Here is a 125964-nt window from a genome sequence, read left to right on the forward strand (position 1 = left end):
TGCATTTAGCATCAAGCAGCTGGCCTGCATATGTAAAACATGAAAGCGTTTTTCTTTTTCTTGTTTGTTTCAGCACAGGAACTGAGCGCGAGGATGGCAGGCTGTGGTGTTTCTGTCAAACATCACTCATACACAAAGACACACAGATGTACATTACAATGGCTTCCTCTTTGTGTGATTGTTGTTTGATCCCTAAGGCAGGCTGTATTCTCCAAACAAAATCACCTTTGTTATTTCACACTGTTGAAATGATGGGCTTATGAGCTAAAGGAAGTGCTATAGTTTTGCCTAGATGGCTGCAGCATGTGCTGTCTTGTTCACCAACACCAATATACACCATAATCCGTAACTGGTCAACATTGGAGTTGTAGTATTTTCACATTGTTTAGTCTATCCAAGAGTCCACAGTGACATCTTCAGATTGCTTGCTTTTTACCAATCAAAAGTCCAATATTTATGGAATGTGATGTGACATATGATACAGGGACAGCAGAAAAATCATCACATTTGAGAAGATTGAAACATAAAATGTACGGTATATGTGCTTATAAAATGACCAAAACAATTAATAAATTTTTACAATTGAATACTTTTTCTAAAGAACGACAAATCAATGAATCAGCTAATCGCTACAGCTTTACTTGCAAGCCGTGTCTGCTCCTACTGTAACTGCAAGCAGGTTAAACTGGCATTGACGCCATTGTATGGACAGACCTTGTGTTGCAGTGAGTATTTCTACACCAATTCTGATTAAGTTTGGACTACACTGCTAAGAGGTCTGAGGTACAGTTTAGCCCACAGCAGGCTAATCTTCAGCATCTGCCAGATGAACTTCAGGTTACTCTTCAACACTGTTGATCCACACAGGTAAACGTGTTACGGTGGAGAAGTGGCCTGTGGCTTCATTCTTTCCACTCTGTGTCTGAAATGTGAAGTTTGCCTCCTGTACGATCAGTGCTTTAGCTAAGTAGGAAGTTTCAATGACTATATTGTTTAAGCTAATCATGGTCTTTCAAGGTTCATGGGTGTACATTATTACTGCAATAATCGACTTTAGTATTTGGCTCTTGGTTCTATGTTGGTGGGCCTTAAAACTCCCTGCAGGAATTAAACCTACACTGTGTTAATACTGCCAAGCAAACATGACATTAAAAGGAAATCCTTTGTCTGTGTTTGAAGATATTTTAGGTTGAAGTTTTCATATTGATGGAGACTAGAGATTTAAAAACCTGTGTAGTTGTAGACTCTCTGTCTGGCATGCAGCTCAGCTCGTGCACCCATAATTAGACACCATTAATGTGCAATTACATGAGTCATGCTTAGCCCACATTGCATCTAGTCACTGTTCATACTTAAGCCCACTAAGAGCTGCCCTTTTTTTGTGTCATGCTTTTCAGCTTGCCCATCTTTTGAACAGAGATGTCCTGCCATGGCAACGCTCAATTACATTCCCACCTTGCTCTGACTTTAAAACTACCAGAGGCTACATTCACATTACTATGTATCATTTTGTAACGACATTTTGAAACAAAAAACGACTTCCGTCCACACAACTATCCATATTAATACGTCTGACAACACATATTGCGTAAACGTAGCTAAAGATATGCATTTTTAATCAAAAATTTATTAGTGTGGATATAGCCCAAACTGGTTATAAATAAGTAAAACATTTTGACATACTTCAGGTCTGAATGCCTGTTGTTTCAGGATCAAATAGGATATCCAAAATATTTGGGGGCCATTACACCATTTAGCACCTCGAGCATGTGTCAAGACAGTACAACACTGCATATATTCAGAGCGTTGCTCCACAGGAGTACTCAAAGTCTGTCTTTAGCACGTCTTCACTGGCAGTTTTGACAAACAATAAATGGATTTAGAATCCGTTGCATGTCGTGTAGACTTATAAATGAACTCAATGTAGCTTCTGGCTTTTAATCACAGCACTTTACAGAACACCAGAGTTTTTAAAATAATGTAATAAATGTGTCACTAATTTAGTTGGTGTTGGTGATTGATAGCACATTTTGTCTTTGGTTTGAATAAAAGGGGATTACAGTGTTTTTGGCAAGACGTTTTTTTCTGAGGCTTAACATCTTAGCATGACACAGAATAATGACTTGCATATCTACATCTGTAACTGCAGTCAGACTGGCCCAGACTGGATTAGAGCCAGATGATGAAACCCTCTTCAAACATGACAATGCACTGATGGCAGGAATTTTCATTTGGTCAGCAACACAATACTATACACATTGCTTTGCTTAAGTTATGAACCAGTATTAATCAGTTGATTTATAATCTACTGTTCCTTTAGGTCTTATTGTCCAGACGTACCCGGCTAGCCTCTGTTCCACTATCTTATGTTACTCAGCACAATCTAATCTCTCATTCAGCATTTCTGTCATCGGTTAAACAACAAATTAGTGTTAACATGTTTTGTCAGCATACAAAAACACTACAGCTCCCATGAAAATGTACAGCGTAGCAACGTAACTGTTTTGTCCATATCCATAATATCCACCAACACTCTCCCATTATTGGCATTTTCCTTACTCTTTAGCTGTAATCTCTGCTGTCTAAAAATACTCCACTCGCCCATGGATTTGCCTCTTTTGTCGACCTGCTGACCTGCCAAAAATGTTTACTTCTGTAACAGTACTTGGGAGTTGTGGTTTCACTTACTCTATATAACAGTGTTTGTTTCATTGTGATCATAGTATAACAGGAAAGATATAATTTAATCTAGAATAAAGTTATTCAGACTATAAATCTGTGGTCATTATTTATATAAACATAACAATGTAACAACTGAAATTTCAGCAGTGTGTTTATGAATCAGTCTCTGTACATTTTGTAACACAAACCCATTGTGCCCCAGACATTCTGGCTAGCTGACTATTAATATACCCTGTGCATACTGTAGGAGACACTTTGGACTCGTACTGAGGGCTGCCAAACTCTCACTCACTCTCAACTCACCCAATCACACTGTATCTGCTGTTTCTCAAACTTTGAAAAGTTTACACCCGAGTTTTATTGTTTTGTGGACGAAAGCTGAGACGTACTTTGTTTCATCTGACAAGCTGCGAGCTGTCAGAAGTCTGTAGCTTTGTGAGTGAGGGTGAGATGGAGAGCAGCCAGACACGAGAGAAAAAACGCAGCAAGAAATGACAAAACGCTTGTTAAAACATAATAAAAAATGTATGCTATACAAAAACAATAGCTAAACTTTTGTTAAGATTCACAGTATTGGTAGAAAAAAATTTGCCTCACTGAATAGATGGCTATAATGACAGACATTCCAATCCTTTCTGCATTTTTTTTAAAATTTTTAAATGAACCCCTGCCCCATTTGAACAGATCTCAAATTATTTCCTTAAAGCTGCCTACAGGTTTGACTAACAGACCTGATGCGCCAGTGAGTGTCACGCCAACAACAAAAACAACACACACATTACACTACTACACTTGCAAACACGCTCACTGCTGGTCAGGATTAGCCCTGGATAAGGGGATCAGAGATCACCACCTGCCGCTCCCGTCCCGTCATCTCATCCTTCCAATGCATCTCTATTCCTTCTATTTATCTTCCTTATATTACTGTCTCCTTTCTCTTCCACAGTCCCTCTCTTTCTGATAGTTATAATGTGTGGGACTTCTTTCATTAACCTTACTCACCATCTCTGCAGCCTTCCTGTCTTTAAATAGCTAGCACATTATCCCTGCTAGAAGTTCTAACACGTTTCCCTCAACTGAGAGCAGGATTTACCTTGGTTCCTATTTATTTTTTCCCAATCTTGCTCTTTCTTTCTTGAATGCACCCTTGCCGTTCTCCTCCATCACTCCCATCATCCCATTATGGGTTCCTTCCCTCACACTGTAGTCCTGTGTCTTGCTGACTCCCTTGAGTCCAAATCCTCTTAAGGAAAAGGCTTGGATGGGAATTCAATCGCTGCACCACAAGGATTGAACCAGATCAGCCAACAAAGCGACAAAATTGCTCCCCCCCTCCTCGCATGCCCCCCTTCCACACATGCTCCTGCCCCATCTGCGCTCTCTCTCTCTCTCTCTCTCTCTCTCTCTCTCTCTCTCTCTCTCTCTCTCTCTCCTCTCCCGCCCCCCCTTTGGCTTTCATCTCAGGTGATAAAGGCCTATTTGTCAGAGCTGGCAGCAGTGAGAGATTGGCATCCTGGATGGAGGAATGTGGCACATCATGATTTTTTTTTATTTTTTTTTTTTTTTACCGTGCACACTGATAAGTGCATAAATAGCCACATGTATTAACAGGCATGAAAATATTGTTATCTGGATTTCCACTCTTCCTAGTTATACGTTTATAATCCAACCATGTATTCATGTCATCTGAAATCCACGGGGTAACCCATGTTACTCAGATTGTCAGTGGAAACAGGCAAACAATTGCTTACAGTGGCCCCGAGAGCTCAGCGTACTGTAACTTAAGAAAACACAAGCAAAATAGAAAATAAATAGCCTATATTAATTTGACAACACATGCTCAGCATTTAGAAGAGAAATGTGAGAAAACAGCCATATACAGAACTGCTGCAAGTTTCTGTTTCTGTATTTGGTTGTCTTTTCTTTCTCTCGTTTTCTTCTAAATGCTGCGTCTGGGTGTTGTCAAATTGATGAAGAGGTTTCCTTCGTTTGCTTGTGTTTTGTCTGTTTGCACGTTGGCAGTGCGTTGAGCTTTCAGAGCCACCGTAGCTTCTCCTCCTTCTCCAACCCATCCTCTATATTTGTTGTATTTTTATGTGCCGAGGAAGACGTGGCAAACTTTGACCCCTTCAGTCCTCGAGAACGCTTTTATGTCATGGTGTTAATGATCTGGCTTTGAAGAGCTGGAGGGTTTTTCTTTTCTTTTTTTGGCAACAGATTGGTTAGGGACACACAACAACGGATCCGAGAGACGTTAAAATCGGAGAAAAAGGCTGGACTTTATTACTATTTGAAACTGGTTACGTAGTTCATCCATCAAGGAAACGCGTCTCCACACACACACACACACACACACACACACACACACACACACACACACACTTTTTAATGTGTACATACAATATGTGAGCACAAATGCAGACACTTGATGTGGAACACACAATCACACACACCTCACCCTGCCCTGGGGATTTTTATAACGCCAGTGAAACACACAAGCTTTTAAAAGACAGAGTTGATGGAAACCATGTCCTTCCATTGACAAAGTGACAGAGCAAACCAGACTGTGTGAGGTGTGAGAGACTTATTTTGTGACCCCGAGCACTAGAGGACCCCCTAACAATAGAAGCTGCTGACAATCCATCGTTACTATCAAGGAGTTTTCATAGGAGGTTTTCTTTGTTATTGAACTGAAAAAAAGACAAGTGATTGACTAATTGGCCTTTCTTGTATGGAACAAACTGTTTTTAATTTACACTCATTTGACTGAGCTGAAAGTGCATTGACTATGCACCTTGATTGTTAGAAGACAAGTTGATTAGCTTAGCTCTTAGTCTGGAGCGCATGATCAGTGATTAATGACTTTGACCCCCTCTTGAGCCTTAAACTATGTGCTTGCCATTGTTTGAAAGATTAAGGGCACGGAGTTTAAAACACTTAGCAGTGCCCCTTTATGTTGCACATTTTGTGCATGCCAGAGGTAAAAAAGCTAATGGGAGACTGAGGACAGAATGTCTGAAGTACCACAGTGTTTTATTTTCCAAATCAATTTGACAACTCCAGAGCAACGCAAGACGTTTGGTATATGCAGTCTTCAGCGTGTAATTTACATGACCCGCATTTGGCAGTACTTGAACAACTGTTCGGTTTAAGAACAAAGAGTGCAAGTACAAAGCATCCACAGGCATCATGGAACAAATGCACACACATACACAAAGCCTAATTATAGTGATAGGGTTCAAACAAAACACATTCCAGTGGTGTGTGTGTGTGTGTGTGTGTGTGTGTGTGTGTGCTTTGTTGACGTGAAAGTTCAGTCAGCGGTGCAGAACACGGGACACTGACTGACCCCATGTGCCTCAGGTGATTATGATACTTGTATAGTGTGTATGCCTGTATATAGAGATTACTACACACACACCAGCACACACACTCATTAATCTACTATAGATGCATGTGCACACAATATTCATTTCAATTGACTTGTCCAGCAGCAGTAGTAGCACCACCACCTGTGTCAGTGCAGGAATGGTTGATATTGTAGTCCTGCTGCGGCTTGAAAGACTGCATTCATCCCTTTCCAGAGCACTGACTGACACACTGACAACTGTGTGTGTGTGTGTGTGTGTGTGTGTGTGTGTGTGTGTGTGTGTGTGTGTGTCGTGTTTTTTGCACACTGTATGAAGTTGGGTCAATGCACAGGTCAAAGCAACCCATTCTATAGTGTATATAGTGTTTGCCTGTGGCGCAGGTGTAATATGCACAGCAGAGGTTTATATAACACACCGTGTGATAGATCTCAGGTGGGAGCCCAGAGAAGCTTTTGAAGTCTTAACTGGTTAATAATGGTGGTTATTATTTACAACGTATTTAGGAAGCCATGTGGTATCTTGATTTGTAAAAGCATCCAAAACTAATAATAATAATAATAATAATAATAATAGTGTGGAATGAAAGGTTTCATTTATACAGGAGCCAGGATTCCAGTCTTTTTTTTTACCTCCCACAGTTAGCTAAAAATGGTTAATAAAACAGCCATTCTGAATACTTGGATGGATATAAATCACCCAGTCATTCAGGTGTTTGTTTGCAAACAAAATTCTGGTGGCAAAGTGGCAAAATGCCAGACCAAAAATCCCAAATAAACTGCACTGAGTGTGAAATAAATTTGAGGCAGGATGCAATATATTTGGTGTTCATGGTTCTGGTGTGACCATTAAAGATTCATTTTTGACAGTATGTTACAGCAGCAGTAGTTCATATTTTCAATTTCCAGAAACGAAGAGGAATTGGTCATATATCAGAGTCAAATGCCAAGATGTGCAGACAACTAAGCATCAGTGTCACCGGTGGTGGTCAGAGCATACGAGCGTGGGACATCTATAATTGGAGACTTCCTCATCAGAGAGACAAAGATCTCAGAGTCTCTAAAGAAGTGTGTTATTTCTTTCACACACATTGAATTGGTTTTAAGATTTTCAGGCAGTGTGTCTGAAACTGTCTAGGCCTAGATATTTGTTTTGAAGAAAGCTGATATATGGCTTTTTTAATTTATATTTATGTACTCCTGCAGTGTCTGAAGTGTTTGTATGCTGGCTCAAATGTATTGAAGTGGTATGCACATTTACTTATCAACTTTGTTTTAAAAACATCCCAATTTTTGCAGGTGAAATGTTTTTTTTTTTTAATGCAAACACAATGTATATAATGACGCTCCTGGTATTTCTGCACCCTAGCATTTAACTCAAGTCCTCCAAACCATGCAACTATATAGATCAATTATTCCTACCCTCTAATACCACCTACAGAAGTGTTTCATAAATGAACGCCCCTAGCGATGGCAGGAAATACGACCCACAGGAGTGTTTTCTGTCCTCATATCTAATACGCAGTTTTCAATTTACAATAATATGACAGAGAAAAGTGGCAAGCTCTCCAACTCCCAATATCTCAGAAATGAGCCTCTAGAGCCATCACACCTAGCACTTACAATCGCAAATTACACTGATCACCCCCTCAATCAACAATTCACATTTGAATCCATGTGGCATAGGTTACAGGACACTCAAACAGAGAAGAGCTTGTTTCAGCAGGAGTCTTGTCCCCCATGCAATAGCAGCCCTAAACAATCTCCCTCGCTGACACTGTTGTGAGCTGGTATGATGAATGCATTCATGGAGATTTTGCTTACTGGCTATGTCTATATCTATATGTTGCTGTTTGTTGTTATGTGTACTGGCTGTGGAAACAAATATCTCTTTGGGACAATAAATCTAAAATCTAAATCTAATATAAGAAGATGGGCCCAGCAAATGTGTGGCATTTGCTTGATAAATCGCTTAAATGATGGCTCAATTTTTAAAATGGTTGGCAATTAATTATCTGTCGACTCTTTATATACAGTATACTGTACCGTAAGCTTGAGCTTAAGCTTCCACAAGTATTAGTTGAAAGATTTTCCATCCATCCACCCCGTGTCCTCTTAGCAGGCCGGTCCAAGGACATGAGATAAAGAGAGACCTGTTTTCTCTCTCGCACTCCCTTACAGATGGTCTTGGCACCCTCTCTAAGTATTCCTCCTTCCCAGCTTTTAAACCAGAGTCTGTGTGTCGGCTGCTGACAGCAGCTGAGCACAGCAAAGCTTCAGTTCTGGGCCACATGCTACTCAACCAAACCACGGTATGCTTGCATCAAGGGAGCAAGCAGCCTGTTGGCGCAGAGAGTAGGGGTGGAACGGTACATGTATTCGTATTGAACCGAAACGGTACGGGCATCTCGGTACATGAATTTACACAGAGAATAAACGGTATAAAAATAAATAAAAGTTGCACGCAAATTAATTAATGTAACTACTGTTAGACGCATTTCTTTAGGGACACCTAAACTGTAGCTCCCCCCTTAGCTCTGAAGCTCCCGAGCTCCGCCTACATGTTGATGGTCCAGTGAGTGAGTCAGACCTAGCAGCACTAAGGACGAGTAGCCTAGCCTAGGGCGAGTGGTGGTGACCCACAAGAGTTAAAAGACCCGCCGGGGTCTTGGGAAGTTTGGGAAAACTTTTGGTTTCCCAGTCAGTTACAGTAGCACAGGTGAGAGAGTGGTGGATAAGACGAGGACTGTGTGTCGGTGTTGTTCAGCAGTTGTTGGGTATGTGAGTGGAAATACATCCAACATGCTAACGCATATCCGACGCCATCACCCAGATGTGCCAATCACTGGAACGAGACAAAAAAACTGTCCAACTTCTCCTCCCTACAGTGCTTCACCAGCCTACAAATACAAATCGGGCCAAAAAAAAAATCACTGAAGCAATCGGAATTTACATTTTCAATGCGCCCATATTCACTCGTAGAGGAACCTGGCTTCAAGTATTTGCTGTATGTACTCGAACCTCGTTACAACATGCCATCCCGTCCACACGTGAGGCAAACTGTCCCTTCCCTATACAACCAAACACAGACGTTGATGGAGCACAAGTTGTCAGCTGCACCCTCCGTTTCACTAACAACTGATGGTTGGACTTCGTGTGCTACAGAAAGCTATCTCACGGTGACTGCTCATTTTATTGACTGAGTGGGAAATGAAAGCGTCAGTTCTACAGACGCGGCCCCTGTATGAGCAGCACACATTGCACTCACCTAGCTGAGAAGCTACAGGAGGTCTTGGCAGAGTAGAAACTAGAAAGGTATGCCGGTCACACTTAATAGTAAGAATACTTTCTTTTATCTTTTGTGGGGGAAGGTCTCGCCTAAGTACAATTTTTGTTTTGTTATTATTTTATGTAATTTGCACTTTCATAAATAAGCTAATAGATATAGCTGATTGTCTTATTTTGTTTACAAGTTACAGATGGAGTCTGGAGATGATGTGGGGTACTTATTGTTTACCGTTTACATCTTGCTTTACATACTTCAGGCTGTTCCAGCTAGCTCAGGGGAGAGACTCTATGACACTAGGTGGTACAGCCTGAGACATGCACAATACAAAAAAAATTGCCTTCTGCATTTTTGTTTTGCTTTCCCTCCATTGTACCGAACCGAACTGTGATGTCTGAACCGAGGTATGAACCGAACCGTGACTTCTGTGTACCGTTCCACCCCTAGCAGAGAGGAAGATAACAGTCTCATATGCATTTAAATAGAGGTGGATGTACACAGTATGCACTCATTCCTGTCCACTGAGCCGAGTATTACATAGCAGGCCTGAAAGATGAGAAGTCCTGTACAGACAGCGACGGGGGATGTTATACTGGCTCTTTTATTCTACTTTCTCTAAAATACACTGCAGCTCCTTGGAGAATACCTGCTAAGTTAGCAGCATAACTATTAATTTCCTGCTCATGCATAGACGAATGGCTAGGGTCTCATATAGTGTGTAATTGTGGGATAAAAGTTAAGCCAAGTGAGTATTAATGTGATGCAGGTGAAGGACTGAAAATCTGCTGTTTTGGGGGCCAAGAGAGACATGAGAACGCCGCACAGATATAGGGCCGGATTTTTGCTTAATTTCATGTTATATTAAGAGTGAGTGAATGTAATAGGGTCACGAGACCTTTTTGACAGAGCAAGCTTTTGTCATAATGCTAATGTTCTCCCCAGGTTAAGTAGGCACTGCAGGCTTTGTCATTTTCTGCCGTCATTCAGTCATTCACCTTTTTAGTGCAGCTAAAGGTTTCCATGGGAGCCAGAGGTGGCTATTAATTAAAGGAGGAAAGTAATGATGTCTATGAAAATTCTGTCTCAGTGCGTTTGTGTGTTTCTGTTTGTGTCTGCTGTAATTGCCTTTACCTGGGGCTTTCAAACCTCCTCTCTTTCTGTTGTTAGCTTGCTTTTCTTCATCCATCCGTCTCTGCTTTGAAGAATAACATACAAACGCTGGTTCCCTTGGGCCCTCAAAGTCCTTGTAAACCTAAATGGATGGCCAATAAATATAGTTAATATTAAAGCTATAACTATTTTCCACATACAATAATTGGCCAATATTTGGATTAAGTCATGTTTCATGAAAACCTAGTGAATTACCTAGTTATAGCTCTTACAGTATGTAAAAATGAGTCGATTAATGGATCGACAGACACAACAATGTCAGGAAAGACTAAAATCTAGTAGGAAGATTATTTACACTTTGTGGATAACTTAGAATGTGAAGGAGGCATGGTTTAAACATCTAAAAATGAGTGAGTTATTATCAGGACAATAAGACACTTGGATTGCACCTAGTGTGGAATAGAGGTTAAGGGGCATTTGAGATTCAATCGGCGATTGGTCAGTTTGGGATCTTGGGTGAACTTTTTATCAGCTCTTGTTAAACAAGTGCTGCTTCTTATTCATACAGCTGCTCACATCTGTGTGTACATGACTTGACTCCATTTTGAGTCCCTGCAAGTGGTTTGAGCCTCTGATATGTGGTTTTCATGATATGTACTGTGCTATCACTTCCAGCTAAATCGAGAAACTCCCATGCTTCGTCTTAGTGCTTTTGGGTTATTGGAGTCTTTGAGGTACCTGTTTTATATAACACAATTTAATCTCTCTCTGTCTCTTACCACGTTTACTCTTCTCTTCTCTGCACTGCTCAGCTCAAGCTTTTCTCTTAAGCTTCATATTTCTCTCCTGTCTGGAGGGAAGGAAGCTGCCGTGCTGCAGCAAATCTTCCTGTTTCCCCCATCCTCAGCACCAGGGATGACTGGAAGGTGAAGCCCATTTCCTAGTGTCTAGAGTTTCACAGCTGACAAAGAATGTAGTGCTTTCCCTTGCGTATCAGAAGCTGTTTAACGGCGCTGAGGAATTTCCCCAATTCCCAACCGGTGGACAGGCAAGCAGGGAGGCGTACAGGAGGGAGGAGAGGATGGCATTCGTTTAAGGGAGCAGCAGAGCTCGCTAGACCTAGGAATCTGTAGAGCTCCTTCTTGTGCAGAAGGCATAAAGTAAGCCAGTTACGGTCCATGAAGCTGGATACCACAGCACTGAGGTATTCTCTAAATAGGTCCATGTTGAAGCCACATGAGCTCCACATTGTTCCCCTCTTTATGAGTTCTGGGAGCACTCAGGGAGAAATTTCACAGTGAGAAGGTTTACATTAACTTAACTTTTAAACCTGATCAGGGCCTCTAGAGAGCCACTTGACAGAATCAGACAATCTTTAATTAGAGTGGTGAAATATTTAGTGGTCTGAGATTAAGAAAATCAGCTGTAATATGTTGCAGCATGTGAGACGCACTCACAGAAAAAAACCAAATGAAATACAAAAGCTGCTATGAGATAAGAATGTTACACCGTTTTGTTGTACTCCTTTTACTCAGTTTTGGTGGAAGATGCATTATCCATTGACAGCTAGGGGTGAGAGTGAAGCGAGCACCATTGTTTCCTCTTGCCCGTCAGTGGTCCGTTAGCATGTCTCTGTTTTTCTTGGAAACCATGAAATTGACTTTCATCCTGTTGGGAAGCAATACTGCATGGGAGGAAATCATAGCCACTCCATGTTGTGTCTTACTGGTGTGTAGGAAGGAAAAAACAGTGGAGTATGTGGTGCTGGTTCAAACGCGGCACGCTATGGTAGGTGGGCTTAAGATTCTCCTCACACCCACTTTTTACATGGTATAAAGTTATAGTAATATACAACTACAGATGACTCAGTGAGCCCCCATCAAGTTCTCTTTTTTTTAATCATTTGTTAGCTTTGAAGTAACAGTTAATTCTCTAGTCCACTCCTACAGCCAGAAAGTGGTCGCCTCACATATGGATTCAGTTTTAGTTGTCAAACTGGACTTTAACTTGCTTCTTTTTGAGAGACTCAGCGGTGCTATGAGCTCAATGCTAAAATGCTCACAATGACAATGTTAATATGGTGATGTTCAGCAGGTATAATATGTAGTTATCATTTTGGCATTTTTAGGGATTTGGTCATAAATTTAAGGATCACCAAAGCTATTGCAGTTAACCTTAAGGGGGGCATGGGTGTCTGTATAAAATGTTATGATAATCCATCCAATAGTTGTCGGGACATTTCATTAAAAAACACAAATGGCAACCTCTTGGTGTTAAAGGAAAAGTCACGGGATCACCAAAGTCATTTATCATTATATAATATATTATTATATTATCGCGTATGTTTAACATTAAAACATGATTTATAAAACAATGGCAACGATTATTAGGCTATTTTAATAGCTTAGTATTCTATGCAAAAAAGGTATGTAAAAAAGGCTTTAGGCCGCCCTACACATTATTATAGGCCCTGTTTATGATGCAACTTCATTTTATACAATATATGTAGTAGGGGGTCCCTGCTCTATCTCTCTTTCAGTAAGGGGTCCTTGGATTAAACGTTAAAGACCCCTGATGTAGATGGTTCATCATTTTAGTTGCTACCTTCTTCTTTATCTACCCTGTCTATAAACTGAAAAGCCTTCCAACAGCCACCAGTTGTAGTTATTGATGCTCTCTCAGTGGGCAAAAAAATGTTCTAGCAGTGAGGAGGTAGCTGATCTGTCATATACTTCAGAAAGTCGGCGTATTAGCTCAGCAGTGACTGACTGTCTGAACCAGTCAGCCAACATATCTGTTGAGCTGCAGAAAGATCTGCTGTATTTGATTGTCCTGTCCTTACTGGACCGTATACCTAATCGATATAGGGACATAAAGTGATTCCTTTTTATAATAGTGTGCAGGGCAGTGGCAGAGGAACGAAAGGGTAACTCATATTTTTACCTTTCACCCTCTTGAAAATCTCTAAATGATATTTGGACAGTTGTGTTGCTGATATTTACCATTTTATATAGTTTTTTTTTTTTTAATTGATAGTAATTAAGGTAATTTGCATTCACAACAGTTGTCACAGACACCGTGATCTAAAACTACAGCTTCCAGCATGCAAGCTGACCATATGCCACCTGTTCAGTGCAAAACAGTAGGGATCCCAAGTCACTTAGTAGCTGGTGAATACATGCAAACATCTAGCAAGTCAAGACACCAGATGTTTTTCCTGGAGTTGGCAGAGCAAACTAGGGCTAAGTTATTCTTGGACTTGCATTTGACAGGAAGTAAAAGAGGATTCCTACGGGAAGCTCACGTTGCTGTGTTTCTGATGGATGTCTGAGTGACATTAAGCAAGTGTTTGGGAACATTTTAGCTATAAGAAGTTAATAAGTTGATGTGTGACTATGTGATCTTCGGACTAAAACCAACAGTGTGTTAGTCTGTCAATACTTTCTGACTTCCCCTCGTCTGTGATTCTCAGCCCCACGCCCATTAAAAGTGATTGACAAATATATACTTTTATTTAAAAAGAAGAGGCTTTTTTTTAAACAGCTAGGCACTGTAGTATTTAGCAAACATTACAGGAATGACATGATTTTTATTGGGGACTATTTTCAGCTGTGGATAAATACACATTTGGTGTGCTTGTATTTACGGCAACAGGATGGTGTATGTAGGATTGACTCAAAATAAACTACAGAGCCCGTGGTAATTGTAATGTGTGGTTCCTTGATGTGTTTGTAATAGTTTTTGGTCAACAATGGAGCTCAGTACAGAGGAACAAACTAAATCAAGCTTTGGCTACACAGGCACTTCTTGTTAGTAAGATCAATTCACTGTTGGTTTTGGTCTTTAAATTGAATTTGCTAACAGTGACATACATATTATCACTAAATTTATCTTATAATTGACAATTTAATTGATTGACTATGTCTCAGTGGTTAATGTCAACTCGTTTTCTTGGTGTACTTATTGATGAAAACATATCTTGGAAACCTCATATTTCATTTATTACATCCCAAATAGCCAAAAACGTTGGAATAATTGGAAGAATTCGTTATCTCCGTAACACAAAAGTCTCCCTCAGTCTCTATTATTCTATGATTTATCCTTTTATCAGTTATTGCAATATTGCCTGGGCGAGCACGCACCAAACCAAGCTGCAACAGATATGGAATTTTCTCCCTCCCAGCCTACGGAAACTTTCTCCACTATCATTCAAAAGATCTGTGAGAAATCTTTTTACTGTATCAGTAGCTTAATATGTCTCGTCTTTTCGTCTTTTTTTCTTCATTCTTTATTTTCTCTCCTCATTTAATTGTTCTTTTCTTCCGGAACTTTTTTATAGACAATGTTTTCTACGTTGTTGTTTTTTTTATTATTATTTTCTATATGCTATCTTTTGTTGAATAACTTTAGGGAACCTAACACTTCTGGGTTTCCTTTGCATGTTTTATTTTGTCGTAGATGTAATGTAATGTGGTTTTAGTGTTTCCCCTTCAGTTTTAGGAAGGCTGTAAGTTTCACACAGCACAGTATGGTGCAGACACCCCTGGAAGTTTGAGCTGGAAACCCCTTTGGCTCCTGCCAACCCCCTTATGGAGGGGCTTGAGCCCTGTGGGATGTTGTATATGCCTTTCTATGTCAGACGGCTTTTTGTTTTGGAATAGGAGACAATATGAATCGGTCCGAACGCACCCACACACTCAGCACCTACAGAGGAAATGTGATCTAATCCTTTAGGAACAGGGAGAAAATTAAACGAAAAAAGTCAAGAGGGAGGTGGGATGGAATTTCCATAGGACATTGTATAGTGTTGAGCCGCTGAAATAAATGTATCTCAGAGACATCTAGTCACAAATTTATGCTAAGCTGTTGTGGTGACTTTAAGCAATGTGTTTTCTTAGTTTTTGTGAATCTTTTTTGTGAATCTGATAAAAGTATTTAAAGTATAACTGCAAGCTATTTCTATTTTTACATGAAAGACAGGTAGGATATTGGAATGTCTCATATAGCTGAAATGCAGTGTTTGAACTTTCTTGAGTTGTTCAAAAGCTGAAACTTGTGTGGTTAAGTTAGGAGGCGACATTCAGAGAAGTAGGTTTGTAAACCGTAAATGTCAACTTCAGACTATGGCTCTCTCTCTTGATCACGTTTTGCACTTCCTCTCTCTGTCTGTGTCTCCCCCACACACACACACACACACACACACACACACACACACGTGTACACAGCGACTGTTCCCCACCACAACTCAGCTGGAGTAGCTCCAGACCTTAAGGGCTCAGAGAGAGTTTGATTTATGTTGACTTCCTGCAGGAACTCCCCCTCTCCTGAGCCTGCAGCTCAAAGACTATCAATTAGTTCCTTATTATGATTCCCTTGGAGGGCAATAAAAGTTAGAGTGGGTTCAAAGAGCACAAAGGCGCGCGCGCGCACACACACACACACACACACACACACACACACACACACACACACACCTATTTTGGCCCATTAGAGTTGCAGTTTAGACATCCTCTCCTCCAGTCCTGTAGGTGGCTGTTACTGTCTGCTCTGCTCTTATTTACATTTTCCAAACAATGCTCACCACCCACATACATAACACACGCAGACCTTTTTCCTGTCTATATTGCCACCATTTCTTTCAGTCATTAGCAGGTGGCGTGGGACAAATTTAATGTTTCAATGTCACCAACTCCTTCTGTCCTCTTGTTTTTTCTGTCTGTACTCCTCCTGTCCTGTGCTTTTCAGTCTCTAATCACAACATCATGTTTCTAGCGGTTATTCATACTTGATCCATGAAAGCAGCAGCTGTCTGCACTGTTGATGGCCAATGCTGCGTGAATTCAGGGAAGCCAATTTGTCGCCCTGTAAAGCCACCAAACTCTTCCGGACTGGTCTTCTCAAGTCACTCATCTCCTATACTCTCCATATCCTATACTCCACTTCAGTTGCAAAGTTGTAGAAGTTTTTTTTTTTACCACTTCCAAATCTAATTTGAAAGGTTTTGTCCAAATGATATCCTCAGCCTCAACATAAAAACTGTCTTCAGGATCATTTAATGACACGCTTTGTGTATATTATGCCCATTGATTATGATTATTTCATCTCCGTTAAAGAGAAAATGTGTTGTTTTGCTCTAAATAACAGTAATGAGCTTCAGCTGGTGTATAGTTATGGTGAAGAAGCCAGCCACAGGAAATCTGAACACTTTGTCAGTTGATAACAACATACAGCACTACTACCTGTATGTAACATTAATTAATTAATTAATAATCAAAGCTGCTGAATGATTATCAGATAGGGTGACCAGACGTCCCGAAAAATTCGGGACAGTCCCGAAATCCAAGCAGTTGTCCCGAATCCCGAATCCTGCCCTAATTGTCCCGAAAATTAGAGCAAAGTCTCAAAAGCAGACTCTCGAGTATTTTTTTTTTTTTTTTTTTTTTTTGACTCTCAAGTAGTTCTAGTCTGATAGAACATTAAAAACTGTTCATGGTGATTGAGTCATCCTGCAGCCAGCTCCCATCAGCTGCTCATTGGCTGCAACTTGCAACGTGAATTTTCATTCATTCATTTTTTAAATGGAGGCTCAGGCTGGTGTCCCGGGACACGATCAAGATCAACGCGTAGCTAAAAAGCTAAAACGTCTCTGCAGGTACGGGGACGACTGGGTAGGGGAATACCCCTGGATTACTGCAGTTTTCCGCGATGCAAACAAAGCGTTTTGCAATGTATGTAGGAAGGAGTTTGGTGTTTCACACGGGCAGGGGGGGTGGGGTCCGACTTCAGGCTCCATGCTAGCAGCAAACTACATATAGCCACGTATAGCCACGCTTTGCAAAAAAACCAATTCTTCATCTTGTTTAACACACAACTTTAATGAAACCTAGATTTTTTTTTAATGGTATATGTTTTTTTTTTGACTCTCAAGTAATTATAGTCTGATAGAACATTAAGAAGACCAATACAAAAAAAAAAAAAAAAAAATCACCACCACAACCGCCCCCCGAGAAAAGATAAAGTGAAAGACAGCAGGCCAATCTGCCACCTTTACTTTGTTAATTAAGGATTAGCAGGCTCTTTCTCACTCTCTCTCTCTCTCACACACACACACACACACACACACACACACACACACACACACACACACACACACACACACACACACCCCTTCACATATTATTGAGTTCTTTCATAGATGCAGATATTTGTTTGCCTGGTTGTGATAATGAGAACTGATTTCACTCACAGGACAGAACGAAGCAAACAATACAGTCCACAGAGTACTGCTTTCACACTATGCATATGAAGAACATTGATATTGTGAAAGTTATTACAAATAGAGCCTCTAGTGTGCCACTGATAATGACTAGTAAACTTGGGCCGAGGGGTCCACCTAACCTAACTATAGTCGTCATGTTGATTATCAATTAATTATTTTGACAAAAGTAACATCTTCGAGTTGCTTGGGGTGTCTGATAAATAGTCCAAAACCTTTTTTAACTTTAGCTGTTAAGTAAGGCTGTCAATCGATTAAAAAAAAGTAATTAATTAATTGCACAATTTGCTGTAATTAATCGCGATTAATCGCTTTTTTTAAATTGAGACTGAAGCTTATAATAATGGATATTTAAATGCTAAATCACATAACTTTGCAAATATGAAGAAAAAAACAAACAAGGAAAGGTTCTGCTAAGTTCAGAATGTTTAATATCTTTCAGAACAACAGCAGCAACAATTTGGCTTATTTAGTCCTGCTGAAGGCTGCTGGAAACGGCTAGAAACTGTCTGACTTGAGAGCAGATTTTTGTCACCGGCTGCTGTCGCCTGCTCTCGTCTACTTTACAGGCGAGGAGCAGTTCATCTCCAACGAGCCGAGAGTTCAGTCGGCGGCAGGGCAGTCGGGACTCACCCGGAAATGGCGAGCAGGATGAGGTGACTAGAGTCTCAAAATCTGACGGAAATCTTCTAAACTGACCTTTGTTGAGCTGAAATGAAGACAGATTCAGCAACTGCATGGCCTATTTCTCGCTTAAAATGTTTTCAGAAACATGTTTCAGTGAACTATTTTAGTACAATATGAGATCGTATTCTGAACGGCCGCCATGACAGTCTGGCTTTGGATTTCCGGAGAAAACAAACCCATGTGACGCGTTCGTCCAATCAGCTGCCGGTTTTCATTACTTGGGCAACAATACAGAGTAGCGCCGCCTGCTGTTATGGAGGCGTATTACGTTTCTCAGCCGCCACATTAAGTAAACAAACACAGCTGCGTTAATTTCATTAATTTTTTTAACGAGTTAAATATTAAAAAATGAACGCAAAAATTAACGCGTTAATTTTGACAGCCCTACTTTTAAGCTATAACCAAGAGAGATGGTTAGCTTAGTTTAGCATAAAGACTGGCAGCAGGGACAAAGAAAAAGTCTGGCACAAATCCCCCCATAAAAATATGCTTTTTGTACAGATTACACAAATGAGTAATTATGTGTTTGTAGGTGCTGACAGGATACGCATTTGTTAGTCTTCATGCTAAGCTAAGCTAAGCGGCTTCATACTTAGAGAGTGATATCAATCTTCTCATCTAACTCTCAACAGGAAGGTGAGTAAGCAAATCTCCCAAAACGTTGACCCAGAGAATATTTTGCATTTTTGCCTGATAAATGAGTCAAAAGGAGGAAAAAGGAAGCTTTTTGCAAGTGAAATGGCTAATGTTGGTGCCCTTCTCTAGATATTCCTATTAAATATAGCAAATGGGCAGGGGGCTGATGTGAAGCACAGTGCCTTTATATGCAGTAAGTAGCGATGCTTGGAAAACAGACAGGGGTGTTGCTTTTTTCTCTCTTGGTTCTTGAGGTAGACTTAAGGAAAGGTAAAGTTAAGAACCAGAGACGGCAGCAGACCAACGAAAGAGGATCTGAGCCGCTGTCTGTCTGCCAGCCCCCGTGCACTTATTTTCCCCTTTTTCTTCTCTCTAAAGTCAGTGTTATGATGTATGTATGTCTGTGTACTCGTCTCACGCCTTTGAGATGTGAGAGCTGGATAAGGATTTGTGTGTCTGTCTGTGTTGGCACATATGTGTGTCCCGTGGGTGCTTTCATGGACATGCAGATGTTCTGTTTATGTGTTTATGTGTTTATGTGTGTGCGTGCGTGCGTGCGTGCGTGCGTGCGTGCGTCGTGCGTGCGTGCGTGCGTGCGTGTGTGTGCATTCCTTTGAGGAACACTATTTCTCCTGGCCTGACTTGGAGTTGGGCTAATATTTGCTGTTAGAAGTGAGAGCGGTGTGTCAACAGTAGGAAGTCAGGAGCCCAGGGTTAGTTCAGATGACTCCATTTCCCCAATATGTATCCCCTCATCACCTCCGTCTGTCTCTTATAGAAAGGAGAGGGAGATGCAAATAAAACACGCACACACACACACACACACACACACACACACACACACACACACACACACACACACACACACACACACACACACACACACAGTAAGCGCATACAGACCTAGTGCCTTTCAAGCCCTGCTAGGCATGGACATGGTGATGTTGACAGGCTTTTAGCAGAGCAACCTCCAGGCTACAGGATTGTCTGCAGTAGTGGGTTATTTCTTTCTCTTTTCTCATCCTCTCCTACTTTTTGTCCACCCCCACTCTCTTTTTTTAACCCCCACTCTCCTCCTCAGTCTGTCCTTGTCGGCCTCTTCTCTGACATCCATGATTTGTCCAATCTTGGTCTTCATGTCTTCTCTGGGTCTACAGGTCAAACAGTGAGAAAGTCAGTCAGTCTGGAAGCGGCCCTCCCGCTGGCGTATTAGTTCATTAGCAGGCAGACATGCCAGTAACAGCAGCTCTTCTCACAGCTAATAGAGGGCATGCATCGCTAGCTACTAGCTCATTATGGCAGTTTGCCCTCCTTCTTGTTCGCTTTCACTTACTCTCTGCTTGTCTGTCCCTTTCATACGTCTCTAAGCTTAGTCAGACTATGTAGGATCTGCTTGTTAAGGTGTCTGACTTTGTGTGTCTGTCTGTGAGCAAGTTTCCCCTGCTTTATAATTACCAGCCGTGACAGCGATGCTGTTATTATTTTCACCTTGTGAATCTGTGTGTGTGTGTGTGTGTGTGTGTGATCATGGCAAAATGTGGTCATGGAGACACCTTTTGTGGCAGGAACTACGACAGAGGTTTTGAGTACTCTGTGGACAGAATTATTTTTTTGGGGCTTTTCCACCTTTAATTTGACAGAACAGCTAGGTGAGAAAGAGGGGGGAGACATATAGGAAATTGTCACAGGGTGGATTCAAACCCTGGACCTCTCCGTCAAGGTATAAACCTCTCAGTATACTGTATGTGCGCCTGCTCTACCACTGAGCCAACCCAGTTGGACAGATTTTGTCACTGCGATAGACATATCATCATAACCATGCAAGATGCGGCCACAAAACTTTAGTTGGTCTGAGCAAGGGCACCCAGAAGAAGAGGGGTGTCATGGCTGGTGTGATTCCATCATAAGATGGTCTGGTGTGATTCCATCATAAGATGGTCTGGCTATCTATTTACTTACCCTGCATAGCGGGTCAGATAGCTCCAACAAGGCTAAATAAAAATAAATAAAAAAAAGTCTAAAAGGGTCAGGAAGTCTCTGAAATAACTTTTGAATTATGTTAAATCAATGCAGATGTAACTGAGTTATTGAAATGAGTAAGGGTTTGATTTATTTATTCTTATGGATTAATTGTCATTTGTAAGAGGAAGATTGTGATATTTCTTCTTTCAAATGTTACATCGCTTTCAAAAGATCAGTGATGTGACTGTTTTACTGGGCTTTCAGAATGAAAAAAGCGCTGCATTAAAAAATAAATACGATGAAATATGATCCAGAAAGTACATATTGATTAGTAGAGCCATTTGAATGTTTATCAGACACCAAGACATTGGAAACTTCACATGATAATCATTTAATTGTGGCGATTGCGGGTAAACTGTAGAAATATGGCTTTGTCATTACAAAGTGATCCACCTGTTTGGTTGGCCAATGCAGTGCCTTGATGGATGATGTTGCATTGTGTTGTGGCAAACGATCAGGCAGGGGCCTCATTCAATGAGCATGCTGTGTTGTTTTCATACAGGGCTTAAGTAATAAATGTGAACGTGGCCCATAAAATTAGGCACACAGTCAGTGTTTTTTTATTTTAGGTACCTGGAAAAGATTTTTCCGACACTGCTATTACCACCAAGAGGAGTAAATAACTATCTGTGTGTTTGTGTGTGATGGAAAGTGCATGAGTTCTATTACTATATGTGCTGTTATATGACCCGTGGCTTTCTTCTTATTCATTTATTTCAGTGTTGCTGCACACAAATGTGACATGTCACATTGAAAATATGTGCCTTTTGTTGTGTAAGTATGCTGTACCGCACAGGGACTGTTACTCAGGAGCATTGATGTTTTACAGCTACAGGTAGCAAGACTAGTGGAAAGTTAGGCCTGATTTATGAAGAGTGACTGAATGCAACAGTGTCTTTGATGCGTGTAATATCCAGAACACGTTGTGTATTTGACACCGGTTGACATAGTGAATAAAAAGGGTTTACTTCTCAAAATTGAATATCAAGTTACTGCAGGTGTTAACGTTTTTATTTTTACTGGTTCACAAGATTTAGTGAATGGAGACATAGAAAGAGACATAGGTTTCTAAAGATGGAAGAGTCAATAGACTTTTGTTGTGTAATAAATGGGATTTAGAAATTGTTCTCCATCAGATATTTAACATTCATAGCCAAAAACAAGATACGTTGCAACAAGATAAGCTGCTAAAGTAGATATATCCAATTGGATCCATTTTACAAGCTTCCTGTCTTGAATCTCTTCCACCAGTAACACTGCATGATTTTTTCAAATAATTCTTTAGACTAGAGCAGCCATGCCATAGTGGGAAAACCAAACCTGTCAACTAACTGGTTTTCGGCGTCTACTCTGCTTTACTTGTCGACAGATTGATGTCTGGTTCAGCTCAGAGTCTGCAATAAGGGCTGAAAGCAGAGACTACCTGTAAATGTCACTGGATTTGATAAGGAGAGAAAAGTTTATCGGGTGGCTGTGTCTGTGCACATGCATGTGTGTGTAAGTGACAGAGAAAGTCAACACTTGCTAGTTTGTGTGTCCCGGTGGGTCAGATAAAGTCAGGGAAGTTTATTGAGGTCAAACGGACCATTTCCTCCTCAGATCTGCACTGATTTGGTGCTGCAGCGTAGCTTGTACAGTTGAACCTCTCCAACCCAAATGCTTTGTTTAAAAGTGTTGAAATAATGATTACAAGATTAACTGAATAATCAAGAAGATAATCACTAATTAATCAATAAAATGAATCATTAGTTGCAGCCTTAAGGGATTCCTGGTTAAAGAGAGAGAGAGAAAATAAAACGATAATTAGCTAGCTGCTTGTGCATCACTATACATATCATCCATTTATTCATTTAGCGAGTCAGGTGAAAGTGTTTCCAATATAATTATAATGTCTTTGAAATCTGTGTTTATGTTTTACGAGGGGATTTAAAGCTTCAATGTTAACACTTTAGCTCTTGCAGTTCTTCGCGTTTTAATGCGTGTGTGTGTGCTGTCTTGTTGTATGCTAAATTGCTCACTCTAATGTATGTATAGTCAATGAATCAATGAATGCTTGCATACATTTGTAAAACATGTCCACTCATGCATGGATGTGTGTGCGGCCTCTATCTCATTAGTGCCCTTTGTCACCAGTTGATCTGTGGCCCGTCTCCTTTTGGTCCATTGTGCTCATATTGGCAATGCATAAAGCCCTGTGGACCGCATGGACCGGTGAATTGGTTTGGATGAGAAGAAGGCAAGAAAGGTTAAGATAAAGTTGCTTTGAACAAATTCTCTCTTTGATCAGGCAGCTCAGCAGAAAGACCTTTCTTCCAGAAGTCAGAGCCAGTTGAGAGAGGAGAGATCTAGATACGTATTGTTCTGTTTCATCTCGCCTCGGTCTTTCTTTTTGCTCTATCACGCTGTTGTTAGCTGTGTGTACTCCTTGCCTCTTTGTTATGGAGAGTGCCAGGTCTCTCTTTCATTACTCCACACAAACACATATGCACATACAATGACTTAAAAGCATTACTGAACACACTCACATTAGAATACTGAGTCTAATTGGAAATGCTAAGATGAATCAGGGACATAACTGAAAGAAGGTATTTTCTCTGTTCTCTTTCTAGTGCTAAAATGATTTGTTGCTTCATCGAGTGATTGAACAGAAAGCTAATCTGCAACAACTCGGATAATCAATTCATTATTGAAGTCATTAATCAAGCAACATTGCCCAAAAAGCGTCCTTGTTCCAGCTTCAAAATAAGGATTTGCTGCTTTCATGTGTTTAAAATCTCTGTAGATTGAATTTATCTCAGTTTTGGACTGCTGGTCAGACAAAACAAGAAATCTGAAAATGCTACTTGATCTATGGGAAATTGTGATGAACATTTTTTAATATTCTGTCTTTTTTCAGTTTTTAAATTGCAGACAGGAAAAACAGAAATGCTGAAACCCACAGAAAGTTTACATCATTTACAAACTTGAAAAAAACAAAAACATTTAACAGACTATTCCATAATGAAAACAGCCCTACCTGTTCAAACCAAGAATGTCCAAAACATATTTTTCCTAATTTGTCTTTGCACATTCTCTCAGCTTTCTCACAGCATGCCTCTTTTTTTGCCTTTAACAACAACAACAAAAATCACTTATTTCATGTCAAGCAAATTGATTATTTCCTCCAATCTAACTTCATTCAGCCCCGGGTTTATCAGCACAACATCCTCACAGCACACACAGGGGTGATATGTTGTGGCTTTTCTCTTTTGTACTCTGTTTTTCTAAAGCAGGACTATCAGTATAGCAGGGGCAGTACAGCTGACCACAGATTGGTGAATAGGAGTTGAATAGATGTTACCATGGATGTGTTTATAGCTATTCCAGACACACACACACACACACACACACACACACACACACACACACACACACACACACACACACACACACACACACACACACACACACAATATCAATAGTTATGTACCACACACACAGCTGTATCCAACATACATCTGCCACTGCAAGCCACTTTAAGGAAAGACATTTTGAAATCTTATTTCTCGTTAAAATATCAGCTTACACACCATGAGCGCAGGTGCTTTCTTCAAACAGGCACTGTTAAAACTGTGGTATTTTCAGCCAATCATTCCATTAAGCCAGAACACAAACATTCCCACCACTTTGGCTTGTTGTCAAGACAACAATGCTGTGGGAGGGGCTACATGTTGTGATTGGACAGTCACCTGTGCTTTATTTAAGTCATCAAATGGTGACATGTTTTTAGGGGTTCACCAAAGTCTTTAGGATTTATTATCTGGGGACCACCAATGACTGTATGAAATCTTATGGCAATGAATCCATAGTTGTTGAGATATTTCAGTCTGGACAAAAGATGTGAGCTGAACGACACATTGCCACCCCCAGAGCCACACTGCTGTGTGAGAGTGCTTGACTTTTCCTTGAGTGCCACCAGCACTCCAAAGCCCACACTTGTCCTTTAACGTGGACTTCTATAAATAGAGATGTGTAATAAAACCATCATGTCATCAAAACCTTGTTATCTTGTTGTTTTACAGATAGCAGACGCAGCCAAGCCTTCCTCTCAGGCTGATGACTTGTACCTAGATGACACAGGCTCAGGAGGTTACTACCCTGAAGATGATGATGACTTTAACTCAGGGTCTGGCTCAGGTAAGACGCACACTTCTACTTCATACTGTAGCAAAAATAAAATATATTCAAAGATACTCAACATCTCTGAACACATGAACACACACACACACACACACGCACACAGCATTTACCCAGAGGTGTGATGACATTAATTTTCAAGTCTGCTGCAGGTAGGCTTTGTGAAAAGTTTCTCTGTCTTTCACAGGGAAAGACTAAAGTTGCACTTCCTCCCCCCTTTCTCTTTGTCTATTCTTTCTTTCACTGCCTCTCTCTTTCTCTCACTCGATCTGAATTGAGATTGCCTTGTCACCCAAACTGCAAGTGTGCAAATTTTTCTTTTTTTCTTATTAGTTCCTCTGCTCTACTTGCTTTAAGCACCTTTACAACCCTCATTCATTGGTCAAAAGTAATTCTCCTTTCTGAGAGAGTTGTATAACTGCAGTGAGAGAAGCTCATGCTAGGTAAAAGGAGAAAGACTGTAATCAATAGCCCTTCCAATACTGTATACCCTATAACGCTGCCACTCTGTATTCTATAGGAGATTTAAACTTTAAATAATGCATTAAAATAAATCCACAGACCATGAAGGTAAGTTAGACAAACTATATCACTGTGGGCATGAAATATTAATAACATGAATGCCCCTATTTTACCTATTTGCACATGCACAAATCATAATCTTAACATTTTTAACTGCATTTTGAACTTCAGTAACACTCTGCCTTTTAATGGAGACATGATTACCTCTTTCTCCCAGGTGGAGGGGAAGATGTGGTGGAGGAAACAGTGACTGTCACTATGGTTTATATGGAGCCCAACGCAGCAGAACCCACCCAGGACTCCACCAAAGATTTCACCCCCAGGGTGGAGACAGCTACGGTCAGGGAAAAGGCCAGGGACATCACACCCAGGAAACCATTCAGAACAGAGGTAAGTACAGCCCAACTGATACCGGATTCTTGAGTCTGTTACCACTATTAAGTTTTAAAAAATCTGATAATGTCAATAATATCAGCCAATATAAATATTCTTCACACAACCTAACAAACATTAAACGGAACATTCCCTTAAATTATTATATATAAATATATATTTAACATTTGTGACATGTATTGGCAAGGACATTTGTTACTCTCTGGTGAATATCGTTATTCACCAGAGAGTGAATAAAGACTATTTCTTTAAATATACATTCTGTATTTGACAACTTATGTGTTACTGATCCTGATATGCCCACATGTATTTTTGCGCCACCGAGATCACATGGCGCTCTGAGTAGCCTAAAAGTCCACAATCACAATTTTTTAAGTATATTGAACTACTAAAGGCATAGGAAACTATTACATTAAAACATCCAGAAACATTGTCAACTCTTGCCATGTGCATTTGTATATAATATTAAGGCATAATGCAACTGAAAGTCATTTACTGCTGGTTCATTTGAAACTGAGAGTGACACAGTGCCTCAGTATGTCTTTAGCTGACCCAGTATGTCATCAAATCCCCAGTAATATCAGGAGCTGTGAGGTTGCTTTCAGGATCAAGTGCTCACATCAATTCTCATTGTTTTCGCTCCGTTGCAAATTATGGAGGATTACATCTCTCTCGGACATAATCACATATTCTGGAACCATCCTAGATCTCACTTCTGTGGGATGCACTGTTACTGTACTGTACTGGATACTACATCTGTTTGGGATTAGTCGTCAAGGTCTCAACCCCTTAAGCCAAACCTACCTAGCCCAGTTACATTTCTTTCCCTCTTGCCTCTATCACTACTGCCTTAGCCAAATGTACTGGAATAGTTCCAGTTTGGTCCTTTGCACTTTTCTGTAGTGTTATTGGAAAAAACATGGGATACATGGGCCCAGATCCATACCAGATACGTTGCTTCATTTCCTAGAGTCCCAGCAAAACCTCAGGTCCACTGGCTCTGTTTTCATTGCCTACTTGTTTTGAGCCTTGCAATCTTAAATCTTTTTGGGCAATCTGGATTTGTTCCATTTTGGTCTCCATTCTCCTCCTTTGACTAGACATTAATGCTAAGTGGACCAGTGGAACTCTCACTTTTTCCTTAAATGTATAGCTAAACATTGTTTGAAATGCACTTATTTGCTTTCTTGCCAAGAGTTAGATGAGAAGATTGATACATTTAATATGAAGCTCGAGCCAGCAGCCGGTTAGCCTAGCTTAGTGTTAAGACTGGAAACGGGAACATCTTGCATGGCTCTGTCAAAGGTTAACTATAGCCACCTACCAGAATCTCTGAAGCTTACTAATTAAAACATTATATCTCGGTTGTGAATATTTTGTTTTTTGTGGGACTATTTCTGGGCTGGGCACAGTGAAATAGTCCCAAACATAACCCCCAAATTGTAATTTTTAAATATAAAGTTTTTGTACAGATTAAACAAACAACATATACCGTGTTGATACGTGAGTTGTAGAGGTACTGGTAGGTAGACAGCTTTTGTAACCTAGGCTAGCCGTTTCCCTGTTTCCACTCTTATGCTAAGCTAAGATAACTGGCTGCTGGCTGTTATTTCCTATTAAACGGACTGATATGATAGTTTTATCAATCTTCTCATCTAGCTCTCAGCAAGAAAGCAATTAAGCATATTTCCTAAATATCAAGCTATTTCTTAAATATATAACAGTAGTGATGCATTTAGGGATTATGCCATAACACCAAAGGGGGTTTTCACACCTGCCTTGTTTAGTTTGGTTGAATTGCACTAGAGTTTGTTTGCCCTGTTGGTGCGGTTCATTATGGCAGGTGAGAACGCGGCAATCACACCCAGGTGCGCACCAAAAGCGGACCAAGACCTCCTTGAAGAGGTGGTCTCGGTAGGCTTTCAATTGAACTCTGGAGTGGTTTGTGGTGAGAACAAGATCCAAACCTTGAACCACACCAACTACTGTATGTTCAGTATACACCGCAAGTCTGAGTTAGTGTCCTGTAGTCAGGTGTGCTTTGCAATCTTTGATGCAGCAGATAATTCAAACTGTTGCAGCTTGCAATGTTTCTCTCACAGAAATAGACTGCGGTCAAGCTTGCCGTCTGTCACTCGGTCTCGGTGAGCAGAGCAGACGTAGTAAGGTCGCTCGCGATTATTTAAATGAAATGAGCTGGTTTGACCATGGAGATGGAAGAAATATGCACTAGTCCAGAACACAGGACCTTCTTCCTGTATTTACTTTATTGCTCCCGCCCCAGACACATCTGACCAGTAAAGCGGAGTGAACAGTTCTTGCATCATTTGTAGTGGTGCATTTTGGTGCGCTTGGATTTTTCCAGTTGTGAAACGAAACCAAACTAAGGGGAAACCTCATCAACTGATATGGACCAAAGCAAACGAACTACAGGTGTGAAAACGCCCTGAATGAACCCAGATCCTCTAAACACACAGACAAGAAATATCAGGAGAACAGAATGTGAAAGCCAGCTCAGTCATAAAGCATCCTCGAACTCCCTTCTAACCATCCTGTTTTTCTTCTCCTCATTCAGGCACCAGTGCCAGTTACAGATGACATGCAGAGGAACCAGCTTACTAGTACGACTAGTGCTCCCGGCTCACCCCAGGAGGCCATTGAGGTCCGCACTGAAAACCTCTTCCAGAGGACAGAGGTGTTGGCAGGTATGTGTCATAATAAACCACAACGGAAATCATTTTCCAATGTGGTTTGATGTCTAAGTCTTAGCAAGTCTTAGAGGTGCTGCTAGGCGGACTTTCTTACTTTTGGACAAAGCCAGGCTAGCTGCTTCCTCGGTTTCTAATCTTTATGCTAAGCTAACCTTTAGCTCTCCTCATCTAACTTTTGACAAAACAACATATATCCCAAAATGTCAAACTATCCTTTTAATATTTGAGCCTCTAATGAAAGTAGCTTTTCAGTTGGATGCTTCACCAACAGCATTTTGGGAACGTTTGTTTAATTTGTCGTCCGTTTCTCACATTCTTATACGTTACAACATGAAAATAGCAGGAAATATTTTCCATAATGTCTCCAGCCTATTCCACTTCTCAACATCATTATTTTTAATAAACTCCATCTGCGTCCCTCTGTGAGACCTTGTAGAGTTCACAGCATTGTGGGATTTCAAGTGCGTGTGTCGCTTTAAATACATGAAAGAGTGGAAAGGAAATTATCTGACTTGAAATCACTGTGCTCTCTGATGCAGTCTATCTCTCCCTACGTGTCTGAGGCAAACATTGATTGGTACCTCAATTTTACTTTGGTGTGATATCCATCTGGTGTTGGCAATATGGTTACATGAGAACTCGGCTCACATCTCTCTCCTAATGATAGTCTCATTTCATCTTTTGCATATTTTTCTTGGATTGTGATAGAAAAAAAAGGTATTGCCAGTAAAAGTTCTTTTAGATAAAGCCTGTTAGTCACTGCTTATCTCTCCCTTCTCTACCTTGCTCTCTTTACCCTTCTTCTAGATTATAACCATTACTCTTCATCTCCTGTATGACTTCCATAAAAATAATTGCCCATAATCTAATTTTCATTTATTCGCTCTGAATTGCGTTACTGCTTCTTGGAGCTCAGCAGCTGGTTGTGTGCCAGGATCTTTACCCATGGGGCCGTGGGGCCTGTCAACATGTGAAAACCCAGAGTGGAGCAGAGGGCAAAATGTAGCACCAGGAGAGACCCTAAACCGATTATGAAGCTATAAAGAACCTCGTACAGGCATAATTGGGAGGGAGAGTGAAATAAGACCATGTGGCGAGTTAGACGCATTAGTGAGGAGAGTCAGGGTCAAAGCTGTAGGGGGCCGTGGATTATATTCAGATTTCTCTTGATGTTACACCACTGTTGGCATTTCGGTTTACAATGTGTCCTTAACTGAGTTTACACATGCAAAAACATCTACAGGTGGTGGATGAAAAATAAGCTGCACGCAAAAGTCAGAGAAAAGATCTGCACACTGTACTGACAGATCCAAACGTTGCTCCTTCATCAGGCATTGTTAAATAACCGTCACAAAGCAGAACAAATTGTCCAAAACAACAAATCAAACCGCTCACCCTTGCGTGATTGTCAGGACACATTTTATCCGTTGCTCTACTGGTGTCCCCCAGGTGTGTTGCATCAGTGACTAATAACTAGTCACATCTGTCCTCCTGTGTGACAACAGCTGCCCCTCTAATCTCTCTCTACACACACACACACACACAAACATTCATCAAACAATAAAATAACTTTTTACATACAACATTACTATGCTAGCCTTATCTTTTGTCAAAAACTACAAATATAATCGGATTCTTCTTTTTCCCACAATCTTTCAACCAGATGAACTAATCTGAAATGGAGATTTTGTGTTCACTAATGAGATTTATCGTCCAGTTCAGGAGCAGAAATAAGATTTAGTTCAAGCCATGCTGGACTGGTTGTTGTTTGTTTGTTTGTTTGTCCGTCCCCATTGGATTTATTTGCCTGGCTGTTAAGCAATGGAACCAATACAATCGGCTTCTTCCTCTTAAGCCCCCAGTCGGCAGTCACTAAATGGAATACAGACCATTTCGATTCAACCACCATTGGGACTACACAGCTCTGTGTACCAATCAAGGATCGAAGTCTTAATATCCCCTAAACGGAACGCTAACTTTCAAACTCACCAACAAGACACACATTAGAAGTGAAATGAACGACAGAAAATTATCAATTTTGTATCCCTTGAGACAAATTGAGTTTTTTTCCCCCCCATTGACATGAAGTAACTGCACTGATTTCAACATACTGCTGAGACGGTTGCCACTTGGTTTCACCACATTTAAGCCCTAGATTTGGATCATTTGCTGGGTGATTGCATTAGTATTGAGTACTGATAGGGTTGCTAAACATTCACTGTGTCGTGATTGATTTCTCAAGACACCGTTCATCTCAGACTATAAGGAGCCGGTTCAATCTAAGGTCTCATTGTCCATGAGGACACACAGTAGACATTGATTTAACTTTCTGAGCATTGATAGTTTACCTTCCCCTTTCTGTTTCCTTTCTGTCCCCCCAGCTGTTATTGCAGGCGGCGTGATCGGCTTCCTGTTTGCCATCTTCCTCATCCTCCTCCTGGTCTACCGCATGAGGAAGAAGGATGAGGGCAGCTATGATCTGGGAGAGAGGAAACCCTCCGGCGCAGCCTATCAGAAGGCCCCAACCAAGGAGTTTTATGCATAAAAAAACCTCCCATCATCAGATCAGCAAAACTGCGAGTGACTGTCGAAAACACAGTCCCCGACAACAGCAAACCTGTTCAAACACGAACAACAAGAAACAACAACAAAACGTTTTCGAGTTGATTAAGGAAAATAGCATAAAGGAAAGCTTTTGCATAGAGTATTGTTATTAAGACCTTTTCTTTCTTCTTTTAAAAAAAAAAAAAAGAAATATGAAAACCAAGCATTTCTCATTCTATGGCAAAATCTCAGTGTATTTAAACATTGTGTGTATTTGAAAAGGCTGAAAAAATATTAAACAGGATCTGTAAAGGCGAGGAAACTAATCCCATCTGTCTTCTGTCAAAGGAGCGGTTTCTAGTCACTGACTACTCTTAACTGTAGCAGTAGAATATTTGTAAAGAAAACAAATTTACAAGTGGAAATAATTGAATATAATTATTCTGTATCAATCCTACTTTCTTTTTTTCTTTTTATTTTGTCCTAGCATGTCTGTTGTTGATCTCTAAAGATGTATTACATTAATTTATCTTTTCTCTGATGTTAAAAAAAAAAAAAAATGCCTTTGTAGTTTTGATGAAGCTCTTTGGTCTTCATATTAACGCTGTTACCGGTCAATGTACATGTTCTCCCTTCAGGTTACAATGTTTATTATTTGTTCTCACATCAGTTTTTAAGTCAAATGTGAGCGTTTCATTATGTCTTTGTTTATTTGTTTGTTCTCTTCTCTGTAGCCTTTTTTTTTTCCAACAGCATTTTATTTACAGTACATACAAGGAACAGGTCTTTAAAAGATACAAAAAAAAGCGTGTCAGGGCTCGGGGAAAAAAAAACAAATCGCAAATCTCGCTTCTGTTATGTCTCGCTGAACTTCTTTTCTATTTAAATGCATTCTCTTTCACGTCGCACATTCACTGCTTTTTGCTTCCCGCTGCTGCGGTGCGTGAGTGTTTGTGGAGTTTTTTAGGGGCGATGTTTCTGCGCCGTGGCTTGTTGTGTTTTTGGCCCATAGCCACCTCCCTCCCCGATGTGTCCCTTGAGTTTAGTGACTGCACACAAACTGTGCTAGCACCCTTTCACCCTAACATCTCCTCCCCCTCTCTCTGTTTACCCTAACCTCCCTCACTCCCACCTTCTTTTTAATCAGATTGGAGCGTGGCCATTTGAGTGAGCCCCCCCCCCCCCCCCCACCACCCCTCTGCCCTCAAATCACTCCCCTTCTCAGCTACATGGAGCCACCCGTGTAGCTTGGTGTTATTGTCCCCTGTCCCAGTGTTGATGCTTTAGGCCCAAAGGTCTGCTCACTAAAGGCCTGCTACTGCTTGGACACAAACACACCAGGCCCGGGCCCAATCCCCACATGCAGAGCACATACCTCTGCAGCAAACACCACCCAACCCCCGCCCCCCTCTACAAACCTAGTTTTTCTTCAGAGGGATTGATAAATACGGCTGCACAGAAAATGTAAGACTCCAGTGTTATGTCTGAATAGTCTTTGACAAGACACTCACGTTCAGGGCTACTCATGTTTCTTTCTTTAGTGGTCAGTGCACACATTTTAAAGAGCTTCTGTTGAGAAATTGAGGTTGTTTTCCAGGTTTAAAACCTGAGTTTAAACCAATAAAAGGCCACAAAATGGCTGCAGCAAAATAGCCACGTAGCTACATCAAATGAAAACATTACGGTTACGGTTGCATGACAACAACAAGTTACTGTCTATTTTTTAATGTCACGTCTACATGAACTTGCTTTGAAGAGACGCGCGCGTGTTTTGTCAGTCAGGTTTGTGAAGTTGCCTTTTTCAGCTGTACAGTAATGTGAAGTAGACCCAGTGGATGCCGTCACATCATCTAAACTCCTAATGCCACCCACACGAAGCTGTTCATTCCCTCTACATCTCCATCTCTCGTGTTCTTCTCTTCTTTCAATCCATCTGTGATCCTGTTGTTGTCCACTACCATCCTCTTCTCCCCATCTCTGTTGTCTGCTATTTTCATAGCACCTAAGGTACTGAACTATACTGAAAAACCCAAAGACTCACAGTATTTCTACTCCCACCTTCCTCCCGGACCCAAACCCCTCCACCATGGCCACATCATGTTGTTTCCTCATTCTCTTTTAGTTTTTTTTTCTCTCTCTCTCTCTCTCTATTAGAGACCTGACCGTTGAGTCCAATTGCTTATTAGTATATGAAAAGATATATAAATATATATAAATGTATATTCACAAATGTTTTAAACCTTCAAAGTGCCTACCATTTGGAAATGTACTTGCTCAAGGTGAGCATGTGGTGGGTGTGTACACAAAGGAGGGGTGTAAACGACTTGACTGGCATTCTGTGAGCATGGATGACTGTAATGGTAACTTTTTTTTAGTCTTACAAAAGCTGACAGTATTGTACCTATAAGTTGAAACAACACTACTGAATAAACATTGTGGCCTAATATCCTACTGCGTGTGCCATCTCATTTTAAAAATCACACTTGTTTTTTTCCTCCCTGATCTGTTGATTGTGTCAATGTTATGATCAATTAAATATCTTTTACAAATCGAAACTAAATCACACAGAGCAGGAAGCTTGTTGCGCCTCTGCTGTGACTTCAATTCTCATTGGGTGTTTTGCAGTTACCAGTTAATGTAAAACTCTCTCTGTGACTACTGGGGGCTGGGTGAAAAACATATAGTCAATAATTTGAATGGATTGAGCAATTTATCAAGCAAAAACATCTATTCATACCAGCTTCTCAAATGTGAATCTTAGAGAACTGTAAATTGAATATCTTTTGGGTTTTCAAAAGTTTGGTCAGATAAACCAAGTATTTTTGAGGCCTCACCATGGCCTCTGTGCGCGAGCGATCATGGAAGGCTTGTATCATGTGGACGCGCCGCCAGTGTTGTCATTACTTAGAATTCATCATGGGGGAGACGAAACTACGCACTATAGCTTTAAGTTGGCGTTTAGTTTGTTTTGTTTCTTTCAAAAGAGTCCTGGGACCTGTTAGTGAGTGTTTTGATTTTTTGTAAAAAGTTGACAGAAATGGCTTGCTTCATGGTTCATTAAGAACTTTATTTTGACTTTCAGTTAGACAAAATGTTAATTAAGCTTTAGGGATACTGGTAGGCAGATTTTATAAAACTTTGGACAGCTGGCTGTCTCCCCTTGTTTACAGTCTTTATGCTAAACTTAGATAATCGCCTCCTGGCTCCAGACTTAACAGACAGACATGAGAGTGGTATCAATCTAAATCTCTGCAATAAAAATAAATAAGCAAATTTCATAAAATGTTGAACTACTTCTTGGAAATACACATACACTAATATATCAATGAGTGTGTCAGTCATGTTGTTCTGTTATAATTAATGGGAGTGTGTGGCTTTAAGTTTATATGTTTTCTATTTGATCATAAATACATTTGTGCAATTACTCTTGGGCTCTATTAGCAAGTGTTTCTGTCTAAAAAGAAGTGAAAGGCAGACACCTTGCTTTACGGCTCATTAACTACTTAAAAAACATCTACAACAAAATACTAATTTGGTTAATTATTCAAAGGTAAGCCTTTCTTCCTATGGTTACCCTAAAGCCCAAAACATCCAACAGCAAAGCTGCCCAAAAAAAAAGGGTATCTCTGTATTTATAAATAAAAGACAGAACATTTAAAATGTAGGGCTGCCTTCAATACTGTGCAGCACATTCACTCTCTTAACATTACTTAAAGTCTAAGGGGATTATCAATGTGCAGATGAGTAATCTTTATGTGGTTATGTGCTGCACATATCATTTTAGTGCCTTAATCTCACCATGTTACAGAGGGAGATTAGAGTAACGGTGGGGATTAATCTCACACAGGATTGCACATCTTGAGTGTATTGAGAAACCAGTGAGGCTGACATGAAGCTCTCACAAAACTCTAAAAGGGGCAAGTTTATTTTCATTAACAGATTTATTTATTTAGAGGTATCACATAAAACATATCTGGGCTTGTATCCTATATTGCGCTGATAAAGCCAACATATTTTTCCCTCTCAGTAGTTGCAGCGCTGCTTGTTAAGAAAAGGTAACATGCATAAAATATCTGCTCTTTTTTTGACATTTGATCCATACTGACTCGTGGTTATACAGGCTGCTTCATCACAATGGGGTTATTCATACACTAAGCAACAACAAAACAAAACAGCCCAGAAAGACCTTTGTGTGTGCAAAAACCACCTTGTGATGTTCTCTTTGAAGATGAGAAAGGAGGAGAGGAACTGGACATGCATGCATCAGTGCATATTGCAAAAGTGTGTGTGTTTGCACAAATGTGTTAGCGTGTCAAACTGATTGTGTCCATGTGCATCTCCTCTTGTATCTAACCTGAGGGGAGGCTGATAAAGCTGTACCTCTGATTCTTGATATGTTGTTTTAAGTGAATACTCCTCTTTCTATTCTTTTCTAAGGAATCGGGTCACTATGTTCCAATATGGTATGTGATATTTGCCCAGAGGCAGTTTGTACAAGACATCCCACCAGGATAGGGGGGAGTGGTGCAGCAGGGAACCAATAGGAGAAGCCATTTAGGTTGCATTAACCAATGTTTCCCAATCTGTCTGTTCCACTCTGTGCAACTATTTTGCATGTGTTTGCCCCAAGTTGCCAGTCTGTGTCAAAGTGCAACCAGGATTTATATGCTTTTTGCGTTTTGTTCAGGTTAATGTAAGGGGTCAGTGTGTGTTTATGTCAGGAGAGAAATGTAAACCACAATGAGTCAAATATGAAGGTGGGTGGCTTTTAGACTACTTTATAACCTTTTCTTATTTCTTTCACTCTTTTGCTCATTTTTCTTTCCCTTCTGTCTCTTTTTTGTTCTTTCTCTGCCTTTGTAGCTGCAAAGCTAATTCAATAAAGCTGTCGGCCATCAACTGGTAAGCGCCAAACCATGCAGAAACGTCAAGGAAATGGCGTCCAAGGTAAACAGGCTGTCAGGCCTCATAAGATCTCATGGCTGCAGACTAAGCCTGGGCCTGACTAGAGTGGACACGTTGCACCTCACTGACCCAAACACAGAGTACCGTAGCATAGAAAGCAGACACAACACTGCACTGCACCAGGCCAATGCACAAGCCCAACTGTTATAATTCTAGTATGATGAAGTTCAAGTCTCAGTCCAAGCTCCAAACTCATGTCTATATTCTTGGATGGCCTTGGCCATGGTTGTCATTACCACAAGCCTCAGTCTCAACTCTACCAGCTGCAGCCACTGCACTGTTCTTGGACTCCTATTGCGGTAAACTGGAAGTGAGGTATCTATAGGTATCAAAACAGACAGCAGGCTAAGAAGACAGAAGCAAGGTCACTTTAAATAACATTTACCTTCCTATATTTACCATTTACCCCCAACCGGCCCCGTCAGACACCGCCTATCAAGAGTCTGGGTCTGCCGAGGTTTCTTCCTAAAAGGGAGTTTTTCCTCGCCACTGTCACAACAGCCACTGCTAATGCTTGCTCTTGAGGGAATTACTGTAATTGTTGGGGTTTTGGAATTTTTAGAGTGTGGTCTAGACCTACTCTATCTGTAAAGTGTCTCGAGATAACTCTCTTATGATTTGATACTATAAATAAAATTGAATTCAAAATTGAATTGAATTGTATGAGTCACAGTGTGCTATATGTATCAGTGTCTTGTGGTGGAAGAATTAAGTTGCTGCTTTTCAACATGACATCAAGAACGTATTTTTATTTTAAATGTATTCTTACTTTAAAGCACACCCTGACAAAGAAGACAATAAATAAATACTGAACCAAAATGTCAGTCAAAGAAGAAGCAACCCTAAGTACAAGAGTCTACAGCCATGCTAGCAGCTATGTGAAGCTAAATGCTCACATTGGCATGCTAACATGCTCACAATGGCAATGCTAACGTGCAGATGTTTAGCAGATATACGTTTACCATGTTCAGTGTTTTAGTCTTAGTGTGTTAGCATGCTAAAATCAGCTAATTAGCACCAAACACATACTAAACACAGCTGAAGCTGGTGTGAGATTAGCAGGTATTTGGTCAAAAAGTATATGTATACTGGTCTCACAATTTCATGGTGATCCAAAGAGGAATGTGCATTATTATCTGGCAGTTATTTTGTATGTTGCAGCCATTTCGGCACATGAGCCAGCTACTGTCAAATCAGTTACTGTAAATATCCAATTATCACGTTAAGTTTTCAAAGCGAGCAAATTTTGTCAAACTTAACAATTTTATTTGTATAAAATATGAACAAGACAGATGGATCAGGGAATCTGCATGGTATTGGACAATATATATATATATATATATATATATATATATATATATATATATATATATACACACAACTATTATTGTTTTGTCCGATTATTTCTTGCCATCCCACGCCTGCTAATTTTGTCCAATTAGAAATAATTGGACAAAACAATAATAGTTGTGTGTGTGAATATATATATATATACACACACACACACAACTATTATTGTTTTGTCCGATTATTTCTTGCCATCCCACTCCTGCTAATTTCTGCTTTATTGAATTATATATATATATATATATATATATATATATATATATATATATATATATATATATATAATTGCTATAAAGACACTTGGTATTGGCAACCACTGTCTCTATCCTAACTGAGTCAAACTAACTGGATTTTACGTTTGACTTGTCAAAGAGGGCAGATGAGATAACGGCATGAGCAGTATTTCTGCGACCTTTCCTGAAAGCAAAGCAGTCTCAGAACTAGTGTGAGGGAGGTGAGCTCAGCTGAGTACTTCTTAGGATCAGAGGTTTTAGTGCTCAGAGATGCTTAAGAGTTAAATCATGTCTAAATGTTGTGAAGAAACTGCTACAATGTGTTGAATTTGTACCAATTTGGTGTGGGCCTAATCTCCATCTCCTTTATTATCCTCCCTTTAAAAGCGTTGAGTCATGTATAAAAAAAAGGTAATTTAGGTCTTGAGGTTTTAAAGCTTAATGATGCTTTTTACATTAGTCAAGGAAGCATAAACTAATCATGCAACAATTTTGCTTCATTTGGATGATCTGCCGGGGATTTTGAAGAATTTTAATTCCTTGGTTAAAAGTATAAACAGAGCCAGGTTAGGAATGCAACGCCTTGCTGCAAATGTTGGTTGTTGGGTTTGTTTCAGACATTAAGCGATTTAGTCATCACGGATCCATAAACAACAGCATATTTGGGATGGAAGAAGAATGTAATGACTACTGCTAATATATTCAGATAATGAGCAAAGAGGTTTTCAGGAATTTTGTTCCAGCAAAACAAAAGCTTACGTGATGCAGAAATCAATGAAAAGCCTTTAAACAACAGCAACTTTGAGATTCTCTGAAACATGATGCTTACTTTTGTTCATGAAAACATACTGTTGGCCTATATGTGGTGATGCATTCTGCAACTATCAAGGCTGTTTGTCTGTTACATTGCTTTTTACACAAGACAGACTAATACTAGGTTTTTCTATCCAGTGTAATAGAACACATACAACTTAATCTAGTTTTATAAGACACTTTTCAAACAGCAGAATTGCATCCCAGTCAGGGGATCACAAAAGTAATCTATCAGTAAGCTTTTCTGGGGACCATTAAATATCCATGCCAAATTACATGGCAATCAACAAAAAAAAGGAATCATAGTTGTTGAGATATTTCACTCTGGACCAAAGTGGTGGACCAACCAACAGACCAATACTGATGAAAAAAAAGGGCTCTTACAAACCACCAGAAACCAAAAGGAACTATTCAATTGCTGTTGGGATTAACTCTTGACTGGTACAATTTAAATATTGGCTAATATAACCTTCCACACACGGCAAACTCAATTTAGAGAAACGACAAGCTGCTCACTTAGCCACTTAATCACTGAGTTTCTTGATTAAAAGCTGACTGATAATGAATGCCAATGCGCCACTTTGCTTCCTCTTGATAGGATTTGGAAATCACGCCATTCCCTGAGCACTTTCATATGAATACACATCAACACACACTTCTCATCTTCCCCGGCTATAGCCTGAAATATGATAGAACTATTATGCTAATTGGATCTGAAGCTACAGGGAGGAAAAGTCATATGGATTTGTACTCAAAGCCCATGGGACCGTGCCGTTTTTTGGAACTGTGTTAAGGCCCTGTAACATATACTGCATCTGCACTCATTCACTTTTCACTACATTGAGCATACAGTGTGGTAAATATATATGCAGCACAGTGACTGGTGAATGATTTCAGATTTAAGACATCCATAAGGTTCCCGTAAAGATCTAGGCTAAGGAGGAAAAGTTGAGTTTTGAAGTTGCATGATTAACTTACTATTAAAACACATCCATTTCAATGAGGAAGTTCAGTAAGTTCACAATATGTTATTCTCTCTTATTTTGTCTTTTATATTGTTTGATTATATATTCATCACAGAAAAGAAATACTTTTCAGTTGCGGAACTGGCACATCTCTTGAAAGACCTGGCATTGCACTGCTGCCTTTGTTCTCAAAACCATTGCAGCGCTATATGATGAAAGCATCATATCTCCAAATAAATCATCCTTTCAAAATGTTAAAACCAGGGGGCAAGAAAGGGGATGTGTCTCTGAAGGCAAATATGGATGGAGAAAAGCAGGTGGATGATATACACTAGTGTAGTAGCCAGACTAAATATTTGTCAATGCTTAAATTACTATGTTAATCACTTATGTGTAGTGATGACAGCAGTTGGTAGCAGCTGGGCTCCGGAGGAGTCCCATCACATTAATCTGCTGGTGATGGATGCAGTGATGGGAGTCCTATAGCCAGTCTTATAGCCAGGTGGATTTAAAAATCCACCTGCCAAGGTGGCTGGTGGTCAAAAAAGTTAACTTCATGCCCTGGTCGCATTACGTTTTTTTTTGCAAACGGCAGTTTTCTTTACAACATCGGTGATGCAGAGCATTTTAGTAAAGCCACTCAAGCCGTCAGAAGAACGTGACTTGCTCTGAAACGTTTTTTAAACGTTTTTGTCGTGTTCCCTGGAAACACACACCAGTAAAAAGGAGTTCCCCAGTATTGCAGGTGAATGATGTAAACCCTTTGAAATCAAATATTATGAATTATAATTCTGTTAATGATGGTGCTGCAGTCTCAGAATGGGATTAGTAGGCCTAGGACTTTTTTGCCCGCAGGATTGCATCTAAATGAAATAGATTATAGGTTAAATACCATTTTACCAGTAATATTATACTTATGATTAAATATGATATTAATACACTATATTGGAACTTACACATTTACTCTAGCAGCAATTGTCTCCTACGCATATTCTTTCTGTGTTCAAACTCACTGTATGTGCGCATGAGTATTTCTTTTTATAGTGGTGGTGCACGCGCTTAACTCTGAGTAAATCAACTCTGAGTTGATTGAACCAACTCAAATCAGCTGTTCTGGAACCAAAAACTCAGAGTTTCCCATCTCAGGGTAAATCAACTCAGAGTTCAGGGTTAGACTCCGAGTTTGTTAAAGCTCCTTCCTGAAACGGGCCCCAGATGTTAGAGACAGGTCAAATTTATATTTGATTGGATGGTAAACGAAACATGTGACTGTAAAAGAACTACTGAAAAGCTCCATTTGTAGCCCCAAGCTAATAATACGGGTAGGTCTACAGAATATCTTTTAATCAAAATTGTTACCTTAAGCAACTGTAATGCATTGCATCAATAAAATATGCTAGCTTTGATGCCAGCGTGTCTGTACTTCTTATTAGTGGAGCTGACAACAAGCACTTGAATTGTTTATCCAAAATGCTACTGATGTGACAGGAGAGCCTGTGCAAACATTCAAGTAGTAATGCAAGACTTTTCTCCTGGCAATACAGCGATATCATTCTCTCATTAGATTTTGTCTACGGTTTTACATTTCTCTGTCAGTGCTTCATCATGGCTACTGATGCATTTTCATCATTTGTGACGGACAGGAAGCTTGTTTTTTTTTGGTTATTCTGTCTGACAAATGTCCACGCTAGCATGTCCAATCCGAGCAAAATGACACTTTCTTTTCCCTTTGATTCACTATCTGTAGACTGAAGTGTGTGCTCTCATGAGGATTGCACTATATGTGTAGTCTTCATCCTGCTAATGATCAGCTGTGCTGCTCCCTGAATCTTTCCTCAGAATGGTGTATATTTCATCATGACACTGAACATTGGTATTAACATTGCACGCATTCCGTTTCTTTGGCTTGTTTTTAAGTTTCACGTCATTGCCACAATTCTTAAGTCCTGAGATTGACTTTTTGGGAACACCGCCTTTTCATTTGACAGCTGACAAGTTATGTGACACATCACCCTGCCACGGCGGGCCTCAAACACTGTGATGCATTCGCCTCTGTTTCTATTCTGATTCTTCACTCAAGCCTGTGCACACCTCTTTATCCGTCTCCGACTCAACCATTCAAGCCGTAAAAAAAGAAGAAGAGCAAGACAACATTGCTGATTGAGCTTGAGCAACAACAAAAGAAGATAGATTCTAAAAGAAGACTTTGCCCACTCGACTCAACAGACGTGGCTTTCTGTTGCCTGCATGGCTGATCTTTCTCCCTTTGAGTTCTTTTGTCTCTTCCTCGCTCTTCTTCCCTTTCACTCGCTTCTCTACCTGCTGTTTTTAATGGCTGAGTGGAGGCAAGGGGAGAAAGAGAGAGTGAGTGAGACAGACAGTGAAGAAAAGAAGGATGAGGATGGAGGGGAGAGAAGAGAGGGGAAAGGGGGGGGGCTCAGGCAAGGCTTTAATGAAGAGCCTTTGAAGTTTGCTGTGATTGAGCAGCGCCCGTGTCCTCTTCAAAAGGGACCCAACATCTCTCCGAAGACATACCCTCGTTTCTTCTCCCTTCCGTTCTTCCATCTCTCCCTCTTGATTTCCTTCCTATTGTCTCTGTCAATTCCATGTGAGATCTTCACCCCCCCTTTTAACCAACCCCCTTCAACTCCTGTCCTCCTCTGTGATCAGGATATGGATCATGTCTCTACTTAACTAACCGTGGTGGTCCCATCCCGTTAGCTTCAGGACTTTGAAGCCTGTGACTTCAGGATGAGAGGGATGTATGGAAAGAAAGAAAAAATAGCGTGGGTGGTGTTGGTGGTGCTTGCATGTGTGTGCCGTAGTTGTCTGGGTACATATATCTATATGTATCAAAGACACACATTCAGAAACACACATGCATGCGCCCAGCATTCAGGAAGAGATAGTGAGTCCCCTCCTATCTTCCACCGGCACTGATACTACTCTGTTATTTCAACAAAGTGGCTCTGTGGGCAATTTCGCCACAGTGCAACTTATCAATCCAACCCTCCTACGCTCTTCCTCCTCTTCTTCCTGCAGGTCATCCTCATCTCTTGCTTTCTCCTATACAAAGGCTCTCCATTTACCCCTCACCCAGCTAATGTATTTATATTCCACTGTGGTGGGTTCCTGCCATACACAATCTATGACTCCTGCCAGAAGCACTTTATTAAAGCCATGTGTTATCAAAAGAGATATACTGTATACTGTGCTGCACATGGTTTGCATTTAAACTGAGGGGAAGTGCTCTTCAGATTGCAATACTTTCAAAATGTGATGTAAACTATTATTATATGTCACACACTGTCACACCGATTGACAGCTGGTGGCAGTAATATGCTGAAAAACGTAGCAATGCACCCGCAAAGAAAAGACAGCTAGCTAGGAAGCACAGATGTTAACAATAAAATTGACTTTGAAATTGCTTGTTAGACCTCAAGGATGTTTTGTTGAGAAACACTGACTGGCAGAAGAAGTATTTGAATAATTAACTTAAAGGGTAACTACCGTTTTTTTTCAACCTGGACCCTATTTTCCTATGTTTTTATATCTACAGTAAGTGACTGATGGGAACAACAATCTTTGAAACCGGTCCAGTATTAAGCAAGATCACTGCAGTCGGCAACGGCAAAACAAGTTACAATGTAACTTTCATAAAAGTGCTCGTTTTGCCACTGACAGGCTCCGATTAATATTCTAAGTGTCTGACAACATTATGGAAAGGATTTCTAGGAGGTCGACATTTCTGTTAAAGAGTAAGATCCTTTTTTTAAACCTACAAACGTCCACAAAATTGCGTTCACTAAACCCATCAGACTCCATGTAAATAAACAAAAAATAATTTTAGCATCATAAAATACACTTTAATAAAAGTCAACAGAAACAAAATAAAACTATGAAAAGCCATTCTGGGTGGTCTTTCCACTTTCCCAACCATCACAAGTGTAGTTTTGGTTGAAACAAACACAGTTTATTGATTTACATGTGAAAAAATGTTTGCTCTTTACACGGTAAAAGTATTGCTTTTTTAAATGGAGTCTGGTGGGTTTAGCGCTAGCGACTTCAAAGCGGTTTCTCGTTAAACAAAAAAGGTCTCAAAGAGGTCTATCTCTGAAGGGATCCATAATGTTGTCAGACACTTAAAATATTAATCAGAGCCTGTCAGTGGCAAAACGAGCACTTTTATGAAAGTAAATACAAGCTGGGCAATTGCCTGATTAACTTACATTGTAGCTTGTTTCGCCGCTGCCGACTGCAGAGATCTTGCTTAATACTAGACCAATGTCAAAGATTGTTGTTCCCATCAGTCACTTAGACACAACAACATAGGAAAATAGGGTCCAGGTTGAAAAAAACAGTCGTTACCCTTTAAGTAAACGCAGCAATATCACACTATAAAAAGTCAAATTCCTGCATTTAAAATGTTACTTACAGTAAGTATTATCAGTAAAATGTACTAAAATCATCAAAAGTTATATTATTATTATCCACCACTGGAAACACTGAATGTAAACATTTGTATTTCATTTCAAAATGTCAAAAGAAACATGCCATTAGTTGAGAATGTGACTTTAGTAATATTATGACAGCACTGACTTGCAGTCATGTGCTGATGTGTGTGTTGGGGCCGAGGCTGGCATGCATGAATTTAACTCTGGATTCCGTCGAGCGGACAGGAGGCCAGGGACGGTCAGTCAGCCACTGGCTAGCTTAGTCTGTGTGATTACAGCACCCTTCTCATCCAGGCCCTGTTTTTGCGGCGTGGCCAGCGAGAGATTAATGGGTTGAAAGAAAACATTAGCGCAGCGCTATGGTTCACGCTTACCTCTCTGCTTCTGCCTGCTTGAACGTGCCACCCTTGCTTTTTTTCTCCTCTCTCTTACTCTATCTCCCTTTTTACCCTAAGTTCAGAAACCCTGCAGACATCGTTAAAGGATGTCTTAATCACAACTGCTCCAGGTCTAGCTACTTAATATGAAGCTAATCCTGCTATTTGACATGGAATTTTGCATACATAACTTATACAACCAATACAAAAAAAGAAATCTGTTTCGCGGAAAAAAAATACAGCAAAGTTCAGCAAAGCTCTTTCTACTTGCGAATCTGTTATATAAAAAATGACACCAGTTGGAGGTTTTATCTGGCTATGGTTTGTGTAACCGATACCTCAAATGTCACAGATCACGAGACACCAGGTCAGTAATGCCCTAAATTGCAAAAACACTGCACAGGGAGTAACAAAAACAGGCTGGCTTAAGCAAGAGATTGTAATGATATACATAATGTTTCCTCTCTTCTCTGCTCACCGAGACATTGTCTGAGGTTTTGAGTCCTGCTGTGCTGCCTCATGCCTGGAGAACGACTTTGATTGTTATCCCATAAATCATTCATTGAGTCATATTTTTAGGCTGGAGCCATTTTAAATGATGTATTTATCAAGTCAGCTGTTTAGTATGTGTCCATCTTCGAGTTGGCATGAATATGTCTACCAATGAGATTTTAACTTTGGATGCTTTACATTATTTATTTTCACTGCCTTGGTTTTGTGGATATTTAATCCTTTAGAAGGAATGTATTCTGTCCCTGACTGGATTTTGTTGAAACTATAGACCGTAGTTTACTGAGTAGCCTAGTAATTTGATTAGAGCAATATCGATGTGCGGGAGGCACTAAAATGGTTTGTAATATATCCTCAATTCCAACCAGCTTGGTGGCTGCCATTGGCCATTGTGTTGTCCCATCTGTTATTAAATATCTCCGTACGTTACTCTGTGTTGTGGTTTAACACAAGGGGTAATGCACAAAGATACCCCTAAACTCACTGCTGAGTCTGGTCATTTGCTGTCATCACAAATGGACCCATGAAAGAGAGCTAACTCTAGCTTGACTTCTCTCCTGTGTAAAATGTGGCGCTGCTAATGACTTGTAATAACATCTATAACATGAATGCAAAGCAATGTTTTGTACGAATCATTGCTAACATTAGCAAGATAGGTTAACTAGCTTCCACTGGGACCAAAAACGAAGAAGCGAGGAAGCCTGTGGAGGCTTTTTTGGTAGCCATTTTTGAATGTGGTATCCAGTTCTCCTTTAATACATCCATGGTCCGAATTGAAGCAAGTTAGTCTTTACAAGTGGAATACAAACTTAACGCAATAGGTCCTCCCAAATGTTGAAGGAACAGAAATGGCCTCTCATGTAGGGTTGCACGATATTGACAAAATGTGATATTGTGATATTGATTATGAATATTGCAATATCGATATTAATTTCGATATTTTTAAACATTTGTAAAATTACAAAAACGCATCAAAATAGATTCATAACAAATTAAACAAGTATTCTTACAACACAAGGTTTATTTCAACTGACAGTCATATTGGACTGTTCCAACATGAATAAATAAATAACGACCATGTCTACAGAACAGGACATGTTTTACTAGTTGTACAGTAACAAATAAATGAATAAAGAGAACAGGACACAACTTTTCTTTCGCTGCTCTGATTCGTTCCGTTTTATATTCTATTCTATAATCTATTTCTTCACTTACACTGTCACTCTGTCACCAATATGCACACGTGGTACACTCCATAGGGTTTGTCACGTAGTGGACCCGTGCGCTGACGTGCAATAACGTGCAAGTGGCACGGTAACTGGCCAATGAAATAGGATCATTATAGCGTTTCAAGCAGGCTCTAAATCAAACACAACTAAGCCACACAGCCAACGGACGGGACGCCGCGCTCCACAAAATAAACAAAATATTTATTGCGACACTTTCGATATATATTGCGATAACCATATTGAGTCGATATATCTTGCACCCCTACTCTCACGGTACATAACCAACACTATTTGGCCTTGTTGAAAAAAAAAGGTGGGAAATGCCTTGTATAAACATTGGAAGGCTTTGACCTTTTGACAGGAAATTTCTCTTTGGAAAACATCAGAGAAATGGATGGTTTGTGGGAAAAATCTACAAAGGTAAGACGACTTGGGAAACACCATTTCTCCAAAGCTCCACACAAAAGGACCTGGTCTAAATGCTACAATACTATTAATATAAAAATGAACCTCAGCCGCCGTTGCTATGGAGTACAATCCTGTCAGAGGGGCAAATCAGAGTTGTAGCAAATTCAAAAGGCTTTGTTGTTGCAATTGCAGGCTTTAGTTGCTGAATTCATCCAAAATTGATTCTCAAAAGTGTAATCTTCAGCTTCTGTAACAGAATTATTTGCTAGGTGTTTCTTCTGAAATGCACCTTTGGCGGTTTAGTTCTTCTTCTTCCCCCTTAAAATTCTATGTACCTGGGATTGAATCTTCGACTTTTTGTTAATGTAATACAGTTGCTGATGAGTCAACCGGGAGAATTTCATGCCCATCCAAGCCGTAGAAGTGCTCCAATTATGAGTCATGTAATGTCTATGGGAAAAATAAATTGAGAATTATGAATAGCACCCAAAATAGCTTTCCCACTTTACTTTAGACGTTAGATACAATACGGCAACTGGATGAGAGGATGATAATGGCAAAAACTTGCAGAACAGTTTAGTTATTTAGTGGCATGTTATTTAGTTTTTTTCCTGCTGATTCTGGAGCTTAAGAGGTGCTTAACCTCCTACGAGTGGATGGTAGGTATTACGATCATTGCTAGCATCTTTTTTCAAACACCTTTTAAGCTTAATAAGATGGATTTTTTGATCATCTTAGACTTTAGATGCTATGTGAAACAAGGCCCTATAGAGAGCTGAAGTCCCGCCCCTTGCAGTGGACCTCATGGGACCTTAACTCAGAAAAAATATTAACAGTAGTGAACGGGGAGAAGCAAATTATTTTTTGATCCCGTTTGAATTGAGCCATGGATTACAAATATGATGTTCGTCAATTTAAAAGCAACCGAAGAAAGTCTCAGTTAGCCGTAGGTTTGTCATATGACCACTTAGTTTAATGTGAAACCACTCAGTGAACTACATCTCCCGTCTCACACAATTTACCTCACCTTGATGATCAGCTTGCTCGTTAGCTAGCTAGCTTAGCTCTGTTAAACAACACATGTAACGTTATCTTAACTGCTGTGTTTTATCCAGTGAAGTGTTTTCAGCAGATAAGCAAAAGAACAAGCAAGATCCTCTGCTCATTAGAGTAACGTGACATCCCCGGTACGATACACACAGACATCGTAGCTTCAGCGAGACGTCATCCATGAGACATTGAAGTGTGTAGTCTTTCTACGTATTTTCACAGTCTTATACTTCAACAGTTTAACAATAAACTGAGACTTTCTTCAGTTGAAAAATAATGTTTTAAATTGACGGACATCATATTTGTAATCCATGGCTCAATTCAAACGGGATAAAAAAATAATTATTATTTCTCCATTGACTCGCGTTCATATTTTTTCCGAAATTAAGGTCAATGGACCATGGACCGGAAGTACAAGGGCGGGACTTCAACTCTCTATTCCACAGATGAAGAGAGCGAAAAAAATGACAGAGGAAGGAGCTGAGCGATGTCACCTGAGGAACCCCCCACACACACACACACACACACACACACACACACACACACACACAGAGCTGTTTTCCTGTTTTGTCTTATTGCTTTGCGATGCACTTTTCACCTCCAAAACATCATGAAAAATAAATCCGTACGTCCACCTCATGCACAAGATGGAGACTGCTGATGATTCAGAGAGCTGAGAGAGCTGAAGATGGGCTCTGCATATTTCTCTTCTCGTCTGAGAGGATTCGTTTTTGTTGTTAAAACAATTACTTTGACGAGCACCAGTAGTTGTACGCAATGACATTTCATAAAAAAGAGGAATGAGAGTTGATAATGCTCCTGGCTTCTCTATTTCTAGTTATTCAGATATGTCGTAGACTTCACATGGTCTTTAATGGCATTTTTCTGTGTTTTTAGGTACCAAGCCCTTTCTTTTTCTGATACAGTTCTGAGCTCCCTGGTTCTCTTATTACCCAAAGCGAGTGGTAACGACTGACTGTAAATCACATTTGTAGTGTGGGAAAGAGTGGGTGTTAGAATGTGAATAATCTTTTATTCCTCTACCTCCATGAAAAAGCGAATATATTTCTTCTTTCATTTCACAGGAACATCAGATAATATTCTAATGCTCTGCCTCCCTCTTTGTCTCTTCGCCTGCCACCCTCCACAAACGGAGTTGTAAAAGCAAGGCAGAATAAGCAAGTCTAAGACTCATCACATGAATCTATATCAGGATGCCAAGTTGTTCAAAGAGAAGATCAGCGTTCGAGAGAACTCTCACTTGTGATGTCAGCCTCTTACTAGCAGTAGATTGTTCAGAATAGCTCAGAACATAAAAGACTGAACAAATCCTGGGTTGTTCTCCAAGCAGTCAAACCACAACATTAGAGTCATGAATTTCATTTTTTATCAACTCATAATGTTTGATGTATGCCACTGAGGATGGATGAGGAAAGTAATAGTGTTGCATTATCTATTTGTGCCTATATACTGTATATGTATATATAGAAAACTGTAAATACAGAACATTAACTGATTTATCATAATCCTTCCAGCAGCAGACTGGACTGTCAAAAGTACAAGGAGCTACTGGTTGTGATAGTGCAGCATGTGCTTAATAATTTGCACTACAGCTGTTTCCACAACAGCAATAGTCAGTGATATGAGATCTCTTAAATGTAATAGGGTCTACTGGTAGTGGAAAAACCCAGAGAATCGGACTGACTGAAGGAGCGTTTTCCAGCCCACAACTTCACTGATTGGGTTCACACCACTCTCATAGTGTCATTTACAGTCACAGAAGGCAGCTGTTTCCAGCAAAGAAAAGCTACACAGCCACAGTTAGTGGTCAGTTACTGTATATTTATTAATTTGAAAAGTTGTTTCTTCATAGTCACCTTTTCTTTATTCCTTTGTTTGGTCCACAGTGCAGAAATGTTTGGGGAAGAGCCGCCCAGCATTTATTTATTACATCATCACTGACATCATGAGACAGAACCAAGTAATGGGGGTTTTCTGTGCATAGTTAATTTCCATGTGTTTGTTTAACTCATTTGAAGGGTGAATTTGAATTGATAGAAGTTACGTCCCTCATAGTCTATATCCACGACGTTCCACTTCTGGGATTGCTCTGTTGTCACTCTTTTCGGCCGGGTGTCCGTTACCTTATGCTTTTGTTTTTGCTGGAACTCTGGTGGATTTATGAGGACTATGGTTAACTGCTCCTCAGATCTCTGCAAGGTAAATCCAGATAGCTAGCTAGACTATCTGTCCAATCTGAGTTTTCTGTTGCACGACTAAAACAACTTTTAAATGTAGCCTATACATGTTCCACCAAAACAAGTTCCTTCCCAAGGCTATTTTGCAGAGGCACTGGGATCGCTCTGTCTGGTGCCTACCGCCACTCAAGACGATTGTGACTGGTTTAAAGAAATGCCAATAAACCAGAGCACTTTTCTCTCCCATCCTGGAATGCTGTGTGGACTAGCCAGACCCTCCTTTGCGGTGCTGTGGAGGAAGGTCTGGCAAAGCGAGACAATGTCCCTCATAAGATTTTCTTTATTTGTGTAAAATAAGTGCAAACTGAGTCTAGCTTTGTCCAGATTTTGGTGAAGTTAGAAATGTTTGGTAGACTCACCGCTGGAAGAGAGTGGTGCAGTCCAGGGCTGATTGAGAGCCCTATAAAATCAGTGGCCTTTTGCTGCAATATAACACGGGCTTAGGAAAGATTTGAGTGTTGAGGTGTACAAAGAGAAGGTGAGAGCCAATACAAACACGTGCTGTATTGACGTTTTGGTACGGCCTATAGACGAGAAGTCGTGCTGCCAAAATAGCATGTTTATCAAGTAGATGTTGTTTTTGGCTCCAGTTTCTTTTGATATTTTTATTTATTTATACTTGTTTGGCACTCTGCAAATAAATCTGCACTGTTTGGAATTCAAGAAGTCTGTCTGCCTATCTCCGCTGCATGACACCCCTGACCGCGGTTGCTTTTCACCCCGCTATATTTTTTTCTGCACTGTGTCCGCCATTTTCATAGCTTCCTCTTGGATGCGTGCTTGCAATCTGGCACTTGGTCCTTACATTCTTATAGAGTCCAGCCCTCACATCCTGCTGTGGCTGGGGGCTACACACCCAGTGCCCAAAGGCTGATGCTCAAGAAACTTCCCAAACACAGAAAAATTGAAAGAAAAGAGAAAATATAGGCCTATGTTTTCTTTTCATTTTGCAGAAGGCAGGGTCTATGCAGATACAGACACCGTTAAATACTTCTAGTGCGTCATAAATGAGGATTAAGAGGGATTATTTTTGTACGAGTCTATGATCTAGACATTGTTTTTTGGAAACTCCTACTCATTCTGCCTTTAGGTATAGGGCATGACAGTTGTTGTGTCACTATTGGCTTTGTTAGGCTTGCTGTTTTCTAAAAGTACTGCAATAACACACAGGACAACATTTTCCAGTGTTGTATCTGAAATGAAGAATGTCATGTAGTGCTAAAGTCACATCAAGCAATGACTATTCTGAGCTCAACCTTTGTTTATGATCTCAGATGTTTTGTCTGGGCCTAGTTACAGATTACAGTTAGTTTTCAGTCCAAAATTGCTAAAGTTGTTATGTTTGGACCTTGACTCCACCCTGAGCCATAGCACCAAGTCATCTCACCCTAACCCCCACCGCCCTCACACCCATCTAACTATACCCTACTTAGAGAAAATTGCATTTCTTGCAAAAGGCACTTAGAGAAAACCACTCCCTTGTAAAGTTCTAGTGGTTGCATGCAACTGCTTGTAAAAACAGACAGTGGCCTATTAGCACCAAATTAGGCTTTTACAGTGTTATGAAATGGGGAGGCTGTACACCCATTTAGTTTTGGCATGGCATGTTGACACTTATAGGCAGGTAAATAGTAGTCATAGAACATAGTAGTGTTTGTACTGAAATTTGTTTCTTTTTATTTCCATCCCTCTTCACCTTCATCTCTGCTCTCTGTCGCCATCTCCATGGTTTTTGATTGATATTCATCTCCATCTACAGCCTTGCTTTTGCTCTTGACGCCCACCCTTGACGGGTCCAATTTATACATACGAGGACAACCTTGCCTCTTAAACGTATTGCACTCTGCCCAGATGGCTTCAAATGATGTGTTGGGATAAATGTGGTTTCACAGGGAAAATAATAAAACTTTTCCAGAAACAAAATTCTGTTTATTTTGATTGTTCCTAACTGCAAAAATCTTTTAACTTCAATCTTTAAATCAAGAAATTGTTGTCTACTATTCTAATCCACTCAGTAATAAGAAACTTGTAACCTGTTTCCAGTGAAAACAAACTTGTTAAAAAAAATGTTTTTCGTAAAGTTTTAATTATAGTTCAATAATTATGCCTTACTCTGTCTTTTTCCAAGTTAAGTCGACACATTTTTAATTCTTGATTTGAATTGATAACCTTTATGCAGAAAAAGTGATCTCTGTGCACCTGTATTCAGAAAGGTGTGTAGGGTAATAAGATAAGATATTACTATAAGATATTTCAGCGATGATGATGAAGAAAGAAACAGAAAAAGAAAGACTGTTGAAATCCTGCTGGAATGGCAGACTCTGCCACTAACATTATATAGACAGGTAACAACTGAATGTAAACACACTGAATGGCTATTGCTGAATAAAATGGCAACCATAAACAGTATTAGAAAAATGGGTTTGATTTCATGAACATTTTAAGAATTTAATGGCTCGATAACAGAAAAAAAAAACTTGATAAGATGGGTATTTTTAGTGCAGATTTATGGTAAAGTAAAATTGAGTTAAGTAAAATGAAAAAGTACATGCATATTTTTTAACTAGGACTCCTCCTGGTATTGGAAAAATCTGCCAGAGGTACTTTGATCTCTCAATAAAAAACACAACCTTCCACCTGTTTGCTTTCGAAGAGACCCCTGGTTTTAGAACGCCGATAGCAATGCACTTTAACCTTCATTCCAGCATTAATGCACAAACAAACCAGCAGGATCATAATACAAACCAAAAAAATAGGACTGCATATTTATTAGTCTGTATAATTTAACTTCAGCTCCTTTGGTAAACATACTTGCTCTCTATTTTTCTCTTATTCAGACTACCTTATGCATTTCAACCAGCTGGCTTATTGCTGAGAGACAGGCCTCATATATATACACACAGGCGTGGAGCGTGGTTCTATTGTTACCAGAGTGGAGAAAAGTGCCCAGGGAGCAGAAAGGCGCCTTTGTTTCTCCTCTAGACAAGAGAGTGGGTGCGCCATCACTTGAAACACTTCTTGTCTGGGCTGCACACCCAACAGACCCTAATAAAGCTCTCAGGTTTTGTATTACATCCAATCAACATACCATGAGGGTGTGATTCAGACACACTTGAGCGAAGGATGGAGGATGAGTCTGGGTTTCTGCTTCTAGTTTAAAAGGGAGATTCCACTCAAATGAATCCTCTTTCATCTGTGTTTTGTGTCAGCACTTGGTGTGTACAGAGTGAGATTACTATCTAAGGGGAAAGTTCTGTAAGCTATATACAGTACGTGCAATATACCTCCAATGGCAAATGCTAGAGCTTCATTTACTGGAAGAGAAGTGTGATAATGTTTTGTGGTAGAGGAGGTATCATCAGACTGAACACCGGTTTTCGTGATCTATCGACGTACTTTCACACAAGTACAGCTGTGTTTTCACATGGAGTAATAGGGAAGACTTCAAGTGTGTAATTGAGAGTCGCTGGTATTCATGACTGTATGCAAGGATGGGATACACATTAATCAAGACACAGACACACAGACACACACAGACACACACAGACACACACAGACACACACACACACACACACACACACACACACACACACACACACACACAGGTTTACAAAGACACAGATCTCTGTGGACTCAGTATTTTGTAATCAGTGCTGTGTGACAGGCAGGGCTAGGGCAGCATTTTTGTGACATGTGTTATGTCACACAGAGACGCTTTCGAATGAGGATGGATGTGATCGCGCTTTGGATCAAATTAAAATAGACGAGACTAATGAAGTCTGACATCAGCTAAATCAAATCTGTGTGGTTATTTTTGGACTTTACAGGTGACAATACAGGATGTCATCAAAATTCCCTTTCCTTTTCTGTCTACTAATTTCCGCTGATTTTCCAATACTGCCAGAATTTCTATTTACGCCCCCGTTTTCCCCACTAAAGGTACTTTGAGTCCTTTTAGCAGTATTGCCCATACATTTATTGGTCCACTGGAGTGTTTTTGGTGTATTCTTTTGCTGACAAGTTGACAATTCTTTATTGCAGCTGCATTATAATATGCTACTGTTGAACAAAGTACTGCATTTACTGTTCGTCTATCTAAAATACTGTAGGAGTGTTTTAGTTCCTCAATCAAAGAGTAAATGCTTTACATGTTTGCTTTACACTCGTTTTTTTTTAAAGACGAAGTACGTCATACTTTAGTGGCAGCGGAGCTGGCTATACATGTGCCCACGTTTCATTTAAAGCAGTGAGATTACACCCTGTCTCTAGGGACTCTCAACACTTATTCTAGGAAATGTGGCTAAATGTAACTTTAAGTAGAAGTAGATGAGGTGGGTTGAGGGAAAATGGGTGCACCAAGAAATATTAACTTCATCATGCCCATCCCAAAATAACTCATAGAATGCATTAAAGCATCTCAAATTTCAGATACATTACATCGTAGTGTAGGTGTACCCCAAAGAGGAGTTTTCCTCCAACAGTTTGGTCTAATACAGTTGTTAGAGAAGCATGGTTGCTGCAATCATATGTCCTTTCTGTGTGGAGAAAGTGGTTAAACAGTTCTCTTTCATAACTTAAAGGCAAAAAACAAGGCTGGAGTACGAATTTTAGGAACAGCTATTTTTTGTCCAGGGGGCCCTTAGCAGTTTAATCTACTCATTCAAAAATCTGTAACTTTCAAACTACAAAAAAACCCTTTGTATTTAGAAGTGGGGTGGATAAGTTATTTCAAGTTATTATTTTTAGCAGTTAAATTATCATAGACCCTTATATGAACATTATAGAAGAATGATTGAAGTGATTACATTAATTGCTTGAGCTTGTATTGTCTGGCAAGAGATGTAAAAATGATCAGTTGCAATATATGTTGCAAGTAAAAAGTAAATTAACTTATTACGCATTTCTTCAACTCCTCCATACAGATGACAACCCTGTCCCCAGTAATTTCATTTATAGAAAACTAATTTGGAACAGCACATACGTTACAAAGGAAAAGTAATGCTGCCTGGATTATTTTCCATTAACATAATTAGGAAAATGTAGGTATTTAAAATATCTGGCAAGTCACAAAAATGTTAATGCTGAACATACAGTATATATATATATATATATATATATATATATATATATATATATATATATATTTTTTTTTTTTTTTTATCTCACAAAAGTGAGTACACCCCTCACATTTTAGTAAATATTTCATTATTTCTTTTCATGGGACAACACTGAAGAGATGACACGTTGCTACACTGTAAAGTAGTAAGTGTACAGCTTGTATAACAGTGTAAATGTGATGTCCTGTGGTCTGATGAGACCAAGATAAACTTATTTGGTTCTGATGGTGTCAAGCATGTGTGGCGGTATCCAGGTGATGAGTACAGTCAAGCATGGTGGTGGGAGGGTCATGGTCTGGGGCTGCATGAATGCTGCCGGCACTGGGGAGCTACAGTTCACTGAGGGAACCATGAATGCCAACATGTATGGTGACATACTGAAGCAGAGCATGATCCCCTCCCTTCGGAGATTGGGCCGCAGGGCAGTATTCTAACATGATAACGACCCCAAACACACCTCCAAGACGACCACTGCCTTGCTAAAGAAGCTGAGGGTAAAGGTGATGGACTGGCCAATCATGTCTCCAGACCTAAATCCTATTAAGCATCTGTGGGGCATCCTTAAACGGAAGGAGGTTTCTAACCTTAACCATCTCTGTGATGTCGTCCTGGAAGAGGATTCCAGTGGCAACCTGTGAAGCTCTGGTGAACTCCATGCCCAAGAGGGTTAAGGCAGTGCTGGAAAATAATGGTGGCCACACAAAATACTGACACTTTGGACCCAATCTGTGCATTTTCACTTAGGGGTGTACTCACTTTTGTTGCCAGCGGTTTAGACATTAATGGCTGTGTGTTGAGTTATTTTGAGGGGACAGCACATTTACATTGTTTTACAAGCTGCACACTTACTACTTTACATTGTAGCAAAGTATCATTTTGTCAGTGTTGTATATATATATATACTGTATATGCCACCACATTTTTATGGTAATGTTGAGGCACTTCGAGCTCTTGGTTAGGGAACGATCATGGTTTAATATAGAAAACGTTCCCAGTGACTTGAGAAACGTGTATTACCACTTAACCAATACTACGATCTTTCTCTAAACTTAACCTTGAAAGCAGGTTACCTGAATCTAACCACACACAGGAGTCTGGATGCAGTGAGTAAGTTGGTCCTAATTGGGAAAACAATGTAGTGCTATATAAACATAATTTCTTGGAGACAGGGCAGTATAGTGATTAAAAACATTGGCCAGTTCACCTTTGTCACCAATATGTAAAAGGGAGACTGTCATTTTAGCTCAACAGTAGTATGTCTATCTTATGTTAGCTAACATTAACCATCATAAGCTACTGGTCATACCAGACCAAGTAAAACTGTACCAGCAAATCATTTGATTGTATTTCAGTTTATCAATTCAACTCTTCATTTGTATGAGAAAGAGTGTGATGTCAAAAGATACACAGTATTGCCGCCAAACAAAACACTATCTTTGACTTGCGCCAGTCGACGACACAGTGGTTGTATGAGGCAGCTTGCATTAAATGATGAATCAGGGTATTGCTAAGAACGAGAACACGTGTACTCAGACGTTTTAACTGGATAAATACAGGTTAGAGGTACTTTCCCCCCCCACCCCCATCAGCATGCTGCCTATCAATTCCAGCATTTACCACAAAAGTGGCTTTCTCATTCAAGACTTGTTATAAGCCCAGCAGAAACAGCTTTGTTTTTACTACCGTATCTTAGAGGCCTCGCACATACTGCACACATTGTGCTTGAAAATAGTTGCATAAGATGCTTTTAAATGTCATGCATTTTCTTCTAAAGTTAAAATTATTATTGTAACTTTTAAAACTCAGTACACAGACTACTGTAGGTGGAAAAGAAACTAGAGGTGTTAAGTCAGTTATCCAGGCACGTGCCTTTGCTCTGCTGTAACTGTGCTGAATTACTTCTGCTGTTCGCCATAGAAATGACAAATGCCAAAAAAGTTTTTGTAAAAGATGGAGAGTTCTGAAAAAGATGGGTTTTAAGTAGTTTTATAAAAGCAGCTGAAGCAAAGGATCATGGTTGCTCAGTGGGTTAAGAAGTAAACTGTGTATCTGCAATATTTAATTCATTAAAAAATAAAGTGAAAAAGGCACCTGGAGCTAAGAATAAATCGGATCCCAAGAGAGTAGCTTTTTACTCGTGCCAAAAAAAAGTGATAGGTGGAGAGTCACAAAGTCAGTATCAACCACTTCTAAATAAGGTGTAACAAGACTCTACATTCAGCAATACAATGTCTTATGACAATATCATAAAAAAAACGTTGGGGAAATCTGACTGTTGCTGTGTATAATAAACTAACATTTAAGCAGTTGTTTAAAGTAAATAAATGCATTAATGCCACTGTTGGGAAAGTTCACTTTCTACATGAACTAGTTCAAAGTTTAGTTCACAAATTTTAAAATAAACTAGTTCAGTTCATAGTTCATACTTCAACATTTTGAACTAAGTTCACAGTTCCAAAAATGAACTAGTTCATAGTTCTTTTCTTCCATATGTTGCTTCAGTTCAATGTGCCGTTTCAGGTTTGCTGTGGATGTGACTGAAGTGTGGATTTTCTTTTTGAAAGCCGGCGGGCAAAGTTTGCACAGAAATGTAAGATTTTTCCCATCCTCACCGACCTTGTCGTAAAACTTGTTTGTTCAGAATGAACGAGTTCACAGTAATGTTCATCAGGCAGTAATGCAGTATGAGCGAGTTCATGAACTATCGTTCAATGAACGCGTTCAGGCACAACACTGATTAATGCAATGGCAGAAATATTGACATATTCGTTATTTATTAAAACAGCGAGTCAGTGATGCATTAAAGCGGTCAAAGGAACATGTAGTATTTCAGTCCTTACAAGAAGATGGAAAGATGTACTTGGTGTAGCAGCAGGATGCAGCACACACACACACACACACACACACACACACACACACACACACACACACACACACACACACACACAAAATCTGCAGATGAACAATAAAAACACTCAAGCAAAAATTCACACACATGCATATAACCTTTCATAACCCCTTGCCTAGCTCAATTCCACCCACACACACAGTTATACAGCAGCAGGCGGGATTAGAGCAGGATGCATGTGGCTGAGCCCAGCTGTGGTGAGCCAGCCAGTGGATGTGGCATATCAGTCTCTCAGCCTGCTAAATGAAAACTAAATGAAAGGCTCTCAGATGCTGTGAGCGTTGCGTAAGCGAGGCGCCGAGCAAGGTCCCAGGATAAGCTGATTACGTGGCAGACTCATATTCATTTCCTCATCCCTTAAAGAGCCAAGCGGTGTGGCTTAGCGAGACCAGTTCCTCTCTGCTCTGGCACCCAATCTGCTCCTCTCCTCTCTTTGTTCCATATCTTTCTCTATTTCTTCTCTTTTTAACTCTAAGTCAGTGTGTGTGGTCAGTGTGTGACTATGTGTGTGTGCTGCAAATGATCTCCTCTCACATGCTTCCCCTGACCGAAATGAGTCAAAGGCAGCTGCTAAATCTGCTTTGGATAGCTGCGGCAACAAGGCTAAAAAACATGTGCAACTGACACAACACACACACGGTTGTGTATATATATTCATTCTCATGCACAGACATAAGCACAATACTTTACATGGCTTAATATACACACCAAGGCTTTGCAGCTGTGAGGGTGTAAGCAACATGTTATCCAATTGTCAGCATATGTCCTGTATGCCACTGCATGCCTGCTTGTGTGGTTAGTTCAACAGTAGCCGTGCTGTCAGGAGGTCAGAGTTGATGGCCCTGCAGAAGAGGCGGCATTCTATGAAAGTGTCAAAGTGACTTGGTAATAGTTGTTTATCTCCATGTGAAGAGAGAGAAGGAAGAGGGGCTGATGGGAGAGTAAGACTGTGACTGGAAATGATCTTTAACAGGTGGTAACTTCGTCTGTCCTTTTCCTCTCATTATGGGATATGCCTATGTCAGTATGTGTGTGTGTGTGTGTGACACAGAGTCTGTTATTGTACAGCTAATCCTCCGCTGAGGACACAGCGTGTAAACGGAACAACTGTGCTCACAGCACCAAGGAAACGCCAGCCCTTCCTGGTTTACACTTAAATCACAGTGGATAGTTCAGGAACAATGCCTCCATTTTGAACACAAGGGGAAAATTGTCTTCTTGAGCATTTGGTCACACTACATGGACCACCAGTAAAAAACTTCTTACATGTACACATTCGAAAAAAACTGAATCTTTCCATGACAGGATAAAGAGAAATGAGCGAGCCTAATGGCATATTGAGAAAATATAACTATCATCCAGCTTGAACAATATATATATATATATATATATATATATATATATATATGTGTGTGTGTGTGTGTGTGTGTCTATATATACAGTACAGGCCAAAAGTTTGGAAACACTTTCTCATTCAATGCGTTTCCTTTTTATTTTCATGACTATTTACATTGTAGATTCTCACTGAAGGCATCAAAACTATGAATGAACACAAATGGAATTATGTACTTAACAAAAAAGTGTGAAATAACTGAAAACATGTCTTATATTTTAGATTCTTCAAAGTAGCCACCCTTTGCTTTTTTATTAATAAGGGAAAAAAATCCACTAATTAACCCTGACAAAGCACACCTGTGAAGTGAAAACCAATTCAGGTGACTACTTCATGAAGCTCATTGAGAGAACACCAAGGGTTTGCAGAGTTATCAGAAAAAGCAAAGGGTGGCTACTTTGAAGAATCTAAAATATAAGACATGTTTTCAGTTATTTCACACTTTTTTGTTAAGTACATAATTCCATATGTGTATGTGTTCATTCATAGTTTTGATGCCTTCAGTGAGAAATAGTAATGAAAATAAAGAAACACATTGAATGAGAAGGTGTGTCCAAACTTTTGGTGTGTGTGTGTCTATATATATATATATATATATAGACACACACACACACACACACACACACACACACACACACACACACACACACACACTGTTTTGTTCAAGCTGGATGTTAGTTAACAAGAATACTTTCTCAATGTGCCATTAGGCTTGCTCATTTCTCTTTATCCCCTCAGCAGCACTTCGTATTTATAATAGAGAGAATAGGCGCCATCATCCCTGCAGTATAACACTCTGGGACACCTACCTCTTTAGATGGTTCAATTTATTTCAAGCATTTCCCTCTGCTCTCCTGCTCACTATACTGTAGTTTCTCCCCAGCTGTAACCACACAGTATCCTGTGCAGAGTGAAGGGGCAAAAAGCTCAGAATATAATACAGAATAAGTAAAAACAATAGACATAACACAATAAAAGTAAACACAACTTGCAAAACAAATCATCAGCTATACATCAGTATACGTGCGGTAGTTGATACAACAAAATGAAATCTCCTGGCATGGGGACGTTAAGTGCTATTTGTTCATTATATTAATTGCTCAAGGTACAAAGCATAGGCTACGAATGTATTATTTCTCAGGGGGTGACAGACATAGTTGGCCTGTGATAATTAAAAAAACATGAAAGATATTGCAGTTGACAGGGACCAAAAGCAAAGAGGGATTATGTAACAGAAAAAATGGGTGCTCATAATTGCTGTGGATGCCTGAGCTAAAGTATCCCTACAGGGACTTGGTTTAAACACTAAACCAAGTCCCACAAGGGAAGAACCACGGGCGTGCAGACGATCAGAAAGGTTGTAAACATTTTGCAGGTAAAAATCGAAAGTGTACGAATCAATGATGATAATCCCTCATTGCACAGGAAAACTGTTTTGTGTAGTGGAGAAAGGACTTTGTGGAGATGTCTTTCAGCACTTTATTGCATGACACCGGCATTATTTGCCTGCATTTGGCAAAAGTCGTTAACCAAAATGTTTTATAAAATAAAACATTCTCTACTTAAACTAAAAATATATATTAGCAACACTAAGAAACTTAAAGTATAAAACACTGATACCATGTACCCTTCAATATTAAAGTATCTGTTTAATCTACAATGATAATTAAATATTACATTGTTATCTTTTCTAAGTAAGACTTGGGGGTTTGTTCAAAATAACAGGAGGAGTACAATGCTATTATTACCAATGATGCATGATAGCAGAAACCAGGTTGTATGAAACTGTGGTTTCCTGTATTATCTAGTGTCTAGCCTGTCTGTGACTTTCCTTTTTCTCCTTTTCCTACTACTGTGATTTAAGCTCTGTCACTGCTCTCATGACTCAAAGTCAAATTCCTGTACTTTTTGAATAGAAGAAAGATTTTTTTTTCTTTTGGATTACGGTTCTGGGAAAATACTTTTCTGCTTTCCCTTTTCAATGTGTCTTCCCTGTGACTCACACTGTGCTTTGTGTTTGCTGTTTGTTACCTGCCAGCCAGCCAGCCTATTACCAGAGCAGTGACCGCATTGTCGCAATAACAGGCCTTTATCCGCACACACAGATTCACATTCCCACCAACCTCCTCTGTCTCTTACAACTGCCCCGCTCTGTGCCGTCTGTGTCCATAGCAACTGAACAAAATAAGTTACTTATTATAGGACAGGGGCTCAGCTGGCAGTTGGTTTTCAATGAGATTTGTCATATCCTCTTCCAGTCAGTTTTTAGTAATGAAAGTTTTCTTTTGTTCTATTACATTTTGTTTCCTGATGCTCAATACTACACCAATGCTTATTTTTTTAAATGATTGTCATCTGATTTTGAACAGAAACAACTAGCTTCAAAATATTTAAATCAAATTAAATTTGTAACAGTATGGTTCTGTGGTAATGCAGTTCTTGAAAAGTCTCATGGTGTGTTTATGCTCTAATGAAAGGACCCAAAATCAGAGATATGACAGCAGTAATTAATGATTTGACATGAATAAAGATACAGTATTTACAACTTATAAAACCTTTATAAAAGGATGACTTATGAGAAATATGTTGCTGTCTCAAAAATACAGATACATACTAACCTCTCTGAGCACCCTCAGTTTCTACTTTGCATTATCTGCTGCTTTTATCTTCTAACTGCGTCAACTGAGTGACACTTCAAATGGCTTCACAGACTCCAAGAGAGTGAAGGAAAGAAGAGGAGGAGGGCTGTTGGCTGGTAGGAGCTGCTGTGGAAGATTCAGAGATAGCGTTGCAGATTGTCAAATTCCTCCCCTATCCCCCCCCCTCTCCCCTCCCTCTGTCCTCTGAAGCACATCTGTGTGGAGGCCTCAACAATGGAAGACATTCAGCGGCTCAGATAAACTCTTCTCCTGCTCCCGCCGTACCACCATCACCGTTATCTCAACACGCTCCCTCACCTCCTCCTCCTCCTTTATGCTCCTGCACTACATTTACACCTCCTGCTTCCTTTGTCCCCCAGATCTCACCACCACCTCTGTATCGCCGCCGCTGTTCCCTCTCAACCCTTGATAAACTACTGCCTGCCCTCCCCTTCACCACAGTCACTCCTGTTATCACCCTGCTGTTAAACTACACCATCAGACCATTGCCAGATGTGGCATGCTGCAGCAGCACTTTCTCTTCATTACTGCATTCATTGTTTTTGACTTAGCGTTTCTTTGCAGCCATTGTCAAGGTTTTGTTTTTCTTAGATGAGAAAATTATATCATAAAAGTGATATTTTGCATTAAGGTCCACATTTTAGGGGTATTTCCCTTAAAAATAAGTTAATTTTGGTTCTTACAGATCTCCTTACATGTGTTTGTGTTTTTTCTATTGGCCATCAGTTTATGATGTTGCCAATAAACTACAGCATTATTCACAGTATTCTGTAACTCCGACAGCTAAATTAATTGAGGAGAGATAAACACGTCAAACTAATGGACTAGCAGCTTGTTCACCAACAACCAGCCCATACAATGTTCTTTGTCCCTCCTTTTAACTAAAACTCTGACCATAAATTGACCCCATTCATTCCATAACGGCCCAAAACTTTTCTGAAATTAATCCCATCAATTGTCTTTTGTCAGCAGTAAAGACATTGAATTCGTAGCTAAATGTTTATAGATGTTGGATATGGACTGTCACACAGCACCAAGCTTTAGGACAAGACTATTGTATTTGCTCTGTTCTGTCAGAGCAATTAAAAACAGCCAATCAGGGTGGCTGTAGCTTTATTACCAACATGCTGGATTACATGCGTCAGCGTCAAAACTGTAATAAACCGAATCCTCCCTATAATGAGCACATTAATCCCCCCTCCCCCCCACCCCACGCCACCCCATCTCCCTTCTCTCTGTGAGCACTAATAAACCTGTAGCAACAGATACCACTATCAGACCCAAAGACAATTTAATCATGGGTTATTTCGTATAGCTCACAAACTCTCTTGAGGTGTTTGACTTCTTTAACATTTTAATTAATGCAACAGGCAAACAAACATTATCCTACTGATAATCCTGCCTATTGGTTACCAGACACTTACTCCGGAAGTATGGCTGCAGGTTGTGGAAGTTCACGTACAGGGGACAAGCAGGTATATATGGAGTCCAGAGTGACAGACACAAAAAATTATGGACTTGTAAATCAGTCTTTAATTGAATTAATGAATTGGCACATTTAAAAAGCATTTTATATTATACAATATATTCATGTATCGACCATCTGTTTTAGTTTTTCTTCTGTAAATAATAAATGAATCATTGAATTTTAAAATGGAATTGGACAATCACATTCAATCAGCAGCTAGTAGTGTATAAACCTTTTTTTGTCATTTTATGATCTACACTCACAAAAGGAGGAGGTATTTAATAACTGCTAACAACACAGTTGTTTTGTGCAGGTAAATAAAGCAGCTTTTGAGCCATTTTATTCTTCAACTGCAGAGAAAATCAGAGCAATGCAATTACTCCATTAGGCCTTCTGGCTTACAAAGGCCATACCCTTGAACATGGGGATAGAGAATGATGTTTTCTATAGGACTGCTGTCCTCTCAGGGCCCATTATGCTGCTCCCATGATGACGTCAGGTTTGCCCTGCAAATTAAAATCTGGTTTATGGCATGAATCGAGAGTAGGTGTCACACACAAGGAATATTAATGTGTGTTATATGCACTAAAACAATGAAGTTAGTTTGGAGCTAAATTCATAATGAGTAAAACAGCAAATCACCCACATTATGGTCCTCAGTAGCATGTCCGCTAATAATCCAAGAATTTACAGTACTGTAAGGGTGTAGCATATGATTCAATCAGTCAAGTCATCATGTTACTTTTTTGTCATTTTGAACTTTTTAAGGATAAAGTGAATATTACTGTTCTATCTGCAGAACAATTTTGCCACTGGGCCTTTGGGCACAGACACTAATCCCCCAACACAACAAATTGTTTTTTTCTGTGGTGTTTTACGGGTGTACCTTATAACACAAAAGTTCTGATGTTGATTGCAACTATGTTGAAGATGAAAAAAAGGTTCTCTAAATCCTTTCCAAACCTCTCTGCCACAGATCCACAGTAACATTCCTCTCTACAGATGTCATCCAAAATGCCACAGCATACGATACAAAATATAAAAAAAAAAAGAAAAGAAAAAATGGTGATGCAGGTTATATTTTGTACTGGCAGGGCTATTCTGCTGCCAAACAAAGTGCTTAACGAGTTTAATGTAGGCTTACTGAATCCTACATACTGTGCAGTTTTATTGGACAAAATGAACAACACCATAACTATACCACTGTGAGGCTGTACTTGAGCTAAATGCTAACCTTAGCACACTAGCATGCTGATGTTTAGCAGGTAAATGTTTTCCCCAGGTAATCTTAGTTTAGCATGCTAACATATGCAACATAACTAAGGTTATCATAATTATCATAATAATTAATCCAGAGGTGTACATAAATGTCTGAAGCAAACTTTATGGAAATACGTCCACCAGTAGTCAAGGTATTTCAGTCTTGAGCACCATCAACATTTAAGTAGTTTGTTTAAAGGTTGGTGTAGATGATGCCATTGTTTAAAGTAAATAAATGCATTAATGCAGTGGCAGAAACATTGAGAACATGAAATATTCCTTATTTATTAAAACAGCGAGTCAGTGGTCATTAAAGTGGTCAAAGGAACATGTAGTATTTCAGTCCTTACAAGAAGATGGAAAGATGTACTTGGTGTAGCAGCAGGATGCAGCACACACACATCCAATCTGCAGATGAACAATAAAAACACTCAAGCAAAGATTCACACACATGCATAACCTCTCATAACCCCTTGCCTAGCTCAATTCCACCCACACACACAGTTATACAGCAGCAGGCGGGATTAGAGCAGGATGCATGTGGCTGAGCCCATAAAATTGTGACAACAAAAGTCATTTTTGATAACATAACAGGCTGACAACAGATGGACTGTATATGAAGTAAGACAGGCTTTTAAACAAATCTAAACAAAAAGTGAAGTGAGTGCAGACAACAGGTACAACTGGTATGCAGCCATTATATTTTTCCTTATTGTCCCCCTTTTATTCGGTCTCTTTGTGTATACTGTATATATTGCATGCAGGTGGTTGTACTGTGAAAAACAAAACTCTTTGTTTACCCTGATCACCTCATGGTGGCGCTAGAGGAAAAGTCAGAGGATCATCAGAGTCCGTGTGATTCATCTTCTGGGAACTATGAATGTCTGTACATAATTGTTTGCGTACAGAATTGTTTGCCCATCCATCCAGTAGATGATGAGATATTTCATAGAATATTTGACAAATTTGACCTGCTGGAGTCAGGGGATCACCAAAGACATGAATATCTGCACCAGATATGGTAATCCAACTAATGAAGACATTTTACAAAAAAAAAACACATGCTAACCTGGCACTACATGTAAAGTCAGGGGATCACCAAAGTCTGGAGGTTTCATCCTCAGTGTACCATAAATGTCTGCATACAATCTAATGGTAATACTGTAAATTGTAACACTGATTTTCTCCCTGAAGATTAATCTGTTTGAACAAACCTTGAACCAATGCTCCTGTGCTCGTTATTATCTTACTACTCTCACTTCATCTACGTGACTGGAGTGATTGATAGAAAATATCAATATCCTTGTGTGTCTCATTAAAACATTTTGAACTGAACCCTGCTTTGTGTCACCGAGTCTCCGAGTGCTCGTCACTGCTTTCAGAGACAACTCACTCAGGTCAAGCCAGTAGATGAAAGGATACGAACCACAAAACAATTGTGTTCAGATTGTTTCATAACAGTAATCCATCCAAGAGCTGACATATTTCAGTCTTGATCAAAGTGGAGGACTGACTGACAGACAGACTGAGACTGCCATCCATAGAGCTGCCCTGCTAGCGTGGCTAACAATCAAAATAAAATCAGACTCTGTATCCGCTGATGCTGACTATTAAAAGATCATCCACAGCTGGACTATGTGTCGATCAAAGCACATTTTCTCACAAGTTAATATATTTACATATGAGCATAACTCTTGGGAGATATGGCTGGTGTGCAAGTATGCGCATGCAAAAACAGTCTCATATACGGAATGTTTGTTAAAAAGTGTGTTATATCTCATACCTTCCAATCAAAGCTAGACCTGTACGGCCCTGCGGTGTAAAAGCTTCTTCACACTGAATATTCCTAACAGGGGTCGTCATGTAATGACAGCACCTTTCCTATACAGATAGATCTAACACTTTCCCTCCTTTAATCCTTTCATCCTCTCCTCTCCTCATCTGACTCTGATCTTCCTTGCTTATCTTATTCAAGGGGGTCGCTGAGCGATGGCATCCTTTTGTGGAAAGGACGGATCTAAAGATAAAAGGCAAGTTTAAAATGCCGGTGACTCAGCCGAGGCGCTGTCAAATAAATTGGGACGACACCTCTTTCGTCCCACCAGACTCTACCAGCTTCATTTTGATTCCTGGTTCAGATAAGTGAGCGACCGCTAACGAAGGCGCAATGTTTCTTTCCTTGCAATCCTCATAATCACTCATGTAGTTTAACTCTCTCGCTCTCAGACATCCATCTGAGTTTTTTTTCTCTCAATATCTCTGCTTTAATCAGCTCTTCGTGTGCTTATTTAGAGTAAGTGATTGCCAGTAATGTGCCCCGGCACCGAGAGGCCAAAGCACAGGCCCTCCTTGAAAACCATAGATCTTCTCCCACTGCTATCGCTAGCTCTCTACGTGTGAGTGATGATCTCCATATGCCCAGGCTTACCCCTATTCTCACCAGTAAGGCTCTGTGTATTAGTCATGCCTGCATGCCATTATCACCATGTGTCAAGTGCACACCTGGTATGTGTGTGTGTGTGTGTGTATGTCCAAATACAAGCAGTGTGTGGTTGTGAGGGCTAGAGTGTCCAATTATACAGTATGTGTGTGTGTACCCTGTTGCTGTCGCCTGAGCACATCACTGCCTCACCTTCTTAGTCATGTTAGCTTTTTGCCACAGCTGCTCACTGTTTGCTTACACTGACCCTGTCTGCACCTCTCAACTCTCTCAACCTGGGCTGCACTTCCTGCCACACGCAGAAACTGCATCTGTCTTAATGTCATAATACAAAAAACAGACATACAAAAGGTGGCACACACACACACACACACACACACACACACACACACACACACACACACACACACCATCTTGTTCATCTTGTTAAATACAAAAACAATCCTGCAATAAGTCTTATATAAGTCTGCAATAAGGTTATAATGCTCAATTCCTGGTTTAAAAAGGTGTTGATTCAACTTGATAATTTTGGAGGTTGAAGTTTGTATTAAGTTAGAATGTGAAGTGGTTGTAAAATGACAACTCAGTCTGGTTTTAGATAGAAGTGATTTATACACATAACTTTGAATCTTTTTACAGTCCCTGCAAATCTGTAATTTGAGCATCAAACACGAGTTGCTCCTTTAAAGAGAATGGCCACCATCTTGAATAAATGTAAATAGAAACTGCTAACGCCACTTCTGTGCCACTGCAGTCCACTTCACTGTTTCTATCTTTATCTGTCACGGACAGATCTCAGGCCTCACAAATGACCTTGTCAAACTAATAAGCTTGCAAGTGTTTAGATTTGCACAGTTTCGAGTGCTTGCAGTCTGCTCTGACAGAAGAACCTAACCCAGCTCATTTGTAGGCCCTAATGTATTTTATTATTCATTTAAACTGCTTCTTCCTCAAACATGAGAATCAATACAGACAGGTCTCTAGTCTGTACCTCAAGTACAAAGGGATAGCATGTATGCATGTATGAGATATGTGTATTAGTTTAAGGGTGCAAACACAGCTGCACATGAACAAACACCAATGCTAAATTGTATATATAGTTACATATAATGAACTATATTACAGAGACTTGCATATGTGGAAAGACAACTTTTATACACACACTACTGGTCAAAAGTTTTAGAATACCCCAGGTTTTTTTATTGAAGTTTTAGCAGTTCAAGTCCAATGATTAGCTTGAAATGGTACAAAGGTAAGTGGTGAACTGCCTGAGGTTGAAAAAAAAGTAAGGTTACCCAAAACTGAAAAATAATGTACATTTCAGTATTTTACAAAAAGGCCTTTTTCAGGGAACAAGAAATGGGTTAACAACGTAAAGCTGTTCTGCAGCAATGGAGGTTGATCAAGCTTTGAAGGTTGGTGCTACCACTTCCCACAGGTGTTCCAACTTGTCTGGATTACTTACAACCCCCTTTGTTTGTATAAAAGTATTGTTGGAACACAATGTGGTACCGTACCCTCATGAGCATTATTTGAACAGTATTGTACTGCAGAAAGTAATGTGTTGCCATAAAAATGGCGGGAAAAAGGCAATTAACAATGGAAGAGAGACAGACCATCATAACACTTAAGAATGGTGGTCTTTCCTACAGAGAAATTGCAAAGAAAATCAAGGTGTCAGTGAGTACAGTATTTTTCACCATCAAAAGGCACTTAGAAACTGGGGGAAACTCTGACAGGAAGAGGTCTGGCACACCCAAAACCACAACAGAGTATCTTAGAGTCAACAGCTTGCGTGATAGGCGGCTCACAGGACAACAGCTTCAAGCACAGCATAATAGTGGTCGTAATAAGCAAGTCTCAGTTTCAATTGTAAAGAGAAGACTTCAAGCTGCAGGTTTGATAGGTCGAATTGCAGCAAGAAAGCCATTGCTAAGATGTCAGAATAAGAAAAAGAGGCTTGCCTGGGCCAAGAAACACTGCCAATGGACCACTGAAGACTGGAAGAAGGTGCTATGGACTGATGAATCAAAATTTGAAATCTTCGGTTCATCACGCAGGATTTTTGTACGCCATTGAGTAGGCGAAAGGATGGTTCCTCAGTGTTTGACATCAACTGTCAAACATGGAGGAGGAAGCATGATGGTCTGGGGCTGTTTTGCTGAATCCAAGGTACAAAATATAATGAAGAACAACACTAATTTGTTATACTCATATGATAAATAAATTAAAATAACTGTAAAGTAGCAATCATTGCTTTATTCTTCTAGTAATATTTTTTGTGCACAGTATAATACATCCATGATTGCAAATGGTTTATAATGCCAATGTCAATATATTATATTTCAAACATACATTTTGTTATATACGTTAAGGTTTATCCACTATGTCTTAAGTCTCAGGGGTTGTGAGTTGATTAATGGGATAGGAAAAAAAAAATCACTTAAGCTACACAATAATAATTGTGAATAACCTGATAATTTTACCGTTTACAATTAAAAAAAAAAATAAATAGTCATATCCTGGTCATAACCTATAGACATATAGAACTAATGATAACATGGCTTCATTCTATGGGCTCAAGAGCCAAAAAGGTTTGGGAACAACTGCACTATGCAGGATTCTATGAGCACCTCTATTGGACATGTGCTAGAAGAGTGAGAACAGTGAGAATGTTCAGATTTATTGAAAAGTGTAGTCTGCAAGATAGTCTTCTATTAAAAGACACTTCTTGTTAAATGTAGCATTTCTCTTTTTTAAAAAGGTTATGTATTTGGTAACATGTTCTGATTTGTGTTTATTGTCAGGAAGAAAAATATATTATTCATTTACTTGCTTGATGTTACAGCACAGGACGCTGGCAGGGAGTCAACATCTTGCTCAATAATACTTAAGAAGGAAGGTTCAGTACTTCTACATCACAACAAAGTCCTGCTGCCTTTAATATCACTTATTTGAAACCTTTCTCTTGCTTCATGACAGCAGACTAAAGTGACAGTGTGTGTGTGTGTGTGTGTGTGTGTCTGAGTTTGTCACTGTCAAGGGCCAAACTATTTCTTTTTCTCTGAGAGATTTGTACTCTGCCGCTTCAGACATCACAGGCCTTTGACACCCACGGCTGTGGCTCTATTTTGTCAGATGCTCCCAATAAGTAGCGCCAGAGTGGCAGTCTCCACACAGACACATGAAAAATACAAACTTCTACTGAGGTAAACCAGACTAAGAGGGAGAGATGAAAATGAGCCAGGAGGGAGGGAGGAGGAAAATGGGACACAAAGAGATAGAGATGAGGGCAAATAAGAGCAGAATAAAGCATTGCGATAGAGGCTCACAAGCGGGTAGAGGATTGTCTTAAATAATTCCCCCCTTGCCAACATTTCACAAAGCTTCCAGACTCAAATTACCTTGGCTGCTTTTTCATTTTTTTTAATGCCAGCATTGCTTTACATTAATGTCCAGGCTCCTTTTCAGTGTGCTGTACATTTTTCTTTGAAGACCTGTGCCTGCTACACATATAAACACATCGCAGGACACACACTCATGTAGACAAATGCAGGCAGTTTAGAAGAAAGAAACTGGGTTGGGTATGTTGAAGTTATTAAAACCAAAGTATGCGTTTGTTGGAAGGCCAACGAGTGGACGGTTATGGGATCAATCTGAGCGCAGAACGGGATCTACGGCTAATAAGCAGTAAAACACAGGTACACACACAGTGACACAAACACACACACACACACACACACACGTCTGCACACACGCAGAAATGTGAAATATAAGCCAGCACCACCACACCCTGAGAATGTGCAGCGCTACACTCCCTGCCACAGACCGCATTTAATGAGACTGCAAGGGACCACTAGTTGAGAGTCTACCAAGAGACAGCACACACACACACACACACACACCTAGAGCATACATCACACACATACACACACATACACACACACACACACACACACACACACCTAGAGCATACGTAATTCTCCAGTGGATAATTACTCAGGGCTGCATGCACATCACTATAGAAACGCTTGTGCACAGAGGTACTGCAAAGTATTCTGCTATAGAATTCATATAATGAATAGTACACAGTGTAATACTATCATTCCAGAGCTGAACCATTTAAATAAGAACATGACGCTGCACCACAACAAGCAACAAGCTTTATATTATTCTAAAGGCAAACAGGTATCATGGTAATCACTTGTGCAATGTATGCATAACTAACTTTTGCAAGCAAGAAACTCTGGTTCCACTTGCATGTCTGTGTTTATATCTTTGTAGTACAACACATCATACGTGTGTGTATGCACGTAGTGTTGATGTCTGTGCATTTGTTAGTACAGTATGTGAAAGTGGAGATGTGATGCTGTAAACTCCATCTGAGGTCAATTTAAAAGAGCTGGTTCGCCCAGACTACTTGGAATATTTTCCTACCAAAGAAATAGTTTCTTTAAAAAAAAGAATGTTTTGCGGATTTTACAAAATAACATGGACACTGCCAATGTCTGTAATACCATAAACTTTAAAAGGGTAATAGCACATACTACAATACTACATACTTATAATAAGCAGCTTTTGAGTCTGTAGTGAGTTCACACTGGAAAAGTAATAAGTATACTCAAAACAGTCAAAAAATATTGATTGATCTCTTGATGTACACTATTCCCCCATAATGCAATGCTCAGAGAAAATGGGGGAGATACACTCCCAGCTGAAAATAGTTAAAACTAGTTGCGGATGGTGATACAGGTGATAGTATAAAACGGTTCAGTGTGTTGATTTCTTGTATAACAGTATACTATAAAGATTAGTATATAGTACAAACTGTATATAGTTAGGATGTAGTATGGCATTGTGACATGGAAAGTGATGATGCTGCTGATTTTGGTAAAGGTCATTTTGACTAAAACAAAGCTTATTCAGCTTTATTGTGGTCACTGCAGTGTGGGGTGAAGAGGAGGAGGTTTCAGGACACAAAGATTAGTGCAATTGTTTGGGCTACCAAGCGACAGAACAAAAAAGAGGAAGCTTACTGAGCAGAGAGGAAGGAGACGTTTAGCATCACTGTTGCCCAGTTGCAAAATTCTATATTTCAAATTCACTGCCCAACCCTAACTACGGTTACTTTCACAGTACAAGTGTCATTAAGAGTAATTTTAAGCCTTTTCTAACTGTTACTCTTCGTCATCCGTCTTTGTTGTTTTCTCATAACTCACCTGACATTAATCCCTCCTCCCCTTTCTTTCTCTATCTCTCTCTCTCTTTCTGTCTTTACCCTGAAATCATCCTAAAGCTTGGGCACTCAGCCAGGATAGTGAGCAGAAGGGTTTTGGGGGGTCTGACAAATGGCAATGGAAAGGGCTTTGTATACAGCCAGCATTATTCATAAAGTACTTAAATTGTTCGGATCCTGAATATTCAAATACCTGCAACTAAATCTGCAGCTTGGGAGCTTTTCCGAGGCACTGAATGTATGTAGGAGAGGAAGCATCAGAGATGCCCTGGAATAAACAAAGCATTACTGAAAAATTGCTTCTGCAAATGCATTTTCATGAGATCATTACAGATAAATTGGCACTTAGTTTATAATACATTCATGGATTTTCTCACTTAAACATATAAAGTGGCACGGACAAAAGAATAAAAACACCTTTTCGATAGGACTACTTTGTAAAACGGTAGGGTTACAACCCAGATGGCATTAAAGAACGGGCTAATAACTTTCCAGTCACAACTGCTCCTTTCCCAAAGGATTATATAATAGAGCGAGAGGTTCCAGGCAGCCACGGAAAACCTAAACCGATCTATAAATTAGCTTGCAGGTCTTGTGGTCGGCTAAGTCAGGGCCCTGACGGCACTGATTTGTGCCAACAAGTCTCAGGTCCGACAGGCTCTCTGCTGGTTATCTGTCATTTTTTCACCACATTGCTCTCTCATTTCCTTGTACTTTTTGTCATACGCTTTATTTTTTTCCTCCCTCTCTCGCTGTGTGTTTAATATTGTGGATTTTGGGTCTCTGCTGCTATTGTGGTTCTTACAGTAGATGGCTCCTGCTGATATTTATCATCCTGTGGTCTCTCTGTCTCCATCGCTGTCTCACTCTCTCTCTCTCTCTCTCTCCCTTTATTGCCTGCATTGATGAATGGGTAGTCCACTGTAACCCGATGCCCGTCTCCTCCCTGCATACCTGAATAATAACATGTATACGGAGGAAATGTAGACAGCTATCTGTCCGGGGTCGCAACCTCTGTGTGACTTCAACTTAAGTTCTAAACATAACTTGTGGTGGCGCCTTGGGAAAAAAAAAAAGAGGTTACTGGATTTACTGTGTCACATCTTCAGACAGTGAAGGAGAGTGTCTGTAGTAGATGGTATTTTTAACCATAATGCCCCAAAATAACTTACAAATCATTGCAACATGGAAGTTGAGCCTGACTACAAAAGCTGTTTGTGGCAACATCCTGAAACTTTTATGAGGCAAAAAAAAAAAAAGTCAACTCTTTGAAGAATAGAATAGCCTTAATAACACATTTTATCATTTATTTTTCTCAGCATACACTGGAGGAAGGATATTGTGTGGCTGACAGATCTGTTGTCACATTAAATCACTGTGTTGACAATCATGCCTTTAACCAATTTACCCTCAAATAACCCCATCTTTAAAGACTCATGTTGATTGGTTCTTCCTGTGCTGTGACTAATGATGACCCAGGCTCCGGTTGTCTCTTTGGCTCCAGCCAGTTTGAACTCTGACCTCTGTGACATCATGATTGACTCTGTGTCGGTACCAGCTGTTAGCATAAATATTTATTACTAATTACCTGCAATGAGACGATTTTCGTTCTCTTTGATCATGATAGAGACAGAAAGAGTTCTATTTATTTGGATTCTGTCTATCCTTGTGATGTATCACTTAGCCTCTGGCGAGTTTCGGCGAAAAAGTAGATCCCTCTTAACTTTTGCCAGACTGCAACAAGACATCATTCTATAAGGCGCTGCTGTGGCCAATCAAATAAGTGCAAGAGCACACTTTTTAAAATCTGGAGCGAATGAATCAATAATTGTGGTAGCTTTTGACGTGAGCTTGGCTATTCATAAATCGTGGGTTTGTGCGGGATGACCTGTGTTGCGCTAGGGACGATTCTCTCTGACCAATAAGTGGTCTGAAGTGTTTGGACTCTGCCTTGTAGTATCGGCTCAGCTTGCTTGGAACCTCATCCGAGGTGGTACCAAGAAAAGTACCATATACTGTCCACAACATTTGCCAATGGAAAACCAAAAATAAGCGAGTCGAGTTGAGTAGAGCAGAGCCGTACCATGCAGTGGAAATAGTATACAATTATTATTATTAAAACATTGATTAGTGCAGCTTTAACTACTGTATACAGGTACAACAGATTAAAAAACACGCATGAGTCATTTTTGGGACAGTTTCTGGCTTATTTGGAAAGGAAGTGAAAATGACCCATATTGTTGTTTAAGTATGAGGACTTGTTGTAAATGCATTTCAAACAAATGGTAGCAGGTCATGGTAGTTTCAAAAGTAAAACAAGTAGAATGCCTATCATCTAATCCCAGACCCTCACAAATCTGACTCCCCTCACAGCATTTTTTTGCGTATCTTTCCATCAGCCTTTTTACTGGAATACTCATTGACGTAATCGTACACAACTGTCAAATTCAATTGATTCAATTTACAAGGACTTATTGGAGCACATAATAAAAACAGTGAAAACCATCATCATTACCAGCTTTTATTCAACATTTATTCTTTCTTACCCCAGATATTTAACAACCATGACGGTTTTATTACCATCCCTGTACTGTAATAGGCCTCTCATTGTTAAGAAGCGGTGTGGCCTTGGGCTAGAGGGGTTTAAAGATGGAGCTGGTCGATGTGGTTGATGTGGGCTGTTAATATAATCTTCTACAGACGTCTGTGAAAATGTCACCATGGCCTGGAGCTGCACTGTGTGTTCTCAGTTTCACTTTGTACCTACAGGTAGGAACGGACATCACTAAGACGAATTCAAAACTATATGTTTTTTATATTTATATGTATTCATTTTGCCAACTAAGGGCTGAAGTCTACATGGAAAATCTAATAGCATCATAAAAAAATAAGTGGAATGCAATTCATTGGCAAATGTACCAAAGATTTTCATAATATATCTTTGTGTTCTGTTGAAACATGATATAGTGGCTCTTTTCATTAGGCACATTATAACAGAGCATTGTGCTTCAAGCTATTTGCTATCATTCTAAGCACTCCGCAGAGGAAAACTAGGGTACATGCTAGCTAAATGTGTTCTTGCCCTTGACAAACAGCAAGACATTTGGGGTAGCCTTAGAGAATACAAATATGACAACTCCTAATCGATCTGAGCTTTTTCCTTGGGCGGTGAAGCAAATTCTCAAAATAGATGAGGTGACTTGTCCTGAACAGAAGACATGAACCAGCTTGTCCTCGCTGCAACTTTCACCTTTATATATATATATATATATATATATATATTTTTTTTTTGTATAGTTTTGGGCACTTAAAGTCTACTGTCAACAGTCAGTTATGTCAACTTTTGACTTCGGGCGAAATGTCTTTTTCTCTTTTATTGTATTTCAGCTCGATTATTTTATTGTTTTGCCTGTGGTGCCTATATTTTCAATTTCACTGAGAGACATATTTTTTACGATAAACGTGTGTTTCATGGAAATCCAATAGACAATAAAGAGACCTGAATTTGAGACTGTATACTCTCGGCACTAGGTCTCTGGGAATAACAGAAATACCAGATGCAGTCAAGTGTGCAGTCAGTGCCTCATGCAATGTCAAATGTTGGGGCGTGCTTCTACTGTCCCATGAGACACTGGACAGTCAGCTCAGAACAGAACAACAGGTTAGAGTACAGTGTGTGTGTGTGTGTGTGTGTGTGTGTGTGTGTGTGTGTGTGTGTGTGTGTGTGAGAGAGAGAGAGAGTGTGTGTGTGTGTGTGTGTGTGTGTGTGTGTGTGTGTGTGTGTGTGTGTGTGTGTGAGAGAAAGAAGATGGTTTGTGTGTAGCTTTCAGGAAAAATAAAATAAAACAAACAGAATCAATATTGCAAGGCGTGGGCTGGAATCTGAATCTTTTGCTGGCATGTATGTAATTCAACAGTAAGTTAATGAGCAAAAACCAAGAAAGAAGAGCAAGATGTTAAGTGTGCAATGGAAAAAAAACTCCAGGAATAGTTCAACATTTTGGGAAATTATTCGCTTTCTTGTCAAGTTAGATGAGAAGATCAATACCAGTCTCATACCTGTGGGTTGAGTACGGACGCGTTAGCTTAGCTGGAAGCAGGTGAAAAAACTCACTAATATATTATATCTGTACACAAACAGAATGTAAAAACAATAAGTAAGAGTAACTATTTTGGTATTTTACTTTTCTTCTGGTGTCTAAGTGCAGTGACTTCCTGGAGTCACAGTAAGGTTGTAAGGAGACTCCATACCATGCCTACCACACAGACATTAACAGCAATAAACACTTTTGCTGTTGGCTGTGGTTGGATGACACTTCAATTGAACTACAGTACTTGGTTTCAAGCATACCCTGGTCCCAAAATGTCAATATTACATTGCCAATATTCTTATAATATTGCCTTGACAGGTATCTTACAAGGTTCCACATGGAATACTATAAACGTATCATCCTTAGCAGTTCATGATGATTAAAGTATTACCATCGACCCTCAAGATTGCCTGACGAAGAACCAATTACTTCATGAATAAAAAATAAAGGACTTGAAAATGATTTTAAGTGCTAGTTTGTTTGCTTAGTACCATCATCTGCTCCATTTGAAAACAATCTCATAGTTTAGCAGCAACTATAGGGATATTTGTTAACCAGACAGAGTCAAGTACAATTTGTGGGTAGTTATTCTCCGTCTGATCGTTGTTATTTCAGGGCTGTCCTGATGTCAAATTGAATCACTGAAACCACTTTGATCTGGGTTCTCTGAAGCAACCCATATGGCTTAGCATTCAGAGGGTATATTTACCTCTCTAAATGAGGTGAAAAGTGTCCTCATTAATAACAGTGAATTGTTTTGTCTCCAAGCTGTCAGCCTACCTATGGTTGGCTGCTAGTCTCTGAAAACAGAGAAGTGCATCCACAAAGAATAGGCTGTGATAGGCCAACAGTAGCACATTTAACTAATTTTGCGTAAGAAGCGGTATGAAAGCTGCTTATATTTTGAAAGAGACAGGGTGTGTGGGATTGAACTGGATAAGGTGTGTTTGTGTGCGAGCACTCGTGTACATACATGTGCGCATAAGAGGTTGTTTGCATGTTTTTAACATGCATATCGGTATCCCTGCGCAGCTGAAGAGAGGGGAGATTTGCAGGATTGAATGTCACCAGTTGAACTTTGCAGTCTAATACGTTTTGGTGAGTGAGGTAAATCACATTGAGGGGTGACTGCAGTCAGGAAGGTGACACTTCGAACAGCACCAAGGGTCATGAAGGAGAGACCTGAACACTTTGTCTCAGACAGACATGATCATTTGTTTCTAATCATTGACCTGTAATGTATGCTCTATAATCCCTTCTGAAGCACCAGATAGCCTGCTGTCTAATCTCCCAGACCCATGACTCACTGATTTACTGCCTCACTACAAGGCAGCTTTTTAGTATCAGACTTTTTCTTCGTCTTTTCAGTGTGTCGCACTGGGTGTCATTTTGATTAAAGTGTATCTGTGCAGCACATAGAGAGAAAAAATAAAAAACTGAATCTATGAATTTTAATACAGAGAACCCCCTACTTGATCTGTGTGCTAAAACAAGCCACAGTGGGATGTAGGCTTATTGCAGCAGGAGGGGTTGGCTTATTAGTTCACCATGTGGAGTGTATTGTTCTCAAACCCTACAATTGGCTTTTGTGTGTTCATTACGCTAACATGAGGTAGTGCTGGGCGGTATGACCAAAAATGTGTTGATTCTGGCGGTTTCACGGTATATCGCGGTATTTTCTTTCTGTTGCTTGACTGGGCCTTTATATAGGCTTATAGTGGCTTATTCTACTGTCAGGAGTATATAGAATATCACTAAAACATTTTAATGTCATCATGTTTACTAAAAGCTTTGATTACTAAAGGGTTTGCTTGGCTCCATAACATTATACAATAACGTTATATGAAGGTGAATGCATGAAACCTTTACAGAATGTAAACTATTTTTATTGTGCAAACTGCAAAGTAGTAAAATAAACTTAAATCAAATGAATACACATACAAACAACTTTAACATTGTTTCCCTTTCAAAACAAAATAGTTGTAAGATAGTTGTATAAACACTACCTTGGCCACAGGTAAGTTAAGTTGTTGTAGAAAAGTGGCCGACTGAACGTAGCTCCGCTGTCAGCCACCTTCGCTGTTTGAATAATGTTAGTAGGTTGGTGGACGTATTTCAGCGAGGCAAGACATCTTAAATCCAGTGTTTTAGTTATTGCTCTGAACCAGTCTTTCTCCCACCTTTCTCATCGGACCGTAGGTGGATTGTTATTGCGTTCATAATGTTGCTCCGCTGCATGCTTGAAGTGACAGGTCTTTAACGTTAGCACGGCTGAGTAACGTTAGCGCAACCAAGTAATGTTAGAGTGACGGGCAACAACAGTGGCTAAATTATGTCTGATTTTTTAGAAACAAAAAACTTCGGAACAACAGACGGCTCCTCTCTTGAGCATACGTTGTTCTGGTGTATCTCCGGTCTTTCTTCATCCTCTAACTTTCTTCTGTTCTTGAATGTGCAGTAGTGACCATGCCTCTCCCAGCTTAACAGACGGTTATGCTACCTGGCTAGCTAGCAGCTATAATGTTACCCAACATGCTGTCCAGTGGTGTAAATTTGTAAATGTAAAATTATTAGTGTTAGAAATTGTTTAAGTCACAAATTGTTGTGAGCTATGGTGTTTTATCCTGTTAAAGAGAGTTAGTTGTGGGTTGTTAATTGTTGTGTTATAAAGTTTACTACCAGGAGTGAGAGGGTACGTAGTTAACAGGGCTCCCGTTCTCAATTCACTCGCAGATTACTTCGGCCGTAGCGCTCTCTGCGGCAATGCACCGGTATTACGGTATATGAAAAATTCATATCATGTGAAATTAATACCGTTATACAGTATAAACCGGTATACCGCCCAGCATTAATATGAGGTGGTCCTCAGAGAGTATGTCGAGTCTGAGTGTTGCACTGCTGTCATTTCAAAAGTGACAGTGTTTTAAATAACGAGCATGTTTTCACAATCATAAATCCAATGACCATCAGTCCCATATTCACTCACCTTTTAACTGTTTTGGGTCTCCACCAACTACTGAGGAAAGCCTCTGATTATTTATCAAAATGTCCACCAGCTAGTTAAAACTTTTGCACCGAAGCTGCCAGCCGCGGCCAAAATCGACGCTATGAGAGCTGTGAGAGTGGACCAAAATAGTAAAGTTGTGAGCCGCACAGCTAAACAATTAGCTGAAACATGCTATAAAGCTCTGTAGATCTGAGGGACATGCAGAGTCGGGCGATCATTTTGTGTGGGTTTATCACTATGAGCGACCCCTTCACAAACAACAACTGATCCATTGTTAATATGAAAATATTGATTATAGCTGCTTTAAAGCCTACAGGTAGATTATAGTCTTGTTGGTTGCAGACTTCGTGACAACAATCTTGTAATGTGAGGGGGCACACTTTGCATAGGCTGCCAGCATGGCAAGCTAAGATTTTGTCAGAGTGTGTGTGTGTGTGTGTGTGTGTGTGTGTGTGTGTTGTCACAGAACAATGGCCCTGAAAAGGAGGTCTGTTACAGTGTACATGTCATAAAAAAACAGAACTCCAGACACAACATGTCTGCCTCCAGCACCCTTGCACAACCCAGTGCACAGGGAGACGCCGGTGTACGTTTGCTTGAAATGGGGCTTTATTCAGAGTCCCTTGGGTACCTATTGGTTTCCTTTGTCTGATCCCTCAGACCCCATGGGAGCTCAGAGGCTTAGCTCTGTTTCCTACACATGCGCACACAGTTTTCCGGTATTGCTGTATAGATCTGCTGTGCACCTCTTCCTCCAATCGACACCACAAAAAAAGGGATCCCAAGGGGCCTATGTCAGCCTCCCTATTCATTCACTCCATGCCTGACATTGATAAAAAACCTGCAACCACTCAAACACACCTTTCTGTCGCTTCCAATTTCCTGCCTGCTAAGTGATAAGACCCAGACCACAAGGAGTACTGTATGAAGAGCAATGTGCTCTGTGACTTACAAAATACTGGGGAGTGAAAGCAACTGATTCAAGATGACATTATGTGTTCATACTTATGTGTTAGTGAATAAATGACTATAGCTTCTAGTTGCCCAACAAAAATGTATATTTTTCAGATTGCCAATAACAGGATTATTCATCTGAAAATACTCATACAATATATTAAACTCACATACATGCATCATACATCCCCTTACTGGTAGAAGAAATAAGGATCCAATATATTAGTGAACATGAAGTTTCAGGCAGGAAGGACATAATTAATAGGTAAAGAGACCAAGGTACAGGCAGAGGATCTGACCTGTTGAGTAGCAGAGAAAGCACCTGCTGAGGCCAATGGGAAGCTCCCAGAACACACTTGGACCCAGGGATCATGAGTTAACATTAAGCCCGAAAGATAACAAGCCGAGAGCTAAAAATGTTTTGCCTGCTGGTACTTAGAAAGGCCAGAGGCTTGGTGGGCTGACGCTGGCTGTGGGTTGGGGATAGGCTAGCCGCATTAAATTCAAATACCAGGCAACAAGAAACTAGACAAAAGAAGCAGAAAGCTACTCTACAGAGATGCAGGCTGGAAACAAGTCAATGGAGTTAATGCGAGGTATAAACTGGGATGTATCGTCAGATACTGACCCTATTAAGCGGATGGGTATCGGCCATGGCATGACCAATCCACATTAAATACACTTTCTATGTCAATGTCATTATAAAATTCAGTGTTTTCACACTGAACAGTAAAGATGGATTTTTAGTTTAGTGTGTTTAGGGGTTTGGGTATAGCTACAGACCTTAAGAATGAATCTGCCAAAGGTACGCCATAGCTGATGTGCACCTCCACAAAAATATGTTTGGATGAAGACACGTTAAAAATACTCACTACCACCAATGTGTAGCACCCACCTGGGTGATGCACAGCAGCCTTACGAGGCTCACCACACATTGGCTTTGTAGAGATGGAGGGGAACATGTTTTTTGGCGAGGGTACTCTGCTGTAAGTTCAGGTTAATAGCTACAAGTTTGAAGAATCAAAAGCAAACATTTTTAATTAAAAACTGTTTTTTAGTTTGTAATGAATCAGGAAGTTCAGTTTACTCCTTTTTAGGTACCACGAAACAGCACAAATTTGACATAAGCTTATTTTGCATCGGTCTTTTTAAACGTTAGGAGATGAAATTTTGACTGACAGTTGCTTGCAACACTCACATGACAGAGTTGAAATGCTGGCGCCTGGCATTTTCCACGCTGGGCTGACAGAGCGAGTACATTGGTTTTAGCAGCTTTTTCTTCCGTTTGATCAAAAGCCACTGGTGAGAACAGATGGAAAGGGAGGGAGAGGAAGAAGAGAGAGGGGCGAAAAGACTGCAGTAATAGTTGGAGTGCTGTGGTGATCTAATATGTGATGAAAAGGTGTAATAAATCAACATAAATAGAATGCAATTTGTTGGGATTCATGCAGGTAAGCAGTGAGAGGCTCAGCTGCTGTTTGTCCTGATAGGGCTGCACACTGAGGGCTGAGCTCAGTTTGGCAGGGGCACTTAAAGACACACAGAGAGCTACATAATAGCAAAAAGTGTTGTTGTTGTTGTTTTTTGAGGGCACAGCTAAATTCATAACGGGAATCCTATTATGTTATCAGTGTTGTATAACGGCCATGACAGCATTCCTGTGACAGGTGGGTAATCACACGATAAGAGTTTTGACAGTCCATCAAAACCACAAACGCTGGCTGGAGTCTAATCCTTTTGGCTTCATTTTGAATGTCTTTCTGTTTTGATTTTAATCTGTTATATGAAAGCCCCCACCACCACCACTACTGCACATATACACAAATGTACAAGCAACCCACATTCAAACACACACAAAAACACCCAGTGCCGGCCCGAGCCTTTTGGGGGCCCTAAGCAAAATTTGATTTGGGGGCCCCCCCTCCCACCACGCGGAGTCACCTGTGCTTGACGATTATTGACACAAATACACGCTATAATGTTACATTATAAATTAATACAGTGAGGTTATGTATAAATACAGTGATGGTTTATGAACTACTGTCCCACTGGGCACAGATGCATAAGGACCCTCCCCCCCTACTCTATTTGTGCAAAAGTGGGTGCAAACCGGGGGGGGGTCTGGTGTGCTCCCCCAGAAAATTTTGAATGTGATAGATGTGATTTCCTGTATTCTGGTGCATTTTTGGGATGGTCAGCTTCAGAAAGGGCAATACCTAAATTTTTTCAGATTCATAGCCTTTTGCTTTTTGACTTAATAAGGTAGTGACTCCACACAACTACTTGGGCTTATTAACCGTTAACAATCAGCCGACTAAGTCCAAGTCCACCCTTCTGGGAGAGTTAGCAACCACATCAATTAGTTTAGCTGCATGGTTGTCAGCTGTGGGTTTGCCGGACATACACTGTGTTAGTAGGAAGTAGGGCTGGGCAATATGCCCTCAAAAAAATCCCTGATTTTTTTCACAAAAAATCTGATTCATGATTTAAATCGATTCTTCCCCCCTACTTAAAATCAATCTGTAGATGACAAATAAATGACAAGATCTCACAGACACACACACACAATTATGATTATTCATGCAAATTTTATGCAAATTCATTTGAGTGTTTTCCCTACCATTGTATTGGGGGGTCGCCCTCTGTAAAAGAATGACAAAATCATATGCTATGTATTCAACAAATTATATAATTATGCTATCAACAACAACTAAATGGATGCGTGAGATAAAGCTGTTTTCACACATACAGGTAATTCACTTCTCGTTCCTCAGTAAAAGTTCAATTCATTTTGACTTTAGTTGTTTAGTAGTTTGACTTGCTCCTGTTTTCACCTGTTGCGGAGTAACGTACATTAACATGCCATGGTCTCATGAGTGTAGCATACCTGTAGCAAGCTCCATTGTTGTAACTAGCGTTAAAAAAAAACATTGAAGAGGAGCTCCGTGCTAAAAAGCGGCAATTGCTAGTTGTTTAAGCCGCTACAGACCTCCGTCACAGCTCGGTTGTATAAGCGGGTTAATGACGCGTTCTAGTAGGTGTGTTGAGCTGCAACCGAGTTCCTCAACAGCTGACGGTGCTCCATGGTGCTCCGTCCAATACTCGCTCCGTCAGGTCAGCGGTAGTTCGTGGTTCAGTTATTCAAGAATAGGTGATTTTGAGCCGGGTAAAGAGCACCATGTGTTGCCGGTCATTTCGACGGAGATTACGGTTAAGTAAGTAATGAAGCGACTAGTTAAGAAAATAACTAATATTAGCCGTTGTCGCTGCCATGTTGTTTGTGTATCTCCATAGCAAACGCGTGGGGGGAGGGCTGGGCCCATTCTGAACTACGGGAGCCCAGATGGGACCGTCGGTGAATGTTAAGGAGAAAAAAACAACACTCGATTGGGGGCCCCCTGGTGGCCCCAAGCAGCCCCTTAGTTTGCTTATGCCTCAGGCCGGCTCTGAAAACACCTATCCCCACTGCGGCATGCTCTGCCTTCGTCTTCTTCTCGATCCCACCAGAATTGCCATCCTCACCTGGCAGGGCAACATCATGATCTGTTCTCAGTATTTGTCCATCTCCTAGAGAAGTAATATCCTCAGCTGTGTTGTCAGATGAGAGGCAGATATAGAAGCAGTAACAAGAAAGAATCCACAGTGGCTTCATTATCCTACTGAAGTATGAGCCTTTCACCTTTATTGATTTAGGTTTAGGATTGGACTCTTTGAGGAAAACAGGCAAATGTATCTCCCAAATGTAAAACTGAAACAACAACCCTGGATTATTGATGTTACTTAGCTGCAGTTTCTCTTGGAAATATATCCTTCTTTAGTCACTAACAATGCTAGGACTGTAAAGTACAAGGGATACATTTTCTCCTGATACAGATTCCAATAGCCAAACTCAGAGTACTCAGATACCAAGTACCGCTCCAATACCAGTGCACTCTGTAGTATTTCTTTACTCCAGCATCTAAAAATTGTTAATAACATGTACCGTCAATCCTTATTTTTTGTGCCATTCTAGTTCAAAAGTTGTTTTAGTCGTGCAACAGAAAAGTCAAGATTGGACAGATAGTCTAGCTAGCTGTCTGGATTTACCCTGAAGAGATCTGAGGAGCAGATAACTATAGTCCTTATTAATCGACCAGAGTTTAAAATGCGGAAGGTAACAGACATCCGGCTGAAAGGAAGGATATCGCAGAATTTCAGGTGGCACCAGAGCAATCCCGGAAGGGGAACGTTGTGGATATAGACTATAAAATATATAAACATAGGTAACTGAGGAAACATCCCTTTCTCATATCACAATATCTGAAAAGTTAATTGAAATTATGATTAATTTACAACCTCTCAATCAATGGAAGCAACTGATAATTAACTCAGTGCAGTGTAATAAAATAAAAAAAACAAGTGAATAAACATAAAAGGCAGTTCTTCCTTTGTTAAGTGTTCCCATAAACCTTATTCTTTCTCAATCTCCCCCACACACATTTACATCCACACACGCACGCACACACACTAACCACTCGCTCACTCACTTTAAGCATGGTCTCTGTAAGGCCTTAAATAGCTCTCTCTTTCACTGGTCCATCACTTAAGGATACATTGTGCATGAGGTCCAGTGAGCATGCTGAATGATGGCACATTTGCCTGTGTGTCTGCTTTCTCTGCCAGAGTTTGAAGTGGCTCTCCTCCTGGGCCATGTTTGCATCTTCTCTGTTGTGGCCAAGATAGATTAATCATTAATCAGTCCTCGCTCTGTCCCAGCACCATCTGTGTGGGCTCATCCTCAACCGAAAAGAACCTAACTATCCCTCTATTCTTCTACTCTTTGTTGGAACATAATACAAACCGTGTTTTTTAATCCTCCTTGGATAGCGGACATTTTGAATCAAGGGCTGAAAATGTAGCAAAATAAATCCATTCGTTTTACACCAAGGATGCAGGACGCAAACCTGTTTAACTGTAATCTGATAGGAAAACATTTGACATTTGCATAAGTGTTTACCTCAGAATGTAATTAATGAAAACTCTTAAGCCGGGATTTACAGCTACAAAGTCTAATAATCCAATTATCCCAGCCAGCAATGCATGCATATCTATTTTTTCCATACTTAGGTTTTATTTCAATTCTTGTCAGCCTTTATTTTAAAAATCTGTCCCATAGTAAGTTGGAATCCGTCACAATGAGGACCTTGCAGTCCCTCACATTGGTATTGTTGATTTTCTATAGCTTATGTCAACAGTGTATAGCACATGTGGCACAAGGAATGCTAGACTCACACTCTAATCAGCATTTAATGACAGCCTGTCACCAACTACAGTGTCATTTTCTGGTTTTACTCATTAACCATGCAGTGTTAGTAGAGTTGGCCCTCAGAGGCCTTGCACATTGCAGCAGGACTTCAGCCCCACAGCTGCTTTTCTCATTTCTCTAAAACTGTTGACTTTCCTGTAGGACTCGCCCCGGGATACTTTTGTCTGCTTTTTCACTCCTCTGGTTTTCTATTCCTTCTCTTTTCCTTACCTGTTCTCTCTGGAGGTTTGTTTCTCTCGGTGTGTCTCTTGCTGCGTTTATTTTTCTGATTTTTACCCACTGTTGTTTCTACCTTTCTTTGCCAACTCCTCTCTCTGCTACGACCTGATGCTGAACCACCTGAACTTCCCAAATCTCTCCATGACAAAATACTCACAGGAAAACTTATCAAAAATGAAAACTGAATATGAAGATCAGACATTATCTCCATAACCAAGCATGGAAAATTATTTTTTGGTTGTAATATGAACTACATGCCTTTAAGCACTTTTCTTTCATCAGGTCATTGCAGTTGCCAGATTGAACCTTTTATTTGCTTCTATTTAAGTAGCTGCAAAAGTACTGTAGTAAGGTATTAAATATTAAACTTCTGACCTCACAGAAGTGCATGAACGCACATGTGTGTGGTCCCTGCTTTAGCTATTTAAATGATTTTTTTTTAAAGCGGATGGTTCATCAGCAGGTCAACCTCGAAGAGACATGTGATTTATGGTGTCTGCAGGAGGGAGGAGGAAGGGGTGAATAGAGGGGAGCGGGGGGGCCATCTAATACCCCATCCAGAATGGGATGTTTTAGCAGCCTGCATGTTTGGTGCCCCTGCCGTGACAAACTGTGTTGACGCCATGGATAAAAAAAAAAAAAAAAGGCCATGGCAGGGGCGTAGGAATGAGTTTAACATTGGGGAGGGACACATATCGGAAACCTGACAAATGGTTTGAACAGAAAGATGTCATAAATTAACTACACTGCAAAACATTCACCAACCTACTTTATTCTACTAAAAAGATTCATTCGTAAAGATAAAAGGAAAACACATTTTGAATGGCAGTAATTAACTGATACATATCAAATCAATTCTTTAATTGCAGGCCTAATCATCCAGTTTTGTAGATTAATAAATAGCATATTGATCCAAACTTTTCTGAATACATTTTCTTTTCTTAGTTGTATTTTAAGCCTCAATGAACAGACACAGATATACGCAAAGGTTAAGTTGAGGCAAAAACAGCATCAAGAATGTTAACATCGGGCATGAAAATGGGTCAGGGGTGAAAAAGCTGAGAAGGATATTACCACTCTAGGAGGGTCTGGGGGCATGCTCCCCCAGAAGAAAATTTTAAATATTCCATATTTTAAAGCATCAATCTGATGCATTTTGAGATGCATTTTTTGCCAATCAACACTGTAATATTTCAATATGCACTCATTAAAGTTAATTTGACTGGCAAAACAGTTAAAGTCCTTCTGACATTACACAATAATAAAAGTCTAAAAACTAAAAAGTGTTGCATCAATTTTTACTTCTTCCAACCATATGTTAAATAAAGAGTCAATGTGGATTAACATAATTGCAATAATATCATAATCCTACAAGGAATCATTGTGAAAACTAAACTTTACTACTTTGGTCATCATCAAAAAAGAGAATTAGTACATTCATGATTTTGTCCATGTTTATATTAGCTGCTTTATTTACATTTATTAAAAACGTTGCATTGTTTATCTTTTCATATAGCTAGACGTCTAGACTCTGGGACAAGGCCGTTATGTTTAAATACCTGCCATGCTGAATCCAAACAGACAGCTTTGTCAAGGAAGTTTGGGCTTCAGATCAGATGTTCAACAAACTAAAATCACCTCACCCTTCATATAACACCTACCTGCAGCTCTGCAGTGCTGGCTCTCCCTGCATCACCCTCACCAGTGTCACCACTGTTAGTTTCCAGCTGAACTTCATCTGATCTCTAATATGAAAGCAGTGGAGATGAATAAGGTATAGAAAAATACTGATGGGAATGTCAAGAACAAGTGAAAACCCACACAGACAGACTAACTCCTTTCTAAATGTGGGAGATGTGTAACTTTACTTGTTTTCAAGTTACATGGGTTAAGTTAATAGAAAACTCATGTTCTTTTACAATCATCTTAAATACTGTTGTTAGTGTCAAATTGCTGCCAACGTTGGCTAAGTAACGTTACGTTAATAGTAACAACGTTTACCTAGCAAGAGTGTACTAGTTAGCTAGATGTTGAATCACAACATCAGCTTTACATCAACAAGTCTAACGTTGGTTAGACAGAAAATATAATTATCCTCCTGGACAAAATTATTACCAACTCACATTTCCTTTCTTTCTTTTCTTCCCCATGAGAAAGAAATCACTTAAACTGAGCTGCTGCTGTCTTTTCATCTTAACTTCTGACTACCTGTCGCCACTGCCAGCTGCAAACTCCGCTTCCCAAACAGTCTGCCGTTGAGGGGGCGGGCCGGTGGCAAGACGCTGTATTGCGCTTTCAAAATAAAAGCATGCAAGTTAAAGATTTCAAAATAAAATATTTGTCTCCTCCGCGGTATAATTTTTGGGTGGGACAAATGCGACTGTCTCCAATATTGGAGGGGACACGTCCCCCCCGTCCCCCCCGGTTCCTACGCCCTTGGGCCATGGTGCTTTCAGGAACACGGAACTGTGAAAAAACACAAAGAACGATGATTTTACAGAGGCTTCATCCCACTTTATTTTACTGCGTCCACCCTTTTCTTTTCTCATATATAACGACAGAGTGTAACATTTACTTCTCAACAGGTCCTCATCACATGCACCGCCAATTTAACACTTATTTAGATACACAAGCCCTTGCACACATACATTTAATTGCTTAAAACTAGGGCTGGGTATCGTTTACAAAATTACAATATCTGTACCAATACCAGTACCCTTAAATACTCTGTGCTGGACTTCACCACACAACAAACTGTATGGCTTGGAGCTGCTGCAGTGCAAGTATTGTTTGATTGGAGAAGTTTCAATCCTACATGGTACTGGGTTAGTTAAACCTGAGTCAGGTTCACTGCCCCCCTACTGTGCTCCCCTCCTACACTCATGCATTACTTCCTTTTATCTTGGGCCTCGCTTTAATCACAATCACTCCTAATTTCCTCCTTTCTTTTCTCGGTGTCTGGCCCGCTTTCATCCTCATAAATCTGTCATGCCAGGGTCTATTAGTCGTGACATTCAGTACAGAAATCGTAGTATTTTCTGTGAAGAGATCCTACTGCCACCCAGGCACTCTGTACTTGCACAGCAAGGGAATTAGTTTGGGTGACATTCAAGATGTCAGAGAAGCTCCTGTTAAAAGGAGTCATTTGTGGTGAGACAAGGGTAGAAAAAAGTTTAAATACAGCAATTCTGTGTTTAAAAGGGGCGCTATGCAGTTTTGGCAATTTCTTCGCTGTTCCCCGCTTTTTGCTCGCAGGTTTAGAGCAAAAACTTAGTTTAGAGCGCCCCCTACAGCTTATAGCAATAGATATTTGGCAACACTGTTGTAAAAACTTTTTGGCGACTCTCCCCTCCTCCCATCTTCTCCCTCTGTTCATGTGCATTTGTTTTCATAGAAGGGTTTGAGCCACGACAATAGTGTGAAAACCTCCATCGCTACCTTGTTCTTATAGCTAGCCGGTTCCTGTATATGTGCAGTGCCGTGAAGCAATTTGTTACATCGCGAGACCTGATATCACGCGATACTTTCTGACACTGAGGCCGGTGGCTCAGTGGGTGTTTTTTCCGCTCACAGGCGCTAGAGGGAAGGAGGTAACCTGACCTCATAAGGAGAAGATTCCAGATCTGAGCTTTCATTTTCTCAAAAGGCAGAGCAGGATACCCAGGGCTCGGTTTACACCTATCGCCATTTCTAGCCACTGGGGGACCATAGGCAGGCTGGGGTAATGCATATTAATGTTAAAAAAAAACTCAAAGTGAAATTTTCATGCCATGGGACCTTTAAGGTAAATTAAGCTAAAAAAAACTGCATAGCTCCCCTTTAAGAGACAGCAGTGTGCTTGCATTTTAACTTTCACTTTGCTTGTCATCTAGTTAAAACACACCAGTTCAAATGCATGCATGAAAGGGAATTTATAATAACTTAAAAGAAAACTTTAGTTAGCTTGCTCATTCATGACCTGTTATAAGGAGTATAAGAGTTGGGTATATGGTTGACACATCTGATGTGACACTTGATTAAATTCTGTTTTAAAATGGTGTAAAGTGGGAAGATTCTACATAACATTTTAACTTTGGACATTAAAGGGGTGGTTCAGAATTTTGGACATAGGAACTCATTTCCAAGTTAGCCAGTGTGTTATTTATCAGTGGAGACAGCTTTTAACACTTTTCATCCAGTCCTTCCAGTTGCAGAGTTTGCTGGTGCTAGGCTAGCGTAAGTCAACAGTATCTGCTAGCCTGCCATTAAAAGCAGTCTTACACACTCCACAGTACACCCGAGGCAAATAAATTATAACGGCAGACTATTGATGTAAATGTCTGTTGATAAAATAATGTTAGAAATAAAACTCTCTCAATGATTGCATTACTTTTTGAGGTACTGGTTTCTCAGCAGCGGTGGAATTTTACTTTGCTCCGGTTAGTAGTACTGCGCCAAAAAGTAAACAGAGAAGCGCACTCCAGTCGGGAAACCTAGTAGTAGCCTAGTAAATTATTGAAGCATTGGATTGGAAACTAAGGACTAGGCAACATGGTGAGTCAATGTGCATTTAGAAATTGTAAAAATAAATCAAACAGATGGGCATCACAAAGTTTTCCACAAATTTCCATTGCGAAATCCACAAAGGAACCAACCGTGGCTTCTTGCTGCTGGCTTGAACATCAAGACACCGGCCGAGACTCTACTCAAGTGGCAAATGTGTAGTGATCATTTTAGACCAGACGACTTTGAAAAACCCTGCAATCTAAAAGGACCACAAGTCACTGACAACTAATGCGGTTCCATCCGTCTTTCTAGATGCACCAACAGCTACTGATGAACAGGTAATAACTTTTGGTAGGCTACTCTAGCTAATAAAGCTAGCTCCTTTCATAACGTTAGCCTAGCTGCTACTGATAGACTGAGACTGACAACGTTAGTGGAGATAACGTTACTGTTCAATGCATTGTGGAGAGTGACAATGTTAGCTAACGGTATAGCTACACTCTTGGTAGATACCTGGCTGGGCTAACCGCTAACTTTAGGTAATTACTGACAGAAAAGTCATGTAAGCTCGGACAGTTTACATGCAAATTGCTAGCCCGTGTGCTTTCATGTACCGGTAACGTTATGGGAGTTATAGCCTGGCAGAGTGGAATTAGTTGGAGCTGACAGCAGCAGGTAAATAAACTTGCATGATTGTCACGCAAACCGGCGCTGCTGTAGCCTATGCTACCAGCTACAGGGAACAAAGTATAACTATTGCAATGCGATGCAAGGGTAGTTTTAATTCTAACAGTATTCTATCAACACATTTACATCGATAGTCTGGCATTATAATTTATTTGCCTCGGGTGTACTGTGGAGTGTGCAAGACTGCTTTTAATGGCAGGCTAGCAGCTAGCAGCACTGTTGACTTGCACTAGCGAACTCTGCAACTGGAAAGACTGGATGAAAAGTGTTGAAAACTGTCTCCACTGATAAATAACACACTGGCTAACTTGGAAATGAGGTGCAAAATTCTGAATCACCCCTTTAAGATGAATATTTATTTAAAACATTGTTATTTAAAACATAAGGCAATTCTTAAGATTTAATGTGCAACTAATTTTAGAAAAATCACTAGTTTGAAACTAGTTACTAAAAACTTTGGAAAATTTTACACACAGAGTTAGTGATGGATTTATAATCCACAAACTTAAAGATAAAAATGATAATGTCTCATCAGCTTAACTTCCCCAAAACAGTTTGTAATGCTTTATATCTTGTTAGGCACCTGGGAAATTTGTTGGCATTTTATCTAAAAACAAAACAAACAAAAAACACCTCATTGTTTTGGACAATTTCACAGAAATAAACACAGCTGCTCTGCAAAATGAGTAAGCAATTTTAACAGGTTTTGCAGATTTTCCCAAATTCAAATCCTGTTGACTTACTTTTGGTCCAAAATCATTTCCCTAAAAACACAATGAATACATCAGAGTATATTTAGAGCATAAATATTGAGATTCATTTTGGTCTTCACCCGTGGTCCTGTTTACCCCTGTATTTTTGTTTTCCTCTCTGGATGCATCAGCTCAGTGCTTTTCCTATGGGTCTAGTTTTTGATGTGGAGTAAAAGGCTCCAGGAGTATTTATGAATGAATATTTTAAAAGGGATTCAGCGAGGCGGCGGGGCACAAAATGGTTCCTCTGTCCTTTCTACAAGCCAGTCAGTCATCCTGCCGCAAGCCCAACTCTGGTATCTCATAAAAGCAAAGCTGCATCACTCTGCTGGGAAGGGGAGTTGAGTACAGGAAAAGTCCTGTGTATGTATGGGTGTTCAAGAGAGAGAGAGAGAGAGGCCTGAGGGAGAGAGCTGACAGACAAAGAGTGTGAGACAGAAAACAGACGTTCAGGGTGTGGGAAAAAAGGGCGAAGGAAAATGTGTGGGCAAGGGTTTCTAAAATGGGAGCTTGTGCTGTATGAACCTGTAGGTTGTCACATCTACTGTATGTGTTGATCAGTGCAGAACCAGAATCAGATGGCTGTGGTAAAGATGCCCATGTCTCCTCTCCATTTGAAACTTACTTAAAAACTTAAAACTACGTAACACTGTTTTGGAAGTAAGCAACAGAAAATAGCCATTTACTTTTTAAGAGTGTCGGAGACCCCAGCTAACGGACGATGGCACGTAACACTCCGAACTGACTCAAGTCACCGACCTTGCCAGACAGTCTGGATGATTATCGGGTGGCCCTGACACACTGGTACTCAGATTTTGAGCAGGAGTCTCTTGGATTTCCCAATGCAGTCAATGTTTTCTGTACTCCCTGTTGCATAAGCACTTGTTAGCCAATCCTGTAAAAGCTTGCAGTGAGGCTGGGATCAGTGAAAGCTCAGAAACTACATCTACATGCAATGTGATCTCTGCTCTAGTCTCTGATTTTTGGCCGCAGTGCTAAAATTCCTCTTTGTCTGGTTCTAACCAGGCTTTCTCTGTTAGTATGGGAGAGGAGAGAGGGAGGTCATGGTGGTGTAATTCAAGTTGCATCAGAGTTTGTCTGCATTTTCATCTTTTTCCATGTCCTGTACGGCTACAGTGATAACATCAGAGGGCTGGTTCAGAGGATTGTCTGAGGGGGACAACTGGTTTGGGTCCAGGGATGAAGAACCATGATTTGAACTCTTTAGATGCAAAACAGAGATTTCAATAAAAAAAAGAAGAAAAAAAACAGTTTAATTTAGGACATAATTCCATCTTCAGCTAGTGAGATTTGAGCCTTAGAGGCATTTCTGATGTTGGTTGAGATCAGTGCTTATGCGCTACCTTTGACTGCTGCCTCAGAGATTATCTTGGGGAAATCCCATCCCTTAGGTCATTTTGTGCTAAACGTCCTGAGATGGAGTTGAGTCCGGGAATGCTAACATCTGTGAATGCATCGCCTCAGACATTGCCGGAGAGGCCAGGGGGCTGTCGAGCGGGCAGGTGTGATAAACACACATAATGCAGGAATGCTATTTTGTCAGATGAACCTCCCTGGCTCTGTGTCATGACTTGGAGTGATGAAATGCGTTATTCTTGTTCCTCGCTGAGACATATAAAGAATGTAGGTTATGTTTGTTAACAAGGACCGTCTCACTTAGGGTCTCTGGAATGTTTAGTCCAGACTGATGGAAAATGTCTGTGGTGGGCCTACTCTTTGCAGTGGCCTTTATTGCCTCATATGGCTTCGGTGTCAGCGCAGACACACACATACACATGTATGCAAACACACCATTTCCCAACTGCTACCCACCACATTGGCAGGTTCCTAAAATTAAAACTTTGTATCAGAATCCACAGCAAAGGTGAGATCAGTGGATTACAGTACAACGGTGTTTCAAAATAAGCAGAGTATTAAAATGTCTTTATCTGAGTCACTGGCTAATACCCTGTGGCAAAATCAATAACCAGCATGACCTTCCGCATGGACAGCGGGTGGCAAAAAGGACAAAATCAATATTAAAGCTGGCTTTGAGCAAACGTGTAATGAAAAAATGCTGTTTGACAAAATCAAAATCAAGTCATAATTTGCTGTAAGAAATATTACCTTTGTCTGAATTGACTCAGAATAAAAATATACTCAGCAAAAAAAGAAACGTCCTGTCACATTCAACTGCTTTTATATTTTAAGCAAACTTAACATATGAAAATATTTGCAAGAAGATTAAAAGATTTAACAACTAAGACATAATCTGAACAATTTTCACAGACATGTGACTAACAGAAATGGAATGTGTCCCTGAACAAAGGGGGGCGGGGTCCAAATCAAAAGTTGCCCTTAGTATCTGGCGTGGCCACCAGCCGCATTAAGTACTGCAGGGCATCTCCTCCTCATGTACTGCACCAGACTGGCCAGCTCTTGCCATCATGTACCTGTCCCGCAGGTGTGATATTCGGATGTACCGATCCTATGAAGGTGTAGTTACACGTGGTCTGCCACTGTGAGGACGATCAGCTGTGCTTCCTGTCTCCCTGTAGCGCTGTCTTAGGCGTCTCACAGTAGGGACATTGCAATGTGTTGCCCTGGCCACATCTGCGGTCCTCATGTCTCCTTGCACCATTCCTAAGGCACGTTCACGCAGATTAGCAGAGACCCTGGGCGTCTTTCTTTTGGTGCTTTTCAGAGTCAGTAGAAAGGTCTCTTTACTTTCCTAATTTTCTTATAACTGTGACCTTAAATGCCTACCGCCCTTAAGCTGTTATTGTCTTTTCGACCGTTCAACAGGTGCATGTTCATTAATTGTTTATGGTTCATTGAACAAGTATGGAAAACATTGTTTAAACCCTTTACAATGAAGAGCTCTAAAGTTATTTTGATTTTTACAAAAGTATATGGATGAAGGTCTGAGACCGAAACTTATTTTTCTTCTACATAAATTATTGCTTGCATAATGGTCAGTGTGCGTGATTTTCTCTAAACAAAAGTATCTTTAAAATACAGAGTCCTTTTTTTGCTGAGTTTAGTTTCATGTTTATTAACTCGGCATATCCATTATCTATGAGTCCACCATGTAAAATTTATGGATTTTTACAGCTTCAAGGGAGGTACAAAATGAAACTCAAGATGTATGATAACAATAAGAATACCTGAGGGATTTGTATTAAAATGCTTTATCAACTATTCCAGCAGGTCCAAAAGTGTCAGCCTATCTATCCACTGGTGCTCTTTTTGAAATATGTTCATCATTTACAGCTAAAGTCATTTTCATTTGCAAAGAACAATTTTCAATCTTTTTTCGATTTAGCACAAAAGCCAATTTTTTGAAAGCATGAGATATGATCACTTTTGCAGCACATTTTCCCCAAGCACTTTCTCATTTGAGAACTCTTGAGGTAGATGGTGTTTTTCCTCTTGGTCTTTCTAATAAAGCCTTGTAAAGAACTGCCGATTTCCCCTAAATGTTTGTTGATTAAGAAAACAGGAAGGCAGGCATGCCTTGGTTCATTAGTTACCCAGTGAGCAAGGCTTTGGGTAGGCACCGCTCGAGGGCAACTATCATTCCAAACTCGGGACTGTAAACAAATGCTCACACACATGCTGCAGTAAAGAATGTGCACATTCTATAGATTAATTCACAAGCTTGGAGTACTTCATACAAAGTATTCCCAAACACACACACAGAGGTGTGATCTGCCAGGCAAGGCTGCGAAACGCTGCTATGTGAGAAAACACCACGCAAAGCAAACAGAGCCTCACAAGGCAACCGCTTGTTCTAAGGCCAGAACCTGGGGCAGCGCTCCTCACATCTCTGTGAGAGGAGAGGAAGGAGGTGAGGGAGCAGAGAGGAGAGCAAGTGATCAGATGAGACCAGACTACACATGATAGGATGTATTAAAAACATGTTGAGGGAGCAAGATAGAAATAAGGCAAGAGCGAGAAAAGAGAAAAATAAAGTGAAAGTACAGGGACGATTGAGGTTAAGGGTTTCAAGAGAAGTGGCATGGAGGGCTGGAGGAAAGATGAAAAACTATAAAGACAGCTTGAAAAATATATAGCTGGAGGGAAAGGTAAGGTGAAAGGAGATGAAAAAGGTGAATTAATAATAGGACAGACAATGATGAAAAGATGCATTACCAGAGATAGCGAAAGGTTTGTCTGCCTGTAAGACTTCTTTTAAAAGTAAAGATTTACAAACAAGGTATAAAGTAAGCTGAGCAAATAAACACAGTTATGTTAGAATGAAATGTTGCGTTTTCCTTATTTCATACTTATACTATTAGGACTAACTAGCTCAAAAACAATGCAGCTTGTTTATTTCAATATCTTTACAGGGGTCATCAATTGTTATGAAGGTTGACTTTTTGCCTGGGACAAGCAGCTTTAGGTTCAGTCTATTAGCACGATATAATGCGTGTAGCCAAGTCAAGTGCATATTTAAGAGGAGAACAGAAAGCTTTACAGGCGTAGCAACAGTACGTACATGTAAGAGGGTAAGGTTTAGCAAACTCTCAATTTCTATGAGCCACGTAAAAACTACCAGTGGAGAAGGTTTGACTCCATTAAGTAAGACTACATCTACTTTGTATCTGTGGATAGTTTCACACTGACTATATGGCATTTTACTTTTGTAGGCGACTATGCAACGGGGCCCCAAATCTTGCTTTGCTTTCTGCAGAGAAAACAATGAGCCTGGAATCCGACATCCACCCGAATATTTTTTCTCCCCCTCTCCTCTCTCACTAAACGCTTCCATTTTTCCTCAAGCAGAAGCAGACTGTTTTGAGAAATGTGAGCATGTTATGCTTTATGATTTGCAATCTGGTGCTGTATTGACATGTTGCCTCCTCTACCACAAGAGAACCCTTCGATAACATACTTCAACATCCCATGCAGCCCCGCGCGTAAATGGTAAAAGGTTGGTGGAGGCCGTAGATGTGGCGTTTAATTTTTGTTTTTAAACATGCTACTTTAGGACGTTTCCAGCTCAGCTCATTATGCATGATTGGTATTCCCCTCTCTGGATGTGAATCTTGCTCAAAAATGTGTCCATACAGGCCAGCTGCTGCCAAACATTGTGACTGCTCTGGTGCCAGGGAAAATTTGTACATGAACAGTTTTTCAGACAAAGCCAATCTTTCGTTTTTGCGGGCAGAAAAAGACCCAGATGTATAGTAATGACATTAATTCTCTACTTGTTTGTGAAGAAGCTTTTTTTTTCTTTCTTAAATTCTTGTTCAGTTTGCTGCTTGAATTGCTTTTCTCTCTAAACTATGATAATTGTTTCGGACACTTTTTCCAGTCTGGAAGCCTTTACTCTGATTGGATGACGAGTTGCCCGAGTGCCCGGTCTCTGTTCGGTTGCCATATACATTTTGGGTTGCTGTGATGCCTGGCATCCGGAGTACAGAACTGGTTGTTCATGTAGGTTATAGGAGACCTGCCAGCTAGAGGTCATGGAACTGTAATGAAACGCTACTCTGAATATTTCCCCTCAAAATCAAAACCAACATCAACGGCACTTATTAAAACAACCAGAAATCCTTCCTCTGCGTTGCTATGAATTGTAGATGTTTGCTTTATAGGCAAGCAGAACAGGCCAACACATCGCTTACAGTGACATGTTTGTAATGATAATGTTGTTGATGATGTGCATTAAACAGGCAGTGTTCTCACATTTTTTAAATGGCATACAGCTTTCAGAGCTTCCAGAGTTCCTATCTGTTCTGTCTCTCCCTAAGCATCTGTTAACCATCAGCAAAAAACCACTTCAATAGCTATAAAATGGAATGAATAAACAGTAATCAAAGCGGGGGAAAATAATTCTTATTTACCATCTTGACAGTATTTGTAGAAGGTTTGTCTTTTTCGCTATTAAAAAACAAACAAACGAGGGAGTCATTTGTCTTGTTGTATTTGGTGTGAATGAGTTTGTGTGACAACTACATGAAACCAAGACCACAAAAGGAAATTAATTTGAAAGCCCATTTTATGTCACAAATTGAGGGTTGTCTCATTTTTATGGAAACATACAGTATCGGGATAATTTGGACATCCACATCCACATATATCAAAACCCCCCTTCTGGGGCCATCATAGTGTCTCCGTGCTCTTTTTTTGCTTGCATGTCACTTGATAATATGAATTTCTTATTGCTTCATAGTTCTTTTGGAAAACCCATAACTGTTAATCAAGTTAATCAACTACAGATTGCTTTATTTGTATACAGATCTCTAAACAAGATACTTCATTCTACTATAATCAATTAGGGCTGGGCGATATGGAGAAAATCAAATATCACGATATTTTTGACCAAATACCTCGATATCTATACCGCAATGATTTTGTAGTGTTGACTATCGGTGCTTTCACAAAATATTTACACAAAGAGATTTTAGATAAATAATCATCAGTAATGTGGATATAATGACTAAGTGGGTAAAGGCAAATAATAGAACAGTTACAATAGTCTGGTAAATTCAGAAAAGTACATCACTTTACTGTAATGCAGCCTTTAAAACCAGGAAAAGACAACACTTATGTCATATTACAATATTATGATATCCAAAATCTAAGACGATATCTAGTCTCATATCTCGATATCAATATAATATCGATGTATTGCCCAGCTCTATAATCAATCCATTTTTACTGTTACCAACTTCATAATCATGCCACTCGAATTAGTCTGCTTTTGAGGGTTTTTCTCTCAATCACATCTTTTATTGATTGTGTATATTAATTGGTAGTATTTGCATATGTGTAAACCAATAAAATAAGAATTAAAAAAAATAATTAAGTTAAAGTTAGATAGTTTTGACTTATTTTCCTGGTTTGAGGGATTGACGCCTGTGTGTGTGTGTGTGTGTGTGTGTGTGTGTGTGTGTGTGTGTGTGTGTGTGTGTGTGTGTGTGTGTGTGTGTGTGTGTGTGTGTGTGTGTGTGTGTGTGTGTATGTGTATGTGTATGTGCACCCACGTGTGCATTTCTACTTCTTACCTTGTGCATGTGTAGGATGTCTACAATCTGGGAGTCAGATCTGGACCTTCAGCTTCTGCAAGACACCCGCTCTCATTTAGATCCAAAACGACAGATTATCTCTGGCATTCCACATCTGGAAACAGTTGAACGCAGCGGAGCCGCTTCTTCAGAGAAATACACAAAATATGTAGGACAAAGTGCACATGAATAGGGGGATATGGCTCCTTAATGTATGCCACTGTATCTAACTGTGTCCTCATGGGCTTTGAGGTTTGGGTTATGAATGTTTATTAAAAGGTCCCATGGCATGATGGCATTCACTTTATGGAGGTTTTTTTAACATTAATATGCGTTCCCCCAGCCTGCTTATGGTCCCCCAGTGGCTAGAAATGGCGATAGGTGTGAACCAAGCCCTGGGTATCCTGCTCTGCCTTTGAGAAAATGAAAGCTCAGATGGGCCGATCTGGAATCTTCCATTTATGACGTCATAAGGAGCATACCTCCCCTTTCTCTGCTTTGCCCGCCCAGAGAATTTGACCCGCCCATGAGAGAGAGAAAAATCATGGCTTTCAAACGAGCAAAGTGGCAGTTGGTCAAGGCCCCACCCCCACCATCCACCCCTCTCTCCTCCTCAATAGCATTTAAAGCTACAGACACAGAAATGGCAAGTCCTAAAGAAAGCTCATTGTGGGACTGGCTCTAGTGGCTGTAATTCTGCACCAAGGCTAAATTTCAGGAAAGAGACTTCAGATACAGTATTAGGGGACCACTCAAGCCTATATAAAAGCATCCAAAAAGCAGCATGTCAAAAGGACCTTTAAGACTTCTTGCTTTTTAATTTTAGGAACTATCTACAAACACAACACAGTATACTGGTATGTTGGCGTTTACTCTTATTACAGTGGTGTGAATGTGTCATTTAACATTTTATCCTTCAGCTTTTGGACGAAAAGCTTGAGGTTTGAGATGCCACTCTTGTGTCTGTGTGAAGCTGAACCCAGGAAATAGTAAGCTTAGCTTAGCATAAAGACTGTAAACAGGGGGAAATAGCTAGCCTGGTTCTGTCCAAAACAGAAAAGGAGCTTTAGAGGTGCCAGTAGGCAGATTTCGTTTCCTTAGGATAGACCGATGCTAGCTGTTTCCAGTCTTTATGCTAAGCTAACCATCTCCTGTAGCTTCATATGTAACGGACATGAGTGGTAGTGGTATACATCTTCTCATCTAAATCTCAGCAAGAAAGCAAATAAGTGCAAGTGTAAAATGTCGAACTATTCCTCGAACAACAGCATACCACAGTATCACCTGATACTTTGACCAGCTTGACCTTATGCACTTGTGCTGAACCATCAGCTGTAGGGGCTCCTGATGACTCAGCTAAAACAACACAGCCTCCAGAGGTTCCAAAATGCTCATGACCTTTTTTTTGTTATCATGATATATTCCTCAGTTTATTAAATTACATACTCCGGATCAACAAGAGGGCACCTGCTAAACCCATATCCATGTCTTCATGTCACAGCCTACCTCAATTTCAACTATGTTTGGTACGCCTCCATAATCATCTCAGCTCACTTCCTCAATCGGTCTTCCAAGACAAAAGCTGTTAAAGGAATGTTCTGAAAGGAACCTCTGTGGTTATTATACATAATGGACCAGCATATTATGTTTTATGTATACCAGCATATTCACAAAGACACACCTGCATGTGAACACACACACACACACACACACACACACACACACACACACACACACACACACACACACACACACACACACACACACACACACACACACACACACACACACACACACACACACACACACACACACACACACACACACACACACACACACTTACTTTGTGGATTAATTAACTCCCTACATATGAATTTCCATGCCACGTGCTCTCGCTCTTTGGAGGGTGATGTGTGGCTTGAAGCCTTTTATTGTAATGTGAGATGATTCATGTGAGCACACAGCATGGTAATCACCAGCTAGTTGCTGTGCATCAATCAATTAGGAGAATCTGTCAAGGCCCCATAATGGTTTTAATACGCTGCCTTTTCCACTGGCTGGATAATTGCTACATAATTACTCAAGAGTCATCTCAGGTGGATCTCTACCTGGTTAAGTCAGGGCCTGAATATAAATGCGTGAGAAGTTAGTTTCAGATGGCTTGTTTCTTCTTGGGGAGCTGCTGCTGCAGTAACCTGGATTTATAAAGTGATGATTGGCATTACAGGAGGAAGGGACTGAAACCAGGGAAGTGCTTTTGTGGCTGACAGATAGGATTTGTGACTGAGAGAGATCTTAGCGCAAATGTGGCACTGTTGAAGGAAGTATTCAGATCCGTTACTCAAGTATAAGTAAACAGTACTAAAACATTCTGTAAAACTACTTAAAAAGTAAAAGGTCCTGCACTGATAATGTTTAAGTAAAAAGTATCAAAAGTAAAAGTACTCAGTGTAGAAAAATGTCCTCTGTGACTATTATGCAATTAAATTATACATGATGTGTAATGTATGTAATATGTGTAGGCAACATTTCATTGTTGTAGTTGGCTGAGGTAAAGGTTTTTAAATATGCTGTAGTATATAGGACTGCAACTTGTGATTTATCTCAATACAGAATAATTTGCTGATTATTTTCTCGATTAAAATCGATTGTCTGGTTTGTATAACTTGCGAAAATAGTGAGCGATGCCCATCATAATAAGTCAGAGCCTTAAGTGACAGCATTAAAAGGCTTGTTTGTCCAACCCTTAAAATTATTTAGTTTACTGTAATTTAAGACGAAGAAAAGCAGCAAATCCTCACATTTGTGAAGCTGAAACCATTTTTCGACATTCTTGCTTAATATAAACATATCAGTTATCAAAATAGTTGCCAATTCATTTCCTGTGGATTGACTATTGATTAATAGACTAATCATTTCGGTTCTAATTTTAGAAACCGTTGATTATAATGCATTAGATTTTATAAGCTCTGCATATGCTTTGTATGTGCAACTTTAATTTTGCAAAGTAACTAGTAAGTACAGCTGCCAGATAAATGTAGTAGAGTATGAAGTACAACCTTACCCTACTGTATATTACCTAGTCTTCATCTCAAAACATTTCTAGGAACTTCAGCGGAACATTTCAAACATGTGGCAAACTATTCGATTCTAATGCTAATGCATTTAGCCAAATAAAGCCAAGCCTAACTTCCCCCACAATATCAACATGACGAGACTGCATGGTGAAATATTCAGAGTGAGTGCAAGTCACAGCCTTTGCAATATACTGACATTCAATTTGGCTGTATTTGCCTTTCAAATGAGCCTATTGATGGTTTCAAAGTCACAACAGTCACAATCCAGCTGTGCCAGTTGGAAGTGACAATAGCATGGTTTCCGCTGCAGAGTAAAAAGCAACAAGCAGGGCTGAACATTTGTTCGTTTCATACAACCCGGCCTCTTCCATCAGATATATTTTACAGATTTATCAGGAGAACAATGATAAACAAAGGTCTTGTTTCCAGTGAGTTCAGCCCCAGTTAGTGCTGCTGATTAATGCTGTCTGGCCTTGTTTGGTGCCGACGGTGGTACCCGCATTCGGGGCCCCTTAGTCTCTCGGCTAATTGAAGTCATTCTTCAGTAATATTCCTAAATCAACTGTTTCCTCTTGCCTATTTGAGACCTAATTGGAAGCATGTGCACTCAACCCGAAGGTCTCCTCTTAACCCCTGACACTTCAAGAATGTGTCTGTTGCGGTCAATGATTTCACTTTGTTGTTTTCTTTCTTTATTCTTGCAGCCCAAAAAATGAACATTCATCGTTTTTGATTCTGGCCTTGTTGTGTGGATCTGGTTGTAGATCTTTCTAGATGCTATTTGGGGGGGGGGGGGAGTTATTTTAGCGTTATCGGCATACGTTTGTGTCAGCCTATGGGTCTCTATGACAACACATAATTGTGCTGAGCCCATGCTTCATGCTAAGAGGGTTCAGCTTGGGTCATGACATCTGCTAAAGGGAGTGACATTTCACCAGAAAATGCAGCAGAAAGAAAACAGGATTCACATGGATATCTTACAAATTACATTGACAGAAAATACATATGTCTGTCTGCAAAGGATTTGCTGTTGTAATGCAAAGTGCCTTTTTTTTCACACCAATTTCATCATCATGATGGCACCTTGTACATATTCTCTCTGACACACAACACTTTCCTTTTATTTGATACTCCTTGTTTACAACTTTGCTTTAAAAAAAAAAAATGATAGATAGATAGATAGAGATATATATATATATATATATATATCTCTATCTCTCTATCTCATAAACATCTCGGGAAGATTAAAGCATCCAGGGATGAAACAATCTTGTGTGTTAACTAACTCCCGCATACTGGCACTATACATCTCATATTGTACACTGGGATTCTAAACCCTCACACTATACTGTAAGAACACTGCACGCAATGTTATTAGTTTTTCCTGTAATTTATTTTACATTTCTTGTCTGTTAAAGCTCTTTAGTTATTTAAAAATGTTTTTCTCCATTAGACAAATTGTCTCCCACCTGAATTCATTCCATCCCATTACCAACAAAGAGAACGCGGTTAGGAGTGGTCTTGCAAACTTCATACACTTGAGAATACACTCTTTTCTTTTACGGTCCGGGGCCCTACAAATGTTTATAATCAGTCTGCTGCTGTAAACAATGGCTTTGGTGTTTATCTACAAAGACTGGTTGCCTGTGAACTCGCTTTAATCATCAATGTTGCTTTATTTCAGTGGATCTGCAGGATTTTATGGGATTTAGATTTAGCATCCAGCATTGCTGCCTTTTCTCCACGCCTCGCAAAAAAAAAAAAAAAAAACACAAAAAAAAAGGGGAAATCTCCATTTGGATGCGAGAGATCATTTCAAAGAAAAATGGTTGTGATATTTTCCAGGGTGTTTATTGGTTGAATTGAGCGAGTCGTTTTCACACAGAAAATGAAAATAGGGATTGGAAACAATCGGAGGAGAGAGGCTAGGGGGAGATTAATTTCCTAGCAAGCATTTCTGAGCCATTAAGCTTTACCTATCCTTTTCACTCCTGATCTGCCTTCGCTCACACACCTGCTTCCTTACGGGACATTAGTTGTGTTCAGAGGGGAGATAAGACACACTGCCTCTCAGCCTCTGTTGGTCAATACATCCATCTTGTGCATATAGCCGCTCTGTGAGCGGCGAGCTATTGTACCTGTGCAAATTATTGTTTACCGGCAGACGGTCATGATTGTTTTTGCTCACTGGAGTGCCGTCACACAGTGAAGTGAAATATACTGCGAGGACAGAGAAAGGAAAACAGAGAATATAAAAAGGTACAGTAAGCGCAAGCAAACGCTGCCTTTTGTCTCTGTACACAGAGACGTTCAACCAGCAGAGGATGTTACACAAGAGGCCCGGCATTATCAAAGAACACTGGTACTATTGTAGTGTTGCACTGTTGCAGTCATAACCACATATACAACACAAGTCCATATTCAAAACTAACACAAACAAATGCAATACACTACAGAACCAACAATATATTAAGTGCCCTTTAGTAAAGGTCAATGCTTTTTTGAGACTGTTAAGCGTGACTTCTGCTTCGGCGTGTAGCAGGTATGTGGAGACACGACCCTACGCCGGACCCTACGCCGGACCCTACGCCGGACCCTACGCCGGACCCTACGCCGGACCCTACGCCAGACCCTACGCCATAGCCTGACGCGCACCTCTCAAAACATTTAACTACACGGCGTGGCGTTGCAGGTGCTGTGTATTATGTTGAAAGTTTCTTATTTATTAAATAACTCCTTAAAGCATTTAAACAAAGTTTTGTGTTGGAGTTGGTAACATTACAAAATCTTAATTTTGACTTAAAGATTTTCATTTTCACTGTAAATGCATATCGGTTACATTAACAACTAACAAACGGTATCGGCCTTGAAAAACCAGCATCAATCAATCCCGACTACACAGACCTCATTATTTGCAAAAGTTATTTTGAGGCTTTTAGAAGACTGAGTTAGTCACACCAAGTGAGCATCTTCCCATATTACAGTCTAACTTACTAGGAACCAGACTGATCTTTGAAGAGCTCTATTGTCAAGTAATGATTACATTAAGTGTCTCTCCATCATGAGGATCTACTTGTGACCCTGTGCTCCTTTATGCTTTAAGAGCTATGTCCTTCTTCGTGTGTTGTCATGAGTTTTGAGACTTTTCCGCAGTCATTGACAACTGGTGTAAAAGCAATTTGCCTTGCCTTTAAAATCCACTTCCAAAGAAACACTCTCTGTTAAGGACACATGCTGCTAAACACTAAATTTGATATGAATCACGTGTGTGCAGCAGTCTGTGTATCGGATTTTTCAGCATGTTGCTACAATCGCAGACGCAAAGCTACCTCATGTAGGTGCAGGGAAATGTCTCAAAAATCATATTTACAGATAATTATCAAATATATGTGCAAGGCATATTGCCTTGACAGCACAACAATTTACAGCCTCAAATATGACCATGAACTTCAACATTTGACAGTGTAAAGAACAACAGACAGTACGAGCTTCACCAAATTCCCATTTACTGCAGAGCCATTACTGATGTCAAAGGTCTTGTGAAGACGCTTGGCCACAGTGGCCTCTGCTGGGTGGTAAGGGTAGAACATGCAGGGGTAGAGCTCAATGATTCAAGTGTGGAGGAACGCGGACGTATTATTTATTCATGAATGGGCTAACAATCACTAATTAGCTTAATCCTGTATCAAACTATAATGAATCACACTCAGCCAAATGTCACGGTGGATTATAATGGACGTGGATGGATCCCAACTGCTTACTGGGAGTGTCTGTGGGATGCATCTGTCCTGCCTTTGCACAGCTGCTGGAGAATGATGACAGCAATGTTGGGCTTTTTAATTAAAACTGGAATAAGGTGGTGTTTGTGTGATTAAATCAAGTCAATCGTGAATGGAGCTCATCACATTATACCTGGAATGTTTTTATAACGTGGGAATCAAGTTTAAACTCTTGTACAGTCTTATCATTGAGAGCGAAATTAATATGACATTAATTAGCATTTCCCAGACAACAAACACACTAAGAACAGAAGCTGAGAGCAACAGGAGAGCGCAAGAGAACAGTAAGACAATAAGACGAGCACACACAAATGTACCTAACGTCTATAAAAACATCTCCCTGTTTGAAGGCAAGCTTTAGGACAATATGGAAACACTTGTTGTTATAATAGTAAATGTCAACCACAGACAGAGAAAACAAATGAAACTGGTGTTAAAAACAAAACTCTCATGACAGCAAATGGCATTTTCTGAGAGCAGAAAATACAGCCTACACATACAGTACTTGAAGTTTTCCCATAAACTGCTCTCAAAGACCTCACTAAAGCTATTTTCAGTCTGTTTAAAAAGTAGCCAAGCTCTGATATAAATCAAGTAATTGCTAACAGTCCCATGATGTAATTTTAGCTTTAAGCTCCAAGAAGTAGAGATCGGCCATAAAGTGGAATAAAATGATACCATTTAATTTGTCTCTATTGAATGGCCTAATGCCGTCCAAAATCAAGAGTGGGTGGCACTGATTCAGTTTAAAGAAGTGCATTTTACAGGTTTTTAATGTTACAAAGTGTTTGGGTCCAAAGCTAGCACTGGCGGATTAAGCCCAGACTATGACAGAGCGATATAAAGAGAGGGCATTTCACAGAGAACATATGAAAGCATTTCTTGGATCTTAAACGATAACTTTTAATCTTATGTCTCGTCATTACGGATTTCGCAAATTCTACTACTGTATTCTTACAAAAAAAATTACTTGTGTGCAAGAGTGACAGTCAATATGCCAGCATGAAACTGCTTTTGGGATGTCATCCTGTTACAGTTCCACATTAAAATGGGATTAGAGAGTAAACTTTTGCTTGGGGGACAACTTAATCTGGAATGAAACGAGAGGAAAAAAAACATTTATCGTACTTTAAAATGTGCTTTTTGTGCTTTAAATCAAATTCTATTTCTTAGAGACATCTTGATTGTGTTGTTCCTTCTGTCCCCGGTGGAATTTCCTATCAAAACATTTAAGTATGAAAAAAGTATAACCTTTGAATAAATGGCAAAAACATTCCCATGAGATCAGAGAAGGCTTGAGAGCAGCCAAACCCGCCAACTAACCAGAAAACCAACATCACCCTCCATTACTGCCATGTCATGACATCATCCTGCTTCCTCTCTACTGGTGTCCCTGTGGTCTGGACTCCTAATTATCTGGCTCAAATACTGATGCTCTCAAAAAAGGGTAGGTGATTTAATCCAACGCTGAGAGACAAGGAAAAAAATAAAATAAATAGTGCTCGGCCCGTGTCAACGTGAATACTCTCCCTCCAAAGAGTGCAGTGATACAGCCTGACATTACCAACTCGGATTGCCCCCAAATTAGATAGAGTAAGTTTGCTTTGGCTGCACTCCCCGCTCCACAAAAACCTGGACACTGAATAAACTCCAGAAATGTCTCTAATGACAGACACATGGCACTGAAATGTGACCTCGAGCTAGAGATAATCACTGTCATTTAGTGTTAGAGCAAATCAGTGTGGGGCATTAACACCAAAACCAGACCTACACCAGCGGTAAGGGATCACGTTTGTTATATATTGCATTAAGGGACAAGACTTTAAACTACTTGTGTTTGAAAACTTCTAGATATGAATTTGGTTTAAGTGCCTTCATCTCAGACAAATAAAAGTACATACTTTATACTAACAGTACACATTTTTTTGGCTTGGGTTTGGTTTTATATCTACTTCAGAAAATTGTGATGAATATTTGTCATTATTTTTTTTGAAAAAGTGTCACCCTAACTGTCCATTGTAAACAACCATGACAGTTAACATACTGACCTCCTGATTCAACTTTGACTTACTGTACCCCAATTACAGTTGCAATTACAATTGCATGACCCGCCCTACTCTCCCATTTGATTGGCTAGTACTCACTGTTTTTGTTGGTTGGGTTAACCCAGATCTAAGCATAACTTGAACAAGTAAAATCATCATCATAACTGATAGAAACCATATGGCCAAAGGTATGAAAATGAAACCAAAGTTGTAATTAATTGGAATTATCCTTCAATACACAATTTTCACAGCTGATATTATTTTCATGGCAGGAGAAGCCAGGTGGAACTAATGTAAGATTTACACGTTAATTCATATATTTGAGTTAATTTACTAAAAATGTATTTACAGTGTTTATACAGTTATTAATTTACACATTTGTGTTTAAACAGTCAGTAGTTGCATATGTAGCCTACATGTTTAATTATTTACATCAGCAGTTAAGAATCTACCTCTGTGGTTTTCCTCACATTTACCTGTGTCTAAGTTCTGCTATCGTCTGATTGGTTACTTCAGCTACATGTGATAAAGTAAAACGAGGAAGTGTTGTTATGGAGCTGATAAAGCGTGAAGAGTAAACAAGAGAAAAGTGCTGCTTAATAAAGCTATCCGTCTCCATCCAGCTGTTCCTTCTTATTATTATCATTTAGAGTGATACAACCACAACATATTGAACCCTCACGTTACACACTAACATCATAAAAAAGATGGCCACACCAGCTAACACAAATACCATGGCCTTGTAAATGAAATACGTAGCTCCAATTAATGCAATTAACTGCACCTGTGCTTTTTCTTTTGGCATGTCAAGATGTCGGATGGGAAAAGATGTATTTTACTCAACTGTTAACAATGTAAGCATTTAATGGCAAAGTCATGCAGCCAACCAGTATTATCATTTCTTAAAGCCTTTTTTAATAGACATTTAAAGCCATTCTAAGAAGAAAAAACCGTATAGGAACTTATCACGTCAATAACCTAGGGCCAAGTAATTCAGGATCATGGTACCATAGGGAGAGAGGGAAATAAGAAGGAAAAGGAGTAAGGACAGTTTACGATGTGACCCACGTTTGACTGCTGAGGATAATAAAATTGTAACACTTAAACCCGCAGTGACAGTAAAGAAAATGTAATTTAGCCTACTCTCCACCTAAGATAGGAGCAATTCAGAGCACTCCACCACTGCAAACCTTATTATCTTCTCCATTATGTACTATTTATGTTATATTGAATAGTTTGCCTTACCTTACCTTTTACCTTTCATGATTTGAGTCACCAGCCATTCAACAGTATTGGTTCAAAGATTTCGCCTCCCATCGACTTTGCTTCCCCGCAACTTCCACAGTCGAACCGACGTGTTTTGATCCATGTGAGCTCCCTTACTTGACGGTTTCAGGAAGTAGCTAGCTAGCTACACTACCAAAACAACAGCGTGTGTAACGCAGTTTTCTCGCCAAATTATGACTATTTTTCAAAATTGCTTTGTAAATCAGGCCGTAACACGGGATACTTGTAATGTGACAGTCCGCGATCCCGTTTACTGCCGGGATAATGTGTACTTTATTCCTTCATTTGAACCACTTTGCTAACGTGTAACGTTTGCAGACTATCAAGTTAACGTTAGCTAAAACAGCTAACGTTAATGTTAAAGTAACTTCAGCTGGATAACTATTCACAACAAGACTGAGCCAAAGGCGGCTTTAAATGTGTTTTCAGACCGTTGTGAAAGTGGAATAGTGTTCATACATAGAGGTGGGTGGATATGCTAACTGCTAGTAATTTATGTACTGTGTCTGTAAGGTAGTCCAAGGAGTTGTTTACTTTAATAAGGACCTGGCATGTTTCATGTTTTCAATGAATTCATACATTCATCTAATTTAAAGCAAGTGAAGGTTGCTATTACACTTTAAATTAATTTGATGACTTTACAATAATTTACTTGCAACTCACAGATTGTCCCAAGGCAGTGCCACAGAAAATTCCTTTTTTTTTCTTTCTTCTTCTCAAATATGATCACCTTGAGAGTCACAAGACATGTTTACATCTTGAAATTCAAATAAAACACAATGATAGAAAATCAAATCTCTCTTTGAACTGGCCTCCACCTGTAGACCGATGTAGGCCTAACCTGTTATAAGAGATCACAAGACAAAATAAGTTGTTGAAGGGGTTATAAGCCAAAATGCTGATCGTCATAAGGCAATTTAAGTGATCTTCAAGGTAGAGTGGAAAAACATAATTATCAATTAAAGAAGAGAAAAAGAAAGAGAGCAGGGATGTATGTAATAAAAAAAACTAACTTTTTTTGTAGAGGAGAGCAAAATTATGTTTTTTTCAGCTTCAGGATTGATTCTCAACTTGGCCCGGCTGTCAACAATAATGTTTGTCCATCAATTCATTACTAGCAGGTCTACCCAGTTGATACCTCTGGTAAAGTGGGTGTCTTTACAGTTGCCTTGATTTAATAGATTTAGACAATTTCTGATTCAGCATTTAGCTAAAATGTCAAAGCAAAAATGTCAAACATCCTCTATGTCCACCTTCTCCGTCGTGGGGATTTTCTGCTGTCTTTCCTGCTTGCTTTTCTTAATAGTGAACTAAATATTTATAGATTTTTAAGTATTAGTCTGGGGAAACAAAGATTTTAATATATCATATTGGGCTTTAGGAAGTAGTGACATGCATTTGATAGACTAAAAGACTCATTAATTAATCAAGAAAATAATCAACATATAGGCTATTTAAAATAATTGTTAGTTGCATCCTAATTAGCACATAAACAAAGACTTGATACTATATTAGCATCAGTGTGGTTATAAAAAAAAAAAAAGTCCTGGTTACAATGACATTTTAAGACACAAAAGTAGTGTCAGTTCACCAATTTGATACATATCTAATATTTTTACATTTTCTTCATTTTACCCATACAGGAAGATGCCACGCTTGCAGTCCGGTGTTTGGAAGCATTTCACCCCGGCTATCAAAGAAGGGAGGGAAACCTTCATGTGCAACTACTGTTTAAAGACCTACACAAAGAATGCTACCAAGATGCAGATGCATTTGGACAAATGCAAGGAGTACTCTGTGGTTTCGCAGCAGTCACCGGGCCCAGATGGGAGCTCCTCTGCCTCCATTCCTGTTCCCTCCTTCTCATTCTTACCATCTGCCACTCCTGGGGGACAGTTCCTTATTGATTCAGTGGATCAGCGCAGCCAGGCGCATGCTGACGAGTGCCTGGCAAGAGCTGTGTATGCCACTTCGTCACCCCTCACTCTCACAGACAATATTTATTGGAAGCGATTTTTCAGCGTGCTCCGGCCTGCTTACTGTCCGCCCACCAGAGAGGTTTTGTCCTCTCATCTCCTGGACTGTGAGTATGACAGAGTACAAAGCCAGGTCCATGAGGCCATAGGGAAAGCAGACTGTGTCACCATCATCTGCAGTGGCTGGTCTAACATAAAAGAAACCGGAACTATCATTTATGTTGTTGCAACCCCTGTGCCACTGTTCTACAAATCTGCAACGACAAAGGAGCAGACGTACACAAGCACTTTTATTGCTGAGGAACTGAAAGATATTATAAATGAAGTGGGACCACAAAAGGTCTTTGCCGTTGTCACTGACAACGCCCCGGAAATGATGGCAGCTTGGGCTCAAGTAGAAGAAGCCTTCCCGCACATATCCGCTATCGGCTGCACGTCGTGTGGCGTCCAACAGCTCTTCGATGACACAGTTGCAACGCCGTCTATGACGGCTCTGTGCAGGAGAGCTGAGCAGGTGGTGAGGTATGTTAAAGAGCGAAAACTACTAGCAGAGGCCTTTAGATGCTGGCAGACTTCAAATATAAGAAACCACACTGCTAATGGGACAACATTGGCACTGCCTATTAACTCTGACTGGACTGGTGTGGTTAACATGTTCACCAGCCTCCTGGAGGGTCAGAACTCTCTACAAGAGATGGCCGTCTCACCTACACTGGATGTTGAAGCATCCATCAGGGCCACGGTACAGGATGCAGCATTTTGGAAAGGATTAAGCGGCAGTCGTAATCTGCTCTACTTGATTGGGAATTACATTGATTACATGAAAAGAGAAGATGCCGCACTCTCTGGTGTTGTTCACCTGTTCAGTCAGTTAAGATACCACATCGGAGCTTCGCTGTCCGGGTCTGTGCTGCACAGCGCAGAACAGAAAGCCGTCATGGCATCGTTGGACAGGTGTCAGGAGTTTTGCGTGAAGCCAATTCACGCAGCGGCGTACATGCTGGATCCAAAGCATGCTGGACAGCAGACACTCTCAGGGGAGCAGATAAACAGCGCTTACTATGTGATTTCCAACCTGTCGCATCATCTAAATCTTGATGAGGGTAAAGTGCTTGGCAGCTTCGCCAGATTCTCAGCCAAGCAGGGATTATGGAAGGGTGCCGGGATATGGAGCTCATGCCAGCACGTGTCCGCATCCACCTGGTGGAAAGGGCTGTGTTCCTCCGAGCCGCTGTCCGCTGTGGCCTCTGCTATACTCCAGATCCCGCCAGCAACAGGTGCTTGTGACCACCTACGGTCACGTTTTTGCAATGTAAAGGGGCAAGGGTCTCTCCCAGCTGACAGGGTGCAAAAACTGGTAGCATTACAAGCGAATCTCAACCTTTTCGAGCCAAGTGATTGTGAGTATGCTCCGCTGGAGAGTGAGGAAGAGAAGAAGGTGTCATTTCAATCTGAGACTCAATAGTAAGACATAATGAGATATCTAAAGCTATGTAGAGCCAACACATTCTCACTCCCATCGCGTAAAATACTTATATACTATGCTCTTCATACTATGTCATCTTCACACGCTGCGGAGCTGCTACTCTGCCCGGTGCGTTCCATACACGCTAACCGGGGATTTCCACCAGATACGTAACGGCTGCGGATCAACTCCGCTGCATGTCTGCTGCGTGCTCCGCCGTCCGTCAATAAACACCAGGTCCGGATTTGACTGACAGCTGTAAACACGAGGACCCACAAGTTCTCACAAATTCAGGTAGAATAGAACCACAAAACCAACAACAGTTTGTTTCCATCCAGAGGAGTAGAGGGGAAACGACTCTGTGCCGTGTTTTCAAGGTGTAGTGCAGGGAAATATGATCCGCCGTGAGCACAGTGTATTTTATTTTGAAAATTAACCAGATATTTATTTAGTTTCTGTGCTCGACTTCCTGTCCCGCACTATCTGCCGTGTGCTGAATTGCTGCTGAGCTCTCCGGCGTCCAGCAAAAATAGAAGCTCTGCGTATCTGCTCCGGAGGGCTGCGGACCGCCAGAGCTGTGCCGGAGTCGGAACGCAGCCGTTACGCAACCAGTGGAAATGCACACATTGACTTTAATGGAAACCTAATGACTCCGCTGCCGTTTCGGAGCCGTTACGCATCTGGTGGAAATCCCCGGTAAGGGGTGCTTATTGCATCGTATATGACGCTGACAGCCAATGACCAAGCGTATTTTACAAGTTGGGAGTAAGAACGGGTTGGTAGAGCAGACCAAGTGGACTGTGATTCTCAATCCTTGTGAAGAAAATAAAACAATTAGCCTTACAGATCAACAAAGTTCAGACTGTTTAAAGTGCCCATATTCTGCTCATTTCAGGTCCATAATTATATTTAGAGGTTGTACCAGAATAGGTTTACATGGTTTAATTTTCAAAAAACACTGTGTTTTTGTTGTACTGCACATTGCTGCATCTCCTCTTTTCACCATGTGTGTTCAAGTCTCTGTTTTAGCTACAGAGTGAGGCATCGCACTTCTATTTCATCTTTGTTGGGAGGCGCACATGCACAGTAGCTAGGTAAGGATCACATCAACTAGCTGTTTGTTTCTACAACTTCAGTTAGTACAAGGCAGGATTAGCCAGGAGACTTCCTCTAAACGGGGGCGCACTTCCAACTTTGCATGGAATACCCGCAGAACAGGGACATGCAAGTAGTTCTTTTGTAGATTATGGTGAACTAGTGTGTGTTGTATCAGTGTTTTGCCATTGAGAACGAGCTAGCATGCTACGGTTAGCCACCTCGTCTCGGCTACTGACGTAGAAAGCCGTGCAGAGTTTGAGCAGCTCACCTGGAGACTGAAGGCAGAAGACATTCAGAAACCGTATCTCACTCAAAACAGCATGGATGGGTTATATTCCAACTTTGTATGCGTGTGGAAGCACCAGAGACACAAAATAACACCCCCAAATTCTTTTTCATAATATGGGCACTTTAAATAAAATGCCTAAAGAGTGACTGAATCTGATGCCTTTATGTGTTTTAATCATATACAATGCATACTCATGTAGTATTTTTTTTATTATTATTATAGTTTTCAAATGGTATACATCTACCTTATAATGACAATATGGAATATTAACAGAATAACAAGAGGTCTAATCTTCTCTGTTAAAGTGTTTACATGGTGTTAATAAAACTGTTCTAAGTTTATACTGTATATGTGTCTGTTCCTAATGAAATACAGGAATAGTTTGAGAAATATGTACATTCACTTTCTTGCAGAGAGTTAGATGAGAGGATCGGTATATCTCTCTGTTAAATTTAAAGCTTTAGCCAAAAGCAAATTAGCTTAGCTTAGAACTATTTCTTGGCCTGAAGAAGTAACATCCCGGCACATAATCCTCTGTAAAACAGCAACTTTGAAATAGCGTGTAAATAAGTGAGCTTTAGAGGTGCTGGTCAGCTTTAGTTACCTTCTGACAGAGCCAGGCTAGCTGTTTCCTCCTTTTTCCAATCTTTTGCTAAACGTACCGGCTGTAGCTCTATAGTAACCTGGTATGAGAGTGGGATTGATCTTCTTCTCTCAGCAAGAAAAGAAATATTTCCCTAAAGTATTACTTTAAGAAAGAAAACAATCCGATGTATCAATCCTGGGATTATAATACAAACCAAATACAAGCAATACTTTTTTTTTTTTTTTTTTAATTGAGAAATCCCAACTTTAGCACTTTTCATAAAAGATTTAATGACGAAAAAGCTTAGCTTGTAAGCTGAAAAGAACTGCTGTGGCCAATTACTGCGTGCGTTTTCTCACTCCCTTTTCTTACACACACTCATTCACTGCTCTTTCCCTCTTTTCTGTCAGCCTCTCTGCTGTGGTCTGCTGGTGGTTTGGCACCAGGGCGGCCTCAGGGTTCTGAGGGGAGATCTGGGCCTTGTAAATACTAGCATTATTAATCTTAATAGGAACGATTCAGGACGGCTCTGAAGGTGTCTCTGCCTCGAAGGCAGCAGACCTGCCGTAAATCTCAAGCACTCTGTTCTCCACTACATCACTCAGTAAATCTCTCACTACCTACATACGTCTTCCCTCCCTCTTTCCCACAGTTGCTTCCCTCTACTGCCCATAGGGATTTTGTAGGCAGTGACAACAGATGTGTGGGCAATAATTAAAGCGATGGTATATGTATCATTTCACAGATGAAGAGAAGGCCATTCTCATGATGTGTGCTGTTTATGACAGATGGCAGTGCGTCTGTTGGTTTAAAAGTTGCCCTTTGTGTGATTTAGTCATATCAGGCAGATTGCATGAAATTACTGTTACTGTGGAGATTTTTCACTCAGGTCATGGTTTCATCCATGTTTCATCATTTCTGGCAAATCTAGATTGTCAGTGTCAATATATGTATATTTATTTATTTTTATATATATATATATATATATATATATATATATATATATATATATATATATTTTTTTTTTTTTTTTTTAATAAGTATGTTGTGGTATGTAAACAAGACTAAAGTTCTGTGAGGCTTAGTTCATAGTGTTAGCATTCTAGCATTTGCTCATTAGCCCCAAAAACATTCCCATCATAAGATATGCAAGTATTAAGTTATAAACCAAAATAGTGGACAAATTAAAGTTTTTACCTTTAACCTCATCCACCTATTCTTTAAGCTCAATATGTGTTCACATTAAAGCTGTGCCATAGCACAATTAGATCACGTATTCTACTAGTTTACCTAATCGGTACAGTTAATTTCCGAGGATCCATCGCTATGTTGACAGTATTGACTGTTCCTCACTATTTTAGGTGCAAAGAGCTAAGACAGACAAATCAGTCACCTCTCTTTCCCTGCAACACACATCTGTGCACACACACCTCAATATGGCCACACAAAAGTCCTGTTAGTCCTCTGAAATTTGACATGAGAACACATGCACTGATTCGCATCTTCATGCAAATAAGAGGAAATTAAAAGTGTTACATTTCAACATGGGCACAGTCCACTACTGATGAAACGAGCTCTCAACTGTATTAGCTAGATCATCCTAGACACACGCACACACAATAATCTCAGATGGTGGTCTGGCAACAATAGCCAACAATGGAAAATACTATCCTTTTCCTGGGAAATTGGGATTGGGGTACTGATTAAGCTGTCTGAATTCCCTATCAAAGTCAGCACACACCAATTCTCTGGACTTAGATGTCTCTTTTAACTCTGGAAATGTTTAACTGCAGAGGGGCACTATGCAATTTTTTTGTAGTTCTAAATTGTAAGGCACAGTGTTACATATTATGGTCCAATAATTAATGTCAGATGAGATTGAGTGCAATTTTTTAAACCTAATCAGGTCCACAAAGTATGGCTGCTTTAACAGCTGGTGCCAATCCGACTGTAACTCCCCCCGTCAAGGACTGATACTATTATCATGGCCTGTAACAATGGCTGGCTTTAACAGTGACTGTGTGCATGAGACAGAGAGGGCAAGCAAGCAACCAGTGAGCTGCTTACATTGCATACAAAAGCCAGCTTGTCTGGGGATCATGGGGAGGAGAACGTTATATTTTTACACTTGTATCAATGGCTGAAGGACCTGAATATAAAACCCTGAGAGGAAAGGTAAAGTATGAGATTTCATCAACAAGTCTTTCACTGCTCACTCTCACTCTCCATATGTTGCATACTGTATGCTGGAACTTGTACACTGTACAAAGTGTGTGGTAGTTTTGTAGCCTAGAAATCTAGACGCGGGGCGTCTAGGCACTCTCCGTTGGCTTGCGAGCTGGAAAAACCAAACCATAGTCAGGCCAATCACATCGTGTATAGAGTCGGTGGGCGGGCTTATGGCTGCTGCTGGGAACAGCGGTTATCTGGAAGACTTGGAGTTAAACTTTTCTTTGAGAAAAGAGCAAAGAACGACACTGAAAACATTCTTAAAAAAGGAAGATGTGTTCGGAGTTTTGCCGACCGGATACGACAGAAGTTTAATCTACCAACTAGCTTCGCTACCTTCTTCGTTGCTCTGCTTGGTTGTGGCGCTGTCCTATTGCGTGCAGAGGGAATTTGAAAGACAGCCGTTTATTTACAGCTGTTTTATTTAACCTAAAACCTTCATATCTATCCTAATTGTTAAGCCATTCTTCAGTATATTCCGTACACAATGTCAGTGCACAGGGTCAAGGGCAATGGCGGGAGTATAAACCAAACATGCCTTTTTGCAGCGGAAACGTGGTATACATATACAAACTCCACACAGAAAGGACCAGGGTGGAGATTTGAAGCCAGAACTGTCCTGTTGTGGGGAGCCAGTGCTGGCCACTGAGCCACCCTACCGCCCAGTTAAAGTATCTGATTCTGAAATCCAAAACATGACTTTATAATATTTATAATTATAATAATTTATTATATCAATTTTCATTTGAAGTAGATTCTTTTCTGCAAGTCTGCGGTGGATACAGCCAAGTTACAAATCACATGCTCTGCTTCATCCTCCTCATCAGGTCCAAAGTAGCTCACCGACTGCGTCAGAAGGGCCAGGCTTTATTTAGAAATGTCCATTGTGTCAGACTGTTTGGCCATGTAACCGTTGCTAACGGCTACCTACTGTAATAATAACAGACCGGTAACAATTTGTGGCTAGAGCCTCCCATCATTTTCTCATTCCTTACCCAGGCCAACACCAGCCCACCCATCAACCCACTCCCCTCCAACAACCCCTTCTGAAAAACAAAAACAACAGATGGGCTGTGCCAAGGAGACTGTGACTGCTCCCGGCCATTACCACAATCAGGAGCCGGAGGGGTGGTGGGAGGGTTGAGCTGCTTGGGTTGCAGATATGTAAAGTAACCTGGTGGCAAGGAGAGTCTGGGCTGTTCTCCCTTGCTTGTCTTGTTCTTGCTGCTCTCAGCACCTCATAATGCCTTTATAATTGCATTCCACCCCAGCTGAATCAGGATTAGTTGATCACAGATTTTCTTTTTCCTGGCCAACCAGATACTATAAACTTACGTACAGCTGGAGAAAGTAGTACTCAGATCATCTTCTCAAGTAAAAGTGCCCATAACACAATGTAATAATAATAAGTAAATAATAAGTCCTGCATTCATAATCCTACTTAAGTAAAAAGCACAGAAGCTAAATGTAAATAGAGTTATAGTATTATAGTATATAGTATTAAAGGTAAAGGTACTTTTTTCTGCAGAAGAAAATTGCCTCCCATGATTGATATATTATTATATATTACATCACTAATAATCATTAGCATTTTTCAGTTGTAGTCAAGATGTAGCCAGTTTTAAACTACTTAGTCCAGTTGTTTTACAATTGACTTGTAAAAACACTCCTCCAGAACTGAGTCTGCTGTATTACTTATTGTGTTTTTGTTTTAGCCACTTGCATCAAACAGCATCTGGATTCAAGAAAATAGTTAAAACGTGTTGTTGTCTGGAATTGGTTTGTTGCTATGAGCTGGTGTGTGATTTTCATTTGCATGCAGTTGTGGACAGAACACTTGGTAGGAGCTGGCATCACGCACAACCTCATTTTTCCCCAGCAAACATTGGCTTTAGCTGAAAGCCGGGGGACTCGTGTGGGATAAAAAATGGCATGAAATAACCCAAATAGTAATGGCTCTGTTGGGGATGATGCCATTTGCACTACATAGGAGGTCTATCTATTTATCTTTCCAAAGTCATTTTTTTGGGGGGTAATAGCAAGGCGTTCTTGTCAAAAATAGGTTGTAAAAAATGTTAAGAGAGTGGAGGAGAACATGAAACAAAGCCTGTTCAAGACAGAGGGATCTTACACTCAGCTGTTCAAACACCCTCAGTGCTTTCCTACCATTGGGAGACCAGAAATAACATGAATTTAGTTTTTCCACCTAGAGAGAAGGTGGCCTTGTGACACGTCATCATCCTCATAGGTGTGAGAGAGATCTGTGTGGAAGACAAGGCCTTGAATCTGCTTTGCTATTATCAATCATCTCCAGGGGGTGTTTCCAGCCCATGTCTCTCTATCTCATGCTTACACTCCACCTCCCAGCCTTTTACCCTCATTCTCCATCTCATGTGCTCACTCAACAACATCTGAGGATTCAAAAAACAAATCAAAGTAAAGATATGAAGGTAGCCGGTGACATATATTCCACATCTTGCCTCCCTCCCACAGAGACCAAAGGTTGGTCTCCTTTGAATGAAACGTCTCTTTTGTTTATATCAGAGAACTGAGCCGGGCCTGAGCTGCTCTTGGAACGTGTTGCTGCTCTCCTTGAGTTGCAGAAAGCTTGGTGGTGCCAAGTACGCAGCTTTAATTGCTACCAGATGTACATATATAACCACTAACAACGACCAAGGCCCTTTTGGTGGGCAAAGAAAAGGGATAAACTACTTGGCAAAGTAATGAACATTCTGCAGAAATATTTATTGTTTCTAAGACGCAGATTGTGTGTTTTGAGCCACATAAACCACTACAGAAGTTTGTACATTTTATAAGCTAATTATAGCCCAAACACACGCACTGAATGAGAGAGGGTGTATTGATTTTCATCAAGCTCATTATTGAGGCCAACTGAATGAGCCAGATTCTTTCCTCTGCTTCAAAAGTGGGAGAATTGTTTTTTAAATAGATTACTAACCCGCTTGATTTGTCTCTTTTTGAGGATATAATGTTCATTTAAGCTGACATATAGTTAAGATTGTTCTTGCCTTCGTTGTAGAGACTCTGAGGAGTTGGGGGAAAGGAGATAGAGAGAATAAGAAGCATCTGTTTCACATGTTTGGGAAGTCCCCCTTTTCCTTTATATTCTTCATTTTTCAAATGTTTTCCATTAACCCAAAGAGCCTCTGAACATTTAGAGATGGAATTTTGGAGGTGCTGATATGTTGACAGTTAGCTAAACCCTGCCCCACCTTAGTTACTATTGCTTGTCAAGCTTTCAGATCTAGCACAGCACATTCAAAGTTAACAGTGGCAGATAAACCAAATTCTTGGTACATTAAAACAATGGGTCTTTTATTTTAGAAAGCGGTAGACAAAAGCAGCTTCTTATTTTTAGGTTTTGCAGAAGTTCTTACTGTCGCTGGCAGATTTCTCTGCTGTGGCTAACTATTTAATTAAGCTAACGTTAGCTGCGTAAGTTGGTCAGATATGCCATTTGGCTGACTTTTTGATGTTTAAAATGAGGATCTTGTATAAGGGTTTTTAAATATTCACTTGATGGCTACATAACTAATATTAGGCTAAAAGAATGAAGCTAAAGTTTCATGTCCCGGGCACATAATAAGCGTCCTCATAGTTTAGCATCCAAGTAGTTTGTGTAAAATAAAACACGTTGTCCTTGTATTGCAGCGCAGAGCTAATTAGTCCTTTAATTATGAGCGTAAGGAAGACTGTCAGCGTGTTTCTTTTTGACTTAACTCCATTTGGCTGCTTAGCTTACATTAGGGTGACCAAAATGTCCACTTTTTACCTACTGTCCGGGGCGTCCGGGGGGGTTTATAAATTAATTAAAATGTCCGGTTTTCACTGTTTTTCATGGGACCATTAAGCGTGTACTTAAATTGACTGGCACTTTGCTCAAAACAATACTACGGTAGGCTACTTTGTTGTGTGACGTAATTCCCAGAGGCTGCCTTGTGAGCGGCTCTGCGACGCGCACATACACAGGGACCAGGGCAGACAGACAGGGACCAGGGCAGACAGACAGGGACCAGGGCAGACAGTGGAGCAGCATTACACACAAAATGCCGAAGCGTTTCCTGTTAAAGATTTCCCACCGTGGTCAGAAAAAACAGGGGAGACACTTTGTTTCTCTCACTATGACTCTAGAGTCGGTAGGACTCGCTCGCTGTCACTCTCACTTCTCCCCCGCTCTATATCACCCACTCCCTCCACACACACACACACACGCACACACCGTCTCGACGCACACACTAGCGAACAAGTATAAACATTAGTCCACTTACAACCATAAAACAAGACTAGTGCAGCTTCACAGTTGAACTGCAAAAAAAATGTCCCACATACCGTCCTGGTCGGGACCGGACAAGTGGGAGGCGGAGTGCACCGTGTGCAAAGCTGGCACATATGTTTCAGTGTCTTTATTATTTATCTTATTACCTTGAAAAGGTATTAAGAGATATTTTGTTGAAGCTGGATTTTCTAACACAGAAGAGGTCATATTTAGAACATTATTTCATATTATTTATTTATTTTAAAAGAGAGCTATTATTTTGTTACATGTTGTTACAGATTTTATTATATTACAGAAGTTATTTTTGCACAATTGAGGCATAAAGCATGTTCATTAACCTCTGAGAATCACCACTGTCTGGATTTGTCTCGAGGCCAGGCCGAGTGTCCTCTTTTTTTGGAAATCAAAATATGGTCACCCTAGCTTACATACGTGTTTGACATTATAAGAGAAAAGGCTTTTAGGATAAGGAGTGATAACTGATGATTTTAGCAAATGTAATGCTACCTCGGGTAACGTTTGCTGGGGTTGCGAGTGTACGTTTTCCCAAATCTGATACAGAGCAGGACAGAGCTGCTAACGTTAGCCAAAACTCCAGGACCTTCTAAGTGGATGAGATCATCGAGATCTGGGCAAACCTATGTAGTCAGCTAGTTAATGATGTGCTCCTTGGTAATAACGCACTGATACGAATTACTAGTTAGTAAGTTAGTTAGTCTGACATGCTAAGTGTTGCAACTTGTATTAAAAAAGATAAACACACTGTTTCATCCATTCCTTACACTGCTCTTGTGGAAAGGCTAGAAAAAAAGACAAAAAAGACAACTTCCTCCACTCTTTAAATGCTTGGTATGTTGAGAAATCCAAAGTTGTACAGACCTACCATGCCTAGTTACCGTTGCTAAGCTGTGATTGGACAATCACTCTCCTGCCCTGAATGAGATAAAGCAAGGTAATAGTGCCTCTGTACATTTCCCTAGCACCTTATATATACCTTTTTTCTTTTCAACCTGTAGCAACAATGGTTTGGGTTAGTCAGTGCAAAACAAAACACACACATACTGTAAGTTCTCCAAAGGGATTTATCTTTTGTAATACCAAATAATCTTTCACAGCACTCCATGCAACATTTTATGGAAATGTTGTGGAGACTTCTCTTTAGTCAGATTATTTGGCACTCCAGCTGGAATTTTGAAAATTGACTTCAGCATGATTGTACTTCTTATGGTAATTAAAGCATTTTGCAGCATTTAGACATGTCCAAAGTCTGAATGCATAACAATACACTGTCTTTAAAAGGATGGAAAATAATGCTAAGCAATCACCACTGCAATGCTGCAATGCATTTTCTATGGAATGAGAGTGCTGTCTGTTGGCCACACAATAAAATACATGCAGGCAAGCAACCCAGCTACAAAAAGTAAGGCTATGCAAGCAAATAAAAAGTTGACTCAGTGAGACTGTGGCTCACAGGTGTTGAGACAGTGTATATAAAAGGTGGACAGCATGTTATTACAGGTGTGTAACCACATGTTGACGTACCCTCCCTCATTTGCTGACAGGGCGTTATATAGTTCAGAATCCTCTGACCCTGAAGGCTGGGTGAGCACACTGCAACCAGTCACTGTAACCTAAGCACCGCAGAGTATGACATTATGATTTAGCCTCAGTTTTGTGGTTAGGAATGACTGAAAAGGGGCTCAGGGAGTTGGTGCATGATCCTAAATCACTACACCGAGGAGTGCCATAAATATGAATGAAGGCTCAGTCACTCAAGGCCCCCGGACAGGAAAAAGACCATTCTAAAAGTTGAATATTTTACAACTTCTTATTGATCTTTTGTCTCAGAAGAAAAGAAAGAAAATGCAAAGCTCCCTCCCATCTTCTTTGTCTCGCACTGCTGATTTAAAGCGGTAATTGAGGTTAGGGGTTCCAGTCATCTGATGGATCATAAAGCCCAGCCGAAGTGATGAGCAAGTGATTTTCTTGAGATTGCTGATCATGAATGGAAAACGTACCAAATATATTGCCAGGAAAAGTACAAGTGGTATCTCGACTTTATAGTTTACACAAGCAAACTGTAACAAAACTAACTAAAAGGAGCTCTTAAAATGTTCTCAGTATAAATTCTAATGAGATGCTCTTAAATTGAAGACAGACTATATATAAAGAGACCAGATGAGAACATTGTGAATGGTTAGGAGGTTGTGCAAGTGTACTTTAAAAAATAAATATATTGTATTACCCCTTAAATTACACAGGATAAGAGTTAACAGGGTTAACGAGAGGACCTGAGTTCACCCGTCTCACATCTGGTCTGTGAAGGCATCTGTGGCATTTTCATACCGTTATCTGCATGAGCCTCCACAAAACTCTCTCTTTCTCCGAGTCCAATCTGGATGGAAGTAATATATAATTTATTATACAATTAGATTATTATAATATAACATTTTCTGTATATTTGTTTTAAGGACCCCCTTGAGAATAAGATGATTCATCTCAAAGGGGTTTATCCTTCTAATAAATATTAATTAATCCCACCAACTGACACTTCTGTCTCACCAAGCAGGTCTAAGAACAAGTATGTGCCACTGAATATTCAAACTTGGAAATGTGGAGTGTTTCTGTGCCATGTTCCAATATTGCCATGACTCACAGGCAGTATGGGAAAAGCATAACAAGTGTGTACTTCCAAAACGATTTATATTATTTATTTTTATATCTCTGTGATCACCCCTTACTAAAATGAATACATTATGTATAATCTCAGTGATTCTCGGAGCTATAATCACTGAGATCTGAATCTTTACTCAGAGCCAACACAGACTGACACAAAAACAGCTTTTTTGTGGTATTTGTAACCAAACAGTTTTATCATGTTTGAATGATTTATTTATAGGTTTATACCGCTAACTGACCGTTTAATAATTGGTTAACTAACATTAACCCTAACCCTTTGATATACCCCTCTTCTCAACAGTGATTGTCAAATCATCGCATTGCATAGCAACCCTAATTAGGCACAGCAGGACTGTCAAGCTCTGGTTTATCAGTTCTAAGGATGTCCAACTAACTAGCGTACTATCTATAGTAGTAACGGAGTGTTACTTTTCAAGGCCATGTGAGCACATTGTTAATTAACTACACTATTTCACGGTGATTACAGGTTTCCTTAAAAGAAACAGCCATGCTCACGACTAGCACATCCACTATGTAGTATTTCCCCATTTTGTGAAAGCTGGTCCTGGTTGCTACTAGAGTTTAAGCAGCTCTGTCCTGCTAGTGCATATTCAATTAGTTTTTTTGTTTTGTTTGTTTTTTACATTGTTCTAGTTTTAAAACAATCCAGCTCGAATCATTAAAAAGTCAGCTGGAGACGTGAGCCAACGTTAGATCAGTTAGCTAGCTAGCTAGCTAGCGACAGCTGTCATTTCAGCCGGCAAAATTCTGGTTGGCTTAAATGGCTTAAGTTTGACAGGCTTAGCAAAAGTTACTAAAGGGACAGATGGGACTTAATGATCTCCAACCTATATAAAAATTGACCAGGTCCAGAAAGCTCTGAATGTCTTGTCAAGGGTGGGTGCTTAGGTGAGACAAAGTGTGACAGAGTCAAATTGAATAGAGCAGTTTAGCTAAATATTGTGGCAAATGTGAAGGCTGTCACAATAAAAATGATATCCTATGCACCGTGAACCCTTCAATCAACCCTTGCTGTCAATATCCTGTCGCAGTTTTGCAGTTTGAAATGATATATGACAATAACAAAAATTTAGATTATTTTTTATTTTGAAACTGCATCACTAAATTTGTCTAAAAATATTGCTGCTTTATTTTGATATGGTGCCTTATGTTTGCTCAAAGTGAGAAATGTGTTTATGTTGTAGCTGACAAAAAGACAGCAACCCGTGAATTCAAGTGAGTCGAAATTTTCATTCGTTTGCATTTGAATAGGAAAAAAAAATGCAAGAATGAAAAGCTGTTCCCTCATTCAGTCTTACTACACATCCATTGTTGATGGAATATCTGTGAAATCCATACATGTACTGTGTTCTGTTACAAGAGTAGCAGAGCAGTGGAGGCACATAAACACCTTTTCTGGTGAAAATCATCCACATTTCATTCTCCCTAAAAAATAAAGCTTATCTGATTTCTCTCTGCTCACAGTACTGTAACATTCCCGGAGAAATCCAATTTCCATTGATTTTGAAACCTCTTGTGACATGCTGGGTGTAATGTGAATTTCAGGAAATCTATGTGATGAGATATGAGGCAGAAACAATCACGTGCATCTTTCTTATTAGGAATTCATAGTAAACATTAACTCACATCATCAGCACCCTATTAATCCCTCAAGAATTTTTTGGCATTGCAATATAGCCTATACATGTAGTTAAAAAAAGACGATGTTTTGCACATCCATGTAGTTGCGGGAGCAGGACACAAAAGGTGAATGTTCAAAGAAGGTATAGTCCGAACAATAGCTTAATGCTGTAGAAAAATACTTCAGTAGTGCAAATAACGCAGACAATGTTTCGGCCCACAATTTGGCCTTCCTGAGGAATTTTCGTGAGGAAGGTATTTTTACGGAGCATTAAGGACTTAACCTTCTTTGAATATATAAATGTTGGATTTAACTTTTGGTAGATTGCTGTGGAAATTACATAACAAGCACTAATATTTGGTATGAGTGCTGACCAGTAGTGCAATGTAACTAAGTACATTTACTCTAGTACTGTACTTAAGGTACTTTAAATTTGAAGTACTTGTACTCTACTTGAGTATTTTCTTATACTTCTACTCCACTACAATTAAGAGA

General features: G+C 40.0%; 3 protein-coding genes and 1 long non-coding RNA gene across 5 annotated transcripts in view; 2 read left to right on the plus strand and 2 right to left on the minus strand.

The window, feature by feature from the left end:
• sdc2 (syndecan 2) overlaps positions 1–33858 on the plus strand; it is a 48446-nt gene extending 14588 nt beyond the window's left edge. Inside the window, exons 2-5 of the mRNA XM_028597338.1 lie at positions 25128–25242; positions 25982–26154; positions 28733–28862; positions 31250–33858. Of these exons, the coding sequence (XP_028453139.1) occupies positions 25128–25242; positions 25982–26154; positions 28733–28862; positions 31250–31413 (582 nt within the window). The 3' untranslated portion in view covers positions 31414–33858. The remainder of the gene's footprint in view (positions 1–25127; positions 25243–25981; positions 26155–28732; positions 28863–31249) is intronic.
• Positions 33859–63738: 29880 nt separating this feature from the next.
• LOC114567548 (uncharacterized) lies at positions 63739–109377 on the minus strand. Of its 2 annotated transcripts, none has more exons than XR_003694191.1 (3): positions 109172–109377; positions 99021–99166; positions 63739–64074 (listed from the first exon to the last, which is right to left on the minus strand). It is a non-coding gene; the product is annotated as an uncharacterized LOC114567548 (long non-coding RNA). The 2 variants fall into 2 exon arrangements; XR_003694192.1 differs by lacking the exon at positions 63739–64074 and adding an exon at positions 88465–88546.
• On the minus strand, positions 83568–88414 carry LOC114567547 (uncharacterized). Its single transcript, XM_028596582.1, has 4 exons — positions 88204–88414; positions 87742–87825; positions 85149–85260; positions 83568–84235 (listed from the first exon to the last, which is right to left on the minus strand). Exons 2-4 carry the CDS (start codon positions 87816–87818, stop codon positions 83810–83812), a joined length of 615 nt encoding a protein of 204 aa, XP_028452383.1. The 5' UTR covers positions 87819–87825; positions 88204–88414; the 3' UTR covers positions 83568–83809.
• On the plus strand, positions 109269–112917 carry LOC114567546 (uncharacterized). Its single transcript, XM_028596581.1, has 2 exons — positions 109269–109673; positions 110852–112917. Exon 2 carries the CDS (start codon positions 110856–110858, stop codon positions 112647–112649), a length of 1794 nt encoding a protein of 597 aa, XP_028452382.1. The 5' UTR covers positions 109269–109673; positions 110852–110855; the 3' UTR covers positions 112650–112917.
• Positions 112918–125964: the final 13047 nt, after the last annotated feature.

This window comes from Perca flavescens, chromosome 14 (genome assembly GCF_004354835.1).
Source record: "Perca flavescens isolate YP-PL-M2 chromosome 14, PFLA_1.0, whole genome shotgun sequence".
In the NCBI taxonomy this organism is placed as follows: Eukaryota; Metazoa; Chordata; class Actinopteri; order Perciformes; family Percidae; genus Perca; species Perca flavescens.

Excerpts from the sequence above, each read along its gene's own strand:
- LOC114567546 (XM_028596581.1), top strand. The coding sequence starts at position 110,856 with ATGCCACGCTTGCAGTCCGGTGTTTGGAAGCATTTCACCCCGGCTATC.
- LOC114567547 (XM_028596582.1), bottom strand. The coding sequence starts at position 87,818 with ATGAAGTTCAGCTGGAAACTAACAGTGGTGACACTGGTGAGGGTGATG. Across the intron at positions 85,261-87,741 it reads CCAGCACTGCAGAGCTGCAG|AGAAGATGCAAACATGGCCC; the intron begins GTAGGTGTTATA and ends TGGCCACAACAG. Across the intron at positions 84,236-85,148 it reads CACTGGACCTCATGCACAAT|GTGAAAGGCTCATACTTCAG; the intron begins GTATCCTTAAGT and ends AAATCAATAAAG.